Genomic DNA, 144,179 nt, shown 5'->3' on the forward strand with positions numbered 1-144,179 from the left:
GAGTAAGAGAGAGAGATTGAGTAAGAGAGGAGAGAGAGAGATTGAGTAAGAGAGAGAGAGATTGAGTTAGAGAGAGAGATTGAGTAAGAGAGGGGAGAGAGAGAGATTGAGTAAGAGAGAGAGAGATTGAGTAAGAGAGGGAGAGAGAGAGAGAGAAGGGGAGAGAGGGAGAGAGATTGAGTAAGAGGGAGAGAGAGAGATTGAGTAAGAGAGGAGAGAGATTGAGTAAGAGAGAGAGAGATTGAGTAAGAGGGGAGAGAGAGGAGAGAAGGGAGAGAGAGAGAGAGATTGAGTAAGAGGAGAGAGAGAGAGATTGAGTAAGAGAGAGAGAGATTGAGTAAGAGAGAGAGATTGAGTAAGAGAGGGAGAGAGAGAGATTGAGTAAGAGAGAGAGAGATTGAGTAAGAGAAGGAGAGAGAGAGAGAGAAGGGGAGAGAGGGAGAGAGATTGAGTAAGAGGGAGAGAGAGAGAGATTGAGTAAGAGAGGGAGAGAGATTGAGTAAGAGAGAGAGAGATTGAGTAAGAGGGAGAGAGAGAGAGATTGAGTAAGAGAGGGAGAGAGATTGAGAGAGAGAGAGAGAGAGAGAGAAGGGGAGAGAGAGAAGGGGAGAGAGAGATTGAGTAAGAGAGAGAGAGAGATTGAGTAAGAGAGAGAGAGATATTGAGTAAGAGAGGGAGAGAGAGATTGAGTAAGAGAGGGAGAGAGATAGAGAGGGAGAGAGAGAGAGAGAGAGAGAGAGAGAGAGAGAGAGAGAGAGAGAGAAGGGGAGAGAGGGAGGATATATGATGTGCTATAATTGGGATCAGAAGTGTCCCCCAAGGACCATGGGTTGGAGGCTTGGTCCCCGGCCTGTGTTGCTACTGGGAGGTGGTGGCACCTTCAGGAGATGGGACCTAGTGGGAGGAAGTCAGGTGATTGGGGGTGTGTCCTTGGAGGGGACACTGGGACCTCAGCCCCTGCCTCTCTCTCTCTTTGCATCCAGGTGTTTGAGGTGAGGAATTTCCTCTGTCACAGGCTCCCGCATGATGCCCTCCCTTACCCCAGCCCCAAGGCCCAAGGCCAAGCAACCATGGACTGAGACTTCTGAAGCTGTGAGCCAAATAAGGCTTTGCTCCTGCTAAGTGGGTTTTCCGAGGTATTTAGTCAAGCAACAGAAAGCTGACACCTCGTGTCACCACCACCTGAGAACCGACAGGAAAGGACTGGATTTTCACTCACCGTGTCCTTACGGTTCTCCCTCCCTGGTGCACCAGAAGCCCTCTGTCCACCATGCTGACGGGCATGCAGCACACGAGTGGCTCAGAGGACAAAGGCTGGAAAATGGTGAGCTAGAAAACAGTTCATGAAATGGCCTTGGTCACAGTCCTCACTCCCCAGAGCTTTCTGTAGGCCCGTGGGAGCTGCAGTGCTTCACTGGGAATATTCTCTATGGCATGTTCAAAGTCATTGAATCAAGGAAACACTTGCATGGCCTCCCTCTGCCCCCCAGACCCACAGTCCCTGGCAGACACTTTGTGATATGCTGCAGAGTCAGGGCATAGAGAAGGAATGAGCAGGGAGGCCCTGGAGACAGAACCCCAGACTCACACAAACAAGGATTCAGTAAGATGCGCTTTCCCTGGAGCAGGGACGAATTTCCAGCCTGAGGCCAAAGCCAATGCCCAGGCAAAGGAAGAACAAGGCTATGTTCACCCAGAAGGAAAAAAGGAGAATTCAAAACCCCCAAACTTGCTTTGGTGCTTTCAAATCACTTTCGTCTTCCCCCAAATGAGAACACAGTTACCAACCTGTTCTGAAGCCCCCTCCCCGTCTCCAGAAGGGGGGCATGAGTCCGGAGCCTCTGTGCTGGAGTTTAAGTGAGCTCTGAAGCCATCCTTCGCTGTCAGGAGAAATGGCCACCTCGTGGCAAGGGCCCCCCTGCTCCCCTGGGGTGGAGGCTCAAAGCCCTAGGCCAGTGTCCACACAATTCCTGCCGGCAGGTAGCCCATGGCGTGGGCACACACCATGGCAGCCACTGGCATCTGCGTGTGCCAGAGTAGGCACTCCTCGCCTCCACTGTGGAGTTCAGAGGCTCAGTTTACATGACCTGCCCAGGCCAGCGATGGAGGTGCTCTGTCCACACATTCTGCATGCAAGAGCAGCCCCAGGGCCAGTGCCACTCTGTGTCATTCCCATCTCGAGGGTCTGGGCCACCAACACCATCATTCCCTCCTAACCTCTCCCTGGACTGGACAGGAGCAGAGGACCCCAGTGGGCCATAGAAGGAAGCTTATGGCATGGGGTCCCACCAATACTTGACCCAGAAAAGCAGGGGAGGATATCAACCCAGATGCGGGTCTGTGTCCCTGGGCAGGATGGGTGTCCCACTGATGTTTAAGTGGTTATTTGAAGCAAGGTTCAGTGTGTGTGATGAGGATGTGTGCATGTTCCTGTGACATGCATGGATTCCATGGCCCACATATGGCTGTGCTGTGTATATGTGCACACGTATGCATCAAGCATTTGGAGTGTGATGCCTATGTTTATATGATACTTGTGCCATATGTGCCATGCATCTGCCTCCACATCTGCATATATGTGAGAGTCTGAGTATGCGCATGTGAACGTATGTGCACACATTTGCTTGTGCATGCTGCATACATTCATATGTGTTCATGCAACACATGTGCATACTGTGTACATGTGTGCACATACATGGGCACACACATATATATGTGCATGTGTATGCAGGCTTTGTAAATGCAAGTGAATGCATGTATGTAAATGCAGTCTATTTGTATATGTATGCATATATGTATTTTGCGTGCGTGTGTGTGTGTGTGTGTGTGTGTGTGTGTGTGTGTGTATGAGATGTCCTTTATAATAGGAGATCAGGACTCTTCTACCCAATACTCTGAGGCTGTCTGCATAGACAAAGATGAAGCTCATGCTCTATACTCCTGCTTTGGCCTCGTTGGTGATTTCTGGTTCTCCTTGGTTTGGTGTGGGCTGCCAAGTCCCCACTGAGCAGATCCACAGTTCATGAAGAAAGGACAGACATACTCTGGTGGGACAGGGTCCTCCTTGGCAGGCCTCCTCCTGTGTAGCAGGAGTTCCCAGAGGCCCCCGTCCCCAGCTTACATGGCAGGGGACCCAACATTTTACAAAACATGCTGCACATCTGACAATGCTCATTGATGCTATCTGGCAGGGTAGCCAATCACATCCCAATAACTTCCATGAAAGTCGTCACAAAGCAAATTTTAAATTTTTATTTAAAAAAAAAAATCACAGTTACAAATATCCGGTGACAAAATGTAGCTCTTCTGAAAAAAAAAAAAAAAAGAATGCAAAATGCTGGTGGAGTGAACTCTTTGGGAGTTTGGGGGAACCGAATATCCAGCAGTCACCTCTGCAAATGAAAATCCAAGTGGATTTGCAGTCACTGGGGCTGACGACCATGTGAAGTCACCGTCCAGCAATTGGGTGATGAGAGTGCGCAGAGAACATGCTCAGGTGAAACCACAGGCAATGACGTAAGCACTGGACGGAGGTTTGTTTCTGCCTTAGAGACATTCGGTTGTGCTGGGGGGTGAGGTATCCGTGGCATCCACAGTCAATGGGATGCAGCCAGGGTGGCCTGGGGAGTCAGTACCTACTAAGAAGGACCAGAAGGTGACCGGCACATGGAATGAGCCCGGCTCCCTGGGAAACAGAGGGTTAGAACATTCAGAGGGGTAGCCTGCGAGTGGAAACGCAGCTCAGGATAGAAGTTCTAGAAGGACTTGGAGATCTTTCCCCCACTTTCCAAATTTAACCCTTTTCACAGTCTAAATTCTTCAATGAGGTTGCCTTTCTCTATTTGTGACCCCAGGGGAAAGGAAAATTATTCCTGATGGTAGGACACAGATTTAACTTCACTGGCTGGCCACAGTGGACCCTATGCACACAGGAACATGTTCTCCCAGGGGAGAGGCACTGGATAGTCTCAGGACAGAGGAACACATGACCTTCTACAGCGAGCAAGGCTCCTGCATCCCAGTTCCCCAGGCACATTCTAGACGAGTGTCAGCCCTGGACTCCTGGGAGGGGTGTAGCCAAAGATGCCAGAAATTCACACTAGGAAAAAAAGACAAGAAGTACAGCACCTGTTTGCTACACATGGGCATCTATGTTCCTAGGAGCAGGTGGCCTTTATTAAAGACACACTTAGGGTGAAGTGACTCAAGAGTTCAATGGCAGAGCGTCCATCTCTGAAGTACTCATCACTTTACCAAATCCAGCACATCCAACCCTCCCTGTCATGATCCAAATCTATCAATGGCTTGACCAACAGAGACCTTCCTCACTGATCTTTGTAATTTCAGAGACTGTAAATGTGCTCTGAGGATCTGCTCAGTGAGTTCAGCACATGGGGATCCTCTCTTCAATGAAATGAATGAATGGTCAGGTAGCACAATTCCAAAAAGTGCGGCTGGTTCCTAAACATTTCCTAACACAACAGCTCATGTCTTTTTTTTTTGGCTAAGCAAAGGTATTGATGGCTACTTTCCTTCATACCTCAAGTTAGGAACAGGGCTTCCTCTGCCCTCCATGGCTATGTGTATGCTTTAAAATGCCTCAGATGTGAAGATGTGTCCACGATGATGCATATCTACAGACATTGGAATACCGGATAAATAGCTTTTTAACTTTCAAGGGCCACAAGACTGGTATTAGTGGGTGATGATTTATATAAGATCAAACATTATGTCCAGGATTCAAAGACTAACAGAATTCTCAGGTCTTGCATCTTTCACCTAAGGTCACACTCAGTCACAAATAAGGCCTATCTGTGGTGAGGATCAAAGTCTTTGGTTTTATGACTGACACACTCTTTTAGAAACTCCTCTTTTGATGGCTTTGGCCACCATGTTGTCCTCTGCTCTGGTGTGGCTATGTCCCCCGAAGTTCATGGACTGGAAATTTAATCCCCAAATTCACATGTTAATGGTATTTGGAGGTGGGACCTTGAGAGGTGATTGGGATTAGAATGGGCCAAGAGGATGGGGGTTATATGGGATTCGTGGCTTCATAAGAGTGACTCCAACTGGCGTGGCTCTCTCTTCACGTGATGCCTTTGCTGTGTTATGATGCAGCAAGAAGCCTCCTGCCATGTGCTAGCACCTTGACAACTGGGCTTCCCAGCCTCTAGAAGTGTGAGAGATAAATTTTTCTTTATAAATTTCTCAGTCTCAGCTGTTCAGTTATAGCAACAGAAAACAGGATTGTTTTTTTTTTTTTTAAATAAAAGATGGAATTCTGGCTGCAGCCCCTCGGTAGAGGGTAAACTTCATCTTGAAGCTTGGCCCATGCTCAGTAGATAGCAGCCTGATCACTCTGCTGCCCCTGATGGGACACGGGATGAGGGCAGCCTGACACCACTATGCAATTTCCATGCAGAACTTCATTCACTCGTCTCCATAAAAGCACAGAAGAGCCATTTTTAAGACCACCTGCAGGGGAGAGGGCTTCACAAGATGTAACCTCAGCTGATCTACCCCCACAGTCCTCATTTCTCATCTAGATGATGCTTCTGTCCCATACCAGAGAGCAAAAGCCAGACCTAGGCTTATTATTGTTAGTGATTGGTGTGTTATTTCATTAATTGGCTACATGCTTAGAAATTGTTCTGGCTGAACTTTTTCTTTTCTTTTCTTTTCTTTTTTAGGCTTCACAGCAAGCACTTTCTCATCTGGACAGCTTTTCTCTGGCCAAGGATCCGTCTTGGGCTGTCAGAGTCATGTTTTAGGGGAAGTCGGCTTCCTCTGCCGTTCCCTCCCCTTCCTTCATTTCCGAAGTCAGTGCTAACTGGGTTGGAGCCATGGGGCCCTGCCCTCAGGTCTCCAGGGCTTTCTGCAACCCCAAAGACCCCAAGAACGGGAATGACACAAAAGGAATTTAGAAACATCCTAGAATCCGTCGGCACAAAACCCACCCAGACAAAGGACACGAACCCGTCTGGCAGCCCCTCCAGTCCACATGTCCTCTGTCTTCTTGTGGGACCCCGCTGGCTTGGCGGTTGGTGAGTCCTAGGGCAGGTTTTGCTTAAGAAGTCACCAGCATGTCCCCCCGGGGGCGGCTCTCTCCCCCAGCAGCTGGAGATGGAAAGGCTGGAAATGGCATGTTCCTGAGGTGGCTCCTCTGACTGAAGGCAGCTGTGGGCAGGCACCGGGGCTGTTAGTTGACCACGTCATAGTAGTAATTGCGCAGCCGCAGCTCCACTGCTACGAACCCGGGCCTTTTGTCCACCCTGGAAGGGGAAGAGACCAGGTGGGGGTCAAGGTGCCTGTGAAAAGCCTTTTCCAAGCTGGGGCCTGCCCAGATTTCAAGCAGCTGCGCCCCCTGGTGGTCCCCTGGGGTCTTTGCGCCCATCACTGGGTGATCCCCAGCCCCTGAGAAATAGATCCCGTCTGATCCCAAACCTGCAGAACCCCAATCTACATTTTTACAAGATCCCCGGGGGGTTCATGTCCACTTTGAAGTTAGAGAAAAATTTTTACTAGAACTCAGAATCTTTGATACCCTAAGTTCTTGGAATCTCCTGGTGATGCCAGCACCGTGTCTGAAGACACCTCACAGGTGAAGGTGGTGCAGGTAGGTAGTGTCTGACTCGATTTTCTTAAGTCCAAAAACATGGACACAGCTGCCATCTCCTCCCCACACTCCTGCTGAACATGCATCAGTTTTCTGATAGGGGATGTTATATGGGTTCTTACTGAAACTTCCCCCATTTATTTGGTGCCCAGGATTGAACCCAGGGGTGCTTAACCACTGAATCACATCCCCAGCCTCCCTCCTACCCTTTCAAAGGCAGATCTCGCTAAGTTGTGTAGTTAGATCCTTGTTAAGTTGCTGAGGCTGGCTTTGAACTTGCCCTCTCCTGCCTCAGCCTCCTAGCTGCTGGGGTGACAGGAGAGCGTCACCAGGACCAGCAAAATTTCCCTCTTTTCATGGCTGAGACAAAGACCCAAGCATTCTCTATTGCAAATCTTAACAGGGCAGGCCTTTCTTTGAGCCAGTGAGGTGCTGAAGTAAGCAAACTACGGGTTAAGGATTTTTGCAATCTTGATCTCTAAAAAGACATCTACAGCTATCTCTGCTTTCCGTAACAGGAGCAGAGGTCATGGAACCCTTAGGGGTACAGTCCTACCACATGGAATTGGTTCCAGGACCCCCAAGGACATCAAAGTCCAAGGATGCTTGAATCCCTTCTACAAAATAGTATAGTATTTGCATATAACCTAGGCATGTCCTCCTGTATGTTTTAAATTGCCTCTAAATTACCTACAATATCTAATATGATGTAAATTGTATTTACTGTGGGAATAGTCGGACTTTATTGTTTAAGGAATAACAATAAGATAAAGAAGTCTGTACACGTTCAGTGCAGACGTGATATTTTCCATCTATAGAAATCTGATCTGCAGTTGGCTGTACCTGTGAATGGGGAACCCCTGACATTGAGGGATGACTGTGTTTCTTACAGCCTTGAGACTATCCTTGCTTAGAAGTTATTTTTCTCATTTTGCAATACTTTTCACTATAATGCAAGTGGTTAAAGTTGCCCAGTAGGTAAACTAGAACTTGAGGTTAAGCGGTATACAACTGTCCTCATTTAACCATTTGGACCCGAGACAGCTGCAGTTCCACCTCGTTCAGTCTAGACACACGGGAACAACCACAGAACATGCCCCAAAACCAAGAGTCTCTATTATAAGAGCGGTTTCTGCAAAACCAAGATGGGTAGTTTTGTCAAATGGCATCAAAATAAATGGTACTGCCAATATCTTTGGAATAGCAAACATTTCAACAGCAGTTCCCGAGAAGCTAATAGCTCTTCAAACCCTGGCCTCTGGGCCCACAGATTGCTCTTAAGAGAGCATGCCCTGTGGCTCCCAGGTGCCATTCAAGCTTTTTGAATGCACCTGAATTCTGCTCAGGGGCTGTGTGGGAGGTAATCAGGGAAGGAAAACGCATTGCACCCAGAATTAGGGATTGACTTTTGACTCTGCCTGTGCTAGGTAGCCTGCGACTGTTATGTGGTGACCCTGAGCCATGCTCTGCTGGACCCCTGACACGGAGCCCATCTGCGATCAGGAGAATCTCCTAATACATTGTAGAACCAGGGGTGCTCTCCGATGGGGCAGCCAACATTGCAGAAGCGAGGATCCCTTACGCCACCTAGTGGTCCATAAGATCATACCGCCTAGTGACACTGGAGACATCTGTATGTGTAAACACATTCTATGTCATTAGCACAAAGACAAAAGTCACCCAGCAATGCATTCCTAGAACATGTCCATGTCGCTAAGGGACATCTGACTGTATCTTAAAGAGGACAGTTCCTGGCCCTCCCCTACTGTTGTTTAGGAAAGGGCATATCTTGACGCCTGACAAGGTAGAATTTGTGCTTCCCCTTCATGCCAAGTGATGCCATCATCCTCCATAGCTCTTGGGTAAGTGGCTAGCAGTATTGGGCACTCACTCGTATGTCCAGCACAGGTTCATCAGGTCATACATCTCTCTGGGACACCCTTGAGGGCACCCCATCCGCTCTCCTTTCTCCAACATGGCGGTCACTTCACTTCCTTTCATCCCCTAAGACATGCAAAATACACAGGAGCTCTTGAAACACAGTGTCAACCAACAAACCCAAATAACCACCTCCCTGCCCAAGACACCAAAGAGTATGGGCTGTGTGCTGTCAGTTATCTAAGTCACAAGCCAGGGGTATATCATCTATGAGGTTAGAAGTTAGATCCAGGACACAGATTGGGGGAAGAGCTATATGTGGGGAACAGGGAATGGGGTGTTATGGATTAGATACAATGTATCCCCCAAAAGCTCATGTGGGAGACAATGCAAGAACTGTCAGAGGTGCAATGATTAGGTTATGAGAGTCCTAACCTGCTCGATGGATTCATTCACCAATAGGGATTGCTTAGGTGTAACTGTAGGCAGGAAGGGTGTACCTAGGAGGTAGGTCTCTGGGGGTGTGCCTTTGAGGTTTATATTTTGTCCCTGGTGAGCAGAACTCTCTCTCTTTCTCTTTGCTCCCTGATTCCCATGTTCTGACCTGCTTTCTTTCATCATGCTCTTCTGCCATGATGTTCTGCATCACCTTGGGCTCAGAGCTATGGAGTCAGCCATCTATGGACTGAAACCTCAGAAATGGTGAGCCCCAAATAAAATTTCCCTCCTCTATGTTGTTCTTGTCAGGTATTTTAATCACAGCGACAAAAACAAAACAACAGCCACAAAAAGCTGATTAGAACATGAGGATATTCTGGATTTCTGCTCTATTTCCTCATCTGGGGGCTGATTCCATGTGTGCTTCATTTGTGAAAACTCATTGAGCTGAATTTTGGGATCTGTCTACTTTTTGATATTACACTTTGATTAAAAAAATCTGAGAAGTGTAAATGAACTGTAAATTTGTTACTGTCAATAGTCATCGTTTATATTTTAGCTCCAGTGAAACACGGTCTGGATATTTTATGCATATCTATATGTGTGACACACCATGAAGAAAATACACTGTTCCTTTCAGGTCATGAGGTCATGTTAATAACCACTGTCAGAAGGTAAGAAGAGACTCAGGGTGCCCAGAGTTCATGATTGTCAGGTTCTTGGGCAGATAATCTGGTGCTTATCCTTTCTATAAGCCACATAGTTTAGGAAGGAAGTGTGTAGACATGGCTGACTCACTCGATAGGGCTTCTGCCCATAGGAGAAGGCTTCCCACATCAGCACGCCGAAGCTCCACACGTCGCTTTTGCTGGAGAACTTGTAGTAGTTGATGCATTCGGGGGCATACCACTTCACGGGCCACTTCCCGTGGGTCTGGGCCTGAACACAAAGCAGAGGGAGAGAAAAGCCATGAGAACCAGGGTTTTATCCCCATTAGCGGAAACCTGGACACAAGCCAAGTGACCATCAGCAGACAGGTGGATGAACCAAATGTCATCTGCACAGACATTCATCTATTAAAAGGAAGGAGATTCTGATGCCTGCTACAGCACGGGAGAAACCAACGAGCATCACATTAAACAAAATACGACAGTCGCCACACAGCAAATACGGTGTGATCCTGCTTACTCAGAAGGACCTAGAGAAGTCATATTCAGGAGATGTACAGGGGAGAGTGGGAAGTAGTTTAATGGATACGGTTTCAGTTTTAAGATGTAGAGAGTTCTGAAGGTAAGTTGTACAACATGAGCACATGACCAAACAATGCACTTAAAAATGGTTAAGTGGTAAATTTTATGTTACATGCATTTTAACACAATTTTTAAAATGAAGATTATGACTCACACAATACTCTGTGCATGTGTGTGTATGTGTGTGTATATTTGGAATGAAAACACAATTTTTTTTGGTGATATTGGGGATTGAACGTAGGCCTTCATGAATGCCAGGTAAGCACTCTACCATGTCCTTAGCTCTGAAATAAATGTTTAAAATCCTATGAAGTCTTAAAACTTTAAGCACTAATTTTAGATTTAAATGTATATTTTTAAGAATTGGTTGGGTCAAACTGTCAAACTGCTCACTCCTTTTTCTCTTTTCTTGTCTTTTTCTTTCACCTCTTGGCTGCATACCGCTTTATGGAGCATGAAGTTGGCAATGGACCAGCCAAGCCTGAGTGTCAGGTCAAGGTTGCATGCCAACACTGGGCTGCTCACAAGCATATTCAACTACAACTACGTGTTGGTCTGTAGTTTTAAGCCAATGCTAATTATTTTAGCATAGGCTATTTGCTGTGCCATTTAAAAAATGGAAATTAAATGCTTTAAACTTCCTAATTAAAAAAAAATCCAGTAGTATTAAGAAGATCAAAACTGTGCATAGGGAAGCCCTGGAGGGTTTGGGATTAGTAGGGTACACTGTTGAGTCTTGTTGTCACTTCCTGATGTTCCCTTTCATATGAACAAAATCTCCCTGGGGTGGTGAGAGGGACATGATCTCAGTGAAAATTGATTTCATTTCACTGATGTAGGTCAGCAGTAGCAATCTGGGGATGTCACTATGGAGACGATAGGATACCCTTAGACTTCTCAAAATTACACAACCAACTATACTGCTGTCTTAATCGTGTGCTGCATTATTTTTACATTTTCTGATTTTCAATGTTGTGAACCATGCAGTCAGGTGTGCTAATTCAAGTTCATTTTGAATTTTGAACCAATAACCAGGTAAACCTTTAACACATCCTAAACATGCTGAAAAGTCAGTCTCTCTCCATTATGAGCTCCAGCTTCTCTACGGATACAAGCAACTTTGATAGGATCTGGTGTATCTTTCAAGAACAATCTAGATACAAGCATAAGCGGGTAATATGTATTTTTTTGGTTATAAAACTAGGGCATGTGTATTCTGTACCTTACTTTTAATTTCCCTACTTAACCATGCATCTTGGACACAGCTCTAGATTGACACGTGCAAAATAATGTTACTTCTGAAAGTTGCAGTGTGTGTGCTTCCTAAGAAGCTGTCAGGACTCACGGAGCCAGCTTCCTACTGAGAGGACACAAGATGGTTTCCAGGGATTTGCTGTGACAGATCCGCTCCTGCTAGAGTGCACAACACTGAGTGTTTATGTTTGTCCTTGTGGGGAGCTGTGGATCTAGGGCACTGTGAATACAGCTGTGACACCGCCCGGAGCAGGCTGCCATGCGCGGCGGAGCCCATGTGCCTCCATTCCTATCATTTCTCTGTGATCTGACTTTACTCTTGATTCTTTCATGTTTTATTTTGCCAGCTTTATGGCCTCCTGAACTCGATTATTAGAATACATATAAATTTTCTTAAAAAGCCTCCCTATCTCCATCTTTTCAGTGGTGTTGGGTCCTTTCTCACTGCTTCTAACAGGGTCCTTTCTTCTGAGTATCCTCCTTTTTCTCCTTCTCTGATTCTCAGAGATCTGCTGGTTTGCTCCTCAACTGTACATTCATATCTAATATCTGTGGCAGTTTTAAAATCGACCACCAGTTGTATGTTGCTCTTCCTCTCAAGGGACCCATCCAAGCACAAGCAGGTTACTAGATCTTTGCAGAAAGCTTCAAAGATTAAAAGAGAACGAATCAAAACAGAAAAGAAAAGCAACTTACAAGAAACAGACTCTGCAGGGAAAACAAAATAGAAAACCTGTCAACATTCCCAATCATGGGAATCTGTCCATCCTGTCCCTTGAATCTGGGTGAGCTATGGCTGCAGTGACCAACAGAAGCAGGGAAAAGTGACCCTGCTTCCTGTAGCCGCCATGCTGCAAGGAAGCCCAAGGGCCACAAGGAGGCACTACCCAGAAGCGTGCTGGCCCACAGCCCAGTGGAGGTCCCAGGCCACAGGCTGTGGTCAGTCAGTCTCTAGCTGTACGAATGAGCACAATGGAGTTGGATCCCCAGGTCCTTTAGTGAACTGAGTCACTGGGCGGGGCAGAAACACCCTGTCCCCACTGAGCCCAACCAGCTTAGTATCAGTAAATGGGCGCTGGCTGGTCTTTCCCTGCACTGAGTCTGCAGTGGTCTTTCATGCAGCAGCAGTAGACACTGAGGACAGCATGCACATTCTGATGTGTGTTTCCCCATGTCTTCCTTTAGAACTTGTTCTCTCTTCTATTAGCCATGGCATTTCAACGTGATGCCGGCTTTACCAGGCTCTTCCTTCTGCCGGGTGTCCTGGTGCCCTTCCTTCCAGACTGCCCTTTACTTTGCTGTTTCCCCTGGGCCTTCAGATGGGCTCCTGCTGACTCCTGTCTCAGGTTGCTCAGGTCCTACCTGCACCCCAGTGGGCAGGTGCTTTATGAGCCATGGCACCAGGAGGGGGCTGTGTGGGAGCAGGTGCGAGTCACAAATACTCTCCCTGGGGCAGGCAAGTTCAACCGGTGCCTGCTTCTATTCCCAAGATAACTGACATCCGCCATCCCCTAGCCACCTCCCGGAGTCACGTACCGCCTCTCAGAAAAAGGGTGAATGGGTGGGCATTGTCCTCTAGGGGGACTTTTCTGATGACTGCAGGTGGTGCAGTCAGGGAAGATTCCACAGCACCCCCCAGCCTGTGTCTGGAGCCACCCCGTCCCCTGTGTTCTGCCACTCACTCATTGACCGTTCAGGGTGCCTTCTCTATTTATGAGAACCCTGGGCATTTCCAGGGACCTAAAGAGTCGATCCTTCTGTGACACTGGTCCCAACAACTTGGCGACAAGTCCTGTTGCACTTTCCAGTTGGTCGACACAGACCCTCTGAATATGCTGTGACTGCGTTCCTGTGACGATGGGACTTGTTCCTTTCTTTTAGTTACCAGTTCCTCTGAGGGCATGCAGAGGGTGACAGTCAGGAGTGAAGTCACCTTGGCAAGCAGGAATGGTCGTTGTGAAATGGTTTTTTTAGGAAGTCCAAACACACACGTAGGCCTGGTCATCACTTTATGTTTCCCTGAGAGTCCATCCTCAATTCTGCATAATTTCTGCCTTCACAGACCAAAGGGTATATTTCTTTTCTACTCTCACATAACTACCTTGATTTTTTATTTCCAGGATTTTATTATTTTTATTTCTTACACTTTAATTCTAATGGATGCCAACAATTTCCACCTATTTAGTGGGAAGACCTGGGCCCTCATCTGGACAGAGATGATGGTTTGGGTGGAGATGATGGATCTATATGATATTTCTCATCTGCTTTCTTTGACCTATGTGTAGATATGTGTACGTTAAAGGCTATCTTGAAACAGATCCCTACCAGATGCTCTGGAACAGCGTTCCATTAGATGTTATTAGATACACCATGAATCAGGTTTGAGAAAAACAGCAGAGGAAAACCCTCTTCTGAGCGTCAGTGTCAGTTAAATAAAAGGGCTTAGGGAGACCTAACAAGAATCAACCTGTCTAGTCCATAGTTTTCAAAGTTAATTTAGTGAAGGAACTCCATCCTTCTTTTTCAAAACAAATGATTGAGTATTGTTCCATGGAACATAATTCGAAAGAGACTAATTTGAGTAAATCTCAAGGTGTGACACATTTGAGTATTTCCATTTTAAAAAAATAGAATCAAAGTTTTTTAAAAAGAATATTTTTTTAGTTGAGATGGACACAATACCTTTATTGGTTTATTCATTTTTTATGTGGTGCTGAGGATCGAACCCAGGGCCTCACATGTGCTAGGCGAGCGCTCTTCCAATGAGCTACAACCCCAGCCCCCTAGAATCAGAGTTTGATAAGAAAATTTTGGCATGGTTACTAGGGAATCTTCTTCTTAAAATCCTACTGTAATAAAATAAAGAAGAGGTTAATTTACCTCTGGGCTTTTGACAACCTGCTGTTCTGAACATCGGGGACTCATTCCTACCTTGTAGTAGTTTTCATCTGCTTGCAGTGCTTTGGAAAGCCCAAAGTCGCTGATCTTGGCATAATGTTGAGTGACCAGCAATACGTTTCTTGCAGCCAGATCTCTGTGCACAAAATTGCACTCCTCCAGATATTTCATTCCCATGGAAACCTGATGAACCAGCTCTATGATGTTCTTATCCTTGACGTGCCTGAAAACCACAAGGCTGCTGTTAGGAACCATGGGTAGTGACCCTCACTCCTCCTGCACACCGAAGATGAGACCCTTCATTCCCTAATCTTACACAGCGGCAGCAGAGGCAACCTGGTTAACGTAACAGCACTTCCAGATAAAACTCCATTTTCCTGATATTCAATAGGTTTGATTTTCACAGCATGCTTTGAATTGCAAGGAAGGTAGCTTAAAGGTGTGGTCATGTTCTGCCCAGTGAGGGCAGACTTCTGGTCCAAATCATCTGAGGGGCTGATTCTATTGCTGAACCGGAAGTGTGGGTAGAGAATGAGTAAAGGAGAACAAAAATGGGTGGATTACAGATTATCTCTAAGTAACTGGACCCAGAGACTGTGCCTCCTCTCTTGAGGTTTCTGAGCATCGACTACCGTGGGAAGGTGCAAAGGGTGAGGTTTCCCATAGAACTCAGGCTGTTCTGGGGTCAGCAGGGGCCCTGTCCCTCCAGGCACAGCATCTTGGCCTCTGGGCACACTGCCATACCTGTTCTGCTGCAGATACTTGTTGAGCGGACCCAGCTCTGCCATCTCCATGACCAGCATCCAGGACTCGGCTTCACAGATGCCGATCATGCGCACGATGTAGGGGTTGTCGAGCTGCTGCATGACATTGGCTTCTGCTAACAGTTCATCCTTCAGGGCGGGATCATTGGCCTCATTTTTCAGGATTTTCACAGCCACTGTTTTCACCACTCTGAAAAACAGGGCATAACCTGTAGGGAACTTTCCAGAATGACTCCTGTCTACAAAACTATCTTCCATGAAGCATTGGTTCCTATGCAGAAGTGATGTTATGCAAATACCTACAACAGCCAGACATGGAGGCTCATGCCTGTCATCCCAGTGGCTTGGGATGTTGAGGCAGGAAGACTGCAGGTTCAAAGCCAGCCTCAGCAACTTAGTGAGACCCTAAGCAACTTAGCAAGACCCTGTCTCAGAATAAAATGTTTAAAAAGGTCTGGGGATGTAGCCCAGTGGTTGAGAGCCCCTGGGTTCAAACTCTGCTACAAAAAACAAAACCAAAAAAATCTGTAACAGAGCGCATCTTATAACGCCATGTGATGAATGCCTAGTCTTCTAACCATGCTCTTTTATTTTATAGATGAAGAGAGTAACACCACATTACTTACAGATAATGGTAGGGGACCATGCTAAAGAATGCCCCAAACCAAGCAAAACCCCTAAATGGTAAAATATTTAAAGAGCATCTACATAAAACCAACCATGACATATATGGATTTCTGTAACATCTTGTGATTTACCAATCAAGATTATGTGATCATAGATTCCTTTAATAGCAATGGAAAATGAATTTCTCAGTGCAGAATTATGAAACATACATTGTTAAAGCTCACAGTTGGAAAAAAATACTTCTTTTTCCATCTGAAATTTGTTAATTTTAAGCAAGCTTCAACTTAGTTTGCAAAAATCAAGATTTTTTTAATATTCTAACAAAAAGCACCACCTAGATCATGTTGAACTCTTGAAAATATTCTAATATAGTGAGGCCTCAATAAAATGATAGAACTTAATTGTACGTGATTTGAAAAACTGCACCTCTCCTTGATACAATTCCCAGGAATATGGGAAGTATCTTGTTGAGCTCCCAAACTGAAGAATTGAAAGAGAACTATCCGATAAAATAGATCAGAAAAAGAACAGGAGACTCATTCTGACTCACTAGAGAGAAAAGCACTTGTAACTTCGGTGAATGTCAGTAGTTGACCACAGTGGTTGCTTTCACACAGACAGGTTCAGAGCATTACAGCACCCCAGAACGCCCCCTGGACCCTCCTGAGGACATGGAGTTACCCCTTTATGCCTTCTCTAGACAGCTGAGTATTCTGCTTTTCACATTTGGGTCTACCACCCATTGGGAACTGGTTTTGTGTATGGTGTGAGGCAGGGGTCAAAATTAAAAAGTAAAAATCTTTCAACTCTTGCAAATGTTTAAGGAAGAAACAACAAAGTCTCCCAGAAAAATATTAGATGAAGGAAACTCCCCAACTCATTTTGAGGCCAGCATTACTCTGATGCCAAAAATCAGATAATTATGAGAAAAGAGAACAAATTGACTGAGATCCTTCATGAACACAGATGTAAAAATTCTAAGAGAAATATTAATACATTAAGTTCAGTAACTTATGAAAATATATAATGAACAAATAACGAACAAGGAGAGTTTATTCCAGGAATGCAAGGTGCGTTTAACCTTCGAAAGCCAATCAGTGTCATCCACCATCTAAACACAATAAAGGAGACAGGCCATATGGTGATCTCAGTGGAGGGACAGTGTTCAGTAAAATTCGGCATACATTCATTCTTAGAGAAAACTCTGAGAAGTGCAGGAATAAGAGAACACTTCTTTATTCTGATAGAGAGCAGCTAAAACCTATAGCTAACATCATTCCTAATGGTAAAATATAGGAAGCTTTCTCTGTTGGATCAGTGGCCAGGCTACTGCCCCCTTTTGTCAAGCATTGCTTCGCGGTTCCTGATTAATACATAAGACACACACAAACATAAGGATTGGACAGGAGGAAACAAAACTGTGATTCTTCATTATTCACGGAAGGATGGCTGTGCTTACTGACTGGAAGACTCAGTGTGGTGAAGATGTTATTTGCCCCAAATTAACCTAGAGAGCCTCTTCCCTCCCCACACCCTCTAGTGGAAATTATGTACCTATGTCTATGTTAATACTTAATTAAGCAAGGAATTTAAATATGGCCAACTATAACAAGTTGAAAAAATGTGTGCCTAAATACATGAGAATTAATATTCAGTTTTTAAAAAAAGATCGTGATTATATACATATATAAAAATAAGCATCGTGGACAATGTGTATATATATATACATACATACGTATATATACCCCCTACACATATGCTATGCATATGTACACACATATGTAACTGCACATGAATATACATACACATATGGAGGGGCAGCCTCAGAAGCAAGGGTTTCTGTGTGTGCTTTTGCCTATATGTTTTTCCTTTTTCATTTACATTGCTGGGGTAAACCCAGGGCCTCTCATATGCTAGGCAAGCTTCAGCCCTAGTCCTCATCTATATTTTTGATCTTTGAATCATGCAAATTACCTACTCAAGAAAACATCACTTTTACCAAAATTTCTTCCATCGCAAATAGAATGAAACAATGAACCCTATCAAACCTGTATTAGTGTTTTTACCTATCTGAAGAGAGGGTTTGTCTCAAAGGACTTTAGAAATCAGTATTTTTACGGGACATTCTATGTGGGATTCCTTCTAAAGATCAAGTAAGATGCAAAGTCATTTTAGTAATGTAGGAATTTTAACTGATTTATGGTACATTGTGATTTTCAATTATACCAGAAAGAAAAAAAAATACAAATTGTCCTAATGGTATTTGGAATTAAGAATTTTCTAGGTAAGAAAATTGAGACACATTATAAAATCCCCCCGAATAAGTGAGAACGCTATACTGTTGTTTTATTTAAATAAGATAATTCATGTGTGTATACAGGTGCATATTAAACTTCAAAAAAATACACATAACTAAGTGTAGTTAAGAGTGGTCGTGTTTGGGTATGAATATGCTGTTCGCGCGCATTTGCTTATTTCCATTCCCCGATTTTCTATAAGGCGTCTGTACTGAAACTGAAATAGTTCCTACACCCATAGTTAGTACACATAATGGATGCTCTCATTACAAGAATACCGGAAATAAACAAACTTTATAATGTACAAAGAACTCAGCCATGTGAGGCTGGATTTTAAGTTCAGGACTAAACGAATATCATAGATGTATTCTTAGAAGTTTCTAGAACGTTTGCTCATGGGGGGGAGGATGATGGCATACTGGAGCACGCTACTTACTTTTTCATTTGGTAGTAGCCCTTTTTCACCGTCCCGAAGTTACCAGAGCCCAGTTCCTTGTCCTCTAGAGTGAGCAGGTTTCGGTCCAGGTAGACCTCCTTGGGCCTGATCTCCTCGGGGTCCGCATAGGGGCTCTCGTACACCTCTGTGTCCATGGGCATGGCTTCTCTCTGGGGACCTGCAACACAGTCCGGAAACACAACCCTGAGGTGGGATTCCCTGTGAGGGTCACCCCTTTGGTCGCCGTGGGAACGTAGGGTATGACAGAGAACTGAAGGCAGGGCCGGGAGGCACCAGGAAAGGGTCCTCAACCCCAGATGGAACAGTGGGCTGTGGTGGCTTTAAATTAGGTCTGATCGTGATGGGACATCCTTCCTGCTGAGAGGTGCAGCCTAGGTCACCGCTCCTTGGTGGCCTTTACAGCTGCGTCAACCAGTAGAGCGCAGGAGAAGTGATGCGTGTGACTTCCAAGGACACACGGCTGCTGCCTCGTCTGTGGGAAACCTCATTCCTGAAGTCTGGAGGTGACATGGAAGGTGTTCTGAGGCCACCGTGTTGTGAGACAGTCCACAGTAGCCCACTCACAGGGACCAAACCAAGAGGACCTCTAGTTAGTACACAGGGGAGACAGAGACAGGCTGCCCTGGCCTTGCCCTGGACCACCTGCAGGGTCCAGCCTGAGCCTACCCCATGGGGCAGGTCCAAATCCCGACCTACAGAAGTTAATTAAATGAGATCTAACTGGTTCTCATTATTCTAAAGCACTGCCTTAAGGTGTTTTTACAGCATTAAACAGACTCCAAGTTCATTCACAAAAAGAGAAACTTGGAGATAGATACCTAGAGGACCCAAGGGAACCCTCCAAAGGCCCCACTTCTGAGGCCATGCCATGACGGGGGTATCTCCAGGAACTGTCTCCTCACGGTCTCACAGAGTGAGTTTCCCTCCACACACCTGGAATACGAGCGACCCACACGTCTCTTCCATCCCCACACCTCTGACTGGACCTTCTTCAAAACTCACAGTGGACACACAGGGCTGTCCAAGAACATGACCCTCTCAGAACTGCAAACAGAGTAGATGCCAAATTCCCAGGGGAGACATTCGGAAGAAGACTCACGGATGTTGTCCACACAGCCAGTTTATGGAGAGAGAGGGTCTTGATGGTAGCACACTATCTCATCCAACAGCCCCGTCCTCCTCACGGACACATGACATCGCTGCTACCATGGGACAGTCGTCTCACAGCTACAGACCATGCGCTGAACTTTGGAGCCAACTCTACCCACTTACAAGTGCCCATGCACTTTGCTCTGTGAACGTCCAGAGAATGAAAGTGTGTTTCTCACCTCTCTCCGCAGCCCAGTGTCCTCGTTCTGGCTCGTAAGGGTTGAAGGACGCCGCGCTCTCTGGCCGGGTCCTGGAAGATGGGGAGGCCTGAAGCACACAGATGACCCCGTGTCACTTTTTTTACTGACACACACTCAGGTAGGTCTGAGCATTTTTTATTTTCCAACAATCACAGTTGAACTTATGCAGGGAAGAAGACAAAGGAAAGAATTCAGAAGAACGAAAAGGAAAATAAAAAGGGTTATCTCATTCTTCCAGCGACTGTTTGGATCGTGGAAGGAGTACATGCAGCTCAGGTCCGGCTGGGGTCTCAGAGGGTGTGGGGAGACCATCCCCTCCGTTCAGCTGGAATTCCCTCCCCACTTCTGTGGCTTTTCACATCAGTTTCCCACCTACCAAAAGATGCTGAGGATTTTCATGTTCCCCTTGGATTCATTTTCCTGCTCTAACTCTGTCTCTCTGATCTTATTTTACATGGAAATTATTTTAAAAGGAAAATTCAATTCCCACCAGCTGCTACCATCTACTTCCTAAGTCCAAAGCGTGCAGGTACATTTTATTGCCACCTGCTTCTGTGGCCGCAGGGGACATCTAACACCATCTGAGTCGAGGCTGGCAGATAGCCCTAGCCAGGAAGCTACAGGTCCCAAAGTCTGGCTGCCACCAACCCGGGCCATCGCAAAGCTATGGATCCTGTGAGATGAGGCGTGTTTTTTGATTACCTGAAGGAAGGTAACAGAAGCCCATCTGAAGCAAAGCTTTGCGGGTCATTACAAACTTGAATAATATGCATTTGATTAACATCAATTTGCATCATGAAATAAATGGGGGAAAAACTTTACTCCTTATATTCCTAAGGACTCTCCTTCTTGAACACATTTAGCCTGAATTTCCTGACCCATCTTCACCTTTAAGATAAATCAAGGTGATTGGGCTGGGGATGTGGCTCAAGCGGTAGCACGCTTGCCTGGCATGCATGGGGCGCTGGGTTCGATCCTCAGCACCACATACAAATAAAAAAGATGTTGTGTCCACCGGAAACTAAAAAATTAATATTAAAAATTCTCTCTCTCTCTCTCTCTCTCTCTCTCTCTCTTTAAAAAAAAATCAAGGTGATTGCTACTAAATTTAGTTCACAGAAAATCCACAATCCAAATCCCTCCCTACTCCCCATTGGTATGAAATGAGTAGCAACTTTATTTATCCCAAACACTGGCCAGGAAGAAATGAGATAACACCAGATTTGGGAGAAATTTAAAGAAACAGAGAGACACTTAAGCTTAACATTACACCGTCACTTATCTTACAGGACATACCAAATCCTCATCTGCCTTATTGGTTATAGGCTCAGAAACCAACGTGTAACAATGAGGTCATAATGTACCACAGGGCCACCTGGCTGTGTATCTCGGTGCATCCTGATGTCCTCCTCTCCTGCTGAGGGCATGGCCTCCCACAGTGGTGAGGCTAAAGGACATGAGGTCTTATCTGTCAGAGGGATATCATCAGATCTATGTTCTCACGCATCATCTCAGCATTCTTATTGAACTGTTTAAAAGAACTATGACATATCAAAAATGACAAAAGTTCCCCGAGGTATACTATTCATTGCCTGCATGAGTGTCTGCCATATGCATGATAGGTGCTCAATAAAAATGTGTTAAACAAGCACGTGAATGGATGGATGGGTGGGCGGGTGGATGAAAGAAAATTACTCCTTATAAATGGGAGGTGCCAAGTGTAACCTAATATTGATGCTAAAACGAGTTTTCTCTCCAGACTTTAATAGAGGGGAGTAGGTACAGATTATTCCAAATGACAATCTGCCTCTTTTAAACATTGTATATGATTTCACTTCCAATTTATAATACAATTACCCTGTTTTCCATCCTTCCTGCTGAGTTCCCTCCCTCAAACAAACTCTAAGCTGGAATACTTTTTTAAAAGTTGTTTTTTAGGTTAACATTTACTATAATTTCGAATACTTTGATTTTCCCTATAGGAAAATTCTAGATCCCAAGGCAAAACTCGAACAGACACAGAGTTAAAGGATGCCCCAGGATAGGCCGCCAGGGAGGAAGGGACCATGGATCCTTGCCTTAAGAACTACTGTCTTCTGATCACTCAGGACACTATCCTGAGGCTTCAGCCTCCTCCCAGTAGAATGTTCTCCAGAGCAAGGGGACCTCAAAAAGACTTGTTACAACTAAATCACAGCGCAAATACCTAACATAGAAATCCTGCGGAAACAATCTTAAAACACAGGTGAAGTTATTTTTAAAAAAAATACTGGAAAGAATACAGTGTATAAGGACTAAGTAGGAATTAGTATTGATGGACCCAGGGAATCTGAAGTCCTGGACGTGAGTACCTCAGACTCAGACTGGCCGTGTGTTATGTACTCCTTGTCTTTCGGGGCTTATTATGGACAAGGAAATAGACTGGGGCTCTCCTCTGGAAATTTGGGCTCCATATTTTCAGCAAAGGTGGCTCAGGGCTTGATTCTATGCTGCCCCACACAGACCACCCTGTGAAAAGGAGGTCTCAGGGTTCAGCCACAGACAGCCCCGAGTCCCTCGATTAACCACGCCAGCTCTCTCCTATCTGGATGCCTTCCTCCTCAGCACCCCCTGCTTTCTGGAGCCTGGTCCGTTTGGAACAAAAGATGGCACCGCACGTGGCAGAACATTCTCTGGCAGAAGTGGGGGGCTCCCACTGAGTCAGGTCAGAAAGCCATGTCCATTTTGTGATGAAGATGATACAAATCCAAGTTCCACCTTTCCCTCAGGGGTCAATAGGCCATCTGTTAGAAACACAACAACAGCGTAAACCTCGGAAGTCAAAACTCAGCTGAGGAGAACAATTTGAGGCCTCTGTACGGAGTAAACACAAAGGCATAATGACGAATCATGAAGGTATTTATTATTGCGTAACATTTAATGAAATGTTGATTTTAGTGAAAAAACATACGGCTGGTGAGCATTACTATTCCTCGCCACCTTCCTTCTGCTTTTTGCTTGGGGAATCTACTCTGCCCTGATCAATACTATCATCTTTTCTCCATAGAGAACAACAAGGTCTAAAGGAAACGCAGACAGTTCCTTTTACCCAGTTTTGCCAACACTCAAAACAGAGAACACAGCTGTTGGGCACCACTAGGTGGCACCACCTACCTGAGCTTCTGACTTTCCAAAGAGAAACTGGAAATTTTTAAATCTCATCAATTCAGGTGATGATAGCCTATTCCATAGAAATAATTTAAAAGTCACGTTTGATTATAAGTTATGGTCCCTGATATTATATAGTTTAGGTTTAACTGCAAATAGAAAATATTTTTCACAATTTTTTTTTAATTAAAGTGCTTGGAATTTGGAAGTGAACAAGAGTAGGGGAAAAAAAGAATGCTCTTATGGCACAGAGAGATAAGCTAATTCCGAGTTTCCTGGTTTCCCAGTACCGTAAGTGTCCTCCGGTTTATTATCTAGATCCTGATTTTTACTGTCAGGTTCTTGAAAGGTGTTTTCAAGTGAGGCAGCTATAGTCATATAGGTGAGAACATAATCGTGATGGCAGCCAGTCAACTTCAGAGCTACTGGCTGCAGTAAACCATGCGTGGCTACCAGGAGTCTCCAGTGGAATGACCACAGTCATTCCAGGTTGGGGGTCAGTATTAGGGTTGTTTCAGATGCACAAAAGCACACGTGATCTGCACAAGGAATCTTCTCTTATGTGACAGTAAAGGTGTAAAATCTGTCCCTCTAAAACCACATGGACACCCTTTCTCGGTGATGTAGCCTGCTGGCTTGGCACTGCCAAGTCAAAAGATGTGCCTGGAGAATTTCTGTCTTCCTGTTCTCTCTGTGGGGCCCTAGGAAATGAGTATTTAGAGAAATGTTTTTAAATATCTCAATTGCCCATGCATGTGTTGAGTAAAACAGGAAAAATAGTGGGTTTTAATGAGAAATTTGGGGACACATCTCAGTCTAATCATCTTAGGAAATGTGTCTTTGAAATGCAAAACTGAAAAGCCACCTTCGGGTCTTTAAGGCTGATGGTCAAATTCTGCCCATTTTTTCTTAATAGGATACATTTTTATTAATGTTTTTATTAGTGCATTATAATTATGGATAATATTGGGGTTAGAGGATGGATACAGTTTTGTGCTTACGTTAAAAAAGACAAACAGAATTCCAGGACTAATGACAAGAGGGATATGATTCTATGTAAGGACTCCCAGGACTTATATTCTTTAGTTAAATTCAATTATATAAATATAAACACATGGGCTGGGGTTGTGGCTCAGAGCGCTTGCCTAGCATGCGTGAGGCACTGGGTTTGATCCTCAGCACTACATAAAGTAAAATAAAGACATTGTGTCCACCTATAACTAAAAAATAAATTAAAAATAAATAAATACAAACGTGATACTATTTTTTAAAGAAAAGTTTAAAATGCATCTGACTCTTGTTTTTATTATGAAAATTTCAAATTCTCTAATCATTTGAAAATCAAAGCATACTTTTCATTAGCTGTATAGATGCTAGAGTTACTTGAAGTTCCAACACATATTTTTTATCTGAATTGTTAAAAACAATTGTTAATGTTAAGCAAATTAACAAGTTAAAAGTTGTTTACTCCTGAGTATAACAGATGGGCTACTTGACATAATTGTCACAATTCTTTAATCATGAACGGTTAAACAATGGAAAGTTCCTCATCCATTTTTGAGAACATAAGTATGAATTCTTCTAGATTATTCCTGATGAATCATTAAAATATTTAATCCCTATTTTAAATAAGATAATCCTGCTCCCTTACCAATTATCTACTAATATTTTTGGCATCTATGAAAACTTGAAGCATTACCAGCATTTTCTGTATTCTTCTAGAATATTTCACACTATGTCAATACTATCTATCTGTCTATCCATCTATTTATCTATGACTTTGCTTTTTAACAGTTAACATTGTATTTTGGAAATAATTCTAGATTTCAGCTTCTCTCACAGTAGCAATTTTACTTAACTGATAACATTTATTTCCCATTGAAAGACAGTTAAATTATTACAGGAATTTGACAATTTTCAGCATTAGAATGAGCACTTTCATATATATATACATCTGTGATACGAATGTTTTATGTACTTCTAATTTCCATAGATGTCACAAAATTGCCTTTCTTGTAGATTGTATCATTTCATTTTTTCTCTAATAAAGTGTAGTGTAACTCACTACACCCTTGAGACACAGCATACTAAGCTTTTAGATTTGGACCAGTCTCAGTTTCACACAGGCAACAGTTTTGGACAGGATCATGAGGTTCCCTCCTACTCGTGATCCTCCCTTACTGACAACCTGCCTCCTGGACATTGGACTTGCTTAGCCTGCTGCATAACTGTATAACCATAGTTTTAACTGTATGCCATAGTTTTTTTTTATTGGTTGTTCACAACATTACAAAGCTCTTGACATATCATATTTCATACATTAGAATCAAGTGGGTTATGAACTCCCATTTTTACCCCAAATACAGATTGCAGAATCACATCGGTTACACATCACATTTTTACATACTGCCATATTAGTGACTGTTGTATTTGCTACCTTTCCTATCCTCTACTATACCCCCTCCCCTCCCCTCCCATCTTCTCTCTCTACCCCATCTACTGTAATTCATTTCCCTCCATGTTTGTTATCCCATTCCCCCCATAACCTCTTATATGTAATTTTGTATAACAATGAGGGTGTATGCCATAGTTTTAACTTGCATTTCTCTTACTATAAACTTGAGCAACAATTAATATATTAAAAACTATATATGTTTACTTTACTCTCAATTACTGACTGAAATTCCCTGCCCATTATCCTCTTAGATAGTTGAATACTTCCCTTATTGATTTATAGAATCTCTTTATATATTAAGGAAATAAATATTCTATACATATCATTGTTACTATTTATAATACTTATTCCCAGTTTTTACATTTCTCTTTTGGCAAAGTTATGGCTCTTATCATGTGTATATTGCTTTATTTTTATGTAGTTGTATTTACAGATTCTTAAACTTTCTTTAGACATTCTCTGTCGTCTAAAAAGGTATACTAAATCTTATTTTCTAGGTATTTCCTTAGCTATTGTGAGGGACCTTAGCTGGCTTAAGCCTACTTAGAAAATGACAGAGGTTTGTCGTCTCACAGGACTGTTTTATTGGTTTTTCATGGTGATGGGTTTTTGAAATGACAACTTGGTTACCCTGAGCTATAGTCATTGAATCAAACAATAGTCTCAGCACTGTAGTGAAAGAGTTCTGCAGACTTAATCACCACACCTAAACAGTTAATTTATGTTAAGAAGATTATCCTGGGTGAGCCTGACATAATCAGTTGAGGGTCCCTAGGAAGAGAATATAGGTTTCCCAAGAAAGAGAAAGGGTAGCATAGAGAGACTGACTGATTTTGCCAGGAGAAAACAGCTTTGGACATGCCTCTGAGGTTCCAACCTGCTTCTGACCTTCCTTTCCTAATAACCTGCCCCATGGATACTGGACTTGCTAAGCCTGCCCCCATGATTTTGTAAGGTAAGTTCATGTAATACATCTGTGTGTACACTGACATGTGTATGAGTGTGTATGGATATGCAGATTACTATACATGACTATACATGTGGAGCCCATGTTATACATAACACATATACATGTGCACACATGTATAAATCTATGTAGTTAGTGTGTACATACCATATATGCATACAGATAGGTATATGCATGCACATATATGCATGTGTGAATATGTGTGCACATGTATGTCACCTGTGTGCTCTCTGTGTGTGTACATATATCTCCTATTGGGCATGCTTCCCTGGTGGAACCCTGAGCCACCTGCCTGTAAGCCATAGAATTAAGGTAAACACAGGCTGCTGTGGTCAAGGTACATGGTGAAAGTGTTCCTTTCTGGGATGATGCATCGGCTGGGGACTGTGAGGTGGCATGTAGGCCTTAGGCCAGGAGAAGTGGAATGATGAATGAAAAGGGGTGGGGCTTGGAGACGTGGACCATGCCCCTTCCCTTGGCCATCTGGCAAATCTTGTGTCGGGGAGGTGGCCAAGGACGGGAGGGGACCTGGGCCTGGAGCTGGGGGAAGGCAGCCTGTCCTGGGCAGGGCGTGCCCTGGGCTCTATGAAGCCCTGAACACGTGATGTCCCACTGACGACGACTGCACTTTGTGAGTGTGGCTGCCAACAGGACGGCGGTCACTGACTTCATGACTTTGCAAAGGAGACTCCTGCCTGAAGAGCACCCTCCCTCAGGCAGGTCTTGAAGCTCCTAGGCTTAGGAGACACCTTGTTGCCTGTTTCCCACTGGACATGACTCCTGCTGGACTGTAGCCATCTTGGCCACCCAGCAGGGCCTCTCCACACCAGGGGAGTGTTGCCCACGGTGGGTGGACAGGGGTGGAGCTGTGCAGGGTTCTGCCCGCCAACACCAAGGCAGACCGAGTATTCCCCCCAGGGGTGTGAGGGGCCGTTCCCCTCAAATACTTCTCTGTTCTGTGGTCAACAAGATCAAGGGCATCTGAGTATGGCTGTCAACTTGGAAAATTACTATTGAATAGGATCGCAGTGTGCTTATGCTTTTTATTTGTGTTGATTTTAATAAGTAGCTTAATCAATCTATTCCATGAGTTTAATATTGGATTATATGCCAAAATGTTTGGGATAGTGCTGATGAATATAAAAATGGCAAGAATGAACTTTACCCCCACTGAAGACAAAAGTCAATAGGAAGAAAGAGCAGTCCATGCCACACACACACACACACACACACACACACACACACACACGTGGCCCTGTGAATTGTGCATATGTGTTAATCCAGAGTTCAAGTTCAATTGTGCATATGTGTTAATCCAGAGTTCATGCACATATGTATGATTCGTTATAAATAAAATCATTAAAAATGACTTCCCCCCTCAAAAATCCAGTCACACAGCCAAACACACAAATCAATTCGATGTCAACTGCCCCAAAAAGAAAAATAGTTTTTCTAGCCCTCCTATTCCATCTCTTTTCTGTTATATTTAAAGTTCTGTATTGGAACTGTGACAACATAGAAAGAATTGAATGAATACTAGATAATGAGTTAATATGCATCACAATTCTAATTCATTAACTAAGGTTCAAGTCTAATGAATCAGGATAATGGACTCTAATTCTGCGCTGGAACCTCGTAGCAGCCATGAAATGGGAGGGGGGGCACACCCTCTGCATACAACCTGTGGTCTTTTTATGCAGTGCACCTACCAAATATGTTCCCAACAGATGTAACTGACAGTCAATCACATAACACCGCCCGAGTGATTCTGGCAAGTCAAAAATTGGCTGTCTTTGAAAAGCTCTTCCGATAGGAATATTAGCTACCACTGATCACTCTCACTGCAATGACTTTGACGATGCACTCGAGCAGCGTCAGCAGGCGGACATGGATGGACTTTATAACGAAGCAACTGAGGACCCACACGGAAAGCACGGTGCACAGGGGGTGTGGGTGTCGCGAGCTGCGGGTGCAAACGAGGGCTGCACACGGCAAAGCACGGAAGCACAGCAACACGGGCAGTGGACAGGGAGGGCGGGCTGAGCGCCAGCTGAGCCAGGCCAGTCCTACCGAGGCTCAGGGACAGCAAGCAGGGGGCAGGGGGGTCACGGTTTAGCACCTTTCTGCCGTCCCGCTTTGGTAAGTAGTATGATTTGATTCTTGAGATTATTCCACCCGCTGACCAACTCTAGAAACCATAATGGCAAAGAGGAACAGGAAATTTAGTGTCAGAAAATAAATTCAGGACAGCATATATGACATCCTACCTGAACTTGCTTCTGCAACGGAGCTCGGCTGAGTCCCTCCCTACCCTGAGGGTGAGGTTGACTCTTGGCCACTTGAAATGCTTCCTGTAGAGGTTACTACTTGGGCAGAAGGAACTAGGAAAATATTAGGGAAATCTTTTCCACCCCTGAGCAGCCTCCTTGGTTGCAACAAAGACTCAGATCCCAAGTGGCAATCGCCCCTGGCAGAACATACATATAGATGTGGCTTTCTTTGGATCTGGCTTTTGGGGGTGAGGGGTGGGGTATCAGGCACAAAGTGAGGTACAGAAGGCCCACTTGCCTGGTGGCATTAGAGGGCACGGAAAGTCCACACTGATGTCCCCCAAAGGAATGAGAAAATCAATTCCTGCCTTGAATGTAAGTCAGCTCCTAGCAGTCTAAAAGGCAGGGTTTCCCTTCAGAGGCTTCAGGCACACACTGGGAAAACTCTGATGCAGAGGAACAGTAGCCTCGTTCTCACCCCCTGTGGACATGAGCCAGGACAAGAGCTCTGGGCCAGACTCACAGTCTCCCTCCTTCTCCAGGAACTTCTTTTGAAATCTCACCAATCATCCACCTCCCAGTTCTCCTTCCTCTAAGCTTTTGTTGAACCAGTTTACTGGGAAAGATCTAATTCCCTGATAACAATTTATCACTTGGGAGACATCTTATCTACCTGCCAAGTCACCCTGCTCAACATGTGGCCCTGTGGATTACACATATGGCCCTGCATATGTGCTAATCCAGAGTTCAAGGCTGAACTTGAATGAAATGTTTCCATTTCTCAAATCTGACAGAGGGCCTATTTCTGATTTGACATGGGGGTTTCTTCCTTATTTTAGATACTTTCAGAAAATAGGGAGAATTTAGCTGGGTGTGTGCTATCTGCCTACAATCCCAGCAGCTTGGGAGGCTGAGGCAGGAGGATCACAGTTTCAAAGCCAGCCTCAGGAATTCAGTGAGGCCCTAAGCAACTCAGCAAGACCCTGTTTCAAAATACAAAATAGTGGGGCTGGGGATGTGGCTCAAGCGGTAGCGCGCTCCCCTGGCATGCATAGGGTGCTGGGTTGGATCCTCAGCACCACATAAAAATAAAATAAAGATGTTGTGTCCACCGAAAACTGAAAAATAAATATTAAAAATTCTCTCTCTCTCTCTTTAAAAAAATACAAAATAGTTTTGAAAAGGGTTAGGATTCTGGTTCAATGGTTAAGTGTCCTGGGTTCCATCTCTGGTACCAAAAATAAATAAATAAATAGATAATAAATAGGGAGAATTTAACCCAAGCAAGAACTTAGGAAAACTTGTCTAGCCTAGCACTGATAATAGGTTGGTTGCACCCACACTCAACAGAAATCCCAGTTCATCAAGGGGTGTGCTGTGAAGTACAAGCAAAACAATGAACACTACTCTTATCAGCTAAACTCTGCTTTGCATTTGTGCTAATAAACATTTGCTTCGCTGCCAGAGGTATGTCTAGTGACACTTACCACAGGATGAGCAATTGGTCCTTGTTGATGAGCTGCAGAAGTAACATCTCCTGGTTAGAAAGAGTGTGGAAGGCTTCCTCTGTACACATGCCCCCCGCCGTTGTCCCCTCCTCCACCCCACACCATCAATGTGTCTGCACCACACTGATTCTTGAGAAGACTACAGACCTCTGCACCCATTTCTTTTTATCCTCTTTCACTAGCTTTCACACTTATGCAACTAAAATGAATGGATTTTTTTTTTAAGTTAAAGGGACTGGCTGTCTTTTAAATCCATGGTTTTTAAAATGGGAACTCTGACGGCACGTCTAATCACTCAGTAAGAACCAGACTTCATCCAATAGGAGCCTGGAATAAACCAAATCTGAGACATGGTTGATTATGACCCATATCTGAAAGTCAGATATCCCTGGGTCCGGGGAACTCACCCATCTGTGCGCCAATTTTTTGACATGGAACTGTAAGAACTCTTAACAAACCATCTGGCTTGTAAGAATAATGTTCCACCAGCTGAAAGAGAACAAAGGGAGAAAGTGTGGTAAATACTAGGGCAAGAAATGGGAAAATAGGGACAGAGAAACACTGACCCCATGTCAGACTTAAAAGAACTCAGAAGACACTTAAATCTCTACAGGTGTCTAGGGAGGTGGGCAGCCAACCAGGGATGTCCTCAAACCTTCTGTGTAAATGGCCAGATAGTGATATTTCAGGCTTTGGGGGACCCCTTAACATCAGTATCACCAAGTTCTTTATTTCTAAAACAATCCTTTAAAAACATTAAAAAAAAAAATTCTGTCTTCAGGGCCTGCACAGAAACAGGCCATGGAACAGATTCGGTCTAGAGGTTTGCAGACACCTGAACTAAAGTAAATAATGTGAAAATAGAGCAGGGTCGTAATTACTGACTCTCAGTCAAATAATCCTGGGGTCTTGGGGTTGGAGTAGGTAGCACACAGGTACTTTCCAATGCTGTCAAGGAAAACCAAAGTAATCATGGTCATAAAAAATGGAAGATATACCTGGCTAGAAAATACACACCGAGAAGTACTCAGTGCAGGCAGAACGTTATGATATACCCAATGAAAACAGCAAAGTGTCTTAGAAAGGAACATTCCAACAATTACCCATGTTGAGCTGCATCTCACAGCTCCTAGAACTCTAGAGTGAGGCACAACCTTTGAAACTGTGAGTGAAAAACCACACCAGTAAAGCTGTCATTGAGAAGTTGAATAAGTGGCTAGATATATTTAGTTGTGTTTTTCTTTTTGCAATCCTGGAGATGGTACTGGGCCTCATGCACGCTAGGGAAGTGTTCTAGACCTGAGCTACAGCCTCAGCCCCTCCAGGTGCCTTTAAATGATTCTTGCAGGAGGCAAAAGACCATGATGGGAAAAGAATACCAGAAGGCAACATTCTGTATTAACCTCCCTAATGTGCTTGGAGCTCTGGTTACAGGTAAGATTAATACTCTTTCAAATCAATACCGTTAAAATAAAGCAAAGCTTCTGATCACCAAGGAGACACATGCTGATGAGCCCCATTACCAAAAGCCAAGTCCCATGTTATGAGTGACATGTGTGACTAATTATAATAACTACTACTCAAAAAAGGAGTATCTTTTTTTCTGATTATAGCATTAAGAATGAAATCACATCCGGGGAAGTAACTCTAAAGGAAATGAGGATCTGTGGTCTCAGTTTTTAAAAACGGCAGGGTTTTGGGTTGGGTGCTTTCCTGGACACTGATTGACTACATGTGGGTTCCTGGCTGGGCCTGGGTGGGGACTTGTGAACTCGCCACAAGTATGTCCCTTCAAGGTGGATTTTCTTCAGGCAGAGACGGCTGGCTGTCTCTGTCTGTGTCTGTCTGTCACTACGGATTGCAGATGCCTGTGAACATGGTGCACAAAGGACCATCACCGTTAGCGAAAGCTGGTGTGATCTAAAGCGGACAGCAACGTGTGGCTCCCTGCAGACGTGTGAAAAGCAGGGCCGAACACTTTCAGGTGTTCCTGAATGCGCAGGTAACTCCCCATGGTGAGTAGAACAGGGTCAAGAGGAAACCATTTCTAGACCAGGGCTGCAACATTCCTAGACAAGCGGCATCCTGGAGCCCAGGAATGCAGACTTAACTTCACCAGGGGTCTTAGCTGCTCAAGAGAGAGACAGAGACTCTACCTGCAGTGCAGATGGCACCTGAATTTGATATCTACTCCTGCATCTCACAGCTCCTAGAACAATCTGAGTCCCGGCCCCTGAGCCTGGCTCCCTGCCTATCTGCGTCTGTATTTTGTGTCTATTTGTCTGAAAGACTATTCTGGGTTCTAGTTAGAATATCTTAGAAGGAAGCATTTTCCAATTCCCCAAAGCCAGGCTGCCTGTTCAACTCAGAGCCCAGGCCTGAATGGTAAGGGACAGAACCTTCTGGACCTTTGTTTATCTGGCATAATGGTCCTTAGGCCCTGGCTTCTCAAACATGCAAGTCCCCTGGAGGTCAGGGAGCAGGCTCTGATGAGGTGGGCAGGGACCCCTGTGGGCATTCCTAACATGCTCCAGGGGCTCTGCTGGTCTGGGGGCCACACTGTGGATGGACAGCAGCCTGTCCCCTCTTATTCCTGAGAGCCCCAAGGGCCCTATGCTGCAGCCATGAGGAGGGAGAGGACGACATGTACCTGCCAGAGTGTGTCGAACTTCTTTCCGTCGGGGATGGAGAGCTTCCCTGTCTTGTCCTTGTCGATGCGATAGTGCAGCACCTTCCCTTCGTGCAGCAGGCACAGGGCGTAGGAGCCATTATTGTCTCGGGCCCTGATCCTGGAAGAGAAGACACTGGGTCATCCCCACTCCAGCCAGTCCTGAGACAGGAGCCTGGGAAGCAGAGTCCGGGCCAGAGACCGGCCAGCAGATGCTCTCGGGAACTTTCAGCTGGTGACACAGCCTGTGGGCTGTCCCAAACCTTGAGGGCCCAGGAAGCCTCAACTTCTAGCTCAGGGAGGCTCTGCCAGAAGAGGCTGGTGGGTTCAGGACCAGGGCTCAGGTCTAGCAGGGCCCCAGCAGCCCTGGAGGGTAAGCCTCAGGCTCAGAGGGCAGCAAACACGGCTCAGGGTGACCAGCACCTGGGACCTTGCGGGGTTCTGAGGGTCTGTGGAGCGGGGTGGGCTCATCTCCTTTTGGACCAGGGTCTTGGTTTGGATCAACCCTAGATGGCAAGCCCCACAGCCTTGCCAGGGATGCAGGTGGGAGGGGTCTGGTGGGGAGAGGTGCAGGGTGGGCACTCTAACCAGGAATTTTCTGGGGCACAAATCTCGGGATGTGAAGCTTCTGATGCTCGGGGCCTTCTTTACTCCTTCCCCTCTTCCTGATGCAGGGGCAGGGCTGGGGTTCAAAATGTTTAAATAGCTGAGTCAGGTGAAGTCCTTCAGGGAAGAACGTGCCACCCACTGGGGAGCGAGCGGCCGGCAGCTCCAGGGCTGCTCTCTGTGGTGCTGATGGTCCCTGAGAATCCACTGTCATTGTTATCATGGGTCACCTTCAGTGCCACCTGGTGTCCCAGGGGACTGAGACTTGGGATCTGATGACCAACAGATGAGGACACCCCTCATGCACCATGAAGTCTTCTGAGCATCTCAGGTACCACCAGGCGCAGCCCTCTTGTCCCTGTTCAGGCCCTGCAGATCCTGAGGTCTGATCAAGCGTGAGTCACCGAGGCCCCGGGAAGCTTCTCCAGCCCCGGCATTTGCTCACATGAGGAAGCAGAGGTCAGAAAGCATGAAGCCACATGCCCAAGGGGACATGCTCAGGGGAGAGCTCAACCGTGGCCCAGCTGCCGAGGAGAATGTGAACGGGGGGATTTCTGCTGCCTCTTCTGGGTTGCAAGAGGTCACGGCCACCGTCACCATGAGAGTGAGATAAGCTCTGGAACGGGACGTGGCCACACTTCCCTTTCTCCCACCACATACTCTCATCTCCAAAATCAAGCCCGGGACTTGAAAACCGAACCCTGGCGTGAGGGGTTGGAACTTTAAACATGAATTTCTTCTCGAGTGGCGCTCAGCCAGGCACAGTGGCCGGCTGCGTTCCTCTATGCTCCACTGCTCAGGGCGCAGGCCAGGGGGAAGGTACACACCCAGACCCTCCCTGGCTCTGGTTGGTGACTCTACTGAAACCTCCCCCTCTGTGAAAACAGCCCAAACCAACAGCAACACCAGCATCTCAAGATTGAATTCCTGTTTCACAGTCATGGGTCACGTAAAGCCATAGTGGGCTACTGGTAAACGAACCCCCCCACCCCATAAAAAAGCACACAGTGAAACATAGTTTTAGATGGATGAAAACTGAGTCTACTCTATAGGGAAGCTAGTTTATAATGTGGGGTGATTTATGCTTGCTTTGTTTATCTTATAAACATCAGTGGCTCACAGAATTGTGTGGATGTATAAATAATATAAATACCAAATCATTAAGCATTATGCATATACGTATAAAAGTTGGTCTTGGGAGAAGGATGACCAGAGGTCACATCAAAATTCTTCTTGATTTAGCTGGGTGTGGTGGTGCCCGCCTGCAATCCCAGCGGCTCAGGAGGCTGAGGCAGGGAGATGGCTTGAGCCCAGGAGTTCAAGGTCAGCCTGTGCCACATAGTGAGACCCTGCTTCTTTAAACAACAAACCCCCAAATAGACACAGGAGATCACAGACTGCCCAGGGTGAGCATGCAATCAACCTCATAAGAAATCTGGCAGATGCAAACTAAGGCCACCACGGAAATACCACGAGACTGCTCCTCCCGGCAAAACCCCCAAAGACTGATAACTTCTGATGTTGTTAAAAATGGGGGGGGGCAGCAGGAGCCCTCACATTCTGCTGGTGGAGCATGCACTGGGTCAACCACTTTGGAAAACTCTTTGGGCTGTCCTGCAATCCACACCTTCATGGAACAACAATTCTATCTCCAGGTATTAAAAAAAACACGAGTATGGTGCACCTGAGAAAGTGTTCTGGATCAGGCTCGGTGGCCCACGCCTGGAATCCTAGCAATTTGGGAGGAAAATCACAAGTTCAAGTCCGCCTCAGCAATTCTCAAAATAAAAAGTCAAAAGGGCTGGAGATGTGGCTCGGTGATAAAGCACCCCTGGGTTCAGTCCCCAGTACTGCAAAAAAAAAAAAAAAAAAAAAAAAAAAAAAAAAAATTGGGGCTGGAATGTTGATAACAGCTCTGTCTGGGCTCATCGACACCTGTATGCAATCTGGATTTTCACTCACCATAAAGTAAACAAATTGTATGAGCAATCTATTCATACAATATACCAAAGCAATAAAATGACAAGTGGCAGCCATATGAAGCATCAGTAAGTCTCACAAAGAGAAAACTTACTCCAAGAACATGAAGTCCCCCCAAAGCAAACTGATTTATACAGAAATGGACGCCTGGGCAGTAAAAGTAAAAACAAAACCACAAACAACCAAAATGCCCCGTAAGTGGTCCCTCCCAAGAGGATTGTGTGGAGGGAGAGGGTTGAGTCTTCTGGAGCTCGGGCTGGATTTTATTTCTTGACCTGGGTGGTGTTGACTTGATACCTACTCACTAAGCTGCCCCTCTGTAGAGTCTGACACTCTCAGGTGTTTTATATCTCACAATAAAACCAGCATAAAAAGAGCACTGGATCAGAGAGGCATCGGAGACCACCTCTTGCTTTTGAACACGTGTTTTCTGCAAGACCCCCACTTTCTCAAGCTCCCCAAGGGAATGGTCCTGCAGATTCCTACTCTCTACCTGGCAGCCCCTGCATGTTCCCCGAGACAGGTAGCTGGCAGGTGTGGCCGCTGCTGTGGACACACAGCCTGAGCAGTGCCCCGGGCAGCTGGCAGGAAGTGAGCACCGAGAAGGGAACCCACAAGCCCAGCATCTGGAGCTGGGGGAGACCAGAAGGCTTCGGCGACATTAACGGGCCAGCAACCGGGAGCCGGCTGCTGGCTGCAGGCAGGTCCTGGGCTGGACTACACTGAAGTTAAAATATGAGACCAATGGTTTTGGAACCTGCCTCCTGGCTCCTCTTCTGAGCAAACTCCCCTTGGCAGGTGCTGTGGGCAGCACCAGGGTCACTGGAAGAGCCCGCACAAGTCCTTGGGTTCCTGTCAGGCTCCACAGGCCTCGGGCTGTTCACCAAAACCTTGGACTGTTTATTTGGAAATTTTTTCCCAAAGATTCCCTTAGAAGGAGCTAACAGATCCGTGGTTTGCCCTTAGAAAGCTTGGGGGTTTCGGGGCTTGATCTCAAGGTTATGCTGAGAAGTTGTGCTTACAGACCCTAGGCCAGTCCTTGTCCTCCTGTGGTGTGGCTCCCCTCCTAGGGGGGACAGGCCCAGGCCTGGGCTGGGAGGCCTCGAACCTGTGCCATGCAGAGGCGAGACAGGAGACTATTGTTCCCAGGCTGGGCACTGCCTGGAAGTGCTGACCCTCTTCTTCACCCTCTTGTGCCCTCCTGGGTGAAAGAAATGCATGGTCGTGACGCTGGGCACCGAGGGCCAGCTGAGGACCTGGGAAGTGGTGGACGCTTGCTCCGGGCAGCCTCTCGGAGGCTTCTAGGATAATGACAGAACTGAGCAGCCAGGCACATCCCCGCCCACTCAGTGTTCCTGTTCTCCCTGGACATTTTCGTCCCTCTCAGGGCAAAGTAGAGCATCACTGGGCAAGACGTCATTCCAGAGGGGACCAAGGGCACCTGGCATCCGCTGTGTAGGCAGGAGGGACATTCACTGCGGCTGAGAGGCAGAGGATGCGCAGTTCTCACTCAGTGGCTTCTCCAGAAAGCAGGGCTCGGGGGAGAGGGAGGAGGGAATGCGGGAGGCCATGACATCCTGAAGAGTGTCATGCCACTCGAAAGAGATGACAAGGCTATTGATCCCCCCAAAGGCAAAATAAATAAATATCAATAAAATAAAAAGGCAACTTGCAGGGACTTTGGCTCTGTGCCATCGCAGTGTTTAGGCGCAGCATGCACAGGCCACACGACACTGAAAATAAGATCAGTCCAGAACGCAATCCACGTCGGGGACCATGCCAAGTTGCTTTTAGCATTTCTGCCTTTTAAAACATTTTATCACAAGCACCTCTCTGTTGGAGTCTATGAGGGTGGAGTAAGTTCGTGCTTCCTCTCTTTCAGCGTCATTGAAACTTGGACCAGCACCATTGAGCTGATGTGGGCATCGCCCTCAACTGCCTTTGAACATTCATTTACCTTCAGACAGGCTGGGATGCTCTTCTGCTGGCCTATGACTGCAAAGCCACACACGTATAGAATGGCCCACTTTGAGACTGCAAAGCCACACACGTATAGAATGACCCACTTTGAGACTGCAAAGCCACACACGTATAGAATGGCCCACTTTGATCGAGCACGGCCACAGATGAGAGCTCTGTCTGAACTTGGTTTTTATATGGCATCGGAGGCTCACGGCACTCAAGCAGTCCCACCCATAACGGACAAGGAGAAGGCTTCTGTAAAACGCATAGCTCACTTTCAAAACAGAACAAAAATTGAGGTGAAATGTGAGAAGGGAAAAAGTGAGTATCAAATAAGAGCAAAACAGTGGGTTTGCTCTAAGGGCAAACACTAATACTGGCGTTGCAGTGGGCAGGGGGTGACCTCTTAATCCAGCAACCAGGCAGGCACTGGATGTGAGAGTCCACATGAACAGGGCAAAACCTCTTCAACTCTGGAGGAAAGCAATCCCAATATAGGACACCCAGGATTCCCACGGTTGAATAGCAATCGAGTTATGAGCGCAGAAATGATCACCCAAAACACAAGGGAACACAAATTATGAGAAAAGGTCCATAGATTAAAAAGAGAGAAGAAGAGACAGAGATTAATCTCCCCACCCTGTTACTTTCAGCATTTGAAAAAATCAGATATGGAATATAAACTATGTATGAAATGTTTAGAGAAATAAAAGATGGGATAATAAAAATTACTAACCATCATGATTCTCTCAAAAATTCCCAGAAATATTTGAAAAACTACAACTGCTAGAAATTTTAAAAAACATAATTGATAAGGAAAAATCAATGAGTGAGTATAACAGCAGATTAAAAAGAGACCAAGCAAAAATTAGTGAATTGGAAAACAAATTCAGTGACATTACCCAGTGGAGCATACAGAGAAAAGTGAATAAGAAAGAATTATGAAGGATAAATTTAGAAGGTCTAACATATGTTAAATAGGAGCCTATGAAGCAAGAAATGGTCGGCAATTTATATGGGAACAAAAATAGCTAAGAGTTCTTTAGAACTGATGAAAGAAAAGATAGATACATGAGAACCACTGGCTCAGCTTTATATATATTAATTTGTTCATCTGCAAATGATTCAAGTTAAAACCTGACAGTAGTCATCCCTTATATGAAGGAAGCTCTGTCCAAAACTCCCAGTGGGTACCTGACCTTGTGGATGGTACTGAGCTCTGGGTACACCAAGCATCACATTAAGTACTTCACTATTTATACTTAGCACTTTACAGGTTACCTTTGGCGTATTCACATTGCCAGCTTCACTACTCTTACTCTTGGGCCATTATTAAATAAAATAAGGATTAACTGAATACAAGCATTGCTATATCACAACAGTTGATCTGATAATTGAGATGGCTGCTAAGTGAATAACAGGTGGGTAGTGTGTACAGTGTGGATACACAGGACAAAAGAATGACTCAGATCTCAGGAGGGACAGGATAGGACAACACAAGATTCCAATCAAGGACACAGAATGCCATGTAATTTAAAACTTCTGAATTGTTGATTCAAGGTATCAGGCTCCTAGGTGTCAGGCTTGCCTGACTCATAACCTGTGTTTTACACGGTCTCACTCAAGTTTCTACAAGTACAAACAGTTTTAAGGTTAACTCTGTCTCCCCAGACAAATATGGCAGCACTTGGGGTGTGATACAGGAATATTCTCACCTATAAATATGGGCACAGACCCTCCAGTGAATTATGGAAACCTCACATACTCACTGTGGTTATTTGTGCTTAATTCAGCCTTTACAGCTATCACACATCTCAAATAGGCTTAAACGAGGTCCCCAGACCAGCAGAATCAGCAACATGGGCAAACTTGCTAGAAATGTCAACCATTAATCTTAACTAAATCTTAACCTAATCTTAGTGAATTAACAATGCAGGGGGTGGGGATCCAGCAGGCACAACTCCTAGTGTACACACACACACACACACACACACACACACACACACACACACGTGAAAGCTGCTGCTCAGTATATCATCTCCTCTGGCCCTTGTATATGTTCTGTGAAGCCCAACTCAAGGTATCACATCCATCTTTATCCTTAACCCTAATTTAGATTTGTTCCTTGGGCAGAGGGAATAATACAAAAGTGTGTATTCTCACAAGCTGAGGAACTGGCTGCAGAGTGAATAAATTTTTTATGGCTGCCTTATATCAGGTGGCCATTCACCGAAGAGCGTCGGTGATGCTATTTCTGAAACACGGTATCTACCTGTCTTCTGGGCCACGTGGTTGAGGCAGGGGGCAGGGAGGGTGCAGGGATCAGTGACAGGAGTTAAATTCTGAAGTTCTGATATTCAGGGTGATGATGTCCCTTCTGGTGTCCCCAAGCCAGGTCTTCCCAGGTCTGCTCCTGAACAAGACTGCGAGGCTCTGATTTGCACACCCCAGATTATGTGTGGACACAGCCCTTTCCTTAGGCCCAAATCACTGAATATTCTAGTCTCTGGCAATGTACAAAGATTTGTTCAGCCCTCTAAACCATCTATTCCTGTTGATCATATCCTGCAGGGCCTCCCACGGAGCCCCAAACCTGAGAGGCCTGAATGAGTTAGTGAGTGAGTGTGTGTGTGTGTGTGTGTGTGTACAGGAGAAGTCTAAGGGTTTGGTGTGGAAGGGAGGAAAGAGAAGGGGAAAAATAACCCAGTGCATCATACTCCCCCCTGGAAAATGACTGTTATAAAAAGGATGACTCAGGGACTAAGTGTTCACTCCTTCATGAAAGGGGCTGGGTGCAAGGGCAGGAGGGCATGTGAATTCATTTACAGAACACCTAAGGAAAGGCCACACAGGTGCTGTGCCTGTCCAAGGGAACTGGAAAGGGGGGAGTCCACCATGGCCTCTGAAGGGCCAACTGCACTCCTCCTTGCTCTCTGCTCAGAGGGCCTTCTGAACAACATTTTCCCCTATATACAAAGAGCAAGGGCTTCTTGGAGTGATTTTAACTAGTACACCCAAGATCTTTCACGGGAGAGGAGCACATATACGTATAAGGTGTCCCACCGGATCACGTACAACAACCAAGGCCAGAGCAAAGGGGCCAGGAACGCTTTCCTGACCCACAAGGTCAGCCCACGGGCCACATCTTCCTTGAGAACTGCCCCATGTGGGTGCCTCTCAAATCCCTGGTTTTCAGAATTGCCCAGCATCTTGGTGCAGATGTGAGGTGTCCACCAAAGCTCATGGGTGTGACCACGCAAGATATTTCAGAGGTGAACTGACCAGGTTATGACAGCCTTAACCTAATCAGTGCCTTAATCTGCTGGAATGGATCAACTGGGTGGTAACTGTAGGTATGTGGGGTGTGCTGGAGGAGGTGGGTCAGTGGGCGGGTCTTTGAAGTTGACATTTTGTCTCTGGTCTCCAGTCTCATCTCTTCTCTCTCTTTGCTTCTTGACAACCATATCCTGACCTGCTTTCTTCCACCACACTCCTCCACCATGATGTTCTGCCTCACCTTGGATCCACAGCCACGAAGTTGGCCATCCATGGACAGAGACCTCGAAGACCTGAGCCTCAGATTAACCTTTCCTCCTCTAAAATTGTTCTTGTCAGGCCTTTTGGTCACTGCAATGAAACAGTGGACGTCCCCCCTCTTGGTTTCCCACCCTTCCCTCCCTTGGCCCATCCTGACCTGGGCAGGCTGCGGTGGCCATCTCAGACCCTGGGCTCCAGTGTCTCTGGCTCTGTGTGGGCTCAGAGTGCCCCTGTCTGTGTTAGTCAGCTTTGCATCTCTGCAAGCTTTGCATCTCTTTTGCACCTTATAAGTGCTCCTCTCCTGTGACAGATCTTGGGTGCACTAGTTAAAATCACTCCAAGAAGCCCTTGCTCTTTGTATCTAACAAGATCAACTCAGAGCCTGAAAAGTTGATTTTGGCTCAAGGTTTCCATCTCTGCCAGTTCCAGTTCTTTGGGTCTGAGATTAGGCAGAGCATCATGGCCAGAGGCCCCAGTGGGGACAGCTCTCAGATCATGGTGGGGTCAGGAACGGAGAGGGAGAGAGGAAGGGGATCTAAACCATAACACCTTCCCCCATCCATACTCAGGCCAGCTGAGGGGCCTCCTAAGAGATTTTAGTTCTATCCCAGAAAGATTACTCTGTGGCCAACTTCCGTTCTCAGAGTTAACAAGGACCCTAAAAATATACAAATTGTGACTAATAATGAGTTGTGAACTTACAGAAAGGACTGATATCTATTTCTAGATAGAGAGAGCAATATTACTCAGTTTTTGTGAATGGGGAGGCAGTCAAAATACCATGTGATACAAACCTTGTAGAAAATAAAGGGGATTTTAGAGATGTATCAGGCAGCTCATGGAAAATCATGTTATTTTTCTAAATTTGTTTGCTAATAGTATTTACCAGCTTTTAAAAAAAAGGCAGTAATTGATTATGGTTACTTTGCACTTAATTTTGTATTTTTTTTTAAAGAGGGTCTCCAAATTTTGCAGGCTCTGGACTCCACCAATCCTGGATTCTTCCCTGGGGGGAGGGATACATAATTTAAGGGAAATAAACTTTTTGTTTCCTTTTTCTAACAAATTCACTTTGTAGCCACCTGAGCTGTGACTAACTTCTCAAAATAGCAAGCTGGAGGAGATCAGAGAGAGCCAAGAATCGTGTTTCATTCCTTCCCCACATAGTCTCACAGGGACCTGTCCCCATGTGGAACAACATGTGCTACAGCATTTCAGATCACAAGGAGCAAACATGAGCTGGGGAGGTGGAACAGATCCACAAAAATTCACTCATTCAGGTGGTGGACAGACACTGAGTACCGCACACAGATCAGTCACAGGCCTGCACAGGACAAGGTCATAAGTGGCTTACGGGGAGTCACAGGCAGAGACAAAGCGACAGGGGCATGCTTGGAGTTCACAGTGTGCAATATCAGGGAAACGAGGCCAGTCGGCATCCAAGAGCCTCTTTCCCTGTCCCTGGAGACCACTCCACCCTTAACCTCCGGAGACAAGATAGAGTAAGAAGCATTGATCAAAGTAGACCTTGGTAGCTAGTGGATATGGCAAGGGGGGGGGGAGGACTGAGGCAGTGAGGGATGGGCTCTGTATCTTTCTGTGTCCCACCTGAGACAAGGTGACCCAGTGTCACCTCTAAAGAGGGCTGCAAGGACACAAGTTTCCCCCAAACAGGGGTCTTGCTATGTTGAACCATAAAGTAACCCAAAACTTCTAGAATGAACTCTCACAGCTTCACCTGCGACTACTCGGGGTGATTCTCTAAATGGAACTTCTAGCAGGTCACTCAACAGTACCCCATAGGGAGTCGTTGGGAGTTAGCTCCCGATGTTCATTCGTGAGTCAAATTCAGTCTGTTTGGTAGGCTTCTACACATGCCCAGCATCTTCACACTGTAAGGTCCCTGCTTAGTATCTGGACAGCCATCTTCAGTGACAGCCACCATTTTAAGAAAAATTTTGCTTTTCTGCCCGAGGGTGTTTCTGAGAAAGACTCACCACTCCCTTATACCAACCGTACCCTTAACAGCTTGCATTAGGACCCACCCTGCTCTGATCCCTGAGTCTGCCTCATAAAAGTCCCAAGCCCCCAGCCAGTTTTGCCTCTCTCTGTCTACAGAGAGATGGCCTTTGTCACCTCTGACAAATAAACTGTCCTGTGTATCTCGGCCTGGTCTGTCTTTCATCTCTCACTTACCCATCTCTCGTTCCTCACTTTCCTTCAGGAATCACAAAACTTAGATTCTGTTTCTAGATTAGGGAGCCCTGAGGTTCATCATAGGGAGGTCTGAGGGAAGGAGGGTTGGTTCGGGGAGACTTAGCTGGGGTCACCCTGGGCTAGGAATGGACCTGTGTGGGAGACCTGTGTGGAAACCTTAACCCGGAACAGGGAAGTCAGTCAGGGAGATGGGTGGACAGGCATCAGAAACATCAGGACAAAAGAACTTACTTAGCAGTTTTTGTTCTCTATGTATTTGTTCTTTGAGGTTTGGCTCATTTCCTCTTTTTTTTTGGGAGGGGAGGAGGGGGGTACTGGGGATTGAACCCAGAGGCACTTAACCACGAAGCCCTTTGTGTGCTTTATTTTGAGACAGGGTCTTCCTAAGTTGCCGAGGCTGGTTTTAAACTTGAGATCCTCCTGCCTCAGCCTCTTGAGCTGCTGGGATTACAGGTGGGCACCACTGTGTCCAGGTCATTTCCTTAGTTTGGGTTCAGAGCCTTCTCCAGACTTCCATTAAACACTGGCGAGACCACACTGTGGCTGCAGTCACCTGGTATCCAGGGGGGATTAATTCCTGGACCCCATAAGGATAAGATGCATAAGTTGCTCAAGTTATGTCAAAGGGAACAGAACCTACACACATCCTACTGTAGACTTTGATCATCTCTACTTATAATACCCAACGTAAATGCTGTATAAAAATTGTTAGTCTATATTATTTAGGAAAGAATGACAAGAAAGAAAAAAGTCTTTGTATGCTCAGTACAGGTTCCAATTTAAAAATATTTCGGATAAAATTATCAGCGCTTATTTACCTAACCTCACTTGGCTGTTTTCACTGCTAGGACCTCTGCTCCTCTACTTCTGCTCCTCTTGCTCAGTCCAGGTCTTTTTAATCCAATAAAACTTGTATCTTCCAGATTACAACAATTCCATGTTAAGAGATGGCAACACAAGATTATCAACCATCGCTGCAACTGAGACCAGTGTCTATCTCCTTTAGAACAGTCAGGACGGGACTTTTGATCCCTGACTAGGCAGGGTCATCACCCCTTGCTAGCCTGAAGCGGCCATAGAAGATGGATCTTCACCCCTCACTAACGGTAAGATTAAGGGATCAGAGTCTCAGGGGAGGAAATAGAGAGGGATTTAGAATAAGGAGACAGAACTATGGAATCTTAAGGGAAACACCCTCAAGCCATTGAAATGCAGAGTTAAGTCACTGAGATGCAGAAGACACACTTGCAAACTTTGGCCCATGTTCTTGGCTTGTGATCTTGAAAACTGAGGGAAATACACAAGCGCACAGGAAAACTGGCATGATATTGTGCGGCCCCACCCTGGATCCACCTCCCATCCAGCCCCTGATGTAGCCCTTCTATAAATATTGAACCCCCCCCCCCCAATCCAAGGCAGGGCTTCTTACTTTCAAGACAGCCTACATTCTCCCTTAAATGTGCATCTACCTTCCTAATAAACCTCTATCTGTGCCTTAAAACAAAAAATTCAGATCCACGAATGTGGAACCCACATAAATGGGAAAGCTGGCTGTATTTAGTTATCCATCTGCGCTGCAAAGCAGCACCTCATGGGTGATGTCTAGTCATCAACAGCTGCTGGATCACCTTTGCTTCATTGAAGGATGGATTGCTACTTGGAGGGAGTCACTAGATCTTAACAAAAGCAAGTTTCAGAAACCCCAAATTCTCTACAGGGCCCTGTCTCCAAGTACACTCAAGGGCAGTCCTTGCCCTCAAATTCTGCCTTCTGTCTTGTTGCCACATTGCCCTGAAAACAAGGACAGAAATGAGATGTGACCCCTAACCACAAACTCAAATGGAGAAGGGTGTGGGCCCTGCGCACCTTATACAGAGCCATCATCCTGAGCACCACACGAAGGGACAGGGACTCAAAGGGAATGTGAAGCTTGTCCTATCACCAGGGAGCTGGAAGTCCAGGCACAGAACATGGGGCACCAGGGACATTCTGCACTGTGCCCCGGGGACTCTGCAGCAGAGCTTGGCACATGCCACCCTGTCTTCCCACAAGCATTAAACACAGCTCCTGTGCTCAGGCATGAGAAGGCAAAGACCCCAAGGTCACAGTAAAAAATAAACTCTGCCCCACTCTGCTGGCATGCACGAATATGCACGGCCTGGCTCTGAGGGGTGGGCCCCCTTCCTCTCCAGAGCCTGTTGAGGATATGAGAGGCAGAAAGACCACCCTGAACACCTGGTGCATCTGGCCCTAACTATCCCAAAGGTGGCCCCACCAACTCACCTGGAGCAGAGCCTACCAACGCCTGAGACTTTCCAGGTTATCCCTCCTCCTCCACCCCTACCCTCCTCCCTCTGCACCATCTACGCTGGCCTCCCACGGGGGCGCAGCCCTCAAGCACACCCCTGCCTTGAGGCACTCACAAGAGCTCAGGTGGGATGCATCCTTATGGCCACAGGTCTCTCCTTTGCAATGAGGCCCTCCCTCACCACCTGGCATAAAACAGGACCCTAGTTAAGTGCCCTCAACAGACTATCAGCTCTCCATATTCACAGGTTCCACATCCAATACTCAACCAACTGGGAAACTGAATTATTTCAAAAACAAACAAACAAAAAAATCAGTCTGTACTGAGCATGCACAGACTTTGTTCTTGTCATTATTTCCTAAATAACATAGAATAACAACTCTTTCCACAAGATTCACATTGCATTAGGTATTACAAGCTATGTAAAGAGGATTTAGACTATCTGGGAAGATGGGCACAGGTGATGTGCAGATAGTTTACCATTTTATACAAGAGACTCATGCACTGGTGGATTTTGGTATCTGAAAGGGATCCTGGAACAAACTGCCCCACGGATGTGGAGTGATGACTGTAGAGAGCACTTCTAACTGTTCAGTGTCTCTCACTAAGAAGCTGGCTCCACAAAGGCAGATACTTGCAGGGCTGAGTTCTCCCACGGCAGAACCCCTCAGGGCACCCAGTATTTGGTGCTTTACAGAACTACAGACTCCAGTAATGTTGGTTCATGGGTAGATGAGCAGATATAATAACAGGAGAGAAGATACCAGCCACATTCTTTGGGAAAATCTAAATAAAGGCTTGGGAAGGACTAGGAGAAAGAAACCAACAGCTTGGTGACACCCACCTTTTCTAAGTGAGGATGCCCAGCCGTGACTGGAATCCAGTTGTGACTTCAAACACCCTGTGCCATGGCTATTTGTTGCAAGGAAAGAACATCTTAGGACAGGTCAGATCTGAATCACTCAAAACCAGGCTTGGGATCTCCTGCAACCGTGGTGCACCCCCACAGGGGCAGGTAGGACAGACGCCTGTCATAGACTGAAGACAGGAGTACTCATGGCAGATGTGCAGCCTCAAGATCTGCTGCTGGCTCCTAAGAGTCACTGGAGTCTGTTAGCTCTACTTCCCACGAAATAAACACCAGCGGATACTTGTCAAGGTGAAGGCATCCGGACCAGCGTGGGGGCAACCTGAACTTGGGAGAATCATCACATTTGTTGACATAGACCCTGCTCCATGCCAGACACAAGGAGGATCTGGGCCAAAATCAGGATGCTAGAAACTTCACAGTCTACAAAAGTACACGAGCCCATATTCAGACATGCAAGCACTGTACACCACTGCCCCGCAGAAATGTACTCGGTCACCACCAAGCACCCCGCTTAGGTATTGCAGGAGGACTCATTGTCATAAAATAAAACCTTCAAGAGTAAAGGTTTCTAGGATGCCTCTTTATATTTTATCTGTAACAAATAACCACGAATGTTCCTAGTGAAGAGAATTTCCTGGTGCTAATGTTGGAGAAGGAACACTAAAAGTTAGTGGAGAGAGAAAAACGCAGACTGGTCTGGACCCAGAGTCCACGCCCTGCTGTGAGCTTGGCCTGTGTTTTCATTGAATCTGCAAGGCAACAGTAGGCAACATCACCACTGACCCCAGACCCAGACAAGCTGAGCCTTCAGGAAGGTTATCTCGTAGTCCGAGGTCCTACAATCGGCATTGGAACCTTGGTTGTGAAGTGGGGACTCTCCAGCTCCACCATGGACTCCTGCCTCTCGATAGTAACCTCCCTGGCATAAGACTTGAACTGAAGGGTGCTGATAGTGGGCAACCCAGCATGTTTGGCAGCGCCAGGAAGGAGTGGGGACTGGGGTGTGGGCCACAAGCAAGGTAGCATCCAAGAGATTGGAGATTACAGTGTAAGGCAGAGCAGGAACCCAGTCCATAGCCGGCTGTGCTGGCACACACCTGTAATCCTAATGACTCGGGAGGCTGAGGCAGGAGGGTAGGAGGATGGCAAGTTCAGAGCCAGCCTCAGCAATTTAGCAAGGCCCTAAACAACTCAGCAAGATTCTGTCTCAAAATAAAATGTGAAAAAGGGCTGGGGACATGGCTCAATGGTTAAGAGCCTCTGGTTCAATCCTTGGTACCCCTCCCCCACCCAAAAAAAAAAAAAAGAACCCAGTTATAGAGATGACTGGGGGGACTTTGAAAATGTGGATGTTGGAGAAGGAACACTAAAAGTTAGTGGAGAGAGAAAAGCCCTCCCCACGGGCCCCTGCACCCCCATGAGCTCTAATATCGGCTGATGCAGATGCACAGTAGTTCTGAGACTCTCCTATGTTAACTGTGAGCCCCAGGACCACGAGGGTGCATGGGATGTCAGTCTGTACAGCAGACAGACAAGGGTGCACACTGGGTCCCCTGTCTTCTGCATGAAGTTCATACATGGCCTTGAAGAAAGAAGGTGAGAACAGGACTCGGGCCCAGGTAGGGTGCGAACATGTTTTTCAGCAACAGGTAACCTTAAGAAATAAAATCTGCTCCATGGTTATTTCCCAAAGAGTCTAAGAATAGGTCCTCTTAGCAAGAGCCCAGAAGGCCTTGTCTCTGGGTCTTGTCCCTCGGGCACTCAATACAAGAAGTATGCAGTCCTGTGACATGTGTGTTGGAAATTATTGCTGAGGAAATGGAAAAAGTCCAAACTTTGAGAAAATGAGCTTCTAGGTGTCTACACGGAGGGCAAACACCTTTTCTTCTGCACACCATCAGTGCCAGCGGCTGGGGCTGCATCACCCTGAAAGTCACAATCTGACATCATGCATCTCAACCTGGGCTACTTTTTTATTTTTTTAAGTTTGTGTTTAAAATCATTTTTAAAAATCAGAACTATGAGAAAGATTCTTTAAATAGGTGGATACTCAGAGAATACACTTCTGTTTCTAGAAAAAGTTGACAGAGTCTGCCCGGTACTCATCAATGTGCCTGACCACTAGATTACCTCACTGTTTCTGGTTCCGTTTCTGAGGCAAGAATGGGGTCCTCTGTGGTCCCCGGGCAGCATCTCTGTTGGGAACACTGAGTTGTGACAAATGCACATGAGCCTTCTCTCTGCCAGCAACCATCTGCCCTTTCATCTTGCCAGAGCACCTTGGGAGACAGGTGCTTTCACCCCAAAACAGCTCTCAACCTTTCTGGACCATGACTCCACCCAGCTGGCCCGCTCCTCCAAGGACCTTCTCAAATTCAGGTTTACACTGACCCAATAAAGACCACGAGCAACAGAACCCAGGATTCATACCTTCTGATGTTTGGGATTATAAAGCTGAAGTCCGCAAACCCATTCTGATTAAGTAGCTATAATCATTGTTTATATAGACTACTCCCAGGAATCTTTTTGAAAACAAAAAAAGAAAAAAATCCACCCTGTTAGCACTTAGTTCCAAGAAAAAAATAGAAGTCCAGTCTGAGGTTGGGGGTGGGAGGATCTGAAGGAACAAATTTGTGTTTGCCTTTCTGTTCCATGATCACAGACATTGTCTGTGCTCCCCATATTCGCCATGAAAAGTGGAATTCAGGTTGATCCTCTCTGAGCTGAAAATCTGAAATGTTCCAAAATCTGAAACTTGGGAGCTTGAACGTGTTACCAGAAGTGCGACATCTCACACCTGGTCTTACGTAATGGGTCAAAATGGGTGCACCGAAAACACCATCTGAGATTCTCTCATACAACTGTACACAATGTGTATTTCCCGAGATATTTCCAAAATTAGAAAAAAAATCAGAAATCCAAGGCACTTCTGGCCCCAAGCATTTTGGATAAGGGTTATTCAACTGTCTGTGGCTGAACGCCATTTTCTTTAAACATGGAGTCCCTCTATACCCAAGAAGAGTGTGCAGTTCAGGGACACACTAGGCAAAACACACTGGGTCACGGTTAATAGTTTAAATATGTAGTGACCCCTTCCTGGGGTCACATGGAGTCTACTCACGGGGAAGCCGAGTTCCCCTTAATTGTTCAAGCAAGCCCAGAGGTAGAAGTGAGGGGAACAGACATAATACTTACAAAAATTTTCCATTCGTCTTTGATCCTATCAGGACAATCTGCTCAGATTCATCCCGAGAGATGTTCCCGTGGAACCAGGGCATCTTTTCATGGGCCGTGGTGGCGATCAGCTTCTCCAGCTGGGGCTTCTGACTGATGATGGCCTGTTCCAGAGCCTGGCCCTGTGTGACCAGGGAGAGAGAATGAGCCAGACCAGGTAGAAATGGAAAAAAAAAAAAAAAACCATACACAAGCCATGTCTGATGTTTGGCGAGCTCTAATGTGGCCAAGGAGGATCAGATTTCATCCATCCAATCATTTATTCATTCAGAAAAAAACAAACTGTAGGATCTTGAAGGTGACTTAAATACCTTCAAGTGTATAAATAAGAAAGATGTTTTGGAAGAAAGAGTTCGGCCTTTTCAAAACCAGACAAAATGTTGAATACCACCTGGTATAAACACTGAGGCCAGAAAACCAAATAATCCACTAGGTAGACAGTGAGTTGTATGATAGAACCTGGTTATTCCAAGAAGGTCTTAGGTCAAGAAGCCCTAAGAGGTGAACAAGGAAGGCACCTGAGGTGTCCTGTCCCCTTTACCTAGTTACACTGGGCACCTCACTGACCCTGTACCTGAAGGAAGCGTCATCACAGAAAGCACAGGGGAAAACTCTTGCCCCTGTGGGCAAAGCGAGATGGAAACCAAAGGTGGAAAACTGGGCCGAGCGCTTAGTCAATCAACTACTTTGTCTTTCTTAGTGGGAAAGAAACCAATCTTTTCAAGAGTTACTAACGAAGAAGCCAGTGTTTGAATTTGCATTAATCAAGAAAAACCCAAGAAGTAAAAATAAAAATAAAACCACCCCAAATGTGTAGCTGAGAAGAGCAAGGAGGGTAGGTAAGAATGTGGACACCTTTGCCAACTTTCCAGAGGCAAACTTTTGTGCACGTGTCCAAATGAAACACAAGCATCCTCTGCCGTGGCAAACCTGGCCTCTTGGGCTTTATACCAGAGATATTGCAATCCAGCTTAGTATTGGCATAGAGTGATATCATTAGCAGCAGTATTTATAATTGATAAAAGGGTTCATCAGTGGATACTAGTTAAATAAATTATCGTGCCCAGTGGGCAATGCCAGGTGGCCAAAGAAAGGGTGGTGCACTTATGTGTGTGTGAGACAGAACATTCAGCGAGAGATATTAAGAAGCTGTAAATTCAAGGGCCAATCATTGTGCATGGCATGACCCTGTTAGGTAAATATCAATGTCTCTTTGAAAAGTCCCTCCATGAACTTGGTGGCAACATCTCCTGTAGTGCAGAAAGCCACATCCCAGGCATGAAGTTTCCCTGCCTCAGCGTATAAAGGAGGAATGGTAGTCTTCCTAGAGTCAGTCGCTTTTTGGCTAAAATTGATGGTTGAGGAGTTGGGTGCTCTTTGGGGCACACTAGGTTTGCATGTCATGGGGACATCTGTGTGGGATCCCAGGTTCCCATGAACACAGGGTGCAGGTCCAACTGAGACCCACCTGCAGGTTCCAGGTCTGCTTTACATATTCCCTGATGAGGTTTTCCTTCAGGTCCTCGAAGGGCCCTGTCTTGGGCTGCACTCCGGGGGGTCGGTTGCAGGGTTTTGTGAGAATGCAGATGAGGCCATCGGATTCCTGCGAGTGGTACTGGCAGAGGTCAGCAGGGCTGCTGTGGGTCCTGCCACCCGAGATGGCATAGGTGCCATTGATCTCCCTCTCGATGGTGTAGTGGTGTGCCTTCCTGCCGTGAGCCACTGACAGGGCAAAGCCACCCAGGTAATTGCGACTCTGACGCAGCAGGTAGAGCCCATCTGTCATGCCCCCCTGGACCAGGTAATCTTCGGCCTCCTCCCGAGTGATGTTGCCAAAAAAGAAGGGCAGGTGGTTGGCGCTCTCTGTTGGGCTGTTGGCCATGCCGGCGCTGTCTCCTCAGGAAGTGACAGGGCCCAGGCAGGGAGACACCTGGGGACAAGACAAAGATGAGAAGACTCCAGTGAGCAACTCAAGCTGCGAGAAATGTGGGTTGACTCCCTCTGAATCCTTGCCAGCTGGAGACAGATCCTCCCGCTCAGAATGGAGGTGCATCCCTCTTTGGACTTCCCATCATGCACTGTCATTTCTGCTCACACGACTTATGGTTTCCCAGCCCGCCCTCTGCATAATTAACCCAAATCACAGCCTTTGGCCAAAGTCACCAAATTCACTTTTTTTTTTTTTTTTTTTGGTGGGGGACAAAAAATTTTAAGAAGAAACCTCCTAAAAAAGAGAAGTACACAGAAGTGTTATTGCAAAACAGGCTCAGGCACTCCCCGTGCGGGTGGACGGCAGCACCCAGGAGCAGAGACCAACACAAGCTTAAAGCCAGGGTTGCTGTGGAGATGGCGACAATTTTTTATTTTTGCAGGGCGCGTTGCCAGTGAAGATGCTGTTGAACTCCTTTCCTCTCTTTTTTTTTAATTTTTTTTTTTTTAGTTCTCGGCGGACACAACATCTTTGTTGGTATGTGGTGCTGAGGATCGAACCCGGGCCGCACGTATGCCAGGTGAGCGCGCTACCGCCTGAACCACGTCCCCAGCCCCCCTTTCCTCTCTATCTGAACTACAGAGATGACTCCAGATAGCCACTGGGTGAGTTGAAATCCAGAGAGCAGCCGTGGGGGCCTCATCTGTGACCATGGAACACTGTCCCCTTCTGTCACCACAGGCCTCCCCACCCGTGGTCTGGGGTGGAGACCAGACAGCAGCTGCCTGAGGCACCCAAGCCACATCCTCCTGCAGTTTGCTTGAGCGTGGGAACAGTATGCCCCGACCGCACTCCACTCCACTCCATCGCCTCCCTTTGTCACATGGCTTCCCAGGTGACCAGGGCTCCTCCAATGCATGGGTGATAGATAGCACAGGCTCACAGCTACAAGGACATCTGAGCAGGAAGGTACTGCCCCCCAGGTGCCAGCACACACTGCAGAGGGGAAATGGAGCTGCAGACAAAGGTGATTGATTGATTGATTGATTGATACCAGGGATTGACTCCAAGGGTGCTCAACTACTGAGCCGCATCCCCAACACTTCACTGGATTTTAGAGACAGGGTCTCTGAGTTGCTTAGGGACTTGCTAAATTTCTGAGGTTGGCTTTGAATTTGCAACCCTCCTGCCTCAGCCTCCCAAGCCACTATGATTCCAGGCATCCGCTACTGTACCTGGTGCAGATGCAGTTTTAACATGGAGCTTTGTAAATGAGATGTCCAGGAGGTATCCACAGAGGTGTGTATTTTAAACTAAAGGGACTGGTCATGGAAGGAAATCATCCAGATGGCCTCACTGTTCATCTGGGGTGAAAGCACTGGCCCTTTCATGTTCTCCAGACTCCCCGAACACCTCAGGCCTACACGACATGCCACACACACACATCACACGCACATATATGACATAACACTGCATCACATACATAGGTATCCAACAAATACACCAGACCCACACACAACCCACAAACACAACACGCATGTCATGCACATCACCCATACACCACCCCCACATCACACACACTCCATAAACATGCCACATATCACATATTCACCACACAACATACACACATCATATACATGTCACATAACAGACAACACACCACACCTACAACACAATACACCACTCACATACACATATCAACCATCATTCACACAACATACATATCACAATCACACCTCATGTATACATGTGTCTTACATACACACATCATACAACATACATACAACACAAACACCATACACGCCACTCATCACCAAACATGCTCCATGCAGCACAATTACACACATACCACACACATCACATCCCACATATACCACACATACTACACACATAACACACTATGTACACACCATGCACACATCATACAAACCCTACATCACATGTACATGCCTGCACCACATGCCACATCGTATCCACTGACTACATCACATATACACACACACCCCACGTGATACATAGCACGGCCCCCACATGATCCTACGAAACAACCCCTTGGGATGTGAACTGTCCTCGAATTGGCTGCGCAGCACAGGAACACCCACCTGATGCAGGTCACTGAATTTTCTCTGGACAGTATCCTCCTCTGAGTGGCCCTGCAAAGACGGGGGTGTGGTCCAGTGTGATAAGATGCACAGTCATTGTTCTGCTTGCTTTTCATAGTATTTGACTGTTAACGTCTAATTTTTCTTGGTCCAACACGTTTCTAAGAATTTAAAGCACAGTCTACTTGCTCTTAAGGCGGGGACATCTCTGGTGAAACCCAGTGTCTTTTGGGATGCATCTATTCTGACTCTTCCCCCCCCTGGTTCTCTCGCCATGGTGTCTGCCGCAGGCTCGGCCCCGCCCCTAAGTCCTCTCTTGTCACACTCCCCACTTTTCTGGCCAGGGGTGCTGGGCCTGTAGGGCCTGGACTATCCCCCCTACCTCCTTTCACCCTGCAGGCTGTCCAGGGGCCTGCTCCTCTCAGGCGCCTGCTGTGCTGCTGTTCCCGCCATCTTGGGGAGGCCACCGCGTCCATCTGCTGCCTGCCCGCATGTGGATCCCCTGGCAGTGCCCAGCAAGGGACACAGGGGACCTTCTGTAGTCTTGTGTTCTCCCAGGAGTGACTCCCAAGGGCTGTGTGCCTGGTCCTCACCCTGCACCACGACAACGGCGTCACCTGCAGCTGCAGACCTTCACCTCTGACCCCACACACCCTGACCGCACACCTCCTCCCACGGCCTCCCTCCTGGGCTGCACAGACTGTGCCCCCTCCAGGCTGCCCATGCCCCTGCCAAGAGGCTCACTCCGGGCATCCCCTCCTCAGCTCTCTGGACCTCACCAGGGCTGCCACGGACATCCCCCCTTTCCTGGGCTCACTTCACGCCCCCTGCGGCCTCCCCACACCCCTGACCACTCTCCCCCGTCCTCACAGAAGTACCTCATATGCTCCTTGCTGTGTGACTGTCCCTGACTGCTCATACCCCCTCCAGGTCCCCATGTCCCTCTTCAGGTAGCTTTAATCCACTAAGAGCTCCAACTAAATAACTTTTTAAAGGAACAATATTTTAAATGAAATGCTAACAACCATCTTTTGATCAATATAAATTGGAACTACATTTTCTTTGAAAGTTCACTGGTTTCTTGGTAATAGCTCCATCTCTGCAGGTGATTCGGCCTGAATCTCAGGTTCAAGTGCATCAACAGAAGACAGAGCAGGTTGTCACAAGGTCCTGGGGTCCTCTAGAGGCCCTCTGAGGTACAAGTCCTTTATAGCTCATTTTGGTTTGTTTATTTCATTTCTAATAATATACGTGGCATGGTGTGATGTTTTTGACACGTGTATAAAATGTGCACTGATCAAATCCAGGTAATCGGCGTATCCACGTCAGTCATCATATGTTTGTGGTGAAAACTTTCAAAACCCCCTTATTTTAAAATGCACAACATACTGTTCACAGTCACTGTGTTCATCAGCTTCTTGTTGCTGTGACAAAGATGCCTGAGAAAACAAACCTGGAGGAGGAAAGGTCTATTTCGGCTTCTTGTTTGGAGGTGTCAGTCTCTGGTCACCTGACCCTGTCACTAGGGGCCTACAAAGAGGCGGCACACCGTGGTGGATGTGCGTGGTGGAGAAAAGGTTGCCGCTCCATGGTGGCCAGCAAGGAGACAGAGAGAGGGGACGAGAGAGACCCTCACTTCCTCCAGCTAAGTTCCGCCTCCTGAAGTTTCCGTCTCCTCCCAGCAGTGGCACCAGAGGAGATGGAAGTCTTCAACACATGAGCCTTTGAGGGACATTCCGGATGGAAACGACAGCAGTCCTCCTTCTGTGCAGTAGAACCTTCTGTCTAACTGTCACCCTGTCCCCAGGAACCCCTAACCCTGCCCCCACCCTCCCAGACTCTGGGACCCTCCACCCGATGCTGTATTTCCACCTCCTTCCTGAGCAGAAGGCCACCTCTGGTTTCCCTGGGGAGAAAAAGAGCCCCCTGTGCTCAATACTGGCCCCATCCTGGCCCAGAGGCCCTCTTCCTTCTGACCAGAGGATTTCTTGCACTGGAGGTGACCAGGTGCTGGTCTGAAGGAAGAGTGACCTTGTCCTGTGTGGTGGATGCTTGGCCAGGAGAGCTGTCCACTGTAGGAGCTGCTGACGGCATCCTTGGACTGTTAAACTTAAGGCACAAACAGAATCGGCGGCAGAGCAGCAACGGCGGGCGGCACTCCTGCCTTCTCAGGGCTGGCCCCCCGACTCGGTCCTGGTCTCCACCCTCCGCTTCCCCGAGCTTCAAGATGGTCACTCCACTCCAGCCACCAGCCACCCCGCCCTCACAGCCAGACTGCTGTTCTCAGCTCTGTTTTCCATGCTCGCTCTCAGCCACTATGGCAGATTCAAGGAGCTCCACCTTCTCACCAAGCCTGGGTCCTGAGACAGGGGGAGCCAGCCACACACCTGCCGTGAGCCTTCTTCCTGCGTGCCCATGAACTCTACCATGGTCCCCGTCACTGCTGCTGACACACTCTGCTCACCACCTCCCCAACCCCTTCTCCTCTGTTTGCAGGGAAAGTCCAGAGTTCAAGGTCACTTCCCCTGGGGATCATTTTCTCAGTGCTACTTAGAGTGCACTCTGTATTTTTTGTCAATTCAACATTGCTAGTTATTTTTCTCCATGTGTATGACCAGTTGTTTGTTTTTAACAGCAGAAAATTGAGAAACAAAAAAGACCTTTCGTTACAACTGGACAGGGGGGTGACATCACATGATCCCCAGCAAGGCCCTCCAATACCTGTGCCCCTCAGCCCACCAGTCCATACGCCTCAGCACACACCTGTGCAGGTAGCTCTTCAGCAGAAATGGTTTTCAGGTGCCAAGTGAGCCCCTTAAAAACAGAATTCCGTGCTCTATTGGGGCCTTTTCATAATGCAGGTTAAATGTGCCCGTAGGAATAGAAAAATGATTTTTAACGTGGAATAACTGCCCATGCTTCCCTGGGGCGCATCTCTCCCTCCTGTACTTGATTTTTCCCTATAGCAAATCTCCGTAAGGTGACAGCCCTTTAACACATCCTCATTGATGGTCACATTTGAGTCCATCTTCTTCCCCCCCTACAGAGGGCCAGCTCTAGAAGGTTAGAATAGGGAAGCCTCTGTCCACTGCCAGGTCTCCATGGTCCTAACAGCTCCTAGTACCTGGTGGGTGGTCAGGAAATGCAGGTGGATTAATGGATACCCATCTCTCTCCACTGAGCTCCTGACCTGTATGTCGGCTTACCTGTCATCGCTTGGACATCTAAGAGGCAATTCGACCTTTCGAGACCCAAGAAGGGGCTTTCGATTCTTCATTCCTATAACCTCACCAAATATATCACTCCCTCAGTCTCCTCACTTAGGAAATGATACCAACGACAACTGGTTGGTCAGGGTGAGACCTAGAGACTGGCAGGCGTCTTCCCTTTCCTCCATTCTGCACATCTCAGGTCAGAAAAGAACCTGCTCCTACCAGAAGCGTCGGGCAACGCTGGGGCAGGCTCCCTCCCAAAGAGGCAGCAGCTCACGTGGGCACCGAGGTCCACCCATCAGCCAAGAAGCCGCGGATCTAAGAGGCGAGACGAGCTGGTCTCCTGGGCTCTCTCAGCAGTCTTCCTTGAGAATGCGTCCCCGGGACTTCTGCCTCCCACCATCTCCCCGGGCTGCCCGAGAAGCAGCAGCCGCCATCTTTCAGGCCAAGGCATCGGCTCTGGTCCTGGCTTTGGGCCCTGTGCTCCGGGTTGTCTGTTCCCTACTCACAGGCAAGGTGACCTCTCTCCTCTCATGCCACATCCCAAACTCTCTTCTCCTGCAAGGTTCTCCTTGCCTTGGCCTGAGACCTCCAGGCTCAGCTTGCTCCCCCTATCCAGCCACATAGCCTCGTTGCCTGTCTTCATGGGTCAGGTCTGTCTGTGTCCAGCCATGGACCTGTATCCTGGCTGCCTTTCTCCTGCTCTGACCTGAGGTCTCAGTTCGACATCATGCTCTTAAGGCGGGTGGTCCAGATGGTCCCTGATGGCTCGAGTCTGCCTGTGCCCAACCCGGCGGCTCCCCACTCATATTTAACTTAACCACAGAACCTAACATCCCTGTAAGCCTGCTCTTATCCTAAAATGTACGCATCAAAGATCTGAAAACTTTAACTGACTTTCTCATGCTTCAGGGTCTGCAAGCTCTCCACAAAATAACTCTTCCATAGAAACATGTTGCTCCTTCCTCTTTAGAATTCTACAATGAATGCATGTTGCTTTTCTGATAACAGTCTAAATGTCCAGTCGCTGCGCGTCCAGAGACCCTTGGCGATAAGTAGGTCCAAACTTATGGATATATCTGTCCTGCAGCCACTTGCTTGGGACTTGGTTCTTGTGTGAGTTCATAGCTTCTTAGGGGGAAGGACCTGGCTCTTCCTGATGAGGATCTGCCAGATGCTTCTGGCAGGAAACGCTTCCTCATCTGATTCCCTGACTCTTCTCCAGCCCCAATCTTCTTCCATGTGACCCCAGGACACAAAGCACACACACAGTTCTTTCCCCGTGCCTGCACACCCACAGTGGCTACTCCAAATCAACACGTTCTCCTTCACCTGATATTTCACAAACTCCCATATCCGGGCGGCACCCTGACTTTGCCCACGTGATATCCTATTGCTAAAACCTTTCTTAAAAGTGCTGCTGAGCTGGGTGCAATGGTGCACACCTGTCATCCCAGCCACTCAAGAGGCTGAGGCAGGAGGATCTCAAGTTTGAGGCCAACCCCAGCAATTTAGCAAGACCCTGTCTGAAAATAAAATAAAAAGGGACTGCGGGAGTCCTGGGGTTGTGGCTCGGTGGTAAAGTGCTGGCCTAGCACGCGTGAGGCGCTGGGTTCAATCCCTAGCACCACCTAAAAAAACAAAAAAACTAAATAAACAAAGTTATTGTGTCCATCTATAACTAAAAATATTTTTTAAAAAGAGGGATTGGGAATATAGTTGAGTGGTAAAGTGCCTCTAGGTTCAATCTCAGTACCAAAAAAAGTGCCACTAACTTTGACATTAACTGCCATCATCTCCCGGGTCTGTGCCTGGTGGTCTATCAGCACAGGCGTGGATGGCCCCAGCGGCCCAGAAGTTACACTGGGCTTCTGGAGGTTGAAGTTTCCCTTTCACATGTGGTCACAACACGTCCCCCACCCTTTATTTACATAGTAAGGCAGCTGCATTCACCCCACCACCCCCTCTGTTGGTTCTGTTTTCATTTGGCATCCCTCATTGCAATTAGCGCAGAGTCACTCAACCCAATTGCTCTTGACACTGGGGCTGGGCCACTCTCGGCTCTGAGTGTGTCAGGGGGCTGTGTGATTTACTGGAGTTTACAAGTTATTTAGGAATGTCCCTGGCCTCTACCCACCAGATGCCAATAGAATCCCATTCCCCAGTCCTGACAACAAAAATCATCTCCAGACATGGCCTAACCTTCTTTGGGGACAAAGATACCCACACCTGGAAATCACTGCATTAGCTGTTGTGGCCTGACCACAGATCTCAAGTGTGCCTTCTAGGTTTTAGCTCTTTCACCAACAAATTAATCTACTTTGTTAGCATCATCACTCATGAGCAGAGGCTGGGGAGGGTTGGAAAGACGTGGAGTCCCATGGGAGTGGTGCCTGCTGGCCCAGATGAAGGCAAGGTCCTGGGCACAGAGCAGAGGCTGGGACATGGAAAGGCTGGTGTCCCATCCCGGCTCCAGGTGACCTGGGCACCTTAGTGTTACAGATCTTCATCTGTGAAAGGGGAAGGCAATATACCAAAGCCACCATAATAAATGGCAGCCATGAGCTGGTGGGCCTGCAAATTGGTACAATCATGGTGATTCCTCAAAAAATTAAGAATGGAACCATCATTTGACCCAGCTATCCCACCCCACTTTTAACTCCTACACCAGAGGAGTTAAAGCCAGCACACTACAGTGAAGCAGCCACATCAATGTGTATAGCAGCACAATTCACAATAGCTAAGTTATGGAACCAACCTAGGTGCCCTTTCAACAGATGAGTGGGTAAGGAAAATGTGTTATATATAAGTAGTGGAATATTACTCAGCCATAAAGAAGAATGACTTGATGACATTCACTGGTGAATGGATGGATCTGGAGTGAAATAAGCCAACCCCCCAAAAAAAACAAAAGCCAAAGTTTCTCTCTGATATGTGGATGCTAACACACAATAAAGAAAGGGGGAGAATAGAAGTTCAGTGGATTAGACAAAGGGGAATGAAGGGAAGGGAGGGGATAGGAATAGGAAACACAGTGGAATGAACTGGACATAACATTCCTTTGTTCATATATGAATTCAACACAGTGAAGTTCTACATCATGTACATCCACAAGACTAGGATCCTAATTAGAATACGATATACCCCATGTTTGTATAAATATGTCCAAATAGACTCTACTATCATGTCTAACTTAAAGAACAAATAAATAAATAAATAAATAAATAAATAAATAAATAAATAAATAAATGAATGTCAGCAGTGAATGGAGAACACGGAGGTTGCCCAGGACCATTGGTACCTCATGAGTGGAAGTGTGGAATAGAGAAGGATTAGCTCATGGTGAGATGCAGAAGAGAAAGGAATAGAAAACTCGATACTTGGAAGGAGGGTGTGTGTGTGTGAGTGTGAGTGTGTGTGTGTGTGTGTGTGTGCGCGCGCGCACGCACGTGCACTTGTCCAAGAGAGAGAGACAAGACACACCCACATGACCACGGTGGACAGCTCATAAGAGGCCTGGGATCAACCAGAGACAGTGCTTCCTTCCCACAAAGACTCCCCTTGTGCCAGTCGGGTGCCAATCAGGCTTCATTCCACACATGACACACTGCGAGGGGTTAGATCTAGAAAGGAATCCTCTGTGTTTTCCCAGGGTTGGCTCTGTCTGCCCTGGCCCTGAGCAGCCCCACCAGCAGCCCACCCTGAACCTGTGGAAATGAGTTCTTGTGAATGTCGAGGAGTCCCTCTGTGTCTAATAAGCACCTGCATGTCTCCCACGTGTTTTATTTCAAGCCCCCTGTATTGTTTTGCAACTGACTGACACCACTGGATCTTCTCACTGGACATTAGGAGTCCATTTCTCCAGTTCCAGAAATAAGTTGACTGTTTGACCTTTGTACTTCAAAACCTATTTAGATTGAGACATAAGCTCTATCTTGTCAGGGAGCCACTTTACAGATGGACAGCCATAGTCTCACACCTGGTGTCATGAGCATGATATTTCTCATGGACTCTGAGCTGCTGTGTTTAAGGGCACTATAAGTAGATGAGGCACAGATCCAAAGGCAGGTGCGAACTCATCCAGAATGCATAACTCCATCTCCTGCAGAGGAGTAGCCAGCATGAATGCCAACACAGTGAACAGGAGCAGAGCTTCCCATGCCCACCAGACACCTGCCCAACCCACTCCCTGGCCCACTTCACGTCATAACTTTTCATTTATTTTCTCGTCTGTGTTCTCCAATGTCACAAGAATTGACATTCCATTAGAGTAAATATGCTTACCATTTTGTTTCCTGCTCCCCAGAATAGAGGCTACCTTCACCATGGGTCTCTACCCTGCAAAGTTTGTTGGAGAGTTCAAGTGTCTCTTTGGGAGGCAGCTTCCAAGAGGGCACCCAGTGAGCCTCACCTGGTGTTCACACCCTCACACATCCATTGGCTGACCTCCGAATGATGTGTGGAATGTCTGAGGCTGATCCATATAAAAGCCTTTGTAGTTTCCCCTCCGTCTAGTATGATAAAATAGGGCTATTCAAGTGGATTGCTCACCCTTGGGGAAGACAGAGGCCATGTTGTAAGGATGCTCAAGCAGCTCTCTGGGGAGGCCCATGTGGAAAGAAACTGAGGCGTCAGCCAACAGTCAGCCTGGGCTTGCCAGCCATGGGAACTATCTTGGAGGAGGGTCCTCCAGCCCCCCTCAAACCTTTAAATGAGATTGCAGTCCAGGTCACTGCAGCCCTATGGAGACCCTGAGTCAGCCCAGCTGTCTCAAACACCTGATCACAAGTATGATGAGAGAAAATAGAGGTTGAGTAGGCCTTACCCAAAATGATTGGGAATGGAATTGTTTCAGATTTTGGATTTTTAAAAAATTGGAATATTTTTATGTACCTAACTAAGAAGAATTTTGGGGGATGAGACCCAAGGATAAACACAAAAATTCATTTGTGCTTTATATACACCTTATACATATAACCTGAAGGTACTTTAACAGAATAACTTTAATAATTTTATGCATAATACAGAATTTCACAGTATGGAATTTTCTATTTGTGGTGTCATATAGGTACTCAAATTTTCAGATTTTGGAGCATTTTGAATTTTGGATTTTTGAATGAGATGCTCTCACCCTTTAAATGATTGCTATAGTTTTAATCAACTAAGTTCAGGGCAATTTGCTAGGTAGCAACAGACACCTAATACAGTAAGTGCAATGGGGTTGGGTGACAGAAGCAACCATTGCTTGATTGATATATAAAGGAGTTACTGATAAACGAGACCTAAAGCCAGGGGGACTGAGGATAAAAACTCCTGGCAGAGCCAGGATAAGCCTTTCTGGTATGGAAGAGGTGAGGAAAGGTAGTTGGAGGTCAGGAAGAGGAGAGCTAAGCTGCATGAGCCCAGTGTGTGGATATGGCCAGCTTCATGCTATCTTCCTTCATCTCTAGGTCTCAGACCAGAGGACAGGACTGGCTCCCCGAATCCTGCAAGGGCCACAATCTTGAGCCCAGCACTTACAGATAATGGCAACCAGGAAGAAAGACGATTCTCAAAGTTCAGATTAATTCACTGTCACTAACATCACAACTTATAAAGCCTCAGAGTATCGTTTCTTTCTCTATTTTCTCCTCTCTCCATTTCTTCAGTATTGATAATCTGGGTTCTATTCTCTTTTCATTTCATGCACGAGACAAAATACAGCGGTTTCTTGTTATGCATGGTAGTTATGTTCTATAGCATGTACAACACATCTGCAAATTCTGAACACTGCTCCTTAGGAAAATGCAAAGTTAAATTCTTGGGATCCTCCAGCTACATATTTATTTTCTTTTGGTACCGGGGATTGAACCTAGGGGCGCTTATTACTGAGCTATATCCCCAGCCTTTTTAATATTTATTTAGAGACAGGGTCTCTCTGAGTTGCTCAGGGCCTCACTAAGTTGCTGAAGCTGGCTTGGAACTCGCGATCCTTCTGCTTCGGCCTCCTGAGCTGCTGGGATTACTGTGCCACAGCGCCCGGCTGGCTGGTTACCTTTTTATCAGTTGATCAATATGTGACCTTTCATCAACTGTGTGTTTCTATTTGTAAAAAGTGACTTCATATATATTGTTGATATATTAATAGGGGACTCATGGCCACCAATACTGCAACTCATGTATAAAGCTGACCTTTTCATTCCGTAAAGCACATCTCAGACCCGACGCAGCACTTTAGCACTATGCTTGGGACCATTATCCATGGTGAAGTCACCAACAGAAAGCACAAAATTGCCCCCTCCAAAGGGGCCATAAAAAGACCAGGCAAAGGGACACCTGTTCACACCAGAATGGCTGAGACAAGAAGGCAGAGTGTCCCTTTATACAACCTGAGGCAGAACGTCTCTTATTCAACCTGAGCATGTGTGTCAGGAGATTTTTTACCACCTTGCACATTTACACAAACAGTGGTAAAAGTACTGTTTTGATTTGGGGGTTTCAAGTACATATTAATGAACAGATCAATTTGTAAATCTGAAAGTCACAAGTAGTGAGCATGGACTCTAAGTAATTTCTGCACCCCCCCCCACTTTCCCTGAATCTCATTCACAAAAACATACCATTGTGCGTCAACGTTTTGGGAGAACCACTCACCTATGAAACACATTATTCTTGTTCTCTGAATCTGTCTAATTTCCAGCATTTTCTAGCTTGACTGGGAAATGGCAGAGGAAACCTTTGTAGCCTTTTCTGAATGCCCTGTGTGTCCTCGTTACCTAAGGGCCTCAGACCTGTGGTTGGGGCTTCTGCTTTTCTGGAGACCACTGAAGCATGGCTCCTGCAGCTGCTAGCTTCCCCATCTGCAGCCCCTTAACTTCTTGTAGCAAACATTTCCCACAGCACTTAGCCATGGAAAGTGGCTCATTTTCCCATCTCTAGGCCACAGGAGAACCTCCTATCATATAGACGGTGGCAGAAGTAAAAGGTTCTCTGGGCAAACAGCAGCGAAGATGATTATCTGATAAATCCATACCAGCGTGTATTAAGAGATGTGTGCCATCCTGTCATGTAACAATTTTACCTCCAAGAATTTAAGGAAACAATCTGACGTGGACAAAGATCTATTTATACAAGCGCTCATCCCTCTTGCACTGAATATGAGAAATACCCTCGCTGTTAAAAAATAAGGAATTAGTAAAAGCTAGTTACGGCACAGGCATCTAAGAGGATACTATCAGACCACTCAAAGCCATGTCTTCAAAGATCCTTAGTGTCATAAGCAAATGCTTTGCTACACTGCTAAACCACCAACATCATGAATAATATGCAAAATAAAAAAATCCATACCATTTAGGGAAACAAAATCAGGAAGATGCAAATCTAGGTTTATCATACTTGAAACCACACAGCCACTCAAATGCAAAGTAGCCCTGTTCAGATGCGTCTGGGAATTTTCTTCAGGGTTTGAAGCTGAGAAAATTGTCAAGATTTGGGTAAAAGGAAAAACTTCCTCTGTGGGTTACATTAATTTTCATAAGAAAGAGGAATGAGCTCAAGCTAAGAGACAGAATCAGTCTTGCAGGGCTGGTTAGGGATTGGCTGGTTAGCTATAGAGAAATGACCAAGCCAAGAGAGATGCTACAGGAATCATCCCCCACAGCACCTGCTTCCACAGACCACCACCCTCGACTAGTCTGCCCTGGGTGGGTGTTCACAGCCTTCTGTAGCAGGGTCTCACCACGCAGATGCAAACATGTCGTGACAAACCAGGGGTTGCAACATGGAAGGAATGGAAATCAGAACACAGTCAACCTGCATTAGCCCCTGGCCTACCTGGTGGATATTTCATTGTGGATAAGTGGGATTGCCCTCTGGGAGACCACCTGCAGAGCCTGCCCCCAGCCTCCCTGTGGCCCGCCTGATGCTTGCTCTCCCAAGAGGTAATCATGCTTCTCGTTCATTCTGCAGAGTGCACCCCTGTTTCTGCACCCGCAGGCAAGCACAGGGGACTCTTTAGAATACAGAGACCTCCCATTTCCAGAAACAAAAAGTCAGCTAGGCGTGGCCAGCCTGGCTTTCCCTGTCATTTGGAAATACAGGGGTTGCTGCCCTAGAAGAAAACGCCATCCAAAGCTTCAAAACCAAATTCGTTTGCTGCACCTTCAGAACTTGGAAGCTCTGAAAACGCAAGGGCTGACGTGCATCAGCAAACCTACAGACCTCCTCAGACTCCACAGTGGAGGCTCCATACGCTCGATGACATGCCTCCGTGTCCACACCGGTGGGTGTGAGCTTTCAGCATAGTTGGCTACCAATAAGCAACCAGCCCAATAAGGACCCTTACCCTGGGCAGAGAAGCGAACAGGGGAGGACCATGAAAGTCATCCATGGCAGGCTCAGGCCTGAAGCAGGGGACCCAGGTAGACACCTCACCTGGGTGCCAGCTCCGAAGTTTCTCCACGCAGAGCCCACTTCACACAGGTGGGCTCAGGGGATGGGGAGGGGCACACAGGCGATGCGTCATTAAAAAGAGCGGGGCTTTGTGAATAATTCAGTGGAGACTGGCTCAAGGCCAAGGTCAGACCTTAGCAAAGTCTGTCTCACGCTCTGTGGAACAGAGGAGGACAGGGCCAGGCTTCTGCCAGAGGCCTGGGGCGTGTGTGGATCCTCAGCAAGAGCATCTCCCCAATGAACTCAACCATCTACTGTGTCCCGGGAGCCACCTCATTGCCACTGTCCTCTGGGAAAGACACCAACACCTGGCAAAGCAGTGAGTTAAAGACTTCCTGCGGAACACGCCTGCTAGATCTTGCTGGTCTTGTCTTGCCTGGGCAGAGCACCCAGGGAAGATAAATACGGCAGTCAAGGTGCAGAGCTCTCCTGGATCCTGCTCCAAGCCCCAACACCCTTGCGGGGAAGCGGCGGTCGGCAGAGACACAGTCAGTAGACACAACATTTGTCTGATCCGCCGGGGCTGGGCAGAAGTCTCCAGCTTCCAGACCCTATTTTTACTTCTGCATTCCCTCCATGTCATTAGCACCAGCTGTACGGGGACCCTGTGGCTGCCACAAGAATCAAATTCCCTGATTTAAACAAAAGGGACACCCTGGCCGTGTACTAAGACATCTCCAGGGTTTTACTGAGCACATATAAACTCATTTTTTTTCCCCAACGATTAAAAATGATCATGGGAGATTTGTGATTGTAAAACATTCCAGAAGCCTCTGAGAGTGGCTTAGATTGTATAACTGTCTCTGTCATAAACCCGGCAGGTACATGTATCCAATGCTTCAAGGAAGGGGCAAAGGTCATACACGGGGACTGAAGAGTGGTTTAACCCCCTGGAGGGACGTGTCCCATGGGGAGAACACACAGGCACAGATGTGACCTACCGTCGCCCCTCCTGGGCACAGCCACAGGAGCCCTGAGACCCCCCACCACCACCGGGGTCTCCTCCTGATTGGATTCCTGCCAATCGGACCTACCTTCCTTCCCTGGGTTGACACAGGAAGCCGGAGGGTCCCAGGCTGGAGACCAGACTGCATGGAACTCAGGGAGGCCCGAGTGCAGAAGAGAGGACTTTAAAAACCCGATTGCTGAAACGCAGAGAGAGCTAAAGACAGGCCTGGGCAAGCTGGAGGGCTTCCTGCTGCCAGGAGGAGTGTGTGTGTGTGTGACAGGCCAGCGCCTTCCCTCAGTGTCCGCCGGAAAAACAACACCAGAAAGCAGAAGTGTGAGGGCCCCGGGTTGTGGGGCCTCTTTGAATTTCACCTTCAGAACCAAGTGCTGCCGGGAGGCCTGGACCCCACCCAAACAAAGGCCAGCCCAAGAGGGGGTCAAGGGACAAGTGTGGGCCTCTTCCCGACAGGCAGGAACCACGCTTTCCGGGGGGGGGGGGGGGTTCCTGACAAAATGAGCTTTGTCTTAGGGTGCATCCACATTTTCTTCTCTATCTTTTCTTTTTCTTTTTTGTTTAACCTGAGCTAAAGGTCGAATAATCTGGTTGATGGTTTTAAAAAACCAACATGGATTTTATTGGGTTTCCCCTACTGTTTTCCGGTTTTCAGTTCCCATGATTTCTGTCTTCATTTTAATTTGTTCCTTTTTTTGTTGGATGAAGCCTAATCTGCTTTCTTCCCCCCCCCCCCCCCCCCCCCCGTAGTTTCCTAAAGTGGAACTCTAGGCTATTAACTTTCCATATTCCCTTTATCTAACGTAGGGCAATGGTTTGGAGATGGTTTGAGTGTGTCCCCAAAGGCCCATGTGCTACTGGAACTGATCCCCAGTGTGGTGTATTGAGGTTGTGGACCTTTAAGAGGTGGGGCCTAGTATGTGGTAATCTGTTCCCAGGCACCACCCTTGGACAAGGTCAATCTCAAAGGAGTGAGCCAGGTCTCAAGGAACTGGATGAGTGACTTTGAGAATGGGGTGTTATAAAAGTGAGGCCACCCATGTCTTTGGTCTCTTCCACAGGTACTCACAATGTGGCCACCTTCTGATGCCCTCTGCCAGGCTATGATGCAACATGAGGCCCTCGCCAGACATAGCTGCCTGAACTTGGACTTTTCAGCCCCCAACACAGTGAGCCAAAACAAACCTCTTTCCTTTATAAAGCACCTGCTCTCAGGTATTTTGTTCTAGCAACACAAGATTGATTAAGACACATATGTACTTACTGGTATAACTTTTTCTCCACAGCATGTATATGTTGCATCCCCCCACATTTTCATAAGTTATATTTTAATTTTTGTGCATTTCAAAAGATTTTAAGAGTTCTTTTGAGGCTTCTTTGATCTGAAGGGTATATAGAAGTCTATTGCTTAATCCAAATATTTGGAGGAATTTTCAGCTATTGTTTCAGCTATTATTATTATTATTATTTTTGGTTATTGATATCTAGTTTAATTTTGTTATATTATAAGAACATATTCACTATGTCTTTTATTCTTTTAAGTTTGGTAACATGTTTTCCAAGAATGTAGTCTGCTACATGCTCCGTATGAGCTTGAGGAAAATGTGTATTCTTCTGCTGTTGGATTGAACCTTTTATCAATGTCAATTTGATTGACAGTGCTGCTCAGATCTCTCAGCTTTACTGATTGTCTATTAATTACTGTCAGAGGGAGACTGAAATGCCAATCATAATGGTGGATTGTTCTACTTCTCCTTACAGATTTATCAGTGTTTGTCTTGGGATTTTTTTTTTTTTTTTACTGAGGATTGAACTCAGGGGCGCTCGACCACTGAGCCACATCCCCAGCCTTATTTTGTATTTTATTTAGAGATAGGGTCTCACTGAGTTGCTTAGCATCTCACTTTTGCTGAGACTGGCTTTGAACTTATGATTCTCCTGCCTCAGGCTCCCAAACCTCAGGGATCACAGGTGTATGCCTCTGTGCTTGTCCTGTCTTGTGAATTTCGATGCTCTGTTGTTTCATGCATACACATGTAGGCTTGTAATGTCTTCTTGGATGTTTGACCCCTTTATCATTATCATTGATCTCATAGTCAATAGGGGTCAGGAAGCCCAGACCCCTATTGACTATGAGAATCTTTTTTTTTTTTTTTTAATACTGAGGATTGAACCCAGAGGCACTTACCTACTGAGCCACATCTGCAGCCCTCTTTAAATATTTTATTTTGAGACAGGGTTTTGATAAGTTGGTTAGGGCCTTGCTAAGTGGCTGAGGCTGGCTTTGAACTCACAATGATCCTCCTGCCTCAGCCTCCCAAGCTGCTGGGATGACAGGTTTTGCACCCCTGGACTGACCTGGCAGAATCTTAGTCTTTAAAGACAGGATGAGGGATTCACTTAGGAACTCCCAGGTAGAGAGTAGGACTCTGTTTTTTCCTGGAGAATAACCTTTATTGCAGAGAAGACAGCTCTGGTGCCTTTCACAGTTATAAATCGCCTCCTACCTGGCCAGAGCTGTTAGGGGCTCTTCCTCAGAGCTTCATCATCAGAACCAAGCGAGGTTTGTATTCACCATGCCTTTTGATTGTCTGTATTTTATGATGTTTTGATGTCAGGGCCCTGGTTAATGCTGGCCAATAAAGATCATATGAGATCATAAAATCCTTCCCATGTGCAAACCAACCCACCCAAAGTCCACCCTTCAATTACCTTTATCAAGTTCTCACAAACCAAGCAGTTATTCCCCTGCCTTAATTACTCTAAGGCTAGGTACTTAGGCAACCGGGGGCAGCCCCTTACCGGCAAGCCTGCAGAAATTATTAATGAACCAAGCCCACGCCTGCTTGCCCTGCCTGGCCCAGACTTTCCTGCAGAAACTATAGAAAAGGCTCTCGATGTTGCCCCTTCCTTCCCTGCCCTTGCCCTGTCTCCTGAGCTGCTCTGGTGCTACCCTGCGTGGTCCTTCGTGGTGTGCTGGGTCTCTACCCCTAGGAACCTGGGACAGCACCCTCCTTCATGACAGGCATTTCTGCGTCTGCATGTCTGACCATACCTAACCAGGGGCCTTCTAAAGTGAAATCCTGGAGGAAAGATCCAAGGAAGGGGGTATTCTGATACTGCTGCCCATAGGAGTTTTTCTCTCTCTCAAACTACTCCAGTAGCCCCTAGCAAGTCACCCCACATCAGCTCTCGAGAATTACTATCAGTGTGGGACTAAAACAGCTTCCGCAGATGATATAGAGATCATAAAATACTTCCCATATGCGAACCAACCAATCCAAACTGGTCGGTCTTGGCATTTCTGAATGTGCCCATCTCTCCAAATGCCCCGTGTCCGTCTACCCAGATACCCGATTGGATAAGAAAAGTCACTGATTCTCAGTTTGTCCAGCTACTCCTTGTTATAAGGATGGAAGGGACAAATTCCAAGCTCGTTACATGTCAGAGCTGAGGAAGGGGACTTGTGTCTCTCTTCGTTAACCCTTTACCTGATGTCTCTCTCATGGCTATCCGACAACGGACGGCCCATAAGAGTGTCCAGAAGAATGAACACATGAATGGGTGAGGGATTAAAATGTGACTATTCTATCATAGATGGCTAAAGGGTTAATGATTTATAAGTGAGAAATGGAGAAATGATTACCAGATCCATAAACATTCTCTGGGTGAATGTGTGAATGATGTGTGATTGCGGTTTTATCCAGACAGGACGCCAGCAACCCACCTGATATCCAAGGAGGCCGGAGGAGCTGCAGGTCCTAGCCCAACCCACCCCACCTAACTCTGAATTCTAGCAGAGGCCCCATGAGCCCCAGGACTGTGAGCGCTCATCGTTTGACGCCCAGGGCCTACTCCTAAATGACAGGTCCCTATTTTGTCATGCAGATAGGGAATGCAGAAGGAAAATCATGTTTTACACATTCCCACCAAATGAAATACAGTTAGCAAGTCTTTTTCTGATTTATTTAAATAGTACCCAGTTATATTTTTCTACCAGGATTATTAATAGACCACTAATTTGTCCAAAATGATGGAGACTGCGAACCTTATTATCTAGATCCCTTTCTTATGCACCATCTTGAAGAAAATTTCAGGTCTAAATCAAGGCAATGAAAATGACTTCAAAATTAAGGGCTTTGTGCTCTGAAAGCAAAGCTTGCTTGCTTTTCTCTTTCACCTTGATAGCAAGGTCAAGCTGCATTTGGGGTACTTTGTCTGGGACGGGTCCATCTGGACAGCAGCGGGAAGCCTGAGTACATGTGGAGTCAGAGAAAAGGCTTGGGCAGTGGTTACAATTCCAGCCCAGGATGACAGGTTCCAGAACTTTCTCTGCTACTTTTAGCCCTAAAGCTAAGCCTCTGTTTCATCATCTGCAAAACGAGGACAGATCAACTCTCCTCAAGAAGTTCGTGTGGGGACCATTTGAGCGCTCCCCATGTGTTGCCTGGTGAATGCTACACCTGCTGGTGAGGCGGGTGGGATGTCCTCAGGATGGCTGGAGGGCGGCTCAGGGCCTGCCCCCTGTACTGCAATGACCTGGCCTCAGGGAAGGCACGCTCACCTGTCCTTATTCCCAACCGTCCGCCTCGGCTGCGGCACGCAGGTTCAGGAACACGACATGGGGACCGTGTCATTGCCATCCAGCGTGACCTGCCCGCAGCCATCTTGAACTGTAGCCACCATGTTTGCTCCTGAGCATCCCTGGTGTCCCCCCACACAGTGTCCCAGCACACCACAAGTCAACGAGACCACTGGGGTGGAGTGTGGCCCTTTAGGATTGGCGACTGGGTGGTGGGAATGTGCCTGACTCTTAAAAGAGGTACGTTCCGGCTTGGTTGAAGTCACTTTTGTCCTAATCTATATCTAGGTCTCTCCTTTGATCCACAGTCCAGGGATCCTCTTAGTTTTGCTACCACTCAGAACCACGTTTCTGTCAGTCAGTCTGTCCTCCAATAAATTGCAGTCTGTGCTCTGTCTCTATTTTCAGTCCCATGGCACTTTGGGTACATTCTAACAAACTGGGACTGGGCTGTCCCAGGACATCTCTATTATTATAATATATTTTTTTTCTTTTTAATGGGGGGGGGCGCCAGGGATTGAACTCAGGGGCACTCGACCACTGAGCCCCATCCCCAGCCCTATTTTGAATTTTATCTAGAGACAGGGTCTCACTGAGTTGCCTAGTGCCTCACTTCTGCTGAGACTGGATTTGAATTTCCGATCCTCCTGCCTCAGCCTCCCGAGCTACTGGGATTATAGGCTTGCGTTACCACACCCAGCTAAAATGTCTTCTTAAAAGAGAGGTATATTGAAGTGTTTGGAGGTTGAAATTCTAGGATAGTTATAGTTTGTTTAGCAACCCTTGAGCAAAATGTAAGCAAAAGAGTTGGTAAGTTAATATGGCACCTGATTCCTACAACAGTCATGAGTGTATGTGTGATTGTTATCCCATGCTCTCTATGCATCCAGGTTAGAAAATATTCATTCTCAAAACTTTAAGTTTTTTCAAATAACCCAATCAGTAAATGGGCCAAAGAAACAAATAACCCAATCAATAAAGGGGCCAAGGAATTGAACAGATACTTCTCAGAAGATGATAGACAATCAATCAAAAAATATATGAAAAAAGTTTAACATCTCTAGCAATTAGAGAAATGCAAATCAAAACTACTCTAAGATTGCATCTCACTCCAGCAGAATGGTAGCTATTATGAATACAAACAACAATAAGTGTTGGTGAGGATGTGGGGAAAAGGCGCACTCATACATTGCTGGTGGGACTGCAAATTAGTGCATCCAGTACGGAAAGCAGCGTGGAGATTCCTTGGAAAACTGGGAATGGATCCACCATTTGACCCAGCTATCCCTCTCCTCGGTCTATACCCATAGGACATTAAAACAGCATACTACAGGGACACAGCCACATCGATGTTTACAGCAGCACAATTCACAGTAGCTAAACTGTGGAGCCAACCTAGGTGCCCTTCAGTGGATGAATGGATAGGGAAACTGTGGCATATATACACAATGGGATATTACTCAGCATAAAAGAGAATAAAATCATGATACTTGCAGGTCAATGGATGGAACTGGAGAAGATAATGCTAAGTGAAGCAAGCCAATTCCAAAAAACCAAATGCTGAATGTTTTCTCTGATATGAGGATGCTGATCCATAACGGGGGATGTGGTGGGGGAGTATGAGAGGAATGGAGGAACTTTAGATAGGGAAAGGCGGAGGGGGGGGGAAGGGAGAGGCCAGCAGTGTAGGAAATACAGTGGAAAGAGATGGACATCATTACCCCAAGTGCATGTGTGAAGACACGAATGGTGTGACTCTACTTTGGGTACAACCAGAGACATGAGAAATTGTGCTCTATATGTGTGCTATGAATTCAAATGCATTCTGCTGCCATATATAACAAATTAGAATAAATCAATAAATTTTTAAAAATTAAGTTTTTTTTTCTACACAAAAATGTAAAAACAAAACCAAAAACTCACCCCACATAATATGAGTCTGAAAGCCAAGACTGAGGTATCTCTCCACCATTCTGAATGCACAAAAGCCCCAGACTGACCCACACAGCCATATCACCTGCGAGGCAGCTGGGAGACAGTGAGCACCTTATTGATCGTATTGAAAGAAATGGGAGTGGCCAGGGGCAGTAGGGCACACACCTGTCATCCCAGCAGCTCAGGAGGCTGAGGCAGGAGGATCAGGAGTTCAAAGCCAGCTTCAGCAACAGCGAGGCACTAAGCAACTCAGTGAGACCCTGTCTCTAAATAAAAATACAAAATAGGGCTGGGGAGGTGGCTCAGTGGTCGAGTGCCCCTGAGTTCAATCCCCAGTACCCCCCCATAAAAAAGAGGAAGAGATGGGAGTGACCATAACATTTCGACACCTTTTCTAATACACAGAGTGACGGAGAGGAACAAAGGATGGTGTCTAAGAAACTTTGAAAACATAAAGACCGACGTAAAAGCTTCCCTGTTGTCGTGATGTTTTCTGAAGTATTTTGTACACAAAAATCTCCAACTGCTAAATGACCCACACTCTTCCCTCCAAGGAACATAGTTCTTCGTAAGATGACTGCTGAGTTCCAGCGCCCACCACCATCGAGAGAAGAGGCCCATCTCCTGAAGGTAGGCTCACAGTGCCCTTCAGAGAGGTGAGTGCTGCAGGTGCGACCCTCAACTAGCTGAGCTGGACCTCAGAGGACTCCCACTGGAAGAACACCGGAGGTCCATCCTGGGGTTCTGCCTGGCGGCCCCTGAATGACCCTAGGTCCAGTAGGACCCACGATGGGCCTGCAAGTCTGATTGCTGGAAGCCGCCAGGGCCCCTGGTGAGTGCATGATTCAACAGTGAGGCTGACCCCAGCTTGGGTCGCCGTCAGTCTCCAGTTACGGGAGATGTTTATTGTACACATAGTGACCATGGTGCGCTTTCTCTCTGAAGTGAGACATGTGAGTGAGAATCAGAAGACTGTGTGTGTGGTGGGGGTCCTGGGGCTAGAACCCAGGGCCTCGCACATGCTGGACCAATGGCCTACCACCGAGCTACACCCAACCCCAGAAGATTTATTTAAGAAGTCACTGGGTTTCCGGCTGGATGGGAACAGAAAGATCCAATCCTGCAGCCTGCGGTCTGTCTACCTCTGGACTGTCCACTGATGTCCTCCTGGTACCCAAACAGTGCTGAGCATAATAAAATCTGCTGAGGTCCTTAACCAGCGTAAAACTCAAGGCGAGGAGACTTTATGATAAAGTGGTGCATTCGTTTCGGAAACATGTTTCTGATAGAAATAACCTGACTCTGATACCTTGGTTTTAAGTTTTATTTCCCCTCTTTGTATAAGAGAGAAACAGAATCCAGTGGATTCCCATTGTCTGAGCTGAATATGTTCCGTAAAGTCAACCCAAACCCCGACTCACGGTGGGAGTTCCGCTGACGACACCTTCATCCACTGTCTCATGCAGACCTTACTCAACATGTTTCTGTTGACTCACTAGACAAGGAACTCATGACCAACGGCACTGTGACTTGTGCCCAAAGCTTCCCTAACACAGGTGCCTTCTCCCCAGGGCACAACACAGTCTTCTTGTGCTTAGGAACTAGACAGCTCTTCTGCATTACATGTTGGGACCATAATAACCAGCAAAATGGCCCAAGAAAAGCACCAAGCAATGCAAAACCATGTCACTGAACAGACTATGAAAAGGACACTTGTTTATAGAAGGAGCTGGAGCACCCCATTGGAGCGTGGCCTTGTTCACCCTCAAGCACGGGAGCGTGCACATTGGCGAGTCATTATTTCTCCCACTGTGCACATCCACAAAAGCACCGTGAGTACTTATTTTGGGGTGATCATAAATTGTAGCGAGTAGGTGAATGCACAAATACAGAACCCTGAAAAATGAGGATCGACTGGGTATCATTTTATGCAAGAATGCTAACAGTGACTCAAGATACCCATGTGGAGAAGTTTCTAGAATATTCCCCAGGGGCCTGGATGGTCACAAACAGACTACGCAGGAAAGTACAGAATTGTGTAAAAATCAGTACAAGGATGAATTGATTTCTGATGCACTAATATTTGGAACATTGCTATCTGAGCTCATCTCAGCTCTTGAGAATCACATCTCCCTGTATCTGGTTGGCTGTCTAAGAAAAACATCTGCCACCTTCAAATCTTGGGTTTATATGTGAAGATACCCCAAATCAGTCCCTGCTATGAGGAAAATCTGTTTATTTATTGTTATAGCTGTTGGTATCTGCTGCACACAAGTCACACAGTTGACACAGTGTAACTCATGCAGTGTAGACAAAGCAACATGGCAGAGTGAATTACAGTCTTTGCAACTAAAGGCCCTGGAGCTACCAAGGTGCTCACTGGCCTTCTGGCCTGAGGCAAATCACTCTCCATCTTGTCATCCACCCAAAGGATGTAGCTTCAGCTTTATTTGGAATGCTCTGCTTTTAGGAAAATAAATAAATAAAGGCCTTGGTTAATTTTGAGTGGTATTGCTTTTTTCCATAATTTTAACATCTAAGAAAATATGGTTGCTATGACAAATAAATAAGGCCATACATGACCAAGCCTGGTGCTGGGCTCCTATTTTGCATAACCTGGCCAAATGCCACTCAAGTGCAAAACTGTGAGCCAAGGTAAATCTTTCATCTTTATAAGTTGATGGCCCAAGGTATTTTGTTACAGTAAGGAAAATCTGACAAAATGCCATAGACCAGCACCTAACCCTACTCTTGACCTATGGTGGGTGCCCTGGAAATCAGTGTGTTGAATGGATCAAAGAATGGGCCCACAAAGTGGCTCTGGCTGGTCATAAAAGTCCAAGAGGCTGGCAGAAGGCCAAGAGTGCCATAAGAACTTCTTTGGTCATTCTGAAGTTATTTTCCATTTGTTTGTTATTCTTACCCATTCCTATAGAAACTTCATTGTTGTAGGAAAATGCCAAACATTTTGATGACTCTATAAGACAAACATCAAAATAATACACAACACAGGTGCTAGCAGAGTGAAGATGTCACTTCCCTTGGCTTTCTGAAACTGCCCTACCACAAGAAGAACCAGAAGAGAAATAGAGTACCCTAAACAACATGACAACGTGAAACGAAACTTTGGTTTGTTTTCCATTGCTAAAACAGAAAACCCGAGTCTAGTTACTTTATAAACAAAAGAAGTTTGTCTGGGCTCACGGTCCTGGTCCAAAGCCAAGGGGCTGGTGATGGCCTTCATGTTGACAGAGTCCCAAGGCCATGCAGGGCACCCCATGATGTGAGACAGGGAGCATGAGGGAGATGAAGCCAAATGGATTTTATGGAAGACCCTTCCCGAGGTGAACCGTCAATCCATCATTCCACTCATTCATTGGTGACAAAAATGACTTAATGCATACTAGAAGGCAAGACCCGAATCACCTCCTAAAGGTCCAACCTGGACCCACCCTTTATTCTCATAATGGGGAACAGATGTCAACACGGAGGGCACAGACCATGCCCAAGCACAGCAGGTGACTGGAGCCACAGGCAGCCAAGGCTCTCCCTAGCAGCATAAAGACTTGCGGGCAGGGCCCAGCTGCTGCAGACCCAGGGAAATCCCGCAGACCCAGGGAGTCCACACAGCAGCGGCCAAACCCACCACGACTTAGAGGTGGACAGGCAAGGAGATTCTGAATGGCTAGCGGCCTCCCTGGGAAAAACACATGATAAACCAACCCATCCTCCCCCAACAACACACACACACACACACACACACACACACACACACACACACAGCATTATTCAGCATAAAGAAAATATTCTGTTAGGCGGGAACATATCCTGGGTCCCTCCATCCTCCATGATTGATTTCAAAGACGATGAACCAATCAGAGGTCTACATAATTACTCTACAAGAATAAAAGGAGAGAAATAACCGACGTGATTCTGCAATCTGCATTTGGGGTAAAATTGGGGGTTTATAACCCACTTCAATCTAATGTATGAAATATGATATGTCAAGAGCTTTGTAATGTTGTGAACAACCAATAAAAAAATTTAAAAAAAAAGGAGAGAAATAGCAGGAGAAACAAAGGGCAGCTAAGGGACACTTACCTGGATATTGTCCCAAAGGGTAGGTGAAGCCATGACCCCAACAGAAGAGAATCATCCCTCTGCTACAACAGTAGCTCAGAGCAGGAGACCACAAGTTGGAGGAAGAAAGTGGGAGGCAAGAAGAGGCACTGAAGGTAGCAGGCAGAGACCAGGGTGGGGGGAAAGCAGAAGATAAATGGGGACTATTGGCCGGGCACAGTGGGGCACGCCTGTAATCCCAGCGACTTGGGAGGCTGAGGCAGGAGGATCGTGAGTTCAAAGCCAGCCTCAGCAAAGTAGTGAGGCCCTAGGCAACTCAGTGAGACCCTGTCTCTAAATAAAGCATACAAAGGGCTGGGGATGGGGCTCAGGGGTTAAGAGCGCTGGAGTTCAATCCCTAATACCAAAGTGGGGGGGAGAAATGGAGGCTATTATTTCAAACAGCAAGAAGAGAAGAGACAATGACATTGCAGACATGGAGGAGCAGACGGAGTGGCTGGAGCAGGTTGAAAGACCAAGGGGATCTGACACGTGCCACACTGGTGTCCCTGAAGTAGAGAATTTAAATAAAGGAGAGGAACAAAATTAGAGTAAAATGAATTTCCAGAAATAAGTCCTTGTCTCCAGGGGTTAAAAGAGCATCTTCAAGGAAAAGTGAATCATTTGATCTTACCTAAAACAAATTACCAAGCCCCCTTCTGAGCAGGATTTGAAATGCATGTACTAAAGACAGATGGGACCCCTATGTTCACAGTAGCCAAGAAAAGGAATCAACCTCAGTTTCCAGCCACAGGGGAATGGATAAGGAAAATGTAACATACATACACAGGGAGTATTACTCAGCCATAAAAAAGGAGGAAATCCTGTCATCACAACTTGGGTAGATCTAGAGGACATTGCGTGGAGTGAAAGAAGCTGAGCATAGAAAGATAACACCCCATTTTCATGTATTTGCGGAATCTAAAACAATCAAACTCACAAAAGCAGAGAATAAAACAGTGATAAACTAGGAGCTGAGGGTGGGGTGAGGTAACCTTGGCCAAAGAGCTCAGAGCTTCTGTTAGAGGGGGGGGGATATGTGATCTGTATTTAGGGTGATGGCTACATTAATAAGCTCAATTTGATCATTCCACGCTGCGTATATGTGTCATAACATCATGGTGTACCACAATTATGCACAAGTTTAACTTATCAAAAGTTTAAAAAAAATGATTGGGAAAAAAAAATACTGGTCCTGTCTGTGGTGACACCTCAAGCCAGAAGACAGAAAGCAATGTTCACATGGTCCTGCAGGGTGGCAAACCTGTCCAACCCAGGACAGATGGTCCAGCTGGGCTTAGGGACGGCAACCTGTAATTTCAGGACTGGGAAGTTAAAGTTTGTGGTCTCTCTATCGGGAATCAGAAGGTCAGAGGAGGGCTCCCTTCTCAACGTCGGCCTCAAAGTCGCCCCATTGCTAACAACACAGATGTCCTGGCCACCACAGCCGCCTGGGCCAGCATCTGAGGGCCACCCTGCTGCCCCAGTGTTGCCCATAAACACTCACTGGTATGAGCTACTGCTTTGCCTAGCCAGCTCGGGTCACAAGGACCCTGAACCAAGCCACTGTGCTGCAGGTCTCTGTCACCCAGGGCCCCAGCCCAGGCAGACTCTCTGTAGCTCTTTAGGGGGCCCAGAAAACCCTATTATTATTATTATTATTATTATTATTATTATTATTATTATTATTAATTATTATTTACAGCTCTCTGCATGAGCCCAGCAGACTCAGGGGACACAGATCACTTGTTGGGGAATTAATATCTCAATAGGGAAAGTTCTGGGGCTCAAAACTGATCCAGACACAGCTGGAGGGAAAACAGGGCAGAGAAGTTGTGACCAGATTCAAAAGCCGCCACGTAAAATACATCCTGCAGGAAGAAGGCCTTCAAGGAGTGAAGAACCCGAAAAACCCTCCGTTTTCTTGACTGTGGTCAACCCCATGAAGGCCCTCCATGGCATCCCTCACCCAGTGGAGTGGCTGGGCTGTGGGGTCCACGTGCCATGGGTCACCATACTTCCTGGTGCCAGGCTGAATCATGCCAGGAAGTTTTAGACGTCACAGGCCCTTCAGAGTGATCTCTCTTGTGGTATTTTTATCTCTGCTCACATTAAACAGCACAGGAATTTCAGAGACAGGCAAACGGCCCATCTCTCACTCGGAGGCAGGGACAGAGGCCGGGCTGGAGTCGGGGCCCAGGCTGAGAGCGTCCCCAGCCCCTGGGTCCCACTCATCTCTGCCCAGCCAAGGAGCCTCAGGATGCTCCTGCCTCTCAGCCCAGGGCAAGACCTCCGATCACACTCAGGGTGCCTAAAACCCCCAGTGCAACACAGTCCCAGGAACGAAAAAAAAAAATCTTAATTTACTATTTTTGAATTCTTCTGGAACCACTAGTACATGCTAGGCAAGGGCCCAACCACTGAGCCCCCTCCCCAGCCCTGGAGTGAGTGAGTGAGTTTGTTTGTTTTAACAAAAGCGCAATGAAGAGTACGAAGGTTTTTCTCCACTCCCTCAAAATCCTCTTCAACAATGTCACTCAATTCTTTGAGGAACTCTGCTTGTCCCTCGGTATCTGCAGGGGATCCACTTCAAGACATCCCCGCCCCAGGGACATCCAAATGCACAGCAGGTCAGGTCCCTGGCATGAACGGCAGGGTATTTGCATTTAACCTATGCCATCCTCCCCTGCACTTTAGAGCATCTCCGGATGACCTCGAATACCTAACAGAATGTAAAGGTCCTGCCAATGACCGCCACACTGCGTGGTTTAGGGAATAATCACAGGAGATGGCCACGCGCACACATTTCAGCACAGATGCAATCGTTTCTAAATGTTCTCTGTATGACGTTGGCTAAATCCTGCCATGTTGCCGAAGCTGTGGATACAAAGGGCCGGCTGTCTGCTGAGCCGCTTAATCCGAGGATTCCTTAACTGGATTTCTCCAAAGCTGAGTTCCCCTGTGTAAGACTGTTGCGAGGCCACCAGTGGGAACTGGCCCAGTCCCCTGCTGACTCACTGGGAGCGTGCCACAGACTCTACAGCCCTGGGTGTGCCCCTTTTTTCTTTCTTTTTTTAAATTGGTTGTTCAAAACATTACAAAGCTCTTGACATATCATATTTCACACTTTGATTCAAGTGGGTTATGAACTTCATTTTTACCCCGTATACAGATTGCAGAATCACATCGGTTATACTTCCATTGATTTACATATTGCCATACTCATGTCTGTTGTATTCTGCTGCCCTTCCTATCCTCTACTGTCCCCCCTCCCCTCCCAGAAGGCTGCTGTGTTGAGTGGACCGTTTCAGCCCTGGGCATGATCGACCAGGAAAGGTGGGTGGCAGGTCAAGGCCAGCTGCACCCCTGGGCTCCTCGTGGGCTGACTCCGTGGGCTCAAGTCCCACCTGGCATCCAGCAGACCTTGCTGCCACCATGGAAATGCTTGTCACCTATGTCTGACACAGAGCCACAAGTCACATGTGGCCGCAGGCCCTGCACATATGGCTGGTGTGACTGGAGAACTTAATTTTCATATTTACTTAATTTTAAGTAATTGAAATATAAATGGCTCCATGTGGAATCTCCATGGGGGAAGTCAGAGAGAGGCCTTCTGTACACACCTGGGCACCAGGCAGTGCCCTCCCTGAGACCAGGGCGGTGGGGACTGCAGGTCATGAGGGTATCACATAAACATACCCCAGGAACATAGTCTGTGTGGCCCAGACACCTCTCCCTTCCAGAAATTTCTCCTACTTGGGCCAAATTTGGAAGATCTGCTATTTTATTATTATTATTTTTTTTTAATTAGAAGGATGGTTACATTTTTCTCCAAATATCTAGTTTATTATATCCAAAGCTTCTCTAAAACTCTTAGAAAGGAACTTTGAGAGGACCCAGAACATGCAAAGAAGGTATCCTTCTAGAAGTACAAACCTACAAAAAGGTCCATGGCATGGTCCCCAACTGGATGCTTTAAAAGTATACAATAGAGGTCAAAAATCATGTGACAAAGGTTTTAGGGCTTCAAAGTAAAAGTAGTGGTATGGGGAAGGGTGTCCCTGCCCAAGGATTAGGGATGGGAGGGGGGGACATACACTCTCTCTCTTCCTCGTTCAACCTAACTTACTAATTCCCCAACACATGATCAGCTTACAGAAAGCTTGCTTCAAAGTCAGGAGACCCTGTTGGGCAACCGCCGTTCTGTTGCTGTGACCCTCCCATAACGTGTCTTAAATTCATGTGACTCATACACAGACCCTTTTTTCAAACCCCAGGCAACCCGCAGCTATCTATCCCCGATTTTCTGCACTTGACCATGAATGTTTTGCGGAGGGCCTGTTCTTCACAAGCTATTGGTCTCTGTGCTTTGCAGGGAGCTCCTCAGAGCCTGACAACAATCCCAGGGGCAGGTATTTTTAGCCTCCTTCTGCAGGTGAGGTAGCAAGAGCTTAGGCAACTTCAAGCAAAGTCTGTGCCCCACGTCCAGGGACCTGGTCTGCTTGCGCCAACTACACTCCCTCAGAGAGGACTCTTGGAACTGCGCTTTTGGGACTGGATGTTTATGGGACAAAGCCATAGTCCTAGGGATTTCCTTACAACGTGCATGGCGTGCGCTCTGGGACTGTCCTGGGCGAGTGTGTACAGTGTGGATGGAGGCGTTCATGGCCTGGGAGGTGACAGCACAGAGCAGCCTTCAGGTTACATCTACGGCAGCCTGCAAGGCCCGGATGCCAAGCCACAGCCACCAAGAGACCTAACATAGCCCAAATTCTCAACCAGCAGTGAGGCTGTCTGTATCCTTCTCATGGGGGAAAAAAAACAACAACAGTTCACGTTAGCAGGCACATGACACACGGTCTGAGAGCGACTAAGTGCAGTGGGTTACGTAAATCCCGAGGATGGAGGCGATTCCGATCATCCTGTGCAGACAATGGCATGGAGGTGGGTGCACACGTTCCTTCTCTGGGAGTTATTTGATGTGCGTCCCCTCCTCCAAGTGTGCTACTCACTTGCCGGGAGGGCACTGAGAACGCTCGAACGCCTTCCTCTCCAAATTCTGCAGACTGACAGACTTATACTGCAAGTTCCCGTGCAGTGAGACCTCCACAACAGTGCATGAGTTCTCTCTTTCTCTGTGTCTCTGTCTCTCTCTCACACACACATGCATGAAATAGGGAGAGACTACTACATTCTGTCCCACGATCGATCAAAGGCACACACCATCGCCATGATACACGGCATCCCAGTTGTTCCAGTCTGGTGGGAACCTCCTCAGCCTTCCAAGGTGTGCTTGTGTGCTAGGAAATCCTGCTAACTAGTTCTATCACGGGACGGGCTGGGAGGCTGTGCCCTGGGCCGCCCCAGCATTCTTGGTGGAGGGCCTCTGCATCAGGATTGGGTCAAGCTCCCAGGGTCATGGTGTGCAAACATGTTTGAGAATCGGGGCTGCCACCTGAGCTCCCTCCTCACTACAAGGCAGAATCGCACCCACAGTCCCATGATGGGAGCTTCTTCTCTCTCATATTATTCATCCCCCACCCCCAAGCAAACCCTATTTTATTTTTTCCCCTAACTTAAAAAAGACACACACTCACATTCTTTGCAAAGACACAGAGTAAAAATGCATATTTCACTTTTTATTCTCCAGACCAAGTCTACTCCTCAGATGAATGCTGCTCTCTCTTAGCTGCTCATGTTTCCAGATTGTTCTACGTATTCACACACACACACACACACACACACACACACACACACACACACTCCCATATTTGCATAGTTGGATATGCACTGTTATGTGGTAAATGAAAATCCAATGTCAATTGCATCATTATGTGCCCACATGAGTTTTGAAAAATATAAAGTGACATGTGACAACCTGCTTTTTCACTAATATAGCTTTGATATCATTATAATTTGGTGTCAAGATAAAAATTAATATCTATATTTGTAAAAAGACTGCAGAGATCATATGCATGGACAGGCTATAATTTATTTAACCAGGTCCCTTCCTGACAGCTATTCTTTTCCCTGTTTTTTTTTTTTTTTTTGCTATTACAAAAGTAAATGTTGCAATGAATTACTGTATGCATACATAAAAATTTCCCCACTTTTGTTAACATGTATGTGCAATAAGCTCCCAAAGGTGAAATTGTTGAGTCAAAGTACTTGCGTGTTTCATCCAAAGCTGTTACCAAATGGCCCTGCGGATTCTCCCTTATGTTCTTTGTCCTATTGATTCAAAAGAACTTATTACATATTAAAGCTATTGGAGCTTACAGGGTTTTTTTTTTTTTACTGATTTTCTTTTTTCATTTGCATAAGGGTTTTCTTTTAGGAAGTCATTCTTATAAGTCTTTATCTATTGTGAATTCCTATGTCTATCATATGTAGAACGACCTCTTTACTCCACAATATTATTAAACTGTTCACCTAAGTTTTATGATTTCATTTAGATATGCTTATTTTTTAATTCTATTTTATTGGCTCTTTAGTTATATATGACAATAGAATCCATTTTGATAAAATTATGTAAGCATAGATACATCTTCTAATTAGGACCCTGTTCTTGTGGGTGGGCATGGTGGTGGGGTTCACGTAGGTATTTTCATAGGAAAGTTAGGTTAGATGCTTTTCTACTGTCTTTCCTATTCCTATCTCCTCTCCCTTCTTTTCCTTCCCTTTTGTCTAATCTATGGAACTTCTCTTCTCCCCGCCCCCTTTTATTGTGGGTTAGCTTTCAAATATCAGTGAAAACATTTGACCTTTGTTTGGGGGGCACTGGCCTATGTCTCTTAGCATGATAGTCTCCGGATTCATCCATTTACAGGAAAATGTCATAAAGTCATTCTTCTGTATGGCTGAGTCATATTCCACTGTGTAAATGTAACCACAATTTCTTTATCTAATCATCTGTTCATGGACGTCTAGATGGGTTCCATGAAATTCAGTTTTATTTTACAAATGATTAGCCAGCTTTCCTGGTACCATTTATTCAAAACCCTGACCCCCCTCCCTGACAGATGTGGATGATTCCCTGCTCTGTACTGATTTCTGCATGCAATTCCAGTCTATTGCTCTTCTCTCCGTGACAGTTTTGACTTGTGCTCCTGGCTCTCCCATCTACCATTCGTCACCTCCTGCCCCTGTCTTATTTTCTTTTTTAAAAGGCTTTTGCCAGTCTACCTACAGGAAGCACTGTATGTGAAGACTTCAGCTTGGCTGAGGTTTGGTTCTGACATGTACCACGCTCTATAGCCCTCTGTGTATCGAACCCATTCAGGTGGCCAGGGAGAGACTACTCTGGGGCCCTTGATGGCACCGCAGGACAGACACCAAGAGAGAGGCCAGACGGATGGACTGAACTGTGTCCACCCCCATGTTCCTTAAATTCAAATGTTGAAATCCTAACCCCCAGAACTGCATATTGGATTTTTACTTGGAGATGGGGTCTCCAGAGGGGTGATTAAATTAGGAGGAGGTCCCTAGGAAGAGCCCAAATCCAGCATGAATAGTGTCCTTATGCAAAAGGTAAACTTGGCCAGAGAGAGGCACACCTGGGAGAAAATGGCCTGTGAAGATGAAAACAGCCATCTATAAGCCAGGCAAGAGAGACCTGGGACAGATTCTTCCTCCTGCCTCTCAGAAGGAACCACCCTGCCAGCACCTTGATCTTGAACTTCTTGACCTCCAGAACACTGAGACCAACACATGCTGCTGTATGATCCAGCCAGCACGGGGTGCTTTGTTACAGCAGCCCTGAGCAAACTAATACGCCATTCCTCTATGAATGGGAACTGACCGTTTCCAGAGTTTACTTAAAAGAATTAAACTAGACAGAACTTCTTGCATCTATGTTTTTGCAGAAAATGTTGTTCCTTCAGGGAGACTGTCCTTCACAAATATTCACCTTCTGCTTCCCTTCTAGAAGGTGTCCTTCTCCCCAAAAAACAAGATGTCCTTTCTTGCCTGGGTCATCAAAAACCCACCTGCATCACAAAAGTTTCCATAACTAAATGGAAATGAGTCTCAAATTTCTTTTTTCCTCCCATTTTATTCCAATGCTGCAGAAGACCTAGTTCTTCTCCTTCCCAGCCCAAAAGGTAGTGATGAAGTCAGGCAGAACCAATTCTACCCCTGTGAGGGACAGCCACAGATACGACATTAGTCAGCTTTGCATCACTATACCAAGATACCTGACACAGCCTACCGAGGGATTAAAAAAAAAAAAAAAAAGGTTGACTTGGCTCAGTTTTGGAGATTCAAGGTCATGGTGCCTGAATCAGCTTGGTTCTGGAGAGGATCAATGGCCAGAGTTCACTGGAGAAAGCAGTCCCATCTTGAGCCAGGAAGCAGAGAGAGGGAGGATCCAGGATCACCCCCTTTGCAACAAGCCTCTTGTGAGAACTCACGAGAGAAACATCATCAGTCAGAACAGGGTCCCAGCGACCCCAGCGCCTCCTACCAGCTTCCATTTCTTAAAGATTCCATGGCACCTCCACAAACCACCATGCTCAGACTGGAACCTATCATCCCAGGGACCTTGGGGGGCATCCAAGCCATCTCCCAACCAGAGCGGACATGAAGGTGTGCTGGAGAGTGACAGAGCGGGTGACTGCACAGTGTACCTTTCCAAGAGCTTCCCACGGGACGCCAGTTCACTCTGACGGGGGTTTGGGAGTGAACTCAGTCTCTGTGGAAGGGGGACAGCTGTGCAAATGTATCCAATGTGCTCATATTTACCAGTCACGGGGCCAGAGGTTTTATCAATTTCTTATGAAATTTGCTTAATTGCTCAACACAAAGCTAGAGGGATCAGAGCAAGTTTTCTGTCACTAGTGGGTGAAGAGTGAGGCCGACATATCTTATGCCAAGCTCAGGTCATCCCTCTGCCTTTTCAAGATTCCTTTAGTTAGCCGGGCGCAGTGGTTATAATCCCAACAGCTTGGGAGGCTGAGGCGGGAGGATTGTGAGTTCAAAGCCAGCCTCAGCAAAAGGCTGGTGCTCAGCCAAAAGCGAGGTGCTCAACATCTCCGTGAGACCCTGTCTCTAAGAACTCTGGGTGTGAGGTTGGCGTCCCAGCAACATGGCTTAGTGAGTCTCATTGCCTCTAAACAGGTCAAACTAGATGGTCCCCATGATCCCTGTCACCTCCCACATCCTCTGCATCTTTAGTTGAGCATCTAGAAATCTTGGACTTGCGCTGTCCTAATTAGCAACATGGCCGTCAGGTGGGACTTTCTTCTTAGACTTCCTGAGTGGGCCACAGGATCAAAGGGTGCCGGGTGAAGACCACAGAAGCCATCAGCATTTCGGAACTCAACACCAAGGCCTGGGACGTACGCTCCCCTGCTCTAGCACGTCTCTTCTCTTTCCTGCTCTCTGGGCCTACCCCACCCCACCCCACCCCCCCGCCAACAGCCATGGCCATCAGCTGACCAGAGTCACTAAGAAAAGGAAGTGGTGGACTTCCGCCTCAAGCCCAGGCAGCCGCTGTAAATGCAGAGAAAGGAAAGAAATGACACTCGGAGCACTTGGCAGAAAATACAGCCATCAGTGTGCTGGGGTGCTAAGGACGCAGGCCGTCAGTGGGGGGGACACCCGTGAAGAAGACAGGCTGCTGCTCAGGAGACCTCTACCCCCAGAGCAGGCAGGCAGCAGGGGGGACAGAGCAGGGAAGCAGAAGAGGGCCTGGAGGGAGAAGTGCCCCCAGGCAGCCAGGCCGTCCCCAGCTCCCCGGCTCCTAAACAGGAACAAGGTCCTCTAAAGGGAAGGATGTCAAGTTCAGGTGGCTTAGACAGGAAGGGCCTGGTCTACAGGCTCATGCTGCCCTGTGTGTGTCCATGTCTTATCCTGTTTCTGTCTCATGGGGGACAGGATGCAAGATGGTACTATCACAGATGCAGCCTCAAAATACCCAGGGCACCTTGAAAAACAGACCAGTGCGCAACCTGGAAATGCCAAACAGGTCAGGTCAGGAAAGCTGGGGCCACCAGGCAGAGACACCCAATGGGCAAACAGATGGACGAGGAGATGGAGCTCATGGGCAGGAGAGAACGTCTGTACCGCCACGCGTGACCAAAACCACGTGCATGTCCCGTGTCATTTAATAAAAACAAAGTCTTAACTGCATTCCTTGGAAAGGAGCCGCCCACTTGCTAAAGTAAAAAAAACTCCAACAGTGGCCTGAAGGAAGGACAGCACCAACAGCTGTCTTGGGATAAAGATGACCCAGATGGCGCATGCGGATAGCAAAGGAGAAGAAAAGAAAGAAAAGAAAACGTGCATGACTTGAAACATCAAAAATTAGGACAGAGAATCTAAATGCCTCTCAATAAGCTACCTATTTTTAACTTGGTGGAATAAATTAAGATAATCCCAGGTATGGAGCTGTCAGTCAGAGAGCAATGAAGGTTTCATGAACACACCTAACATGGGAGCTGTTGCAGATCAATATATGTACCCACATATGTACATGAACACACAGGACAAGGCTTGGGAGGACACGTACCAAACTGCTTTCCCACCGTGGCACTGGAGGGCAGAGGTCAGGGGGCCCCTGTTGTTGTTGGCATTTGAATTCTTCCCTTCCCACATGTACCAATGTGTAGTTGAGAACTTTCCAGAACGAGAAATGCAGAGAGTTCTCCCCTCTTGGAGATCAAAGAAACTCACTCTCAAAGTTGTGGCCGTTCCTGTGAAACCTCTCTGGGAGTACAGTTATTAGCCTCCATCCAAGACTGCAGGGGCAGATCCCCAAATTCCCTGCCTCCCCCAGTAGGGCTGCAACAGGTCGGTCAGTCCTGACCACAGCCAGGGACCAGGCACTGCCTCTGGTATCAGAACAGCCCCTGGGATCGTTCCATTCAAGAGTAGCTTAAAAATCTAGAATGGGGATCTGAACACAATGAGACGTCGACTCCCAACTCTCAACCACCATCTGTAAAAGTCTTCAATAAACGTGAGTTTGAGACATGATGTGAATCAATGATCTCAAGCATTCTTAGCACTTAAGATAAAAACAGCCTCAGCATTCTTCCTCTGCCCAAGCAAATCCAAAAGGCTGGTGAAGGAGCAGCAAAGGGTCACTCTGTGTTTCCAGAAGGGGCTGCAGAAGCCCCCGGCCCCCAAGATGCCCCACGGCAGGTGCACGGCGTGGTCTCAGGAGAAGTCCTCCTGGAGGATCTCTATGCACATCACCTGCATGAAGGCCCTGCAGGGGCTCACCACTCCACTCCACTCCACCCAGTGTCGCTCACACGTGAGCAGAGACAGCTCACACTACACAGCATCCGCATTAGGAAGCAGGGAAATCGAGGCAAAGACCAAGTCTCTGGCTAAAGGCTCATGGTCTCCCCAGAAAAAATACAAATTCTCCTCATTCATATAATAAAACATTGGGGCGGGAACAAATACAGTGGTGAGAAGGACACTGATTTAAAATATAGATGTTTCACCGCAGTGAAAAATAAATAGGTGAACCAACAAATGCAGAAACACAAAGTTGAGGGAAATGTGTTCAACAATTATGGGAATGGATTTATAAGAGGTAAAATGTAAATGGAAGTTTTTAAGATGCATTTGAATACTCCAAAAAGCAAAACAAAGAGTGCAATAAACAACTGGCAGAAAATACATGCAGTCAACAAGCTCCCCAAGGTTGTGAGTACATGTACAGCAAAACGAGAGCCACTGTCAGAAGAGAGCAGAAGAATTTCCCAGAAAAAGAGAAAGAAAATAAAACTGAGAGATTACTTGGTTTATCTGATTATGGAAACCTCTGTCAAGAGGGATATCCACTTTTATTCTCAGATAATTGAGAAGAAAATTATCATAGGAACAGTGCAAACTAAGAAAACCCCCAAACAGATCAAAGTTCTGCTGCAGAAAAAAAACAAAAATGGGTATAAGAAAGAAAATGTAATTATACTATATGCTGTATCCGTCTGTTTATTGTTGCTATAACAAAATTCTTGAATCTGGGTATTTGATGAAAAAAAAAAAAAAGAAACTAGCTCAGCTTATGCTCTGGGGCTGAAAATACAAGATAAGGTGGCTCCATCTGTTTGGCTTCTGGTAAGGCCCCTAACGGCTACATCACAACATGGCGGACAGTATCATGGAGGGAACCCGTGGAAGAAGAAGAGATCACACGATAAGACAGAAAGTCAGAAAACTTCAGGGGCCAGACTTGCTTTTTTACAACAACCCACTCCCTTGGGAACTAATGGGGGTTCCATAAGAGCTACATTAATCCCTTCTGAGGGTAGTGACCCCAAATACCTAACCACCTACTACTCACTCTTCCCCCACCTCTCAACACTGCCACACTGGGGGGGGGGGGGCTCTAGCACACGAAGCTTTGTGGGACACACTCAGGCCATATCCTAAGCACAACATACACCTGGTTGTTGAACGGCAGAAGCTGCTACCCCTCATGGCTGCAGCAGGGAACCCAGGTGTGGGGAGACAGTGGCTTCTGGCCTGGCGTGCTGAGTGGACAATGCCGTTATCTGTGTGCAGACTGTACTCCTAGAGGCATAATAAAGCAAACACCCAAAAGCTTTTAAACCTCAAATAATACAAGACTTATCCTGGGACGATATGGGAAGAGGGTAGAAGGTGACAGGTGATCTGGGACCACCGACTCCTCAATTCTCAGGCTAGGAAGTCAGCACACTGTTGGCACCTGACACATTAAAAAAATAACAATAGTAAAAATAACAAATCCACTGAGTTTAAGGACATAAGGAGAATTCTAGAAGAATTCTAGTTCAAAAAATTGAGAAGCTTGTTTTTGACGAGCCGAGCTCATGGATAGAAAGAATAAAAGAGGAAGTTATTAAATATTTAAATTAAACAAAAAAAGGTAAATTAGCCCAGGGCACATCCAACATGTCCATGGCAAATCAATGGGAACTGATAGATGCAATAAAGTATCATATTGATGGAGGTAGAATGAGGATTTATCAGTGAAGTCAAACAGATGGAGGGAGGCAAGAGTCAGTCACATGTACATTCAATGATTTTATAGTTAGGCAGAGCCCAAATAAGTCAGTCTCTCTTTAAATTGCCGATTTCTGTACATCTCTGCCCTGGGCCATCTATGTCCCCATTTACAGTACCTAGGGTTAGGGCCTCGTTACCTGGACCCCAGTCTGACCCCCTCCTGCAGACCTGCTTCTGGCCTGCTTGGTCTTCACAGGGGTCACAGCATCTCTGGGCACACCAGGCTGGAAGGCCCCACTGTGTCCCCACACCTGTGTTCCCTGCCCAGTCCTGGAGGACAGCTGTGGGGATCGCAGCCTCCCCAGCCTCAGGATTCAGGACCAGCATCAGGGGGAAGCACCCTCCTTGTTCCCCCAGAGAATATCCATGAGAAAAGCTCAAGCACCTACCGGGTGAGGCGAGGGATAGTGCCATCACCAAGATTCCTAATTGTTCCACCTTTCCCTCCACCATCGGCTTTGGCTGACCTCCAGAAATAAAGACGTGATTTCCAAGAAATAAAAGAAGAATGAGAGCACCACTTTTGATTTGTTAAACCCAATGGAACATAACTGAAATAGTCTCTCTCTGGGTAGTTTTGGACTTTGGATAAATTTGATTGTATTTAACATTTCAACTCAAGGACCTTTCAAGAGATACAGGGTAAAAGTTACAAAGTTGATTCTTAAAGTTAAAAAAAAAGAAAGGAAGGAAGGAAGGAAGGAAGGAAGGAAAGAAAGAAAGAAAGAAGGAAGAAAGAAAAAAAGGAAGGAAGGAAGGAAGATCAAATGGATACAAGTTAACTTTTGTCAGTTATAAGCAAATAGAAAAATTTCCTGATAACAAAATATCAAAATTATGCACTTTCCTAAAATTCAGTTAGCCTAATTATTATTTTAATCTTTTCCAAATCTTTCAGTAGTAAAATTCCCATCTCCTGGTGTTCAAATCCAACCTGTTCAAATCCAAAGATTAAGGTGAGAAGACATAATTTGGGCAATTTGATGATAATCTCATTGGGACTCTGTCTTTTTATTTCAACTGCTTAAGAAGGAAAAAACAAAAAAGGCTAAGTGTGCAGATATTTTTTTAAAAATTCCCAAAGGCCTAAATTCCTAATTTTTTTTCCTCCACCCAGTTACAGCTAACTCAATACAGAAAGGCAGGAAAGTGTTAAAACGTGGAAAATGGGGATAGGAGAAGTGGGTTGGGAGGGAGCAGTTGAAGAAAGGTGAGAAAGCAGAAATTATATCGGATACAGACTGCCCTGCCATTCCTCAGGTAGAGATAGCAGGGGGAGATAGAGCCATCTGCAGAGTGACAGGAAACCGTGCTTCTTCCAAGGACGCACTGCAGCTGTGCAGGGTCCTGATAACCTGTTCTCTGAGTAACTCTCATCCGCTTGCTCTCAAATCCTAAGACCTTCACAAACCTTGCTGTTGGAAACCAGATCGCTAAAGGCTGAAAACACCCACTGTACGGAAGGATCCATATTTTGATTGATTTGATTGGAACTTCAATGCTAGCTGCTATTTCAGACTCGGTGAACCAGATGGGAACTGCCCGCCCAGTTACTGGAAAGAGTGAGTTACTGGACAATGTCAAGGTCCTTTGCTTTCAAAACAGACAGTGGTTCAAAGAAGTTGAATACAGACTCAGTTCTGAAAAGGAAGGCTTTTGGTTTTCTGGGTTTTTTTTGGTAAGTTTTGGGGAACTTCAATAGTGACAACACCTGCCCCAAACTGACACACAGCTATTTATAGTCTTTATTTATTCCACTTAGATTATGAATATGTTAACCGGGAAAGTGCTCAAGGATTCATGTGAGGGACAGCAGGGTGCTACTGGAGTGTATTGGAGCTGTATGGAACCCAGGGTGTTGGTATGCACATATTATCCACCTTTCTAAATTCTGAAATTGAGACTCTAAATTTAAAATTCCAAATTCTGCAAAAGGCTGAATTCTGAGGCATATCTTGGCACAAAGGTTTTGGAGGACTATGAACAAATAACATGGTGCATGAGTAAAGTTCTACAAGAGGTGTTCGGTTTAAAAAACAGAGTGATTGGACCTGCATTCAGAATATTAAACACCAGCCCAAGGAAGACCAACAAGAATCATCTCTGAAACGCAGACCTAGTAATAAAATAATCGGCCTACCAATGTTCTCCCTCGGGAAAGGTAAAGATCTAAAGTATATTCCCCATTTTTATCCTAACTTAAAACATTAAAAAATATTCTAATTATGAAGACTTTTTTTATAAAACCCAATGTCTATAAGCATTTCAAATACAGAGGATAACATAATTTGTTTTACTGCAAAATTTCTCTAAATATACTAAAACAAACGTATGGTTTAGATAGAACAAAATAAGGACACATAACTTGAATTGGTAAGGTTTGTCACTTTAAACCTTTTTCTTTTAGTTCAAATATAAATATACCCATCCCCTATTTTGACTTGCTTTGCAGGAAAGAGAGACATCATCCATGTATTTAGTGTTCAATTAAACAGTTGCCTGTGTAAAGGCAATGAATTTGTTCTTTTAAAAAAATGCTTTATTTATTCATATGCAGTGCTGAGGATCATACCCAGTGCCTCACACAAGCTAGGCAATCGCTCCACCACTGAGCCAAACCCTAGCCCATGAATTTATTCTTAACTAAAACAAAGAAATCAGATGACAGAACCAACCCCATTTACTCCAGGAATTCTCAGACATTACATGATCAATTTTTTTTTCTAAATGAGTACTCAGACATGGCACATTTCCAAATCTTTTTATTACATGCTGGAATTCGGTGAAGGTTGAAAAAGAAGAGAAAAAGAAAAAAAAAATTCTTCCAGTCGATGGTTTTACTGGAGTTCAACCCAATCTTTCATCAGTCAGATAGAACTCAGAAAATCATCTGCAATAGCTTCTCACTTTTTTTCAAAAAAAAAAAAACCCCAAAACTTGCAAACTCTAATTTTTCTAATGACTGTCTTCCTAGTTTCTCGAACATTCAAACAGCAGCAGCGACTACATTTGTACAGTCCTTGGGTGAGTGACTTGGAAGCCATATTGCCCCCTTCCTCAAATATTTAACTCAAATTTACATTTTCCCACTTAAAACTTTTCTGACTCAGAGTCCTTCACGGGCTGAGTTCGTTGGCAGTGAACTTGCGCCCACCTGGACCCAGGGATCCTGCTCCATGTTGGAGGGGTTCTCCAGGTTTCTTTTCTCCACGCAACTGCTCTTTCTAGAGCAGAAGACCCGTCTGCCAAGCCTCGGAAGCCTGCGCGCGTCTCCACCCTGATCCACTGACTTTGGGAAACATTTCTGATATTTCAGTATTTCGATCCCTTCCTACTGGATTCGCCCAAGCGGCCAAAGGGAATGCTCTCTTTCAGAGACGGAGCTTCGGGGCTGTGCCTGTCCCGGCCTCGCGTCCCAGGACCTCGCCGGCTCCCGCCCGGTGCGCCCAGGCTGGAGGCCAGCGCGCGGGGGTCCCCAGGTCACCCTCCGCGCGCCCCCGCGCCCCCGGCCGCCCCGGCCCCGCTCTCGCCGCGCAGGCGCTGGACCCCGGCTCCGTGGGGACAGGAGCCGGCGGGACCTACCTCTTCTGTAACGGTGGGGGCTTCAGTGTCCTCCTCCAAAGGCCCCGAGCCCGGCGCGCGCAGGACGGGGGCGAAGGACAGCGCCCCGCGCGCCTCCCCGTCGCCACCCTCCTAACCACCTGCGCCTCGGGGGCGCCCCGGGCGGCGGCCTGGAGCGAGCGCGGCCACACCTACCTGGGCCAGGTGAGGCGGCCTGCGCGGCCGCGAGCGCGTCGGTGGCGCGGGGCTGGAGCGGGCGCGTCCTCGGGGACGGTGGGACCCGCGCCGGCCGCCCGCTCCTCCGGGCTCTTCGGTCGCCAGTGTCGCCTCAGCCCCCCGGCTCGCTGCGCTTCCTCATTTTGGGCAACTTCCTTAACGCGCCAGGGCCGGCGGCCCGCACTTCCTCCAGGCCGCCGCCCAGGCTCTCCCTGGCCCGCCGGGTTGACGGCACCTGTGCACCCCAACGCCAGGGCCGGTGGCCCTGCAGGCTGCAGCGGGGGAGAAGCCTGGACGGGGCGCTCCGCCTTCCCCTTCCCTCCTCCCAGCTCAACAAGCCAGGCCAGGAGCCGTCCCATGTAAAGAGAATGGGACAGCTAACAACATGAACCACAGCTGGGCCCTTAGCTGCCCATGTCCTCCCCACCACCTGGCTGACATCTGTGACTCCTGAGGCCCTGAGGCACTCAGGGTCCCTTTTTCTTCTTTTCTTTTTCTTTTCTTTTCCTTTTCCTCCTCTTCCTCCTTTTTTCCTCCTCCTCCTCCTCCTCCTCCTCCTCCTCCTCCTCCTCCTCCTCCTCCTCCTCCCCTCCTCCCCTCCTCCCCTCCTCCTCCTCCTTTTTTCCTCCTCCTCCTCCTCCTCCTCCTCCTCCCCTCCTCCTCCCCTCCTCCTCCCCTCCTCCTTCTCTTCCTTCTCTTCTTTTTTTTCTTTAATTTTTTTTTTCTAATTTTAACCATGCCTTCACTTGGAAAAAGAATCATTCTTGTTCATTGTCTGGTGTGTTTGCAGTCCACAGGCCAAGGTACCTGCTCACGCTGTGGCCCAGAGACCCGCAGAGTCCAAAGAGCTCCCTTTATGGGAACATCTAGTGGGTGGGTCCCGCCTGCCCAAAGGGCTGTTTTTCTGAGGGCTTTAATGATCTCAAAGTTCTTTCCATTGAATCCACTTCCTTCCATCCACAACTAGTCCTGGGGTCTATATGTAATCATATTAAGGGTAATTCTTTTTTAAGGTCCTTAAAATGTTAAAACCTGTCTTCCCTTCCCACCCATCCTTTTTATTGTTAAACTGTGACTCTTTTGTCAAACCTTAACCTAAATGCATGATAAAGCCCAGAGGGTGGTGAAGGACGGAATGTCACCCACTTGTGACCTCAACAAGAACTGTCACAAGAACCTTCCAGAACCACCATCTTGCACAAAGACCACCACAACCTCATACCGTAAGGCTCTGCTTGAGGGTATCTGTCCAGCAGCTGCCTGTTCAACCTTGGGTAGATGCCACTCTTGTTAGCCATCCTTACAGCCAGGATCAAAATAATTTATAAAATTATCCTATTTCATGGATAAGGAAAATGTGATAGGTATACACAATGGGGTTTAATTCAGTCTTAAAGAAGACTGAAATTATGTCATTTGCAGAAAAATGAATGGAACCATTGAATGAAATAAGCCAGACCCAGAAAGTCAAGAGCTGAATGAGTGTCCTCTCTCATATATGGAAGCTAGAGAGAAAAATATTTTTGAAAAGGGATCCCATGGAAACAGATGGGAGACCTGTAGAATTGAGGAAGGGGCTCTGGGGGGGAGGGACAGAGAGGGCTGGGACTAGAAAGTGAAATCGATCAAATGTTATGTGCATGCACATCACAATGAATCCCACTCTCACGCACAATCCTCGTGTACTAATAAAAACGATTCTCTTCATCTTGCCTTTGAATCTCCACCTTTTTTCTAAACCTCCTTGAATATGCTTATAGCTTCCCATGGCTCATGTATTCCCATTGCAAAATCTGCTACTCCCAAATAACTGTGCTCTTTTTGGAGAATCTCTGTATTATGTGGGTTTTGACAGGACATTAAATGTTCCCATGAAACAGTGTCCAGCTCTTCTTGATAACACTTATTTGCCAATTCCTGTTTTTAAAAAATCTGTACCCTGAGCCCAAACACAATAATCCAAATAAAATACACAGCATGTCAGATTATAGTCACTGTGGAGAGCAATAAAGGGATGTGGAGTGTTGACCTTCAGTTGGGTCCCTTAGTCTTTTCCACTTCAAATCTTGTTGGAATGGCTCTTCCATTCATTTTTTTAAACCTATATGGAGGATTTTATTATGTCTCTATCTGTAAATCATTAGACTGAATGTTGCTTCGACAAGCCAGCAAAAATCTCGGTTCTCTAAATGGAGGCTGTAGAAAGTCCACAGGAGGTTTTCAAAGCTGGTAGTGTTGCTGGACACCGGCTCTAGGAGTCCTGCCTTGGATCAGCATGTGAAGAGCTAACCGAGATTTTGCTTTGGATCAAGGGCTTCTTTAGGGCTTCACCTGGTGGAGGTGAGGTGACGTTCTAGACCCATCTGCACTGCTGTAGTCTCTCCTCAGGTCAAGACGTCTTCTGTGTTAATTACTAAATCAAAGTCATCTCCCAAATAGCTAGAAAACAATCTTCCTACACATCAGTCCATTTCTTCCACCCTTTCTTCTCCCCTTTGTAGATTTTGTTTTCCAATCTCTCACTGTAATATATCTAAGTTATTTCCAGACTCAGGCCTCCAACACAACCGCTTTTTAAAATCTCCTGTCCCTTTGCCTGCAGATTATTATGTTTTACATTTCTTTAAAAATAGTATATATGGTATATTTGTTTTCTGTTTCTGCTGGCTTAATCCCAACACATGAGGTGTCTCCTCATCTGTCTATATTGACTCACTGCTTCTACTGGTTCTGGGTACCCAGTATTTTCCTTGGGTACTTGGTGATAGCTGACTGGGAGCCACTTGTTGTCTTGAAAAAGTATTTGTGGGGATTCGTCGATACCTAAGAAGAAAGTATTTTCTTTGAAAGAGAATTTGCCTTTGCTTCTGTTAGAAACAGGACACAACTAGTCTTTGGACATTTTAAGGTAAATACTCAGTTTAAGTGTTTTGGACCACACAAGTAATATGACTTTGAGCTATAAGTTGGAGTACGATTTTTATCAATTCATGGTTACAGTTTCTTAAGAATTTTTTTTTCTGTTTCCTGCTTCCTCTTACCTTTCTTTTGCATTGAAATCTGTGTGTCTCATATTCCTCTCACACACAGTAGGTTTTTTTTTGAAAAATGGAACTAGATCTTTTTAAGACCATCCATATCCAAAATGTTTCCGCCCTCATGTTTGATAGATGCTTTGGGTTGGATAGTTTTCTAGTCTTTAAATTATTTTTTCTTCACAATTTTATTACCTTCTTGCTTCAAGTGTTGTTGATAGATCCAAACCATTCTGATTCTTTATCTTTAATTGTAACTTCTTATCTTCCCTTTGAAGATTGTAGCATCTGCTATATGTCCCCAGTGTTTTAAAGTTGATAATGTATGATGAAAATGTGGATTTTCCTAGGATCAATTTATTCTTCATCACAAATACAGTGCAAACATACTTTTAAATACAATTCAGTTTTATTATAGATCTAGAAAAAATTTTATTTATGGAAAATTTTTTTTTTTTTAAAGAGAGAGTGAGAGAGGAGAGAGAGGAGAGAGAGAGAGAATTTTTAATATTTATTTCTTAGTTCTCGGCGGACACAACATCTTTGTTGGTATGTGGTGCTTGAGGATCGAACCCGGGCCGCACGCATGCCAGTCGAGCGCGCTACCGCTTGAGCCACATCCCCAGCCTGGAAAAATTTATTCAATTATTTTGTCAATGATCTTTTACCCTCATTTTTTTTTCTTTTTTATCTTTTTGGAAGTGTTATATTTGCATGCTGGATTCTTTGTGATACATTCTTATGTGCTTATACTGTTATTTTTGTAGTATAGCATCTTAAAAATGGGATGTCTGGGCCAAATATTATGTACATTTAAAAAAATTAATTTTCAACATATTTAAACAATTTTCTCTTTCCCTTGTGGAGAATCTCATTTCTTCATGCTTTCCATTTTTGTGGTATGAAGGATGCCTGATGATATCTCTGGCATCTATTTGCATTTTCCTATTCTCTAGGGAGACTGAGTTTTTGGACATTTGCATTATTCTTATAATGTGCTTGCTTAATATCCTGAGTCCATTTTTCTACTGGGTGGTTAATTGATTTCTGACTCATTTATAAGAACTGCCCCTCTCCTGCCCCCCCACCCCGCCACCCCCGGGATTGGACCCAGGGCACTTAACCATGAAGCCACATGCCCAGCCCTTTTTATTTATTTTTTTTATTTTAAGACAGGGCCTCACTAAATTGCTAAGGCTGGCTTAGAACTTGCAATCCTCCTGCCTCTGAGCTGCTGGGATTACAAGCATACACCACCATGCCTGGTTTATAGGAAATTATTTTTCTCTCTCTTTTTTTTAAGTAAATTTTTTAAATGTAAAAAATATTAACAATCTTTTTATCATACTTGTACATATGGTCCTCATTTTTACTTTTCTATTTTACTTTGTTTTATGACTTACCTAATCTTTGTGATTTTCTGAAATAAAATGCATTTGATTTTAAAATCCATCTATTTTTATTTTATTTTATTTATTTTTTTGGTACTGGGGATTGAACCCAGGAGCATTCATCCACTGAGCCACATCCCCACCTCTTTTTATATTTTATTTAGAGACAGGTTCTTGCTAGGTTGCTTACAGCCTCCATAAATTGCTCAGGCTGGCTTTGAACTCTCGATCCTCCTATCTCAGCCTCCCAAGCCACTGGCATTACAGGCTATACCACTGCACCCAGCAAAAATCCATCTATTTTCTAAACTCCTTTTTCATAATGCCCACTTAAAAATCGCTAAGATCTTTAGTGTCCTCACCACACACACACACACACACACACACACACACACACACACACACATGCTAGAACCCTTTGAGCTGACAGATACCAATTAGCTTCATTGTGATAATCATTTCATAATGTATACATATATCAAACATCTCATTGTACACAGTAAATGCAATTTTTATATGTCAATTATACTTTAATGAATCTGGAAATGTTTTAAAAAATAAAATATGGCACCAAACCTTACCAATTTCCTACACTTTCTTCTAATATTTCTAATTTTTAACTTTTAATATTCTTGCTTCCCTCTGAGATCTGTATAACCTTGTATATATCGTGTTATGTGAAATTCACCTGGTTTTTCCCCAAATGAACAATGATACCAGTTTTGATAAGCAATCCTTTTTCCACTGAAATGAAATGTCAACTTTCTCATTGAATAATCGTAGCAGTCATCAAACATTGTTCCTCTTTCTGGACTCTAATCTTGTTCCATTGACCAGTTTGCCTTTCTTTGAATCAAAACCCATTGTTTTTAAAAATCATCAAGAGAATGAGAAGCCAGGTCACAAACTGGGAGACATTATTTGTAGGAGACACATCTGGTAGATTATCATTTAGAATCTACAAAGGAACTTTTAAAACTCAACCGTAAACAAATCATCCGATTAAAAATGGGCCCAAGATCTTACCCGACACCTTGCCAGAGAGAGACGTACAGATGGCAATGCAGCTCATGAGAAAATAGTCGACGATCCACCAACTATGCTCCTAAAGGACCTGAAAACTTCTATCTGCACATGGGCACAGGGTGTAGCTCAGTGGTAGAGTGCTTGCCCAGCATGGTCAAGGCCCTGGGTTTGACCCCCAAAACTGCAAGTAACAAGCCAACTAAAGGCTAAGCCTGCACACAGATGTTACCAGGACCTCAGTTTTGCTGCGAAGCTAAAGCTTCCCTAAAAAAAAGAAATGAAATAAAGTCTTTAATTTTTAAAAAATTAATTTTATTTTCATCACAGTGGCAAATAATAATAATAGGATATTCTGACATGAAGAACAATGCAAAGAAAAGAGAAAATTCCATCAGGAACCTCAGATGACCATGACGGAACTCTCTCTTTCCATATACACACAAGGCCGTGGAGGGGATCAACATGGCTTCCTCTCAAAGAGAATGCCTCCATCATACATTTATGTCCATATAAAATATGACAATTCTACTTAAGTTTAATAGAATAAAAATCCTACTGTGAGAAATGAAGAGTCGCTGACTCTGTGGAAATGACTTGACCACAAATGTGTGTCATTTCAGGAATGCTGTCACTGAATAGGCCAGAGACAAGTGAAAATAAGCAGCTTCAGTCATTTTTTAAACAGTAAGGTTTAATTTTGGACAGTGTTGGTCAACCCTGCTGTCATGAGCTAATTCCCTCACACTGTGTTTCCCTCATCCTCCAAGTTGAGTTACTCATACAAGTTTGAAGTTGTCAAGTGTTTTAAATTTGACTTCATTTTTTTGTAGCCATCACCCCTTGGTTGTTTATCCTTACTTCTGCATTTGAAAGGATTCCACATCACACCCAGGCCTTCTTAACCAGCACTCTGCCATTCCTAACTTCTCTATTGGTTTCAACAAGTGATAGCACATATTGAATCTATCAGTTCTCCCCAAACTGAGGGTATGAGTCTATTACCATTATTACTACATGGGAATAATATCAAGAGTGGCCACATTGCTCCTTGGTCCTCTATCCTCTTGCCTAAGATCAGGTAGATTTAACTCCCTTATCTTTTGGCAGGAAAAGTTGCTTGGGGAAAAATCTGAGAGTAGCCAGTCCCCTGCTCTAATTTTGGATGACTTGCTGTCTTAGTCTGTTTTCTGTTGCTATAACAAAGTGCCCAAGGTTAGGAACTTTATAAAGAAAGGAAATTTATTTAGCTCACAGTTTTGTAGACAGGAAGTTCAAGATTGGGTGGCCCCATTGCTTTGGTTCATGCTGAACAACATCACAATGGTGGGAACATGTACATAAGAAATCACATGGTGAGGCAGGAGGCCACAGAGAGATCTGGACCAGGCTTGCTCTTGTTATAACATCCTGCTATCACAGAAACGAACTGGGTTCCAAAGGAACTACGTTAATCCCTTCCTCAGGCTGAGCCCCCCATGACGTAGCCACCTGGCACGAGGCCCCATCAAATCCTCAAGGTCCCCCCACCTCAGTGCCGTCACCCTGGGGACCAAGCTGCCAGCAATGAAACTGCGGAGGACAAACCAATCCAGACTACAGCTCTTTCTTGTCCTCCTGGGTTCCTAGAGGGGACTTTTTATTATTCTGCAATTAAGAGACTTAGCCAGGACATGTATGGCCATGGATCGACCTGTATCTTCTGTGTTTTTAACACAATGTGCTCTTTATTGGCTCAGGACATTCGTTGTGTGTTATTTTGAATACCTTTCCATTTGCTGGGTCCTCATCTTCAAGGATGTGGATTAACCTTTTGTCATCCATATCTATTATTTTCTCTTGGATTGCTATCGTCTCTTTTTACTTCTGTGTTTATCGTGACTTTCTTTCCCTTTTTAATCAGTAGTTAGCTGTTCAGCAGGGTCTAACTCACCTGGAGATGGGCTTCTTGGTCCTCAAGTTATGTACTTACCTCTGACTTCTCTCCATCTCTCCCATTAGTTATTATTTTCTTTGGTTTATTCAGTTGATCTTTGAGACTTTTAAAAATCGAATTTATATTCTTACCGGATCATTTTAATCATGGACACTGAAAATTTCTTTCAGACTGGGTTTGTGTTTTGCTTGCACATTTGGGTCAGGTTCACATACCCGGCTCGTTCCCTGGGTCGGATCTCCTCTGCACTTGGCAGATCTAGACTCCCCTTGGCTCTGTCCTGTTGGATCTTGTTCCCTTCTCCTTTTCTGTGTTGCCGTTGAGGGTTCACACCTCGTAGACGGTTCACACCTCGCAGACGGATCACACCTCGTAGACGGTTCACACCTCGTAGAAGGTTCACACCTTGTAGACGGTTCACACCTCGTAGACGGTTCACACCTCATAGACAGTTCACACCTCATTTTCTACAGACTTTGAGCTGGAGAAGGAGGGATGGGCTCAGCTGGAGTTGCATTGACCCCTGGGTCTCTGCTCCCTCCTGAGGACTGGGCCCAACATCCAGGATTCTCTCCCCCTCTGGGGTGGGGGGGTGGGGGGTGTGAGCTCCTCACTGCCCCCATGAACAGTGGGTTCATGGAGTCTTCTCACTCTGACGAGGCACGTCCTGACTCCCAGCTGGTCTCTCTGTACCCTCATCTCCATACCACCCATCTCCACCACCCACCAACTCCAAAACCGGGAAAGCCAAGGAGGAGCCATGACGCATTCACTTCTGCAGGTCCCAGAGGGGGTCTTCAGGACGTGGTGAGCCCAAGGGGCGGTCCTGGGAGGGGGGTCTGGCACCTCTGTGGCCCTCTCACACTTCCGTTTCTCCCGTGAGCCAGCTCCCCAGGAAGGGCCTCTCCTGAGGTGCGTCCCCTTTTCCCCTCTGGTTGCCCTTGGAGACCATGTTTGCTTTCTTCCTCTTCCTTTTATCTGGGTTGGGGGCCTGAGGAAAGGCAGGGTTCCCTTCCTCCTAGACGGCAGGACCTTCTATGAGGGTTTCACCATTTCTATCCAAGATTTAATGCCATGCGCTTTTGCTATAGAATGGGCATGGCACCTTTTAGTATCAGAATGCAAGGTTGTCGTTTTTCACCTCCTTCACCCTCGTTGGATGATTTGGATTGCAAGTAAAAGAATACCCAACTTCAAAACTAGTGAGATAACAAAATTTTATTGGCACACAAAGGAGAATCCAGCATGGTCAGGACTCCATCCTCTGTACTTTCATACAAATCAAATGGGGACGCAATTCATCGCAGGTGTGACTTGTCTTAGGAAGGTGAGTTAATTATGATTGACAACCCCTGGACGGATCTGTCCATCCCTGTGAGTCTCACCTCCTAGTCCTACCCACCCAGTTGCCACTATGCCACAGAATGTAGCAAGATGAACAATCTCCTCCAGATGGTATCCCCAGCCCATCCCCATTGAGCAGATTAAAAGTGGTTTGTCACCTACTAGGGACATGAGGGATGGACTTCCTTCTGTCCCCCCCCTTCTTTTTGCTGGTGAGATTCTGAGCCAAAACAAAAACAAAGGAAAGTTCCTTAGGGACCAAGAATCATGTGTGAACTCTGACCATGTTGCTGAAAGCTCGGTCCTGGTCCCTAATGCCAATCCAATAATGAGGACATAGTTTTGAGAAAAAGGAAAAAGAAGTTTCATTGCTTTGCTAGCAAAGGAGAAACACTGGGGACTTCTGTCCCAAAGGCTGTGATTCTGCCCATCAGCAGGCACAGGGGGCTTTAAGGAGGTGATTCAAAGCTACATTCCCTTTCTAGGTCCTCATTTTCAGAATGTGTGGTTGGCTTTTGCAGGGAAGTAGCTTGGGTGAGAAGGGATATGACAGGGCACCCTGGATGTCTTCTTAGAAGGCCACCGCCCTCCTTCTGTATTTGGAGGAATCTTGGTTTCAGCAGACTGTGTGTGTCCCTTGGGGCTGTGCACACTCCTCTTGTTCAGTGGTACACACCACGTGCTCTCTTTGTGCTACGTGCTTTGAGTTTTGTTCAAATGCACACACAGTAGGTCCACACATCTTCTGTGATCATGGACAGCGTGGGTAGAAGAGGCGAGTGGCCAAGGACGACAGCAGGCAGGTGCCCTGCAGGTCCCTCTCCTGCTCATCCAAGTGCTCCATCTTCCCACTGGATTTTATTTACCTACCACAGGTTCAATTTATGAAGTTTTAAAAGTGCAAAGAGCAGAGCATAAACCTAACCAGGGGGGCCTGGTGGCTGTAGGTGCAGTAGGTCCACGAAGTTCTGGAAGTTATCCTGAAAGCATTATAAGTCTGTGATTGATGTTTCTCTTGCCTGGCCAATCAGGACACGCCATGCCTTGTGCCCAGTGACTGAACAAAGGAGGGGCATGTGACTCAGATCAGGCCAATCATAGCAATCCATGCTTCTCTTCTCAGTGACTAAGAAAAAGCTAGGCATGTGACTCTATGGGGGTCTCCTGGATGCTTCCTTGAGATTTGTCAGCAGAATCATGGGGAAAAAATGTCTCTCTTCCTGTTGGATCATGTGCTGAGTATAGCCTTGGGGTTTGCTAAACCATATTTCTTGCCCCAATGGAGAAGCCTGTGGAAACAGGAGGTGGTGAAGCTGGCAAATCAGGGGAAGCAGAGAAGGTGTGTAGCTGGGAGATAAAGAAAGAAAGAAAGAAAATCTTTCACATATGGTTGAAAGTGTGGGATCCTTGTCAAAACTCCATCTCTACCTTAGAGATCCCAACAGCTACCTACTGTTTCGAGGGGGCAAAATTGCAACGTATGCAGTCAAGGGGAGAAATAAAGAATGTCCACGTGCTTCTGCCCCTTTCAATGCTTTATTCACTCAAATTACTCCATACGATTTCACTCTATAGGTTCTTAAGAAAACGACAATCCTTAATGCTAGGCACTGCAATAGACATAATCAATTCAATTCACATCAAACAATTCTAGATGAATTCTAAGCACTGAAAACACAATCATGATAGACTAAGGACAGACATCCCCTCTGCAGGCTAAGTTCAAAAGTCTCAAGCCTTAGGCTTGATGTCCAGCAGATGCACACTCACTCAGAGCATGGTGATCGGGTCCGGAACCAAGGCAGGCTTCTCCTGGCATGGAGTGGGTGACTGGTTGAGGAGGGGGTGCTAGGGAGAAGTTGCGGCTCTCACCAAGGTCCAGATGAGGAGGTAGAGTTTGAGAGTGATGAGGATCACGCAGAGGCTCAGGAATGATGACAAGTGACGGGATGTCAGGTCCTCACCAGGCTCTCCAGCTCAAGTGCATCCTTGTTTTGGCTGCTGAATCCCTGTTCATCAGCTCTATTACTTATACTAAATTTGGGGGGTTTTGACTCCCCTGTCAATCCTTATCAGCTACCACCAGATTTCTCCATGACATCATTTACCCTGGGGTCAGAAACGTCTGGTCAGGTGGTCTCCACCCTGATCTTCTCGCCTTTCCCTCTTATCAGGGAGGACAGCCTGCCGGGGCTTCACTCTGTTTATCAGGGTGAGGGGAAGTGACTTGTCTGAGGCCACACTGGAGGGCTCTGTGGGTGTGCCTGGTGAGCCTGCAGGTTTCCAACTGGAGTTTTTAAAATGGAGTTGCTTAGGCTCAGGCCTAAGGCCATCCTCACAGGTCCCCAGGTTCTCTGTCTTCCCTTTGTCCTTGGCTATTTTGAGCTCCATTTCCATATCTAGCCATGGAAAGTATCCTGAAAAATCATGCTACCAGGTTTTGTGGCTGTGAAATTGTGATAAACATCTCAAGTTGATCCCTGTCAACAGTGAATATTAGTTTACATTTTCTACATCCCAGTTCCTCTTTTTTTTCAGTGCATATAACAACTTCTATGTTTTTTTGTTTTTCACTAAGGAAAGTGTACTTCCCTCTTTCTATCTCTGTTAAGTAGACCTTTGGTTACAAGAGATACTAAATAGATACTTATGAAATCTCCGGGTGGTCTGCCGAATTCTTTACATGCATTATCTAGCTAAGTTCTTTAATAGAGGCTGCAAAGGGAGAATAGTTATTGTCTCTATTTCAGAGATGGACAGACTTCCTCTTCTGAGGAAGGGGAAGTTATTTGACAAAGACCACACAGACAGGAACCTACAGAACCGAGACTTGCACCTAGATCTTGTGTTTCCAGAGCCTCCGATGTTCCAGAGACCTCAGAGTGTATAAGATTAACCCAACAAACAATTTTCAGGAGTTAGCATAAATATTTCCAGAATGGGTAATGGAATTTTGCAGTTTAGAACACAGACTAACATCTTTATGTAGTGCTACAAATGATAAAGATGTCATTGTAATCTCAGTAAAATGCAAAAATAAGAAATATCACCTTGGTTCCTCCTTAGCCAACCAGGGCATCCTATGCCTTGTGCCCAGTGACTGAGCAAATGATGGGCATGTGACTTCACCCTGTTGCCACTCACAAAGCAGGTCTGTCATTGAAGGGCTTCAACCACCTGGGGAAATAAATCCTGGTGCCTGTGGGGGTGATGTAAGAGGAGCTGTGGGAAGAGAGATTCTACTTCTTCTTGTGGAAATCAGAGAAACAAACAGCCAAATTAGAATGACAGTCACATTTGTATTTCACATTTCATAGCTTTTTTTTTTTTTTTCTCTCCCACAGAACTGTTGGAAATATGCCTGGGAGTTAGATTTTCATATATGCTTGTCAAACCCTTGAAGTGTTGTTTGAAAGTATGTTATTTCTTTATGAAATATAGTAATTTTGGCCTTGGAAAAGGTCCTAGGTATTGTTCACAAAGGATGTTATTAACGTATATAGTTGGTAAGACTGATTGTTACTGACGATTCTCTGGTACAAGTGAAATTAATGTTCCCAATCTGTACAATCTCCTATCTACTTTCCTATGTATTTCTGGAACAATCTTTATTTTTCTTAAAAAAAAAGTGACAAGTCAGATACTTCTTCTTTTTTTTTTTAATTTTATTGTTGGTTGTTCAAAACATTACATAGTTCTTAATATACCATATTTCACAGATTGATTCAAGTGGGTTATGAACTCCCATTTTTACCCCGTATACAGATTGCTGTGTCACATCAGTTACATTTCCATTGATTTACAAATTGCCTTTCTAGTGACTGATGTATTCTGCTGTCTATCCCATTCTCCACTGTCCCCTCACCCCTCCCTTCCCCTCCCCTCCCCTTCTCTCTCTCCACCCCCTCTACTATAAATCGTTTCTTCCACTTATATAATTTTTCTCCTACTCCTCCTTTCCTCTTATATGTAATTGTGTATAACCCTGAGGCTCACCTTCCAATTCCATGCAATTTCCCTTAAGTCTCACTTTCCCTCCCGCCTATCATCCCTGTTTAATGTTATTCTTCTTCTCCAGCTCTTCGTCTCTACCCTGTCCTTGGTTACTCCCCTTATATCAAAGAAGACATTTGACATTTGGTTTTTAAGGATTGGCTAGCTTCACTTAGCATAATCTGCTCTAATGCCATCCATTTCCCTCCAAATTCTATGATTTTGTCATTTCTTATTGCAGAGTAATACTCCATTGTGTATAAATGCCACATTTTTTTTTATCCATTCATCTACTGAAGGGCTTCTAGGTTGGTTCCACAATCTTGCTATCGTGAATTGTGCTGCTATGAACATCGATATAGCAGTGTCCCTGTAGCATGCTCTTGTTAGGTCTTTAGGGAATAGACCGAGAAGGGGAATAGCTGGGTCAAATGGTGGTTCCATTCCCAGCTTTCCAAGAAATCTCCATACTGCTTTCCAAATTGGCTGCACCATTTTGCAGTCCCACCAACAATGAACAAGTGTACCCATTTCCCCGCATCCTCGCCAGCACTTGTTGTTGTTGGACTTCTTAATGGCTGCCAATCTTACTGGAGTGAGATGGTATCTTAGGGTGGTTTTGATTTGCATTTCTCTGACTGCTAGCGATGGTGAGCATTTTTTCATGTACTTGTTGATTGATTGTATGTCCTCCTCTGAGAAGTGACTGTTCAGGTCCTTGGCCCATTTGTTGATTGGGTTATTTGTTATCTTATTATCTAATTTTTTGAGTTCTTTGTATACTCTGGATATTAGGGCTCTATCTGAAGTGTGTGGGGTAAAGATTTGTTCCCAGGATGTAGGCTCCCTGTTTATCTCTCTTATTGTTTCTTTTGTTGAGAGAAAACTTTTTAGTTTGAGTAAGTCCCATTTGTTGATTCTGGTTGTTAACTCTTGCGCTATGGGTGTCCTATTGAGGAATTTGGGGCCTGACCCCACAGTATGTAGATCATAGCCGACTTTTTCTTCTATCAGACGCCGTGTCTTTGATTTAATATCGAGCTCCTTGATCCATTTTGAGTTAACTTTTGTGCATGGCGAGAGAAAGGGATTCAGTTTCATTTTGATGCAAGTGGCTTTCCAGTTTTCCCAGCACCATTTGTTGAAGATGCTATCCTTCCTCCATTGCATGCTTTTAGCCCCTTTATCAAATATAAGATAGTTGTAGTTTTGCGGATTGGTTACTGTGTCTTCTATTCTGTACCATTGGTCCACTCGCCTGTTTTGGTACCAGTACCATGCTGTTTTTGTTACTATTGCTCTGTAGTATAGTTTGAAGTCTGGTATCGCTATACCGCCTGATTCACACTTCCTGCTTAGCATTGTTTTTGCTATTCTGGGTCTTTTATTATTCCATATGAATTTCCTGATTGTTTTATCTATTTCTACAAGAAATGCTGTTGGGATTTTGATTGGGATAGCATTGAACTTATAGAGAACTTTTGGTAATATCGCCATTTTGATGATGTTAGTTCTGCCTATCCATGAGCAGGGTATATTTTTCCATCTTCTGAGGTCTTCTTCTATGTCTCTTTTTAGGGTTCTGTAGTTTTCATTGTATAGGTCTTTCACCTCTTTTGTTAGGTTGATTCCCAGGTATTTTATTTTTTGGGGGGATATTGTGAATGGAGTAGTTGTCCTCATTTCCGTTTCAGAGGATTTGTCGCTGATATACAGAAATGCATTTGATTTATGCGTGTTGATTTTATAACCTGCCACTTTGCTGAATTCATTTATTAACTCTAATAGTTTCTTTGTAGACCCTTTTGGGTCTGTTAGGTATAGAATCATATCATCTGCAAATAGTGATAATTTAAGTTCTTCTTTTCCTATTTTTATGCCTTTAATTTCTTTCGTCTGTCTAATTGCTCTGGCCAGTGTTTCGAGGACTATGTTGAACAGAAGTGGTGAGAGAGGGCATCCCTGTCTTGTTCCAGATTTTAGAGGGAATGCCTTCAATTTTTCTCCATTCAGAATGATGCTGGCCTGTGGCTTAGCGTAGATTGCTTTAACAATGTTGAGGAATGATCCTGTTATCCCTAATTTTTCTAGAGTTTTGAACATAAAGGGATGCTGTACTTTGTCGAATGCCTTTTCTGCATCTATCGAGATGATCATATGGTTCTTATTTTTAAGTCTATTGATGTGGTGAATAACATTTATTGATTTCCGTATATTGAACCAGCCTTGCATCCCAGGGATGAATCCTACTTGATCAGATACTTCTTAACTGATAAGTTTTGTCCATCTCCCCAGTTAAGGTCAACACTAGATCCAGGGCTGATCTTTAATATGAACTTGATACATTTCTTTATCTTCAAAACATGGTGTGATTTACTCTATAGTGAATTTCTGTGGTTTTAAAAAGTGGAATCCCAGGTAGAGAAACAGAAATCTGTTTCTAGAAATATATTGAGTTTTTACAAGATCTCAGCTTTCCTCGGGGAGAGCTCACACGCATTTTGTGAGGCTAAGGAGAAATCATCCTTACATCCCTTTGCCAGCGGGATCCTTGTTGACAGGTGTTATATAGGCAATGCTTACTGAGCGCATGCTGATCTAAGCCCTTTGGATACAGGACAGGGAGGTCCCTGACCTCCAGAAACTGACAGTCCAGGGGCAGATGGGCCACCCACCAGTGTCTGCTGGATATGCAGCATGATTACAGGGACAGTTAATGCTATGCAGAATTACAGAGGGTGAGAAGGAAGAGATGAAGTGCTCAACGGGTGTCTCAAAAGCAAAAACATCTGTGTATGAATTAAAAAAGAGATTAGTAAATCGTTGAACCATGAGAAGATGTGGGGGAAGGGTGTCCCATCCCGGAGAGGAAAAAGGAAACACAAAGCATGGAATGTTCAGACTGAGCGCTACCTACTGCGCTAACGAGGCACCTAGCATGGAATGTTCAGGAACAGCAAAAAGCCAGGTGCTTGGGATGCAGTGAGCCCAAGAGAGGGGTGGCAGGAGGTGTTCCGAGACAAGCGGTGAGGCCAGGTGACATCAGGCCTTGCAGGTCATGTGAGTACTTTGATTTTGTTATTAAGGCACGAAGAAGTCATAGGAAGAGGGACTTCATCTGATTATGTTTATGAAAAAATGATTGGACAAATCCCAGCAGCTTAGCAGGCTGAGGCAGGAGGATGGTGAGTTCAAAGCTGCTTCAGCAACTTAGGGAGGGCTTTGTCTCTAAATAAAATATCAAAAGGGCTGTGGATGCAGCTCAGTGGGTAAGTGCCCCTGGGTTCAATCCCCTGTACAAAATAAATGTGTGTGTGTATTTGTGAATATACATAAAATAAACTATAGAATCGCAAAAGTTAATGTCACCGGGTCAAACTTCATGTATTTATAAAACCAAGACATCACTCATATACAATAAATACACACACCTCTTGGGCGTGTTGATTAGCTTTTGACAAATCTTTGTGGATCTGCATACTTGAGTTAGCTACCCGCACCATCAAAGAAGGTCATTTGGCAGCAAGCACCCACATTCCCAGAGTCGACTGAAAGTTTAATTTCTATCATCTGAGGTTAGTTTTCTCTGCTTTTGAATTTTATTTAAAAGAAATCATACACTATGCTTTTATGTATCTGGCTTCATTTTGCTCAACATCCTTGTTTAAGATTCATCCATGTTGTTCGCTCACTTCTTGCTTTTGGGTGGGGGTAAACAGGGAACCCAGGGGCACTTAACCACTGAGCTGCATTCCCAAACCTTTCCTTTATTTTTTGAGACAGGGTCTCACTAAGTGGTTTAGGGCCTTGCTAAGTGGCTGAGGCACAGATTGGCTTTGAACTAGCAATCCTCCTGCCTCAGCCTCCCGAGTCACTGGGTGTGCCACCTTTTTTTTTTTTTTTTTTTTTTTTTTACAGGCTGTGAGGCCTTTCTTTTCCATCTCTCTGTTCATCGGTATCCTTTACAACATCTTTTATAATATGTGTTTATTATTATGTATAAATGTCCCTAGGTTCTATGAAATGACCTGGCCAGTTCTCTGGCCCGAGGAAGAGGGTATGAGAACCTTAATTTATAGCTAGTCAGAAGCAGAGGTCACCCACCACCTGGAGCTTGTAACTGGCATGGGAAGTTGAGGGCAGGAGTAAAGACTTTGGGGATGGAGCCCTCAACCTGTGGGATTTGATGCAGACTCTGCTTGGATATGGCAGAATTGAGTTCAACATCCAGCTGGTATTGCAGTATTGCTTAGCAGGTGGGGAGTGGTGGGGGAATCATATATTTTGAGGATCAGAAGTGCTCTGTGTTGAATGTTGAGGACAGTAGAAGAAAACAGTTGGCTTTTTTTCCTACTGTAATTATACATGTACTCACTGTGGTCTTGATTGTTCGATGGCCCATTATGTTTGACATACTTTCATGTGATTATTAATGCTATTATTTTTCTTAGGAAGTCCTTGTGCAAACATTTTGCCCATTTTAAACATTAGATTGTTAGTGTTTTTATTATTAATTTTTTTAGAACCTTTAAAAATGTCTTTGGATCCAAGTCCTTTGTCAGATGTATGTGTGAAAAATATGTCCTTACAGTCTTGCCTGCTTTTTCTTTCTTTCTTTTTTTTTTTTTTTTGTGATGCTGGGGATTACACCCAGCACCTTGTACATGTGAGGCAAGCACTTTACCAACTGTGCGATGTTCCCAGACCCCTGTTTTTGTTTTTTCCTTTTGTTGTTGTCATCTTTGGGTGAACAGAAATTGCTAATTTTGGTAAATAAAATTGATGAGTTTTCTTATTTTAAGATGAGTGCTATTTTTTGACTCGTCTAAGACTACTCTGCCTACTATGTGATATATCCTCTTATTTTTCTCTAGTAACACTATAGTTTTTATGTTTAATAGAGTTTGAACCCATCTTGAATTAATACTTGCATATAGTGTAAGTAAAAAATTCAGTTTTTAAAAGAATCTATGAAAATATCTAGTTTTTTCAGCAATTTCTTTCTTTTCTTTTTTCTTTCTGGCACTGGAGATTGAACCCAGGAGTGCTTTACCACTGAGTTACACACCCAGCCCTTTTTATTTTCCACTTTGCTGTGTTGCTGAGGCTGGCCTTGAACTTGAGGTCATACCTGGAATTATAGGCCTAAGCCATTGATTGCATCCTGCCCAGACTCATTTGTTAAAGGACCTTCCTTTTCCACTTAAATTGCTTTTATGCTCTTTTAAAAAGTCACTTAACTTTCCAACTGTATGTATGTTGGACTTCCCATCTAATTTTGTTATCCTTACACTAATACCAAAGGCTCTCTCTCTTTTTAAATATTTATTCTTTAGTTGTAGGTGAACACAATACCTTTATTTTATTTTTATGAGGTGCTGAGGATGGAACCCAGTGCCTCACACATGCTAGATGAGCGCTCTATTTCTGAGCCACAATCCCAGCCCCATACCAGAGTCTCTTGAGTACTGCCCTGCGGTAAGACTTGAAATCACTTATTATATTTACTCCTTTTTGTTTTCCATTTTTAGGCCTGGACTCTACTAGGTCCTTGTCATTTCCATATAAATAAGAGCATCAGCTTGTTAATTCCTATCTACATCCTCCTTGGGTTTGGATTAGCATTTGCTAGAGTTTGGATCTAGAGTGTCCCCCAAAGGCCTAGGTGTCTAAGGCTTGGTCACCAGCTAATGGCTCTACTGGGAGGTGGGGCAACCTTTAGGAGGTGGGGCCTAGTGACAGGAAGTTGGCTCCTTTCTCTCTGTCTGCCTCTGGCCACCGTGAGGTGAGCAGCTCTTTGTCCTGTCCTCTTGCCACAATGCGCTGCCTCCGCACAGGCCCAAAGCAACAAGGCCAAGTGACCATGGACCGAACCTCTGAAACTAGGAGCTAAAACAAGTCTTTTCCCCCTTAAAACATTACCCGAGTTGTTTTTTATTTCCCTCGAGATATTTGAGGCAGTGATGGAAAACTGACTCACGCAGTATGGGTTGAATCTACAGGTAAATGTGGGGAGAAGTGACACCTTCGTCTTGAATCTTCCAATCCATGAATTTATGTCCTTTCTAATTTCTCTCATCAATATTTTGCGATTTTTCTATGTATTGGTCTGAATACCCTCACTTATTTCTAAGTATTTCATATTCTTGTAAAATGGCATAGGTGTCTATACATCTTATATCCCAATTTTTGTTGACATAATAAACACACAATTAAAATTTCAGATTTAGTTGGCAAATGCACTTTTGTGTTACGGTAGTTTCTTGTGAAGATTCCTTAGGATTTTTTTTTTTCACATAACCAATCACATCATTTTCAAATATGAGCAATTTTCTTCTTCCTTTCCTATCTTTATGGTTGTTTTTTTTTTCTTGTCTCATAGTCATGCTCAAAGTCGTCCAGCACAACCATGAATGGAAGTTGCCTTCCCAGTCTTAGGGAAAAGCTTTCCAAACGCCACCAGAAGCATGGGCTGTAGGTTTTCCATAGGTGTTCTCTACTGGATTTATGATGTATCTTGTTTTCCTGTTGTTAAGTGCAGCTTCTCCAACAGGCCTTAAGGTCTATTTGTAGTTAAAGGAGTTCAAAGTACCAATAAAGTCACAAGCAGCATTTTACAAAGAGTGTGACTGACGTATGTGCTGTTCTCTAGGTACTGGCTCATTGAATCCTGAAATAGGGTTGTTGCGCAGTGCAGGAAACCGAGGTACAGGCTGGGGGAGAACTTTCCCAAGGTCTCATGTCCAGGAAGCAGGAGGGCCACAGTGTCTGGCTCCTCAGGTCACAGATTGAGCCGCCTCTTACCCTCGGGCATGGGGTTGCTACCTCTGTAAATCCATTCTGCCTTCACTTTGCCATCTGAAAGTGACAGATGGGCAGGTGACTCCTTCTCAGTAGAGCAATACCTTCTGGGAGTGGGGAGGGGCCAACAGCTACGTGGTCAGCAGGACCGTCTTTCTACAGCGCGGTTATACCCCCTTTCTGCATTGCTGAAATGCAAGTTGACCCAAAATACAACATCCTAGTTGTGATTCCTCTTTGATTTTCTCAGAATATTTAAGAAAACATATGAAGAAAAATACTGATTTTTATCCCACAAAACAAGTTTAAATCTCACTTTTATTTAGTGACTATCTCCAAAACTCTCTATAAAATAAATATTTTTTGTGTGTAAAATTGAGATAATGACCATCTTCATGACCCAAAGCTTATCTTTGAGATTGTTTTTGTATCTAAATAACCCTATTTACTCCTTATCATCTCAAAAGTGTACCTTTTTTCCTCTTCTCCAATACTATACTACATATTTTGTACATGGAAAACATATTAGAATGCATATTTCATATATCTCAACATAGGGATTTACACATAAATGCAATCCATATGCATGTTTTCGATAAGTGTGAAATCATAATGGTTATCATTGACTTTGTGTCCACTCTACATAAGCAACGAGGGGATTTACATTTACCATCTCTAATTTTATTTTGGTGGGTGGTTACTGGGCATTGAACTCAGGAACACTCAACCACTGAGCCACCTCCCCAGCCCTATTTTGTATTTTATTTAAAGACAGGGTCTCACTGAGTTGCTCAGCACCTCGCTTTTGCTGAGGCTGGCTTTGAACTCATGATCCTCCTGCCTCAGCCTTCCCCACCTCTGGTATTACAAACGTATGCCACCATGACCCGCTTATTATCTCTAATTCTTTCACCAACTGGCACAGTTGCTTATCACTCTCATGATCCAATGAGAATGTGAACGTAAGGAAAATGAATCATTCCACTGAAGGGATGCAGGCAGAGAGGGCCCAGGCGTGGGTTATTTCTGGAATTCTTATTTAATAGTGATAACAATTTGGGTTTGTCTTTCTGGTGCTATGTGGTTATGCCACAGGATCGATGTGTGCAGTGAGGTTCCATTGGGACGACAACCATCGGGGTTGAGGTCATGCACGACACCCCTTCTAGCACATAGGGTATTTTGGTGACATAAAGTTTTCAGTCGATGTGAGTCGGCCACTCGCTCAAACTTGTTTACTTGAGGGGCTGCTGCTTCTGCAGGCTTCTATGAAAATGTCCTCGTATGGTTTCGGTCACAGACCTGGGAGTGACAAACCACATGAAAGGGGAACCAGTCCACCCAGCAGGTGCTTTGCTGTGTTGAGGCCGCCAACCACCCTGTTGCCAAGGCTCCCTTCTCTTCTTCACCATGAAGACTGAGCAGATTTGCTCGGCCTGTGGCTGGACTCTTCACTACTGGAGAATGAATGACCAGCGAGATGCATGAGTGAACTTCCCTGTGTGAGTTTAGTCAGTGCAGAGCCTCTGCCTGGGACGTCCTGGCTCCACTTTCTCTCCCTTTGGAAGACTGCGCTAACAGTCCTTTCTGGAACAGCCCCATAATAGCCTTCTGGGGTCCTTTGTAATGGGTGGTGACTAGGGACAGGAGCTAAGGGAGATCACTGGAGCCCGGACACCTGAGGGAGGTAGAGATGGTGGTCTAGCATCGGTCCCTTCCTATCTTTCAGTAGACGTGTGGTCTTGGGTCCCTTGGTCAGGGCCTGCCAAGTTTCTGTTTTGGCATCTGTCAGAAGGAAGTTAGAGGAATATTGATAACCAGCATGTTTTGGAACACCAAGTGTCCAACCTTCTGCTAACAACTTCTAGATGCATGTTCTTGTTCCATTGAATTTTCTTAAGACTCAACCCATTTCAAAGACGAGAAAACTGAAGCTAGAGGAATTGCACAACTAACTTACCCAAGCTGCACAGCTAGGACCGGCAGAGCTGGGGACCCAAAATGAGCCTCCCTCCAAACCCAGGCCACTTGTGTGGATCCCTGCCATCCGTGCAGCTCCAAATGCACCTCCGACCTCGTCGTTTTGCCTCTGTAGAGCGAAAGATTTTGCAACTCTAACAGCCCTGCTTTACTTTCCATACAAATATCTTGTGTAATTTTCATACGCTTTATTGAAAATGAGTAATTCTTCCCCAAAGGCTTTCCCAGCCTGACCTTACCTCTGGTAACCAGCAGAGGGCAGCCTAGTCTCCCTCAGGGGCATTCTCTGGGTGGGGAACTGAAAATCTAAGGCTGCTAGCTAGCGAAAACCAGTCCGGGCCGGAAAGGCCCTCATCTTGCTGGAGAAGACTTGGAAAAACACAGAGTCCCGATGAAATTTCATTTCAGGAGGGCCCGTTTGGACATTGTTCCCTGAAAGGCATTAGCACTTTTTTTTTTTTAATGTAGCATTCTTGTTTAATTTCATGCACAGAGAGAAGTAATAAAGGTTCTGTGTTTTTCTCCCTTCTATTTATAGCAGTTATTAACATGCCTGTAATAGAAGCTATTTCACCCTCCCTGGAACGGATGCTAAATGACAGAGCGCAGTGACATCCTGTTGCCAAGAATTAGATATGGTCCAGTGTCCCGGAAATTACCCATTTAAAAGAATTGCTGCATGTCACCGGTTGTTTTTAAAAACATCTTAATCCTTCTTCTTTTATGTCCACAAACTGCTTGGATTCAGGTCAGAATGGCAGATTAAAACAAGAGTAGGGGCTCCGTAGGTGACAAAGCTGGCATGAAGGTGACATCTATGTTCAGCTCAGTGGGCACACACCTCACCTGGTTCTCTGAGCCCTTGCTTTCATTGCCACTACAATGCTTCAATCAGCCCTCGGCGTGTTATGGTGAATAAATTATTGTCAAAACCTTCTGAGCACTCAATACACCAGAGCCTTTACAAATAAGAGCGATTCACGAAAGACAAAGAATAAAAATGTTCTTGTGGGTTGGATGCTTTTTAACAGCTCTATCTGTACAAATGCTTTGAATCCATACAACAACCCCATCGAGCATGTTTCATTATCATCCCCTTATAGATGGGAAAACTGGCCCAGGGATTGCCAAGGACTTGCTGAAGGTTACAGAGCTCATGAGCGACAGAGGGGGACTTCATACCCGAGTCTTGATTTCAGAGCGAGGACTCCTTCTTCTGCCTCTCTCCTGCCTCTCAATGTCAGGAGAGGAAAATCTTGTGAGGTTCAGGACATGCAGGCGATCTCAGAATGGGACCCTCTTTAGACCTGTAAGAGAGCTCAAAAATATCCCAGCCCAGATATGCTTTCCTGGAGTACTTCCAGCTGGTTATGGAGCAGTTGCATATGCAGACCCAGGATTAACTCTGAAAGGCCTTCCTTTTGTTAAAAAAAAAAAAAAAGAATTCCATCTTCCTACATGAGTGGGTGCAGACCAAGGCCAGTCAATCTGATTTCCCCATTCCTGCCTAAGAGGGATCGTCCTGCAGGAAGAAGAGATTTGGGGTCAGACACTGACCCAGGCGGAGATGACCAGGGTGGCTGTTACTTGGAGACTTCATTGGTATCCCATGACAACCCTGGCTCAATCTTCCTTCCATATCTGCACCACCTCCATTTCCTCTAGAAGCCCCAAGCTCTTCCTTGGCTCAGTTCTATGCCAGGGTCGGCTGTCTCATCCTTTTTGTAAGACTCATACTGAATGTGCGTCTTCTGTATCTATGCATATCCATAAATTAATATCCCTTTTAATATGAATCTCGTCCCTTCATCCCATAGGTCATGCATGTACAATCTGCCACAATAAAACGTTTTTACTTTGTATCATTAAAGTGCACTAATTAAGAAATATAAATAAACAACAGAGGATAAAGAGTATCAAATATCCCTACATCTGGCTCTATCCATGGTGGTTCCAGAATCTTGTTTCTAAATGTAAATGAAGTGGGGGCTGTTGGTGATTCACCCAAGAGCCTCCTGGCCTGTGGGCTCTACCCAATTGCAACTTTCTCTTGGCCTAAGGGCATTCTCCTAAATCTCAGAAGGCCTATCCTTATCTAGGTTAATCTCAGTGCTGTGGAATTAATCCCCTGAGACCCTTTACCAGGGATTGCCAAACTGGTATATGAATGAATGCCCAGCTCCCTCACCCTAGGAGGGATTATGTGTGGTTCTGCATCCTTGTGGGGTTGAACTCCAGTGGTCCACAGAGGGGCCCCTTCCCTTCCTGGTCTCAGGCCTTCCTACTGAGGTGTCCTGTACCTTCTGGATAGACTCCTTGGATCTCCTGTCTGGGTCTGCTTTGGGGGGAAGAGGAAGAAGAGGGATGCAGATGTTCCCACTGAGCAGTGACTGAGAACTTTCTGAAGACACCCACCGATTTCTTGGGGAGTCTAAATTCACCCTCTGGAATGAGGGCTGATGTCAGTTAAATGAAGATACTGTGTGGTAGGGACTCTCCTGGAACGTGTCACACTTCATGTGCATGCCAACTCTGCTGCCAATCTGCTGTGACATTGTCACCACTCAGTTATGCATGACGCTATTGCAACCTTGTTGCAATTCTATAGCATAAGAATACCCACTCAAAATGTGTATTTCCTTATACAGGAGGCAAAGAACTTGCAGGAGGTATACAAGGCTATATGCCTCCCTGCGTTCAGGGCTTGGCCTGTGGATGTAATTCGGCTGAGACCATGCTGATAAGAAATAAACACTGCTTCCTGTTGGATACCCCGGGGCCCTATCTCTTGGTGCATGAATCCCACAACAATACCGACCAAAACAACAAGCTGAAGAGGGTCAACATGGCCTTCCCGACTCCTCCTCAGGAAGGGTGCTTCCCCAACCTTAGCGGTTAGGGGTGGGGGTGTGGGAGACTGCAATAGGAACCCTCTGGCTCATGACCTAAGTGCTCTGTGATCATGCATCTGGCCTGTGGCTCCCCTTTTCAGCCCCTGCTTCTGGACCTTGAAGGCACCTTCATTTATGACCCAGGAAAAACTCTTTGCAGCTGATTGACTCTGCTCTGCTGCTCTGCACTTTCTCTCCTTTGTGGCTCACACGCCTATATCAAGACCAGTTTTCACTTGGATCTGAACCACAAAACAATGCTTGATACATGTGTATCATATATAAATACATAATTTAAACATTATATATATATATATATATATATATGGTATGTATGTATTGCACAGCACAGGCTGTTATTTTTAGTAATAGTTAATTAATGGATTGTGGGTCCTGGTCTTCTAATTATATCCATTGGCTGTTTATCATATGCCAGGCATTATTATAAGTGTTTTGTTTATACAAATTAATTGGATCATCAGAATGACTTCAGGAAACACTCTTGTTCTCTTTGCTTTAAAATTAAAGAAACAGAGGAGAAAAGAATCCAAACTGCCTGGCGTCCTGTGTGAATGGTTCTATCTTGTGTCCCCTCCAAGGTTTGGAATCACTTTTCCAACCTACCTGGGGCTTCATGATGCCCCAAGACAGGGACATAACATAGGGCAAAGCAGGTTCATGAGTTCCTCTTTTCTTATTCATGCTTGACCCCTTTTCAAAGTAACATCCACTGGGTAATGTAAATACCCACTTCTTTCCCCAGTAAAACATCTGTGCCTCTTATTTTTAAAAAATCAAATCAAATGGAAAAACTCTGAAAAGTTTGGTCCCGGGGCTGGTTTCTCAGTGGTTGCCACAATGTGAGGCTCCGTGGAGACAGAGAAAACCTGTTGAAGAGCCTGATACGCTGTCTACTGTGGTCTGCAAGAGCTTGTACCCTTGCTCTTCCAGAGAGCAGGCAGGCTGCACAGAGGCACCTGCAGAACTGGGGCTCAACCCAGTTGGCCAAGTGCATGTGCTTAATCTCTGCCCCCCCCCAAGTTCCCCACTAAAAAACGACTTGGAGAGGGGGAAGGGACATCCTGGAAGGGACCCCTGGAAGGTCATCATCAGCCAAACTGAGCTGCTTCAGTTTCTGGAAGATGCAACCTTGCTCTGGAAAACAAAGCAAAGGACATCTTCAAATAGCAGGGACTCTAAAAGATGATTTTGAATGTTTTACTCCAGCAAAACAGAAGTGCAAACAAACAAGAAAAGAAGAGGGGGTGGGGGGCCCAGGTAACACCAGAAGAGTATTTAAAAAACATTGCCAAGTGGTTCTTTCCACAGCTCTGTCTACGCTTTCTTCCAGTCTCTTTTTTCCTTTAGACCTTGTGCGTCAACTTCACATTTTTAAATTTTGGTCTCTGGAGAATGTTTCTTTCCAAACCAAACACTTTTACTCTCATTGATCGATTTGTGCCCTTTATTTGTTTAAAATGAAATATTCTTTTGACAGCAAAACACTAAGAGTATCACAGAAAGTAACAACAATTATATGGAGCATACATTTTTCATTTAAAAATTTTAACCTGTATACAGAAAAGTAGACTAATGACCCAAACCCTCCTTCAGAACATCCAGGAATAAAATATTATATATGATACATGACAATACAACATGCACGTTGACTTATGAGAAGCACTCTTATTTGTTATTCTGTTTATTGAATATTGTTGAAGTTAAATAATTTTCCTTTTTTTTTTTTTTTTTTTTGGTACTGGGGATTGAACTCAGGGGCACTCAACCACTGAGCCACATTCCCAGCCCTATTTTGTATTTTTTTATTTAGAGACAGGGTTTCACTGAGTTGCTTAGTGCCTTGCAGTTGCAGAGGCTGGCTTTGAACTCGCCATCCTCCTGTTTCAGCCTCCTAAGCCGCTGGGATTACAGGTGTGAGCCACCACGCCCAGCTTAATTTTCCTATTATTAAGTAAAAACCAAGTTTAAATAATTAAAAAAGTTTCTTCTTGCACCCAATTGATTATCCTACATGGAATCTCTTGAGTACCTGCTCTCAAAATAAAACATGTAAAAACTGACTACTTATCCCTCATATATATGCTTTCCTCTTATTTATATTTTGCATATACATAAAACATAAATCAAAATAAAGATAGAATAACTTAAAATACAAAATATTTTTTTCCTACAAGTTAATAACTTGGCTTGAACACAGCACAGCTAATATGGCCCTTCTTTGGGGTCCAATTTTGTTGAATTAAAACATTTTTGAGAAAACAGTGGGAATTTTTGAAATGAGTATAACTGACCATTCTTCACCTCTTATAAAAATATGACTGCATATTTATCTATCTATCTATCTATTTATTTGGTACTGGGAACTGAACCCAGGGGTGCTGAACACTTAAGCCATACCTCCAGACCCTTTTTATTTTTTGAGACAGGCTCTAAGTTGTTTAGAGTCTAAGTTGTGGAGGCTGGCTTTGAATTTGTAATCCTCCTGCCTCAGCCTCCCAAGTTACTGGGATTACAGGCGTGGGTCAGTCCACCCACCCCACATTGTTAATGACAATGTTTTACGTCACTTTTTTTTCTTTTGCCTCTATTTACCTTGTTCTTGCCTCCTTCCAATTATCCGTGTGAGTTGTTCTGGTTTCTCCATTGGAATTCTCCATCTAACTTTGAGCAATATCACAAGACTCCTGGTCAGACTTCTGACCTCCCGAACGCTAAGATAAAAAAATTCATATTGTTTTAAACCTCTAAGTTTGCAATATCTGTTACAACGGCAGCAAGAAACTAACGTATACCACAATTGCATTCTATCTGTAAGTTTACTGCTGTTGTGCTTAGGGCAGTTCATGTTTTACACAGATAATTGTGTAAAACATGATTCCTATTTTATAACTGAAAAAAACTGAAAGCCAAGGTTTGAGTACCTTGATGAGTGTCAGACAAGCCATGACGGGTGTGGGATGCATCCCCAACCCCGATGCTGTGTATTCTCCTATGGCGTCCCCCTGGGGTGCGTGAAAGCTAGCCACAGGGCTTACCGTCTGAAAGAAGAGAGTTGGAGTTTGGAGAAAAGACAAGAAGATCAAAATATCCAAGCTTTCCAAGGAAAGGGTGTTGTTTTTTCAGGTCTTCATGATCTCCTTATGCCTTTCTGATGACCCCGGCTGTGGATTCTCTGTGCTTTCCTTGTAAAAACTACAAGTGCCTGTGGAATACTGAGCACATGGCACACCCCACTTCTTCCCATGGAGCTCAACTGATGATGGGGTACATGCGGCCCTCCCTCCTACCAGTGTTTGCTCACAGGCCAGAAAAGTGCTGGCCATGAGGTCTCCTGTTTCTGTACCCTGACTACTTTTGGGGGGAAGGAGAGGAAAGCTAGACCTTGTCCTAAAGAATGAGCCCAGCCTCTGCCTGCACTGTATCTGAATTTCTCCCACCATCGTCAGGCTCTGCGCAATCTGGGTGACAGGACAGTGACAGGACAAGGTCTGAGGCATGATCCTCTGTAGCCTGACTGGACAAGAGACTTTTCAGGGCTGGGGAGTCTGCAAACTAGCAGGAAGGTGGAGTTTCTTGCTCACTTTCTATGCCTCATCTTCTCTATCTTTCCCTCTTTAGTTTCTTCTCCTTTGCTCTTAAAACAGGGACTTAGAGAAGCTATCTTTACTAAAATCACTGACTCTTTACTTGGACCTGTAGATACCCAGTGGGCAGCTAGAACCAGAATAAAGCTTGACATCTCTGCCATTATTTTATTTCATTTTTTTTTACATCAAGTATCACAATGTTTATTGATAGACACAAGCATATAAAATCAGGGCATGAACATGACTTGATAAATCAAGTAGACTTAATTCAATACTATAATAAGAGGGACCAATTCAAATTCTCACCATTTGTTTCACACCCACAACAACCACTTCAAGGGCATTAACGATCTCTCAAAACGGATCAGTTTTGTGCAAGTAAATCATGTTTCTTTTAAAAAGACTTGTGCACTTGCCCAGGCTCAAGGATATTAAAATCTAGCACATAAAGCCCATTACTAGAGGTAGAAATACAGGCAATATACTATTACGGTCACAACCATTCATTACAGTTAAGAATCTTTCTGTAACATCCAAATGGATAATCAAATATTGCAACAACTCAAGTATTACTGAGCAAAGTGCATTTCTACAGTATTCAGTGTTGCTCTTCGTTTTCTAACTTAAAACAGCCTATGATAACTGGCAGCAAAGAAGGTTCTGCCATTATTTTGTGCATGTCTCCTTCATGACCTCAAACTCTGTCATCTTCTCAGGTCTACACATAAATATGTTAATCATTTAGGGCTCGTTCTTATAAAAATGGCCAACTAGGGTCATGAGCTCTGAATTTACCTAACCCATCTCATCCCCCTTCAAGACTGAGGCACGATTTGCAGGAACATTCACCTGTCAGCGCTTACTGCATGCTGTTTAAAACCCTGGAATGGTGCCTACAAGTCTCCAGTTCATTGCCCTTTGTTTTCCCAGAATAGTGGAGTCTTATAGGCACATCACCCCATGATGAGGCTGCACCTCTAAGCAGTCATCTTAAGGGTCCTTTTAGGATCACAGGTGTGATGGATACCCATCCTGAGCAGCAAGTGGAGAGTGTCCCCTCAAGTGACAAGGATTTCCTTTCAGACTCCTCTCAGAGGCAGAACTGGGATAAGGATTAACTGGTCACCGCTGCCCAAGTCTGTTGACTTATGCGTGCCTCTTGCCCCCTCCCCTGATTCTTACTATATTTAAATGTCAAGCTCCTTTGTTACTGTTGGATGCTCAGTTGAAGTCTAGGTCCCTGGTGTACTGGACAAAGACTTGAGCAAGACACACAGACGTAACAGATAAAGTACAGATTTATTGAAGGTGGAGATAGAACTCCATCAGGTAGAGCCGAGTGGGCCAAACGAGAGAGAGACTCAAGGCCTTACCGCCAAGAATGAGTGTTTTACATCCGGAACTGTGGGGCATTCTTTTCCCTACCTGGACCAGATTGAGCACCTTGACCCATTTGCTCCCATTGGTTACTTTATGATACCTGAGTAGAACATCTTCCGATCCCCCTCCCCTGCCACCATTGGTTAACTTAGTCCATCTTCTTTTGTTTGTTTGTTTGTTTTCCTGGTGCTGGGGATTAAACCTTGTGCATGTGAGGCAAGCCCTCGACCACCTGAGCTATATCCCCAGTCACCACGGGTCACGTTAGAAAACCCAATTAGAATACTGCACACTTTATCCCTATTGCTCATTTTAAAACATGAACCTGTGGCAGGAGTCGTCATGGTCATGGGATTTATTGTAAAGAGGGACAGGACTCCTTGTCCCCCAGTGGCAATGCCCTTCCAATACCCTGTCTCTGCCATCTTGGGGTCCCTGAACTCCTACCTGACCCTGTTAACACCCTGAAGACAGAGCTGAGACCTTCATCTCACTTTGCCTTCTCATTATGGCTGTATTTGTTGGACATGGAAAATGACAAACTCCAAAATAATGTGGCCCACGGAGAGGGAATGAGGGAGAAGGCAATACGTCAATCCTTTCACAACACGTTCTTTCCCAGTGACAAGACAGGCCCTGGGGAGTAGATAGCCATCAAGTCTGAAATGATAGTTTCTGGGAAGAGGCCGAAGTATTGATCCCACCCTAAACGAATTATTTCCCAGACACTGACTACTGACCCCACACCCTTCATCTGGCCCAGTAAATGTTGGGAAAAGTATAAACGGCAGCCGTACCCCAGAGAAAAAACCCCAACATGGCGCCTAAGGACTTCTTCTTCCTACCTTCTTCTTTTCTGCAGTGGCGCGAAAAGTCCCCGCCCGTGTGAACTCTCCCGCCGGCGCCAATTTCAAATCTCGCTGGCGGGGAACCTTAGCCCAATGAGAACTAATTCCTGGGCGCGGGAGCTGATATCTGGAAGAACTTGCCAATAAACGGGTGGCCTGCCATTTATCTAAGCCCTACCATCTCCCCTGTAGTTCTACAGAAGCACACAGCTTTTTGCAATAAAATTGGAATTCTCCCGGCGAAGTGTCTTTGCGTGGGGAATTCTTTCATTCTGGTGCCCCGTGTGAGGAGACGGCTGAGCTCTTTCCGACAAGAGCCCCGTCCCCTGCCCCGCCGAAGACTCTCCGCCTAGGTCCGCTGTTTTCAGAAGCCGGCTTCTCTGCACTCACCATTGATCATTACAAAGCTCTTGACATCCGTAGGTAAGGTTCCTTTGACCCCAGCTCGCCAACTCCCTTGGAGCTACAGCTGGTACTGTGACCATTGATCGTCGGGCACACTCCAGACGCTCGTTGAGGGGAGGGAATTCACACCACTAAGACCTTTACTGGTCGCAGTGGACCCTCTGGTGATCCGTTTCCCTTTGGGGCGTGAGGCTTCTGAGTTTACACGAGAGGTTCTATGGTTTTTTCCTCCACCGCTGCCGCCGCCGCCGGCTAGAGTTGCTGTTTCCTGCGGGGCTGCTGTGTCTGGCCTTTCTACTCGGGGAAAACTGAACTCCCGGCCTGGAACTGCGCGTTCCGCCAGAGCCGGAGTTCTGTTTGCATTACTGACTTTTTCCGCTGCGGTTGAAAACTTTCCTGACGTCAGGTTGCCCGTGGCTCCGACCCCATTGGGTCTCACAGATCGCACTTCACTGGTGACAACCGGGTAGTGCCCTCTGTAGTTCCTGGCGACGGCTGGTCATTTTGGGGACGCCCACCTGACCCCCGTTCGCCCTGGGCTTCCTGGAAGCCGTTCCAGCCTGGGTTTTCCCTTTGTCTCTCTCGCTTTCGCTTATTCTCTCTTTCTCTCTTTCTCTCTTCCATCTCTCCCTGTGACTATGGGCACCTCTTCGTCTGTACCTGAAGCCTCGCCTCTCAAATGTTTAATAAAAAATCTGGCCACACTCTCCCTCACACCAGACATCAAGCCCAAACTTCTAATCAAATTCTGTACCCAAGATTGGCCTACATATCCACTGGATAATGGCAATCATGGCCTCCAGAAGGATCCTTAGATCCAAACCTCCTTCGAGGCCTTTTTAGCTACTGCCAGCGTCTGAAAAAGTGGAGGGAGATTCCCTGCGTTGAAGGTTTTAGCCTTCTCGCACAGCACCCTGCTCTCTGCTCCTCCTGCTCTCCTTCTCAAGTCCTCCTTGCTTGCAAACCCCTCCCTTCCCCTACTTCTACTCCTGACTTCACAGATTCTTCCTCGTTCGACCCAGCAGATGAACCCCCACCTTATCCCCCAGCCCCATCTGCTCCTTCTCTCCCGCTATACCCTCCTCTTCCTCCGCCTGTTCCACGGATCCTCAGCCTTCCGTTTCATCCCCCTCCCCTCCGCCCTCTTCTGCCTGCTCCACCTCCTCCTCCGCAGAGACACCCCCTTCCCCTCCCTCTCCTTCCTGTCCGCCGCCTGCCTCTTTCAGTCCTCCTGTTACCAGGTCTAAGGGACTCCTTCCCACCCCCAAGACAATCGCACCCCTTCATGAGGTAGCTGGTCCCGAGGGTGTCATCAGAGTCCACGTGCCCTTCTCCATGTCGGACATTACTCAGCTAGAGAGAAAGCTAGGCTCATTCACCACTGACCCCACCACTTACATTCGGGAGTTTCCATGGGTCCTGCAAGCATATAGCCTCACTCATCATGACATCTACATGCTCTTGGCCAACACACTTCTCTCCGAGGAAAGGCGACGGGTCTGGGAGCTAGCCCAAGCCCATGCTGATGAAAATCATAGGACCAATCCCAACCACCCCACGGGCCCTCATGCTGTCCCAGAGCAGGATCCCCTATGGGATTACAACACCCCTGAAGGCTTGCAGTCTCGTGACCTTTTAACATCCTGCCTCTTGGCGGGCCTGAAAAAGGCCACCCGCAAGGCTGTTAACTTTCAAAAGGTGCAGGAGGTCATTCAAAGAAAGGAAGAAACACCTTCAGAATTCTTGGATAGACTAACCAAGGCCCTTCAACAGTACACAAACCTCGACCCAGAAACCCCTGATGGCCGTCATGTCTTAATGACATATTTTCTGGCCCAAAGCTACCCTGACATTAAAGCCAAGCTTAAAAAGCTTGAACAGGGCCCTGCTACTCCTCAGACCGAAATCCTCGCTGTTGCTTTCAAGGTTTTTCATGGTAGAGAGGATGAAAGCGAACGCCGTAGGCAGAGGGCTGAAAATGCCAAGTTCCAAATGTTGGCCCAGGTCATTCAGAGAAGGTCATCACCACGCCGTCCTAATAAGACACCCCTGGAGCTTGCTTCAAATGTGGTAAGGAGGGACATTGGGCCAAGGATTGTCCTTCGCCGAGGACACCCTCCACCCCCTGCCCAAAATGCCACCAAAGGGGACACTGGGGGGTGGACTGCCCAACAACCCGGAAGGGAGGTTGGTCAGCCGCCTGGCAACCCCAGCCTCTCCTGGGCTTGGCAGAGGAGGATTGACGGAGCCCTGGGCCTTCCCTCCCGACTATTACCATCAAGAAGCAAGAGCCTAGGGTCACCTTCCTGGTGGATGGACGCTTCATTACCTTCCTCTTAGATACTGGTGCCGCTTTTTCGATCTTGAGGGAGTATTGGGGTCCTACCACACCCTCAAAAACTCCTATTGTCGGGGTAGGAGGTAAACAGATTTTCCCTCGAAACCCCCCCCCCTTATCATGTTATATGCAGGGATCCCTTTTGTCCTTCACACACTCCTTTCTCGTTATGAGCCATTGCCCCACTCCCCTTCTGGGAAGGGACATACTCTCACTATTGAAAGTCACCATTCACATATCACCCCACATCTCTCCTACCTCTCATGTCCTCATGATGTTCCTAGGGGCAGATACACCTCCTTCACACACTCTTCCACAACTATCTAAACCAGTTAACCCTGAGGTTTGGGACACAACTACACCCTCTATGGCTAAATGCAGTCCCATTCATATTGTCTTACGGGACCCTTCAAGATATATTAGTCAGCCACAATATCCACTCACAACCACAGCCCTCCTCGGATTAGAACCCATCATCCAAGATTTATTACGAAAGGGATATCTTAGGCCCAACCCTTACACCCTCCTCTCTCAGATCCCTGCCACTACTACCCACTTCTCGGTCCTAGATTTGAAAGATGCATTCTTTTCTATTCCCTTGTCCTCAGAATCTCAGGATATCTTTGCTTTTACGTGGACTGACCCTCACACCCGCCATTCTTGTCAGCTTACCTGGACTGTCCTCCCACAGGGATTCAGGGATAGCCCCCATCTCTTTGGCCAAGTTCTTGCCCAGGACCTCACATCCTTTCACCCCACCTGTCCTGACTCTACTCTCCTTCAATATGTCGATGACCTTCTTCTATGTAGTCCCTCTTGGGGACACTCTCAATCCCACACCGCCCAGCTTCTTAATTTCCTAGCAGACAAGGGATATAGGGTGTCTCCCCACAAGGCCCAGGTTTCCCAGTCTTCTGTCACCTATCTTGGTTTTCGCCTTACACCCGGGAAAAAGGAAATAACACTGGATAGGAGGCAACTCCTCTCTAATCTTCCAGTGCCCCATATGAAAGCCGAAATGCTATCATTCCTAGGACTAGCAGGTTATTTTAGGGCCTGGATCCCAAATTATTCTCTTCTAGCCAAACCCCTGTATGACCTAGCAAAGGGACCCCCTAGTGAATCTCTTGCCTCCTCCCCCAACTACCACTTCCGCAGGCTTCAGCAACTCCTCTTAAAGGCACCCGCCCTTCACCTTCCTGATCTTTCAAGACCATTTCATCTATATGTCCATGAAAAAAGGGGGCAAGCACTTGGGGTCTTAGGTCAAAACTATGGGCCTACATTTGCACCTGTGGCATATTTGTCCAAGCAACTAGACCCTACCATCCGTGGGTGGGCCCCTTGCTTAAGAGCTCTGGCTGCTGGACAAATTTTACACAAAGAAGCCTCTAAGCTGACTTTTGGGGCCCCTTTAACTATCCACTCCCCACATCACTTGAAGGATCTTTTAGCTTATAAGGGCCTTCAAACCCTTCCTCCATCCAGAGTTCTGTCACTCCTCACTTCCTTTCTGGAAAACCCTAATATTACGTTCCTCCCCTGCTCTGCACTGAACCCTGCCTCACTGCTCCCAACGACTCCCACGTCTGACACGCCAACTCATAATTGCTTGGAAACCTTAGATGATTTCCTCCCCTGTCATCCTTCCATTTCTGAGGGACCACTCACCAAGCCTGACCTTATCTGGTTCACTGACGGCAGTTCCTTTAGACAGAATGGCACTCATTACTCTGGATACGCTGTACTTTCAGCCACTGAGATTATAGAGGCCAAAGCTCTGCCTTCAGGAACTACCAACCAGCAGGCTGAACTCATAGCAGCCACTCGTGCCTGCCTTCTAGCTCAAGGCAAATCCCTCACCCTTTATACTGACTCAAAATATGTCTTCCATATTCTATTATCCCATGCTGCAATATGGAAGGAGCGAGGCCTACTTACCACCAAAGGTAATGCGATCACTAATTCGGCTCTTATAACCAATCTGATAGAGGCCTCCCACTTACCCACCCAGTTGGGGGTTGTCCATTGTAGGTCCCCTCAGAAGGACGGCTCTCTTATCACTGAGGGCAACGCCAAGGCTGACCAGGCGGCACGAATGGCTGCTACCACTTCCAATTATGGCCCCCCTGGGGGACATATAATGGCCACCTTAGACAGCTCATCTGAAGCCCCTACTTCTCCCAGTAAGAACCAGGATCTTTTCGAGTTCCTTCATACTCTATTCCATTCCAACTCTCAGTCTTTGACCCTCTTTTTACAGAGCTTCTTTTCCCTCACCCCCTCTGACAAAGCCATGCTACAGAATATAGCCTCTAATTGTCAGATCTGTCAGCGGACCAACCCTCATACTCCTTTAAGGCCTAAACCTTTCCCCTCCCACCAAGCTCGGGGACACACTCCTGCTGCTGACTGGCAGGTAGACTTCACCAACATGCCCACAGTACGGCGCACTAAGTACCTCCTTGTCTTTGTGGACACCTTCTCTGGTTGGGTTGAGGCATTTCCCACTTCCAATAAAAAGGCTTCAATCTTACTGACAGACACCATCCCCAGGTTTGGTATGCCCACTTCCTTACAATCTGACAGTGGTCCTGAGTTTATTTCTAAGATCACACAAAAGGTCTCTCAAGCCCTCTCCTTCAAGTGGCATTTCCACTGTCCATATCGCCCCCAGGCTTCAGGGAAAGTGGAAAGGGTAAATCGGACTCTAAAGGAAGTCCTTACCAAATTGACAATGGAATTAAACTTAGACTGGGTCAAACTCCTTCCCTTGGCTTTGCTTCGAATCAGAGCTCTCCCTAAGAAACCATCTTTACTGTCTCCCTTTGAGATAATGTATGGAAGACCTCTCATACCCCCTGGGTTGGTCGTTTCACAAGGACTTCTCACATGAGATTTGTCTTTGCTTCTCTTGTTTCATCTCCGCTCGGAACTCTGGAAATATCAAGACTGGCTTCTTCCGGACCCAGTCTCCTCTCCAAACACTCCTCCCTTAACACCTGGAAGTCTAGTCTACTATAATACCCCAGAGGAGAAAGGGCCTCTTACCCCAAAATGGGAAGGCCCCTATCCTGTCATTCTCTGTACCCCCACCGCTGCCAAACTCTCCTTACCAGACAACCGTCTCACTCCCTGGATTCACATTTCTAGGTTGAAGCCATATCATCAGGAGGCCCCACCTGCTGACGACAGGACCACCCCCAGAAGAACTCCAAGAATCACCTCCTGAACCTCCCCTTTACTCCTGCTCTCCACACCCATCTCACCCCTTTAAGTTGCGGCTCACACGGTGTTCCCCGCAGCCCCATTCCTCTTAAAGAAGGCACGATGAGCTTTCACAACACCTCAGTCTTCTCTCTCTGCTTGTTTTTTGTGCTCTGCTTCTTTTCTGTGCTCTGTCGGGACCGGTCTTTACCCTCCTCTCCTACCATGTATCTATTCTCTTCGGGAACGATATTCAGAACATGGCATGCTGAAGGTCCGCGAAGTGGATACAACTACTTGCTTCATCCACAACTGCACCTCTATTTCCCTAAAATTGTCACCTTCCAGGACCTTCGTCCCTGGTAGCTGGAACTGGCCTTTCATTTGCTTCCTTTTTGATCAAACCAAAGGCTATTGCCATTGGTGGCCTGAGACATATAATGGGTGCCCCTATTGGTCATGCAGGTTCCATGATGAACGTGGTAGCTATTCTTACTACTCACTTGGTTACCCTGTAGGATGGACTTCTAGTTACCTAAAATGGCATAAAGGCTCTTCATCCGATAACCATGGATGGTATACTTTAGACATACCTGACCCCAAGGCCAAACGTTGGGACTATGTTGAGTTTGCTGTCTATGCTCGGACAACCTCAGCCAGACCCACAGGGTGGATGACTGTTGGCCGCACCCTGATTACACCACCTAAGGCAACCATCCAGGTAGTCAAGCACATCAAGGAGTCAGAATCAAAACTTCAAGATCTTATCCATAGCCCATCCAAAGAGGATTCAGAGCCTTCAACCCCCTCAGGCCTCCCTCCCACATGGCTCAATTTGCTACACCAAACTCTTCGATTATTAAACTCCACCCCTCTTTCTGTGCCTACTTCTCAGTGCTTTCTCTGTGCTTCACTTAGTCGTCCACTTCTAGCAGCGGTCCCATTAGCAGCAGGAAATATTTCAGCAAAAACCTACAATTTCTCTAAGAAAGGACAACCCCTACACGTGACACGTATCCCACTATGGGAAAGTTATTCCACCAATACTTCATTTCCTTTCATCTGTCTCCACCTGCCAACAATGAATCCTTTACCCATTTGTTCCTTGAGCTATAGCACCCCATCGAGCCCTGCATTTATGCAACCTGGACATTTCCTCTGGTGTAACGGGTCTTTAAGTACCTCAACGACCAACGTCTCTGGCCCCTGTTTCTTGGTTACTGTAGTTCCTCAGCTGTCTTTATATACTCCCACTGAATTCCGACAGTTGGCCCTGCCTTCCCGCACCCGTAGGGCAGTCTTTCTGCCGGTTCTGGTAGGCCTCACTTTAACAACCTCAGTGGCGAGTCTCGGACTCTCCAGTGGAGCTATAGGTCATGCTCTATGGGCATCCAATGACCTGCAACAAAAACTGCAGGAAGCACTCGATACCACTGCTGAGTCTCTGGGGTCCTTGCAGCTTCAGGTTACTTCATTGGCACAAGTGGCTTTACAGAACCGAAGAGCGATTGATCTTCTCACTGCAGAAAAAGGGGGTATATGCCTGTTCCTCAGAGAGGAATGTTGCTACTATGTTAATGAGTCTGGGCTAATAGAAAAAAATGTTGTTAAATTGCAGGAATTATTGACCCAATTGCTCAAACCCACCTCCTCTAATCCCATAACGGGGCTCTTCCAATCTTCTCTTGCCACGTACTTACTACCTATCTTGGGGCCCCTTATTGGGATGCTCCTTTTTTGTGCTCTCTTGCCCTGCATAATGAAGTTCCTTCAAACCCAATTGCAGAAAATTTCTAATCAAACTTTCAACCAGCTTCTGCTTAGGCACTACCAGCCTCTGATGACCGATGAACCCCCAACATCTCCAAGAGAACAGTTCACTCAGTGCTGAGGCTCCCTACCAGGCACGATGGAATGCAACGGACATCAGACAGCGGGAGACATCGAGCTCGGAGAACCTCTTAATCTGCCATCCTGGATTCATGAGTCTTTATGTCCTTTTAAGCCTCCTCATGGCCCTTGGCCTCTTCTCTGTCAGTCCCCCAACATGGAACTTCTGCCCAAAATTGACCTTTGCTTTAATCTTTATCTTCATTCTGTTTTTATTTGCTCTGATCTTCTTCAGGTGCTGGTGACGCCATGTCCAGGCAACGCTTCCAGTATTTCCTAGAGTCTCTGTTACAGGACCAGTGGCTGATACCAACAATCTCCTCCATCCAGGACTGGTTCAATGCCATCGACGACTTGTGGCTTCAGGGAACTTTCATAGACTTCACCCTTACAGAAGTAGCTGTCTATAGCCACTGGATTTTATTTCTGGCTGCCATGATATCCCCAGACCTGCCCCCTGAACATTCCTCCACTTCCCTTTCTAGGCCCTACGGCGCCCCCACACAGCAGGAAGCAGCCGGATCTGACTAACGATGCCCCAATTCCTAAGAAAACAAAAAGGGAGGCATGTTGGGAAAAGTATAAACGGCAGCCGTACCCCAGAGAAAAAACCCCAACATGGCGCCTAAGGACTTCTTCCTACCTTCTTCTTCTCTGCAGTGGCGCGAAAAGTTCCCGCCCTTGTGAACTCTCCCGCCGGCGCCAATTTCAAATCTCACTGGCAGGGAACCTTAGCCCAATGAGAGCTAATTCCTGGGCACGGGAGCTTATATCTGGAAGAACTTGCCAATAAACGGGCGGCCTGCCATTTATCTAAGCCCTGCCATCTCCCCTTAGTTCTATATAAGCACACAGCTTTTTGCAATAAAATTGGAATTCTCCCGGCGAAGTGTCTTTGCGTGGGGAATTCTTTCAGTAAAGATAGCCCAAATTGACATGATCATTAATTGAGTCACCTCTCAGTGTGACCTACATAAGCCTAAACTCCCCCTTTGGCCGGTGGCTCATTTTTCACTAGGAAAGTGGGTCCATCAGAGGCGTCCCTCCGTGCCTGAATAAAGCCGGGTTGATCCATGAAGTCTGCATCTGGCCTGGTCCTTTGGTGGTAACAATATTGATTTCAGTTCTTTTCCTGATTCTCACCATTATCTTTTCTGTTTGGATTCTGGGGAGAGTGGCAGGACCTGATTTGTAGGAACCCACAGACTCAAGCCTCCAGGCCAGAACTCTGGGAACACTCTGACTCAGTCTTTATCTTTTCTCTTTCTTATTCCTTTCTGAAATTATTTCCTCCAAAAAGTTCTTGAAATTTCACCTCCTATATCTCCCTCCTTCAGGTTTTTATACTTCAAACTCATTCCCTCCAATAGCTGGGTAGAACATGCACTTGTAAATATGTACTTTGGTCTAAAGCTGCCTCTGCACAATATTTTAAGTTTGGACTCAGGGTTTCTCTGTAGAAAGTGAGCTGCAACCTAACTTGACATGTACACAAACTATAACTTACCCTTGTAACAAGCAGCTGGGTCTCAGCCAATCAAAGTTGCCCCTTGTTCAAACCATGTCCTAAGACAGAGGTGAGCTGTAACATGTCTGGCTGTCTCTGTCTCACTTCCGTTTTCCATAAGTCACTTCCTTTGCTCTGGCTACAAGCATAACCAGCCCACATGGTAGGGTGACGCATTCTGAAACATTTGGGTTCCAGGCTGGTGCAAAATTGGAGAATTCAAGCCTATTGAGACATGCCAAACTAGATTATTGTAATTTTTCTTTTAACTTAAAGAAGCACTGCAAATTTCCAGATTTTACATCTGATCACCTTTCACTTAAGCTCATTAACAGTAGCTCATAATTATTCCAGTAAATTAAAACAAAACAAAACAACCCAGGACCTTGTGTAGTTGCCTGTGGCCACTAATTTTTTTCCCAGTATCTCTCACTAACTCAAAATAGGGACTCATTATTATCAATTGTGTGTGTGTGCTACTATTTTTTATTTATATATTATATTGCTGCATTATAATCATACATAAAAATAGAATTTATCAATTATATTCAAAACTTTTGGGGAATAGTTTCCTAATATTTTTTGGCAAAACAAATTTTTTAGAAGAGGCAATTTCTGTCTTCCCTGGAAGTCTAACTAGCTCCCTTATTAATAGGGGATATAAAATGACCCTTTCAGATGGAAAATACTGCTATATTCACAACTCCATTTATATTTGCAGAACAATTCTATATTATTATGGTAATAACAAGGCTGCCATCTCTTTGCTATGCAAATGTTATATATTGTAGCTTGAGTAAATACTTCCTCTCAACCTCCTGGATTGATTTAAATAACAAAGATGTGGCATGCTAAGAGCAGGCTGCTTTGGTTGAAGACATTTTTACAATCAAATGATCTCTCTCCTAAGTGGTTCAGCAGCTGTCAGAGTGGGAAGAGGTCCAACCAAAGCATGGGGTCCCTTGAAACAAAATTCAATTTTGGTGTTTGACAGGAAGCTGACATTTGTGAACTTGAAAATTTAATTCTAAAGTAAGTGAGATTCTTCTTTCTTTCTTTCTTTTCTCATGCCTTAATAAAAGGAGTCTACAATCATCCTCAGCCTCAGTATGTTTGTGTGCACACATATGAAAACCAAAAAAACTATGCTTATTGGTAAAAATGGTCACTTTACTTGCAAATTTAGACAAAATGGCCCTTATCCTCCCTTTTGTCTAAGTGATTTCCCAGCTGCTTCTCTGTATAGGCAGAGGTGGAAAAGCACTTGGGGAACACTCGGTGGCCTCTTCATGATGCAGATAGATATATTAGTTTTCTATTGCTATTGCAACAAATTGCCACTGAGAAATTCACATGAAAATGACCAGGAAAGCATTGTTGAAAGAGCCTTTCAAAATAGAGTTGGGAGGCCATTTGGAAACAGGGCTCTAGTGGTCACCTCCACCCTTTGACCACAGGAATCTGGAATGCCCTGAGGAACTGGACAATGATATTAAACCTAGAGACTCAAGTTGCATACCAAGAAGCTACTCTTACTTAAGGGACATATCCACTCTGCTTTTGTTATGTAAATCACGCTCAGCAGGAGACCAAGCACCACTCAGAGGGTTGGAGAACTCAGGTTTATTTACACCTGAGGACCCAGATGAGGGCTCTGAAGTTCTGGGTCCTGAGCTGAGGTTCATGAGGGCTTTCATAGGAAATTTGACGTCATTTCTTAACCATTACAACATGGGTGGATTTGAATTCTTGGCCTACACAAGCAAAGACCATGCACAAGGAATTTATGGTAAGTAGTTCACGGGTCTAGAATTAAGACAGTAAAACACCCGAGAGTGTTTCTGTGAAGTGGCCTTCACCACAAGCAGCAGTAACTCAGGATGACTTAAGTTTATCTCCCTAAGAGCTATATTTCTAAGAACTAAGCCAATGAGGTTATAGTTTAGATAGTGAAAGAGTAAAAGAAACTGAAGTTAAAATGTAAAGGACCAGGTATTGTAAAGTTTCTAAGCTGCAAAGCCTGAGTTAAAATGTAAAGGACCAGGTATTGTTAAGTTTCTAAGCTACACTCAAAGCCTGAAATTCCTGTAGCTGTTAGGACAATTCCCGGGACTGCCCATTAGATATGTGTAGGAATCCCCCCTGACCACTTAGTTGCTTAACAACTTGGACCCAGTGCAGCTCAGCACGTAGGCACCTCAGGGCCTGAACCAATCAGTTTGAATGTGTATCCCACTTTAGGACTGACCTATCACCCCCGCCTGACCTGTTCCCGCCAATGAATGTACTAATCATGTTTGAGAGTTGTTGTTCGATTTTCCCGTGCCTCATAATGATTTGCTCTGATGTATGCAAAGCCCCCACCCTCCCCAAAAAGTGTACTTAAGCACTGCTTAACCCCTGCTCGGGGCTCTGGGCCACTCTCCCTTCTTGAGTGAGCACAGAGCCCCAGCTCGCTGGATCTGCAATAAACCCCTTTTGCTGTTGCATGAGACAGTCTCTTGGTGGTCTCTTCCTCCCTCATTCGCTGGACCCTTACAATAGCAGTTAATTGGCATAATAACCTACAATTTATACCAGCAATTAAGTGATGTAGCCACATTCTACAGAGTTTAGAAAGTTACAAAGTATAGGAAAATTAACCCTTTCCCTGGGCTTTGGTTCTTCATTGTAATGTTCTTACAATTTCACTTTATAGTCAGGTCTGGTGATTCCGTCACACTCAGACATTCATTTCTTCTATCATAGGCTCTGTTCCTTCTCCACATTCAACCACCCACATCAGCTCCCACTTTTCCTATTTCCCTGGAAAAGTTTTGTTGGTTTTTCCAGTAAATGGGGAGAGTGGCAATGTCTAAAAAAGTCTACTGTCCCACTTACAAGAGGAAAAGGGCTTTTAAGGGGAAATTTAGGGACTAGTCTCTGGGGGTGACTATAGTAGATTAAAGTCCAGATGATGGCCTTGAAAAGTCATTGCTTGAACCTTCGGCACCAGTTCTCAGTGGAACCGGGCTCCACTTTATGTTCTGTCACTAAGGCTTATTTTAAAATGGACATGTGTCTTTCTCTTCCCATCTCCCACCCCTTCTCTGATCTCTCCCTCTCCCTAAACTTATGGAAAATAGATGACCTTTCTTCCCACCATAGGAACAAAGTAATTCAGACTTGGGGATGGCACAGTAAGATCTCAGAAATGACTGTCTCCCACGTTAACACGTGAATCACAACTCTGGGCAGAGAATGTAGCCTTTGAGTCACCTCTTGAAAAATCCCTGTTATAGTGTTATTACACAGATTCCAAGCTATCTGAACCATGTCTCCTAAATTATAATTCCTAAGATCTCCCAATAAAGCCCTCCTTACATTTGCAGCTTTTTTCTTTTTAAATTAATTAATTAATTTATATATATGACAGCAGAATGCATTACAATTCTTATTCCATATAGAGAGCACAATTTTTCATATCTCTGGTTGTATACAAAGTATATTCACACCAATTTGTGTCTTCATACATGTACTTTGGATAATAATGTCCATCACATTCCACCATGATTTATAACCCCACGCCCCCTCCCTTACCCTCTCACCCCTCTGATTCTATCAGATCATAATGAAATAAAATTAGAAATCAATGATAAAATAAGAAATAAAAGCTACTTCAACACCTGGAGACTAACTAATATGCTACTGAATGAACAATGGGTCACAGAAGACATCAAGGAGGAGATTAAAAAATTTTAGAGGTGAATGAGAACATATACTCAACATATCGAAATCCCTGGGGCACTTTGAAAGCAGTTCTAAGAGGAAAGTTCATTGCATGGAGTTCATTCCTTAAAAGAAAAAAAAGTCAACAAATAAATGACCTCACACTACATCTCAAAGCCCTAGAAAAAGAAGAACAAATCAACACCAAAAGCAGTAGAAGATAAGAAATAATTAAAATTAGAGCTGAAATATTAAATTGAAACAAAAGAAACAATTGAAAACATTGACAGAACAAAAAGTTGGTTCTTTGAAAAAACAAATAAAATCAACAGACCCTTAGCCATGCTAATGAAGAGATTGAGAGAGAAAACTCAAATTACTGATGAAAAAGGAAATATCATGACAGACAATACAGAAATACAGAAGATAATTAGGAATTATTTTGAAAACTGGTGCTCCAATAAAATATAAAATATCAAAGGCATCGACAAATTTCTAGCCCTTGGCTAATTTCCATGGCCTCTCTTTTTCCTAATACCTAAATATACTCTTCATTTTAAACTCATAATATAATAGTCTACATCTAAGCCTTCTAATATCTGCCTTCTTTTCTGATCCAGGTCTATAGAGCATTGTTGTGGCTGAATCTTAAGACAGAGAGAGGCCCAAATCCAATCAGCCAAGATACACACAATTTAAACAGATCAAGCGACGGAGTAGAAGATGCCATCAGAAGCTTACCAACCAAGAAAAGCCCAAGACCAGATGGATACACAGCCAAGTTCTCCAAGACCTTTAAAGAAGAACTAATACCAATAATCTTCAATTTATTTCAGGAAATAGAAAAAGAGGCAGCACTTCCAAACTCATTCTGAGGCCAATATCACCTTGATTCCAAAATCAGGCAAAGACAAATAAAAAAAAAGAACACTTCAGACCAATATGTCTAATGAACATAGATGCAAAAATTTTCAATAAAATTCTGGCAAATCAAATACAAAAACATATCAAAAAGATCATGTAACACCATCAAGTGGGATTCATCCCAGGGATGCAAGATTAGTTCATTTATACTCCATTGTGTATAAATGCCACATTTTTTTATCCATTCATCTATTGAAGGGCATCTAGGTTGGTTCCACAGTCTAGCTATTGTGAATTGTGCTGCTATGAACATCGATGTGGCAGTATCTCTGTAGTATGCTCTTTTAAGGTCTTCAGGGAATAGTCCAAGAAGGGCAATAGCAGATGTAAACTATTACATTATGAGTTTAAAAGATTAGATGTAAAGTATTATGAGTTTAAAATGAAGAGTATATTTAGGTATTAGAAAAAAGAGAGGCCATTGAAATTAGCCATGGGTTAACTGGTTGATTAGATGCAGCCAAAAAGCGACTTTAGTGACCTGAAAGACCCCAGTAGACTCAGACAAAGATTTGAAATACAAGAATAAATGGAGAACAAAGAAAATTGTAAAAACAGAAGTATATCAAACAACTAAAATGTTTATTTCAGAGATCCAATATGGCGGCGGGCGCGGAGAGATCAAGTCTCTGACCTCTTCAGCTGTGCGGGCATAGGGAGTCGTAAACAGTCTAAATTCTGTTTGCTCAGGATCACTAGGCAATGCTGAGCTGATGTGGATCTGGGGCGAACAGTCTGGGCCTCTCAGAACACACACTGAGCCCGGATCGGCTGAATTCAAGCTCCCGTTCGCCTGCTTCCCGCAGACAAACAGCTGTGACTCAGCACTAATCCATCCAGCTGAAACAACTGGTCGGCCCTTCTGTTCCTACGGAGGTAAATGCCAACCGAGTGTTCATAGGCAGTGGCCACAGGATTTAAACGGGGCTTGGGAGAGACAGTCAGGACCCACCTGTTGCATTGGTCACCCGGCAAAGGGAAACGAACTGTCGCCATTTGCAAGAGATACCACCGTGGGAGATAACTTCATTGAAACCTGCGGGTACAGGTGTGTAATCCCATAGCCTTCCCTCTCCACACATCGGGGAAAACTTAAGGGCCCCTCCCAGCTCTCCCGTGAGCGTGATAGCCAGACGGAGGGAATCAGAAGTGGCGCGGGACCCGTGGCGCGGAACTCCGGGCTACCGCAACCACCAGTGCTGACAACTGAGGTCTCTTGCACCAGCTTCCGGGGGTGTGGCTACCGGAGGGCAAGTAAAATTCGCTGAGGATTCTCAGCCCCAAGCTCTACAAACTTAGGGTCTGAGGGAATGGCAAACTGGGAGAGTGTGCCCAGTCGTTCATGAAAACAGGGCTCCCGGGAGCAGCAGACCTGGCCTGTAGCCAGTATTGTGGTGAGCGGCACCCGTGAGAGGGGCCTGGCTAGAGGAAAAGTGGGAAGTGACTAGACACAAGAGGAGGCCCTAGGCACTCAGGATTGGAGACTCGCCCAGTCTGGGAGGAGCTGCTGCACAGTGATTGGTTCCCGCGTATTGACAGGAGAAACTTGCCCTGGTGGGCACAGCGCCACCTACTGGAAGAGAAGTTAATCAAACTCTAAGACTCCATTTATTAGTTTTTTTTTTTGATTTGTTTTTTTTTCTCATTTTCATTTTTCTTTCTTGTTGTTTTTTAATTTTTTTGTTTAATTTTTTTAAATTTTTTTTCTTCTAATTTTAATTTTAATTTTTATTATTATTATTATTTAAAAAAAATTTTTTTCGTTTTTTATTTCCTATTTTTTTTCTTCTTTTGTCTTTTCATTTCTTTTCAATTTTCTTAGTCCCCCTTCCTTGATTCTACCTGCTTACTCTCATTCTCTTTAGTGACTACTTCCCTTCCCTTCTAATACCTTTCCTCCCAAGCATCAAATAAATTTATAGGAGTAAGCACTAACTCAGCAGTCAAACAGAACAAGAAGTAACATGAGCAGCTTCAAAAAGCAAGGAAGAAAAGGAGTACAAACAATGCAGGACAGCCTAAATATTCAGGAGGACCTAGAGTCATCAGAAAAATGGTCATATAAAGAACTCAAGGAACACCTTAGACAGATGGAATGGAACCTTAAAGAGGATATGAGACAGCAAATTCAAACAGTGAAAGAATACGTTGAAAATGAATTACATAAACAGATAAAAGAAGAAGTTAAGCATCTTTATCAGGAGATAGAGATTATAAAAAAAATCAAACAATAATTCTAGAAATGAAGGAAACTATAAACCAAATTAAAAACTCAAATGAGAGTATCACTAACAGAGTGGAGCAAGTAGAAGCCAGAACGTCAGATAATGAAGACAAAATATATCATCTTGAAGAGTCTAGCCAACTCAGAAAGGCAGGTTAAAAATCATGAGAAAAACATCCAAGAGATATGGGATAACATAAAAAAACCAAACTTAAGAGTCATCAGGATAGAAGAAGGTACAGAGATTCAAACCAAGGGAATGAGTAACCTGCTGAATGAAATAATTACAGAAAACTTTCCAGAAATAAAAAAGGAAACAGATATACAAATTGAAGATGCATACAGGACACCGAGCATGCAAAATCACAGTAGACCAACGCCAAGACACATTGTTATGAAGATATCCAATATACAGAACAAAGAGAAAATATTAAAAGCTACAAGAGAAAGGAGAAGATTACATTCAGGGGTAAACCAATAAGGTTAACAACGGATTTTTTATCCCAGACACTGAAAGCAAGAAGGTCATGGAACAATGTATTTCAAACACTGAAAGACAATGGATGCCAACCAAGAATTCTGTATCCAGCAAAATTAAGCTTCAGGTATGACAACGAAATAAAAATCTTTCATGATAAACAAAAGTTAAAAGAATTTGCAGCCAGAAAACCAGCATTGCAAAGCATCTTGAGCAAAACACTACACGAAGAAGAAATGAAAAACAATAACCAAAACCATCAGTGGGAAGTGCCTCAGTAAAGCCAGAGGGCGGGGGGAAAGCTAATCATGGAGAAACAAACTAAATTAAAAAAAAAGATAAATAATCAAACATGGCTGGAAGTACAAACCATATATCAATAGTAACTCTAAATGTTAATGGCTTAAACTCTCCAATAAAGCGACATAGGCTGGTATCATGGATTAAAAAAACAAATCCAAGAATATGCTGCCTCCAGGAGACACATCTGATTGGAAAAGACATACACAGGCTGAAGGTGAAAGGATGGGAAAAAATATACCACGCACACGGTCCTCGTAAGCAAGCAGGGGTGGCCGTCCTCATATCGAATAAAATCAACTTCAAGACTAAATTAATCAAAAGGGATAAAGAAGGACATTACATACTGTTAAAAGGGACCATTCACCAACAAAACATAACAATTATCAATATTTATGCACCAAATAATGGTGCTGCGACATTCATAAAACAAATTCTCCTCAAGTTCAAGAATCAAATAGACCACAACACAATAATTATGGGTGACTTCAACACACCTCTCTCACCATTGGACAGATCCTCCAAACAAAAGTTGAATAAAGAAACTATAGAACTCAATAACACAATCAATAACCTAGACTTAACTGACATATATAGAATATATCAACCATCATCAAATGGATATACTTTTTTCTCAGCAGCACATGGATTCTTCTCAAAAATAGACCATATATTATGCCATAGGGCAACCCTCAGTAAATATAAAGGGGTGGAGATAATACCATGCATTTTATCTGATCATAATGGAATGAAACTGGAAATCAATGATAAAAGAAGGAAGGAAAAATCCTACATCACATGGAAAATGAACAATATGTTACTGAATGATCAATGGGTTACAGAAGACATAAAGGAGGAAATTAAAAAATTCTTAGAGATAAATGAAAATACAGACACAACATATCGGAATCTATGGGACACAATGAAACAGTTTTAAGAGGAAAATTCATCACCTGGTGGTCATTCCTCAAAAAAAGGAAAAACCAACAAATAAATGAGCTCACACTTCATCTCAAAGGCCTAGAAAAGGAAGAGAAAAACAACAGCAAATGTAGCAGAAGGCAAGAAATAACTAAAATCAGAGCAGAAATCAATGAAATTGAAACAAAAGAAACTATTGAAAAAATTAACAAAACTAAAAGTTGGTTCTTTGAAAAAATAAATAAGATCGACAGACCTTTAGCCATGCTAACGAAGAGAAGAAGAGAGAGAACTCAAATTACTAACATACGGGACGAAAAAGGCAATATCACAACAGATGCTACAGAAATACAGAAGACAATTAGAAATTATTTTGAAAACCTATATTCCAATAAAATAGAAGATAGTGAAGACATCGATAAATTTCTTAAGTCATATGATTTGCCCAGACTGAGTCAGGAGGATACACACAATTTGAACAGACCAATATCAATGGATGAAATTGAAGAAGCCATCAAAAGACTACCAACCAAGAAAAGCCCAGGACCGGATGGGTATACAGCGGAGTTTACAAAACCTTTAAAGAAGAATTAATACCAATACTTTTCAAGTTATTTCAGGAAATAGAAAAAGAGGGAGCTCTTCCAAATTCATTCTATGAGGCCAACATCACCCTGATTCCGAAACCAGACAAAGACACCTCAAAGAAAGAAAACTACAGACCAATATCTCTAATGAACCTAGATGCAAAAATCCTCAATAAAATTCTGGCGAATCGAATACAAAAACACATCAAAAAAATTGTGCACCATGATCAAGTAGGATTCATCCCTGGGATGCAAGGATGGTTCAATATACGGAAATCAATAAATGTTATTCACCACATCAATAGACTTAAAGATAAGAACCATATGATCATCTCGATAGACGCAGAAAAAGCATTCGACAAAGTACAGCATCCCTTTATGTTCAAAACAATAGAAAAACTAGAGATAACAGGAACTTACCTTGACATTTTTAAAGCTATCTATGCTAAGCCTCAGGCTAGCATCATTCTGAATGGAGAAAAATTGAAGGCATTCCCTCTAAAATCTGGAACAAGACAGGGATGCCCTCTATCACCACTTCTATTCAATATAGTTCTCGAAACACTGGCCAGAGCAATGAGACAGACAAAAGAAATTAAAGGCATAAAAATAGGAAAAGAAGAACTTAAATTATCACTATTTGCGGATGACATGATTCTATACCTAGAAGACCCAAAAGGGTCTACAAAGAAACTACTAGAACTAATAAATGAATTCAGCAAAGTGGCAGGATATAAAATCAACACGCATAAATCAAAGGCATTCCTGTATATCAGCGACAAAACTTCTGAAACGGAAATGAGGAAAAACACTCCATTCACAATATCCTCAAAGAAAATAAAATACTTGGGAATCAACCTAACAAAAGAGGTGAAAGATTTATACAATGAAAACTACAGAACCCTAAAGAGAGAAATAGAAGATCTTAGAAGATGGAAAAATATACCCTGTTCATGGATAGGCAGAACTAACATCATCAAAATGGCGATATTACCAAAAGTTCTCTATAGGTTTAATGCAATGCCAATCAAAATCCCAACGGCATTTCTTGTAGAAATAGATAAAGCAATCATGAAATTCATATGTAAAAATAAAAGACCCAGAATAGCAAAAACAATGCTAAGCAGGAAGTGTGAATCAGGTGGTATAGCAATACCAGACTTCAAACTATACTACAGAGCAATAGTAACAAAAACAGCATGGTACTGGTACCAAAACAGGTGGGTGGACCAATGGTACAGAATAGAGGACACAGAGACTAATCCACAAAGTTACAACTACCTTATATTTGATAAAGGGGCTAAAAGCATGCAATGGAGGAAGGATAGCATCTTCAACAAATGGTGCTGGGAAAACTAGAAATCCATATGCAACAAAATGAAACTGAATCCCTTTCTCTCGCCATGCACAAAAGTTAACTCAAAATGGATCAAGGAGTTTGATATCAAATCAGAGACCCTGTGTCTGATAGAAGAAAAAGTTGGCTCCAATCTACATATTGTGGGGTTGGGCTCCAAATTCCTTAATAGGACACCCATAGCACAAGAGTTAATAACAAGAATCAACAAATGGGACTTACTTAAACTAAAAAGTTTTTCTTAGCAAGAGAAACAATAAGAGAGGTAAATAGGGAGCCTACATCATGGGAACAAATCTTTACTCCTCACACTTCAGATAGAGCCCTAATATCCAGAGTATACAAAGAACTCAAAAAATTAGACAATAAGAAAACAAATAACCCAATCAACAAATGGGCCAAGGACCTGAACAGACACTTCTCAGAGGAGGATATACAATCAATCAACAAGTACATGAAAAAATGCTCACCATCTCTAGCAGTCAGAGA

At 45.2% G+C, this 144,179-nt stretch overlaps 1 protein-coding gene across 4 annotated transcripts; it reads right to left on the reverse strand.

Annotated features, from left to right (window-relative positions):
* Positions 1-3,278: 3,278 nt before the first annotated feature.
* SYK (spleen associated tyrosine kinase) lies at positions 3,279-93,725 on the reverse strand. 4 transcript variants are annotated; one of them, XM_081263305.1, is made up of 14 exons: positions 93,594-93,725; positions 51,027-51,488; positions 49,520-49,680; positions 32,826-32,964; positions 30,583-30,664; positions 30,155-30,186; positions 28,517-28,585; positions 19,808-19,895; positions 18,459-18,636; positions 15,079-15,288; positions 14,368-14,557; positions 9,731-9,871; positions 8,508-8,620; positions 3,279-6,272 (listed from the first exon to the last, which is right to left on the reverse strand). In XM_081263305.1, exons 2-14 carry the CDS (start codon positions 51,438-51,440, stop codon positions 6,200-6,202), a joined length of 1,890 nt encoding a protein of 629 aa, XP_081119431.1. In that variant the 5' UTR covers positions 51,441-51,488; positions 93,594-93,725; the 3' UTR covers positions 3,279-6,199. The 4 variants fall into 4 exon arrangements, with proteins under 4 accessions (XP_081119431.1, XP_081119432.1, XP_081119433.1 ...); XM_081263306.1 differs by lacking the exon at positions 93,594-93,725 and adding an exon at positions 66,267-66,462; XM_081263307.1 differs by lacking the exon at positions 28,517-28,585.
* Positions 93,726-144,179: the final 50,454 nt, after the last annotated feature.

This window comes from Spermophilus citellus (genome assembly GCF_964194105.1).
Source record: "Spermophilus citellus genome assembly, chromosome: 12".
NCBI lineage: Eukaryota > Metazoa > Chordata > Mammalia > Rodentia > Sciuridae > Spermophilus > Spermophilus citellus.

Bases quoted from the DNA above. Each gene is read 5' to 3' on its own strand.
- SYK (XM_081263305.1), bottom strand. From the start codon at position 51,440: ATGGCCAACAGCCCAACAGAGAGCGCCAACCACCTGCCCTTCTTTTTT. The intron at 30,187-30,582 runs GTGAGTTCCCCG...TTACTTCTGCAG, and splicing joins AAAAATTGGCGCACAGATGG to CTCATCAACAAGGACCAATT. The intron at 6,273-8,507 runs GTGAGTGCCCAA...TTCCCCTTCCAG, and splicing joins AACCTGTGCTGGACATACGA to GGTGGACAAAAGGCCCGGGT.